The sequence below is a fragment of the Telopea speciosissima genome, chromosome 5 (genome assembly GCF_018873765.1).
Source record: "Telopea speciosissima isolate NSW1024214 ecotype Mountain lineage chromosome 5, Tspe_v1, whole genome shotgun sequence".
In the NCBI taxonomy this organism is placed as follows: Eukaryota; Viridiplantae; Streptophyta; class Magnoliopsida; order Proteales; family Proteaceae; genus Telopea; species Telopea speciosissima.
Genome location: NC_057920.1, coordinates 3516140 through 3642571, shown reverse-complemented (window position 1 = coordinate 3642571; position 126432 = coordinate 3516140). Strand labels below are relative to the sequence as shown.

The 126432-nt window shown below is 40.1% G+C and overlaps 8 protein-coding genes and 1 long non-coding RNA gene across 15 annotated transcripts; 7 read left to right on the top strand and 2 right to left on the bottom strand.

Annotated features, from left to right (window-relative positions):
- The first annotated feature begins 8551 nt into the window (after positions 1-8551).
- Positions 8552-10733, top strand: LOC122662144 (pentatricopeptide repeat-containing protein At1g09900-like). Its single transcript, XM_043857709.1, has one exon. It carries the CDS (start codon positions 8874-8876, stop codon positions 10722-10724), a length of 1851 nt encoding a protein of 616 aa, XP_043713644.1. The 5' UTR covers positions 8552-8873; the 3' UTR covers positions 10725-10733.
- A 7042-nt stretch (positions 10734-17775) lies between these two features.
- On the bottom strand, positions 17776-25883 carry LOC122662554 (oligopeptide transporter 4-like). The gene is made up of 6 exons (XM_043858213.1): positions 25328-25883; positions 20884-20981; positions 19853-20416; positions 19418-19670; positions 19125-19307; positions 17776-18585 (listed from the first exon to the last, which is right to left on the bottom strand). Exons 1-6 carry the CDS (start codon positions 25871-25873, stop codon positions 17974-17976), a joined length of 2256 nt encoding a protein of 751 aa, XP_043714148.1. The 5' UTR covers positions 25874-25883; the 3' UTR covers positions 17776-17973.
- Positions 25884-28589: 2706 nt separating this feature from the next.
- On the top strand, positions 28590-47504 carry LOC122662555. The gene is made up of 3 exons (XR_006333053.1): positions 28590-28601; positions 42774-42779; positions 47370-47504. It is a non-coding gene; the product is annotated as an uncharacterized LOC122662555 (long non-coding RNA).
- A 1895-nt stretch (positions 47505-49399) lies between these two features.
- On the top strand, positions 49400-58729 carry LOC122660822 (zinc transport protein ZntB-like). Its single transcript, XM_043856063.1, has 4 exons — positions 49400-50198; positions 57024-57103; positions 57844-58108; positions 58228-58729. Exons 1-4 carry the CDS (start codon positions 49454-49456, stop codon positions 58479-58481), a joined length of 1344 nt encoding a protein of 447 aa, XP_043711998.1. The 5' UTR covers positions 49400-49453; the 3' UTR covers positions 58482-58729.
- Positions 58730-62370: 3641 nt separating this feature from the next.
- Positions 62371-74947, top strand: LOC122660800 (serine hydroxymethyltransferase, mitochondrial-like). Of its 2 annotated transcripts, none has more exons than XM_043856030.1 (16): positions 62371-62531; positions 62656-62706; positions 62845-62931; positions 63095-63216; positions 63404-63480; positions 63725-63849; positions 64845-64937; positions 71418-71510; positions 71611-71808; positions 71982-72086; positions 72920-72985; positions 73307-73384; positions 73629-73740; positions 73832-73942; positions 74089-74266; positions 74705-74947. In XM_043856030.1, exons 1-15 carry the CDS (start codon positions 62442-62444, stop codon positions 74235-74237), a joined length of 1557 nt encoding a protein of 518 aa, XP_043711965.1. In that variant the 5' UTR covers positions 62371-62441; the 3' UTR covers positions 74238-74266; positions 74705-74947. The 2 variants fall into 2 exon arrangements, with proteins under 2 accessions (XP_043711965.1, XP_043711966.1); XM_043856031.1 differs by having other exon boundaries at positions 74467-74764.
- A 3140-nt stretch (positions 74948-78087) lies between these two features.
- LOC122660801 (protein BRICK 1) lies at positions 78088-80489 on the top strand. Of its 4 annotated transcripts, none has more exons than XM_043856035.1 (3): positions 78088-78190; positions 78435-78582; positions 80125-80489. In XM_043856035.1, exons 2-3 carry the CDS (start codon positions 78450-78452, stop codon positions 80244-80246), a joined length of 255 nt encoding a protein of 84 aa, XP_043711970.1. In that variant the 5' UTR covers positions 78088-78190; positions 78435-78449; the 3' UTR covers positions 80247-80489. The 4 variants fall into 4 exon arrangements, with proteins under 4 accessions (XP_043711970.1, XP_043711971.1, XP_043711969.1 ...); XM_043856036.1 differs by having other exon boundaries at positions 78089-78184; XM_043856034.1 differs by having other exon boundaries at positions 78111-78180.
- Positions 80490-85776: 5287 nt separating this feature from the next.
- LOC122660799 (heat shock 70 kDa protein, mitochondrial-like) lies at positions 85777-89968 on the top strand. The gene is made up of 6 exons (XM_043856029.1): positions 85777-85975; positions 87011-87087; positions 87205-87283; positions 87366-87932; positions 88015-88635; positions 89286-89968. The coding sequence occupies exons 1-6, from the start codon at positions 85913-85915 to the stop codon at positions 89901-89903; spliced, it is 2025 nt and encodes a 674-aa protein (XP_043711964.1). The 5' UTR covers positions 85777-85912; the 3' UTR covers positions 89904-89968.
- A 3848-nt stretch (positions 89969-93816) lies between these two features.
- On the top strand, positions 93817-113124 carry LOC122660797 (rDNA transcriptional regulator pol5-like). Of its 2 annotated transcripts, none has more exons than XM_043856027.1 (9): positions 93817-93915; positions 94267-94866; positions 96241-96366; positions 96465-96662; positions 101110-101337; positions 101431-102546; positions 102678-102968; positions 108501-108954; positions 112173-113124. In XM_043856027.1, the coding sequence occupies exons 2-9, from the start codon at positions 94294-94296 to the stop codon at positions 113063-113065; spliced, it is 3879 nt and encodes a 1292-aa protein (XP_043711962.1). In that variant the 5' UTR covers positions 93817-93915; positions 94267-94293; the 3' UTR covers positions 113066-113124. The 2 variants fall into 2 exon arrangements, with proteins under 2 accessions (XP_043711962.1, XP_043711963.1); XM_043856028.1 differs by having other exon boundaries at positions 94261-94866.
- Positions 113125-114634: 1510 nt separating this feature from the next.
- On the bottom strand, positions 114635-121401 carry LOC122662602 (CBL-interacting serine/threonine-protein kinase 8-like). 2 transcript variants are annotated; one of them, XM_043858280.1, is made up of 14 exons: positions 121106-121399; positions 118845-118907; positions 118641-118712; positions 118453-118560; positions 118296-118370; positions 118155-118208; positions 117924-118049; positions 117611-117700; positions 116941-117063; positions 116572-116691; positions 116150-116266; positions 115561-115617; positions 115362-115436; positions 114635-115063 (listed from the first exon to the last, which is right to left on the bottom strand). In XM_043858280.1, the coding sequence occupies exons 1-14, from the start codon at positions 121262-121264 to the stop codon at positions 114968-114970; spliced, it is 1335 nt and encodes a 444-aa protein (XP_043714215.1). In that variant the 5' UTR covers positions 121265-121399; the 3' UTR covers positions 114635-114967. The 2 variants fall into 2 exon arrangements, with proteins under 2 accessions (XP_043714215.1, XP_043714216.1); XM_043858281.1 differs by lacking the exon at positions 115561-115617 and having other exon boundaries at positions 121106-121401.
- Between the last annotated feature and the right edge of the window lie 5031 nt (positions 121402-126432).

Here is a 126432-nt window from a genome sequence, read left to right as displayed (position 1 = left end):
ATCCTAGGGTTCACAAACCTTGTGGGGTTTTAGTTTTTTCCCCAAAACACCCTCACGATGCCCTCTCCCGCTCATTCGGCACCTGGGGTGAATAGAATCCCCCTGTTCACCGTGGATAGAGAAAAATCGGGTCTAATAAAAAATGTATTAAACTAAAAAGGCAAAAATAAGGTTACAAATGATTTTAAAAAAAAAATAAAAAATCTTAACGAGGTTTGAATAAAAAAATCCCCTTTTCCAAAAATTGAAAGTAAAGGCAAAATATCCATGTAGGGTCCTGTTCCCTTTAACGTGCAACTATCGAAATAACAGTCCCCTATTTTTGCATTGTAACCCGATTCCTCTCTCATGCAGCTGTGCATGAAAACCTTCCCCAAAAAATAAATATACATGCTTCCTTTGTCAATGTTTTATGTTTGCACTCAAAGATTTCAGTGGAAGAGTGAAACACCCCTCCCCCCTGTTTTTTCCAAAAGTAGGATTTTAATTGGAAATTTTCTTGTTACATGATTTTTATTATCTAGAAAGAAAAGAAACCTAAATGAAAAATGGAACAAAATTTTATAATCCTCTTACTAGGTAAAAAGAAAACATTACCCCCAACCAAAGCGCTTACAAAAACTAACCAATCCTCAATCTCCATAATCAGCAAAAACAAAATCCAAACTCTGATTAAACTCAGCTAAATAATCACATTACTGATGATACAACAAATATTCTCATTCTCTAATCATCTCACCGAACCTCTCTACCCAAAATCCGATGGATTCACATCTTTAAACTCTTTTCAAGCCAAAGTCCAACCCGACAAAAGGGAAACGACTAAGGAGAAAGTTTTCCTTTGCCACATCATACCATCCTAGGGTTCACCAGCCTGTATATGATTTTAGTATGTTCCACAAAATACCCTTCTGATATCCTCCCGCATGCATCTAAAACCCCACGATAAATGGATTCCCATTTTCTATTTTCATGGGAGACTTATCTCACTTGGTCTGTGTATATAAACGTACAACTTGGGCTGGCCATGGACCCATGAGATTCAAGCTCAAAATTGGAGTATATCTTATTGGGCTTTACAAAAACGTCACCAATTACTCAACCCACCCAGCCCAAGCAGCATCCTTAGCTCTATTCATTGCCCATGGGCCTTGTTTTTCTGCTCCATGGCATGTCATCTGGCACCAGAACTCTATCCGATCCGCAATATACCTGAACAAATTTCTTGTACTCCATAATGCACTATGGTCCATGGCCCATGGGACTTGTTTTTTTTACTCTGGAAACAGGGGTAAGGCTGTGTACATTTGACCCTCCCCAGACCCTGCTAAACGCGGAGCCTTGTGCACTGGGTACGGCCTTTTATACCTTAGAGACTATATTGCCTTCTTCTACTTAGTGTAAATTTTCTCACTCAAATTAATGTATTTGTTTTCGATAAAAATTCCATCTTTCAAACATAATCATGGTCCATGAATAAGGTTTGAGAAATGGAATAATGCACACAAAAATTTAAAATTCGGATAGAAATCGGTGGAATCGAGTGGTTCAAATTGGGATGGGATTGATCAAACTTGATTGTTGAAAATTGAATTTTGATTGAGTTAGACTGAGTCCAGACGATTCGACCGATTCTAAAGTGATTTTGGGTCAATTTGAATCGGACCCAAATTGGAATCAATGAAGGCAAATCCCGTACCCACTTCAGGGTTCTTAACAAGTGAATAAGCAGCTATGTATGTCACATAGAACCCACTGTTAGTTTTGATGGCACAGAGGAAACAAAAATCATAATCAATGTATATAATTACATTCACAGCCGTTAATTTTAAGATGGGTTTGGTATGTATGCATTCTTGGAATAGATTCTAGGTCTAGAATGCAATCTGATGAAAGAATCCAAGGAATATTGTCACTTGGATGGGACTTTGAAAACGATACCAAATACAAATCATATAGCATGACTACAATGAGTGTTGGAACCATATACTGCTTGACTACAATGTTACATAAGATTATGGGCAAGAGATCTCTATCTGATCGCATGGTCTCTACACAAGCGTCTGGGCAAATGGGGGAGCACACCTGGGTATCTACCTAGGGGTAGAGGCATCATCTCATAGTGCTCTATTAGAGGGCATAGGAAACACCACCAAGTAGAGATCTTTTTCCCTAAGAATATACATAATTTTGTGGAGAAAGTTTTCCTCCACCCCATAGATCGAGGACAGTTCATCCACCGTCATAGGGTTTACAAACCCCTATAGGTATTAGTTTTTTTTCAAAACACGCTTGCAATACTCGATCTTTCCCGTTTATCCTACACCTGTGGACAATTCAAACCGAGTGCAAGGAAACTTGGTCCTAATTTTGTGTTATCACCGTTTAAAATTGCATTTGGATTCTATCTGTTTGATTTAAATTATAAAAGCTTTGTTTGGTTGCAAGGTAAATAAATAAAAGAGAAGTAAAATTAAAGCAAATTAAAATAAAATTTTCTAACACAAAGCTGTTATCTCGGTTGGCAAAAGACCAACTCCTCAAATAAGAGGTCATGAGTTTAAACCATCTTGGGGGCTATCCAAATCTCCTAATTCCCCGCTCCCCCCCCCCCCCTATTATCCAAGCTCTTAATCCAAAAAAAAAAAAAAATTGTTTTTTTGCATACATATCAAGTATGAATGTTTAATTAACTCCAAATTATTACAAATCTGATTATTAGCTTTTGATTTACTTTACAAATAAATCCTCTGGACTTTGTACCAAAAAAAAATCCTTTGGATTTTATATATTACATCTGAAAAGGCATGATAAGACTTTTAAGTAGATTAAACACTCATAACTACAGAAGTCCTATTTTTCTTTTTGTTTTTTCAAACCAACTTCACTTCCTTTCCCCTTCTTTTGGTTGCAACCAAACTGAATCTAAGAGCATTTATCACTTTGAAGCTGGTTCATAAGCACTTCTGTGAGATCCTCTTGAAGAGCCCCGCAGTGAACGCTGCAGCCATGAGATCATTAACATGTTATAAACAACACAACCCACTTACTGAAAGGGTTTTAATCGTTCAATTCAAGATATAAAATGTAGAAACCAAAATCAATCAAACCGAGAATTGAAACACAATTTCAAAATCAAAACCAAATTAATTTGGTTGGTTTCAATTTTATCCGGTTCTGTATTCGATTTTAATTCAGTTTCATATTCATTTGAGGTGTTTGGACCAATTTTTTACATCTTCATCAATAAGAAAACCCTTATTTGTTAAGGTCATAGTTCTTCAAATTTTTTCCACACATTAAAAAGGAAGAGAATTTATCATACACAATTGATTAGAGTATTAAGGGAGAAAATTGGACACGCTGCTGGCTATCTTGGGACCATGGTTCTAAGTATCGGTGTCATATCGTCCGGGATACGTATCGGTTTGACTAGTCACCGATACCGATACCGATACCAATACTGATACCGATACCGTATCGATAGTAAGGTATGGACAAGGGGTAAAATGGTCAGAAAACTCATTTTTTAAAGAATTTCGGAGGTAATTTTATTCGATACAACCGATCTAGGCCGATATCGTATCGATATCTTATCGATTTTGCGTGTTTTCAATACCCGTTTCGATGCCGTGCACTAAAACCATGTCTGGGACAGTTCCCAATGGCGAGGGTGGGATGGAGATTGAGAGGCTGGTGTCATTTCTATAGGGGTTGGGAGAAAGAGACTCATGTTGGACACAACGCCAACGAACACAATTTTTACCCAAATATAAAATAATTGAGCAAGAGATCACTACTTGGTCGCATGGTCTGTACACAAGAGTCTGGGCCAATGGGGGAGTACGCCTGGATATGTACCCAGGGGCAGAGGTGGTATTTCACGGTGCCTTGTGAGAGAGCGTAGAAAACACAACCAAATAGAGATCTTTTCCCCCATATTCTTGTGTCACATTGTAGTAAAATCTAAATTCTGAAAAAACTGTACCTGCTTGTGGGCTCCTCGTCATACCAAACACAATCGTTGAAGTTCTGAGCATAGCTATCGGCATCGTAGTAACATGTCGACCGCTTAGGGCAGTAAACGTCCTTCCATTTCCTCTGGAGCAAAACCCTTTTGATAATTTTCCGCCATTTGTGGACATAGTTGTTGTTCTTGCTTCCGCTGTTGCAGTGCTTGTATTCCAGAACAGGAAGAAGAGAATAGTCTTCCGGAATGGGGAGAATCGACGGTGACATCACGCACCCGTCCAAGTGTGGCAATCTCCGAGCTGAGCTCAAGTTTCTCTCCATAATCTCACTATTCCTCTCCTTGTCTTCTGGTTCACAAGACTGCGAGTTAATTATCTTTACTGCTTACACATGCTGGTTTCTGGTAGCTTTTCCCATGATATATATACATATGATATGGTCGGGGAGAGAGAGGGAATTGTTATTTCTTTGCTGATCGAAATATCCACAACGAGAGTTGGGAGAATTTGGGGGTACATCCAATGCTTGTGCTAGTGAACAATGGCATTTTTCAGGCAATTGGAACATATATCTCCAGAAAGAGGCTGTGGCCATGCAGCGACAAAAACTATATATCAAGGGAACAAGAAGGATTAAATTTGTAAAAATCGTGGATATTTCAAGGCCATTTTACAAGCCTACCCTTTGACTGCTGAATTAGGTAGATTTAAATTGGTAAACTTTTCAAATCTTTCAAATATCTCTGACCTTATCCACAAATAATTGAATTTTTCTCGTCTCAGGTTTCGTGCTAGGTCTGGTTCGTAGGTTCCTCTCATAGGAAGGACGGAAATGACGACCTCACCCCACCCGGATAGTGTGTTCGGGCAGGGGGTGAGGTCGTCATTTTCGATCCCTTATGAGAGGAACCTATGAACCTGACTGGGTAGGAACCTCAGAAGTCCCAAATAATTGGTGTACAATGGCATTGATTTGTCTCTAAGCACAGGAACCGTACATTAATTACGTGAAGGATTAGTGTTTTTTTCCCATGTTTTGTGTGTGTGTGTGTGTGTGTGTGTGTTTAGAGGTCATAATTAATTATTTAAAAAAAAATTAAATCAATACTAATTATTTATTCCGAAAAAAAGAGCGTGGTTTCTATAGTCAAACGCAAAATCTTGTGAAATGACCACCCCACCCCCTTGAAAGGTGGAAACCTTCCCATTGGCTCCTGCACTCAAACACAAACTCTACGCAAGGAAAGGATGGTGGGATCCGGCTCCTCTATTAAAGATGGAAACTGTTGACACTTCCCTACGCACTCCCATTGCAATTTGGATCCTCTATTGTCGAGTTGTCTTGCAGGACCGTGCTACCTAGACATGGCGAGGCATGCAATGATCGCCTTACCCCTGCCCAAGCGCCTTACCCGAGTGGGGGGTAAGGCGGTCATTGCATGCCTCGCCATGTCTGAGCAGCACGGTCCTGCTGGGCAGCTCGACAGTAGAGGATCTGAATCCCTCCCATTGGCATGTAGACAAAAAAATCTCTCCCAATTATTTAATACTAGACCTCAAGGTAATTTTCCCTTGTTTCTTTTACCATGGTGTTGTATGTCATTATGGTGAAACTTGTTGGTTGTGCAATAAAAGGAAACATCCCCACTATCCCGCATCGAGCTCCTCCCCAGGAGCGCAGAGCCCAAGGGGCATTCAACGGTTGGGCTGTGCTGCAAACATTTCGATGGCTGATTGGTGTGCATCGGGATGTGTGCGTCCCACCCAGCCGTTAGATGCTTCTCTGGACACTGGGCTCCCTGCAGAGGAGCCGAATCCCACCATCCCTTCCTCACGTCGAATGCCAGATTTGATCCCATCACCCGGCAGAAACAGACCTAGATCCTCGCCAATTATGTTGGATGACACTTTCTGATCAATGGCATTTTGTGAAGAGTTTGTTAAAATTGTGAAAAAAGTTTCCTTCACAAGCAAATAGATCTATTATGTGGATGGTTGGTTAGGATATTTACATTTTTGATTGATAGTATCCTTTATTATTTAGGCCACACATCAAAGTTCGACTGAAATCAATTAAATGACCTATCATGTATTGGTTATCCCCTAGTTCTTTTTTCTTTGAAAAAAAAAAAAATTCTGATTTCTCAGCTAATATTTATATTTTCTTAAGATGAAAAAATCCAATTGGACTTAATTAGACACATAAAGTGAAAGTCAATGTGGATTATGTGTCTACAAAGTGTTGAAAACCAACCATATTTTTCTTTCGTTTTTTAGATTAATGAGCAATGCGTGTAATTATTGAGGAATGTTTTTTCCCTTAGGTGTGCATTTTCTCACGTTGTTTTTTTGTTTGTTTCTCATTCTCTTAATATTAAAATTCATGCTTTAAGGTAATATAATTTTTATTTTCAATTTGTCTACTATGTGGTGGCTTAAATCATCACATTCGTTGTAAATTCTAGCCTCCTTCTGGACAGAAAATTATTCTATTTTCAAATAAATAAGCTAATTATGTGTTTGACCCAAAAAAATTAAAAATCTATGTCCTAGGAATCTAGGATTTTCAATTAAAAAGAAAAACCACAACCCTGAAATGAATAAAGTTTGATGCTTAATATCTTAAAATGATTATTCATTATAAATTTTGCTCATATTGCATGCCAAATGTAGTCCTAAATATTTTTCAATGCATGCCTTTTTCTAGATATTAAAGACCACCAAGATCATGTGAAACCAAGTCATGTTCATATCATGGAAGCTTGACTGATATTCACTTTTGCTATAGAGCGAAAAATCTGAGAGATTGTTTTGGAAAGAAGGTTTCCTTCATCGCATGGGAAGGGTTCAACCACCATTTTGAGGTTCTAAAATATTCCCCCTATTGACGAATGGTCAAAAATAACTCCATTGTTTCGCGATATTCTTTTTGTCCCATCCAAAAGTCACAATCAAAGGATTTCACTTCACCGCGTCTAAAGGCAAACTTGGTCCTATTGTATTAGGGAAATACTTCCCCACGTTGTTAAAGTGCAAGTTTTCTTTCATCTCAATAATTTATTATTTTTTTCTCCCATGCTTTGAATATGTGGGTCCCAAATAGATGATTCCTTTTAAAGGACAACTACTGGTGTGGTGTGGTGCGGCATGCAGATTCCTCACTGGCAAGGGGTTACATTAGGCCGAATTCATTCCCTTCAACTTTGAACCAAGATAAATACGACCAAGCTGGGATTTGGCTCAATTTGATTTAAATTAGTCCATTCTTCGGCCTAAAGTCCATCCCCAATTTTCTATTTGAAGTACACCAAACTAGTAAGAATAAAGTAAGGAATGACTATATTAGAGCTGATTTTGGAATTATCCGGAGATATGATAAAAACTTCAAGAAAGTCGTTTTAAATGGCATGTCTATCTTCAATAGATGTCCTAGGGGCAAGCCTAAAATAACCTTCAGAGAAATAGTGAGGAAAGACATGCATTGTTTAGGTCTTGTTTCAAGTATGATCTCGAATAGAACTAATTGGAGAGCAAGGATCCATGTAATCGACCTCATTTAGTTGAGATAATGCTGAATTGTTGAAGATGCGTTATTTTCTTTTTAATATTATGATTCAGGACAAAGTTTTTCTCCACCCATAGAGGACGGTTGACCCACCATCCTAAGGTTCACAAATCCCTCATAGGGTTTTTGTATGTTCCAAAATATCCTCCTGATCCCCATTCTCGTCCTCTTCCACCACTTTGTGACTGTGAGTGGAGGGAAACTCGGTCCTATGATTAATCAGGGCTGCAACAAGGTCGGGTAGGGCTGGGCTTTATAGAACCCTAGCCCAATCCTAAGTCCCCTTAGTTGGGCCCAGGCCCGACCCGACCCTGACTTAGGGCCAGAAAAATCCAATCCTGACCCTCCCTCAGGGTCGGGCTGGGTTGACCCTGATTGACCCTGATCATGGGGAGAGGGAAAGAAATGCATGGGCTGGAATAGGCTGGGGAGAACATGCAATTTTACATAAAATAACGCTTTAATAAAATGTATTATACCACTTATTGTCTTCATATATAATATATTATATAAAAAATGTAGGTGACGTTTAAAGTTTATAATATATATATATATATATATCAATATATATTTTATAGTATAACTTAAATCAAGGTTGGGTCGGGCCGAGCCAAGCTTAGCCCGAGGCTTCAACCCTAACTGAATCAAGGCAAAAAATTTTCAACCTTGACCCGCCCTCAGGACCAAATATTTCAACCCAGGCCTTGTTCAGGCCGGCAGGGCCAAACTTGCACCCCTAGATTTATATTGTCTTTACAAAAATCCATGTATCAAAAAACGTATCTATTTGATGTATATGAACCTGTTCAAACAGGTCCAGATCAATGCTTGACGGATACAAACCTGGCCTGGCCAATCTTTTTTTTTTTGGGGTAAAGAACTGGCTAGGCATTGCTGTCTACACAAACGGATTTTAGAAACCATCTGTTAACGCGGTAGGATGGACATCGGATAAAGGGTGCCGCTATCGACCTGTGTTCTGGTATCACCTTATGAGAAAGTCCTTTCCATCCATTCATTGCTCTATGGTGAGCCAACGGTCAAGGCTTCTTCGTCTCTTCAGTTCTCTCACTACTGATACTTCATTGAGTAAGCTCTCTTGTACCTTTCTCTGATGATTTTTCCACTGTGTATTGTACTGTTTCCTTCCCTTCTTTTCCGTGTTAATCTCTGTTGTACAAATTCCAGTCTTATTGGCTACTCTGTTTCGGAACCCTTGTTCTCTAGACTCTAGGCTCTGCTTCTATTATCCAAAGATTTGGTCGCAAGCCCTTCTGCCGTTTTCTCCATTGGCATTTGGGTTTTAAGTTTTAAGGGAAATTAGTAAACAAAGAAAGATGGATTTGGTAGTTCCTGCAAAACAAAACCCTGGGAGGTTCTCGTTGTTTAACCCCGTTCAGGAGAGTGGAAAGAAGATTAAGTTTGGGGATGAAGTTGTAGTTAGGGTTTACCCCGACTCCCGTCCAAACAGTTGTAGTTCTTTTGTGAAGGTTTTTACAGGGTATAAGGCTTCTTGCTGTCTTATATCCCCTAATGTTAAGGTGAGAAAACATAGTCGATCCCGAAAGAACAGGAGCAATCGGGTTTTTGCAGTCTCGAAGGTGGAGACTAATAGCTTCAATGGCAAATTATCGAACCCGCTAAAAAACCCTCATGGGCATGCGGAAAATGGTCATTCTTTCCGAAATTTTGATGATTCTGAGGGTAACATTCATCTCCGTCGCCTGGTTAGAAATGGGGAACTGGAGGAATCTTTGAAGTTTCTGGAGAACATGGTATATTATGGTGACATCCCGGATATAATTCCCTGCACAAGTCTGATTCGTGGGCTCTGTAAGGTAGGCAAGACTAAGAAGGCAACTAGGGTTCTAGAGATTCTTGAAGAGTCTGGAGCTGTTCCAGATGTTATAACCTACAATGTATTGATTAGTGGGTACTGCAAATCAGGGGAGATTGATAATGCTCTACATCTATTGGAACGAATGAGTATAGCACCAGATATTGTTACATATAACACGATCCTGCGTAGTCTCTGTGATTGTGGAAAGTTGAAAGAAGCAATGCAAGTTCTTAATCTCCAATTGCAAAAGGAGTGTTATCCTGATGTCATCACTTATACCATTCTGATAGAAGCAACTTGTAAGGAGAGTGGGGTTGGACAGGCCATGAAGCTTTTGGATGAGATGAGGATTAGGGGATGCAAACCTGATGTGGTTACTTATAATGTTTTTATCAATGGAATTTGCAAAGAAGGTAGACTGGATGAAGCAATAGAGTTCCTGAATAACATGCCATCATATGGTTGCCAGCCTAATATAATCACCCATAATATCATTTTGCGTAGCATGTGTAGCACAGGTAGATGGATGGATGCAGAAAAATTCTTGACTGATATGCTGCATAAAGGTTTTTCACCAAGTGTTGTTACATTCAATATCCTGATCAACTTCTTGTGCAGAAAGGGATTACTTGGTCGTGCAATCGATATATTAGAGAAGATGCCAAAGCATGGGTGTACCCCAAATTCCCTTAGTTATAACCCATTGCTTCATGGGTTCTGTAAGGAAAAGAAGATGGACCGGGCAATTGAATACTTGGGCATAATGATGTCTCGAGGGTGCTATCCCGATATCGTCACCTATAATACCTTGCTTACTGCTTTATGCAAGGATGGAAAGGTTGATATTGCTGTTGAGCTGCTTCACCAGCTAGGCAGTAAAGGGTGCTCGCCGGTGTTGATCACTTACAATACAGTGATTGATGGGCTTTCAAAGATGGGGAAAACAGCACATGCCATAGAGCTTCTAGATGAGATGCTTTCAAAGGGTCTCAAGCCTGATATAATTACATATTCATCGCTAGTTGCTGGACTCAGCAGAGAAGGCAAGGTTGATGAAGCAATTAATTTCTTTCACCAATTTGAAAAACTTGGTATCAGTCCCACTGCTGTCACATACAATTCTCTCATCTTAGGCCTTTGTAAGGCTCGTCAGACTGACCTTGCTATTGATTTCCTGGCCTTTATGGTATCCAAGGGATGTAAACCCACTGAAGCTACATATACTATTCTCATCGAAGGTGTAGCTTATGAAGGCCTGGCAAAGGAAGCTTTGGAATTATTGAATGAGCTATGCTCCAGAGGGCTTGTGAAGAAAAGCTCTGCACAACATGTAGCAGTCAAGATGTAGGGTTGGTTTGAGAGGTTGTCTTTCTTGAGTCTTGGATGAGTGAGTAATACGTCCTTGGATTACATTTTTCCATTTTTATGTGAGAGATGCAGTAATCCTCTGGACCCTTACATTTTTGCTGTACCTTACTTCCTTTCGATGTCTCTACAAGTTGGAAGTCCAAACTCAATTTTGGAAGACAACCATGTAATGGTATTTGCTCTCCTTCAACTTATTAGTTCTACTTTGTGTTTTATATGTCTAAAAATGTCTGTACACTTGTTTTTTTACTTTTCCCCTTAAATATGATATTCAATCATTAATCCTGCCTTGTGTTTCTTGTGAACATGAATCATTTTTATTGATCTTCTGTCACCCTTCAAGAGTTCCAGTATGACTGAAGGAATGGAATGGACACGTAATTGTTCTTTCCCTCTACCTTGTGACAGTGAACACTCAATAGTTCCTTTTGGTATGCAATTTAAACACAGAATCCCCGCCCCCACCTTCTTTTTTTTTTCCCCTCTCTTTTGTAGGTTAGACCTAGACTCTTTTCAATTGTGGTGACTTTGGATAATTTAAAGGCTATGGCTCTGTTCGATAATGTTTTCTCAAAACTGTTTTTATGTATTTCAAAACAGTTTTTTTTTAATAAAACAAAGACATCATTTTTTTTTCTCAAGAAATATATGTTTCTCTGATGGAATATGCCAGGAAAAATGAGCCACCTAATCAAATTCTGATTTAAATTTTGAATTTCAGTGTTTTCATGAGAGACTTTTATATGTATGTTGACATAGGCCTAAGATCTCATTTATCAAAGCACACAAATAAGCAGAGTACTTGGCAGAAACACATTAAAACCATGTAAAGTGTTGAATTGTTAAGAATACATATATGTCACTTCAATGTGTTGTCTCATGAAAATTTATTGGAATTATTGGTTGAATCAAAGTTCATTTTTTATAATCATAGAATAGGATTAAGACATTGAAAGTTTGTAGGAATATGGTGGCTTTATGGAATGCCCTCCTCTGCCTCTTCCACTGCCACCACCACCTCATCTCAACTCCACCACCAATTGAATGACCTTGGGCATGATTGTGCCTAGCTTAGCATAAATGGCGCAAAGGTTAGTATCTTCAAACACCCCTACCAAGTAGGCTTCGGATGCCTACAACACCAACACAGCATGGCTTTGGAAAATAACATCTGGGACGAGACAATAGGAATTAGTTTAGAAACCAAATCGGGATTATCTCCTTCCTCCCGACCACTGACCTAGTTCCAACTCTACAACCAAATCGGGATCATTACATGGAATTCAATAATTGGAGGGTTAGCTTTTCATGGGTTCACAGATAGAGAAAATCAGGCCAAAAGAATACCGTAGGCAAGTCTGAACCCATTCTCAAAGTGGCGGTCTGCAAGGGCTGGTTTCAAGCTTAGAAGACAAAAGGCTTGAGTAATATGTTAAGCAGCATTCCTAAATCCTAGCAGAGTTGGTGTCATCTGCATAGAGTAATGTTTTGATGGTTGCTGCAATAAAAGGACTGGGTCAGTGGTCGGGAGGAAGGAGATTCCAATTTGAACTTGATAGTTGCTAGCATTTTCATTCTAATGAAGAGGGCTCCAGTCAACGCGTTGGGCTCCTCTGTAGCCCGACAGGGGGTGTAGCGCACATCCAACGGCCTGCAGCTCAACACCTCACCTGTGTGTTGGGATGCATGCCCGAGCACTGCTGGCCGTCGGATGGTGCGCTATAGCTTGTGAGGAGCTATCCTGGGAACAATTGATCCCATAGAACAATCATTCGGCTTTCTGGGTTTTCCTTCTTTTATATGTTTGTGTTACTCCATCGTTCATTTTCTAGACATTAAGACCTTGAATTTTGAAAAGAGAGTTTAAAAGAGCTTGACCTTCTGCATATTTTTTTCTTGAGTGTTCTGACCCGGTTACGCTTACGCAATTATACTATGCCCACAAGTAAAAGCCAATGATTAGAAAAAGAAGTTTGGGCTTTGCCTATTTCTTTTTGGTTCAGAACACTCGAAAAGGAAAGCCAAGCTTGTCAAGGCAACCTTGCTATCATCAGGTCCGAATCCACTTACTTAGCCTAGATTCCTCCCCCTAGGTGGAAGTTTTCCTTCACTTCGAGGTAAAGGAAAAGGACAATCATCAATGATTATCGAAGCCATCCGGCTTTTCTCGCTTGACTGTGGGTGTGGAAAAACTTGGTCCCTTACACTATATATGTAAGTACTTGATGTAATTGTCCTTTAATCCATATAATGGTCTGGTCGAGGATAATTTCTAGTGCAGCTGTCTTGAGGCTAGTGTGATAGAGCTTAACCCCAGAAGGTTACGAATTTGAGATCTCATGTTCTTCATCTAATCTAAGATCCCTCGCGATACCCTACCAAAAAAAGAAATATATAATGGTCGGTCCCACCCAAAGAAGAATATATGCAGTGAGTATTCTTTTCATATTGAGGTAAACTTCCTTCATTATGGTTTTATAATTCAGATCAAAACTGGTCAAGTTGACTTGGAATCAATTCCAATTAAATCTGGTTCCATACCGAGTTAGACCAATTCTGAGATGAATTAAGAATAGAATCAAAATCAATGGAAGCTGATCCCATACCTGGTTTCTAATTTTACCTCAAAATCGCAAGAAGATGTCTTCCTTTGAGCACAACTATTTGCAGCTTAGCAAAGTTAAGGATGGCCCTCTGAGTAGGTAGTAAGAGTCCCAAGAGGTAGGGGTGTCAAACCCGAACTGAGCCGATTTCTTATTGCCCTCTTCGATTTAGGGTATTATGACACCGGTTGAAAATTGGACCAAACCATACCAACCGAAAAAGCAAACTGAAACCAAATTGGACAAAAACCAACCATCCCTTATCGGACTGGCTTCGATTTGCCCAATCAAGCCCGAAGATTGGTTCAGCCCGATCAAAATTGAACCAACCGTTTCACACCTCTACCAAGAGGTCATGCATCCACCATCCTGCTTCACCGAAGAGAGGCAATAGAGAATGGATTAAAATAATTTGCAGTGTGGGCATCTTGCAGTGCACTGCAATACGGGCCTGAGAACTCGACACGTGGAAGAACCTTCATCCAACGGTGCGAGCTCGATGCAAGACAGTTTTTTTTTTCTTTCTTCTCAAGCTCAGCACCGTTGGATGTTGCAATTTCCACGTGTCGAGTTCTCAGGCCCGCACTGCAGTGCACCGCAAGATTAGGGTGCTGCAGAGGATTTTTTTCCATGAAGAATAATTATAAATATTTTTATCTTTCATGTACCCCCAAAAAAAAAAAAGATCGTTCATAAATCGGATGAAATCACCTAAACCCTTAAAATCCAATACCAGATCAGTTGTTCTAGATTGGCCGGTCCAAACATGGATCTATTTTCAGATTGGGTATCAATTCGGATCAGTCCATATCAGACAGTTTTGCCCCTGATTTTCCTTAAAATCAGGTATTTTTTTGACAAATTTGCCTCTGGTCCGTACTACACGGTCCATATGGGATCGGCCAAGTATCGGTATTGAAGTTGGTCGATACGGAATCGCCCGATTCATGTCCGATACCTAAAGAATCTGATTAAGTCAACATGCTGGGGATCAAGGGGGTAGATGTATAAATCCATTGGTTTTGACCTTTAAGCTGTCAGTAAATCTTGACTGATTAATCATAAAACTCCCAAAGTCTTCACGTGCACTCATTGATTCATTACGTAACAAAACTTCTCATACACTCACACCCCAACCAAAGATAAGATGCCCAACCAAAGATTCTCTTTAAAATGCCAAAACCAAAACTAAACGACACAGTTACACACTCACGCAACAAACAGAACTCAAACCCAGACAATAAAAGCGACCCATACCCAGCAAGGAATAATACAGAGAATGGGTTCTTCTTCTTCTTTTCTCAAGAAAGCAATCAATAATTAAAGACAAGCTATGGATTATTCTCCATCTCCCAACCGAGCAGATGATGAAGTTGGATTGCTTTCTTGCTGGGGTCGTCTCAAGCTGAAGCTTCGATTGCGAAAAAGATGGAGAAGACTAAACAGGAGTACTACTACTACTACTAATGGAGGTTGCAATTTGGTTGATATTTTCAAAACCAGACCACGTTTACCAAATGGCTCTTACAGGTATGACCCTTTAAGCTATGCTCAGAACTTCGATGAGGGTTGTTTGGATGAAGAAATTGATCAGGGTTACATTCTCCGAGGGTTCTCTTCCAGGTTTGCTGTTCCTCCAACAAAGCTGCTTGGATACTAGAACTGAATCACTTTTAGAGGATGAATTGGGTTGATGGATTTGTAATTCTTAGTTGATTCTTGATACTTTTATCCACCTCTACTTTGTAATTAATTTGTGTTGATAAATTGTATAGAGAGTTCTATAATTCTTTTTCTTTCTTTTTCCACATCTCTTGTTTATTTCTTTTTTGTTTCTCTTATATGATTTTTTTTTGGTGAATTGCTTGTTTCATATATTTTTATTGAGATTGAGATTTTTTTTTTCCTCATTAGTCTCTTTGATTAGTATTTCTTTTTGTGGTTCTCCTCATTCTTCGTGTGTACCTTTTTTCCCCATTTCATGACTGGAGCTTCCCCTGCTACTGGAACTAAGGTTGTATCAGAACTTGATCATCTAAATTCCATTCAAAGTTAATTTAAAGTAGTTACAGATCAGATTACCTTTATTTGATCCAATGCAAACTGGATCCAATAATTTATTTATAAATTATAAATTGTTAAATGTAGTTGGAAATTAGGACAAGGTTTATCTGAGCCATTGTGTGTGCATCATGCCATACCTTAAGACCATTTCCAACACAGTGAAGGTTAGTTTTGAGGAATTGGAATCAAATTCGATTTTTTAATCCCTTTTTTGAATAGGTTTTGAATCATGTTTGATCTTCATTTTTGCCATTGTTTCCCTCTTTTTAATCAATAAAATAGTAAAAAATCAATGAAACTTACCTCTTGTAACATGATCCTCGAGTTTATTGAATAAAAAAAAAATAAAAAAATGTACTCACAGCTTTGGTGAAATCCTTGCTTCTTCTTGATTCCATTTCTAGGTTTCAACCGATTCTAATCCAACCTGCAGAATTGAAACCGACTGGAATTGACCCTGTCCCCGATCCACAGTGCCTTTCTTTTTGGTCACATGAAGTTAATCTGATAGACCACATGTCAAATTTAGTGGTTATACATTTTGTAACTACCATATGGCCCATCGGATATGAGATTCTTCGCTAATAGTCCCAAGTACTTCCAAACAAGCTCTAACCCATTATCCCCTTGCTTGGTGCTTCCTCTAAGGGGTGGTTGTATAACAAGTGCATAATGTCTACTGAAATGCCCGTGGATTTTATCAAGCTTTCTTAAGATAAAATCAAAGTTGAGAGATATAGACGATGGACTAGTTCAATAGTGTAACCTTGTCCTTGAGAAATCTTGCATATTGTTTTCAGTTTTATAGTAGAAAATTCAATTGCTCTTGTTACCGTAGAAAACTAATCAAGCTGATGATGTGGACGAACGGAAAATTATCGCCCCCAGTACTCTGGGAGTGGTCCTGTGCACATCGTGCAGCTGGGCACCGCCCATGTGTGCACAGTGGGCCCCACTGTGCACACATGGGTGGTGCCCAGCCGCACGATGCACACAGGACCCCCCCAGTACTGGGGGCGATAAAGATCCGTGGACGAACACTCCTGCAAAGCTAGGAAGCAAAGGGCATAAGCGAGCACCGTAGCAAACTCGGGGGGTGGGGGGGGGGAACTCTCTGATGCTTAAGTCGGTTCTCCATGCAACGATAAGAACTTGCAGAGTAATTGTATAAGAGAGCAAAGATTGATCGATCCCCTTACTTGGTGTTCACCTTTGTATTTTTAGGGTAAGATTCTGTTACCTAGCCAGAAGTCGGCACTAGGAGTCCAATGATGGTAGGAGTTAAAAATGGAAGGAGAGTCCGGACATGGTAAAACCGTGCGACGAGGAAGAAGAAGAATCCTAACATAATGGAGGGGGGGGGGGAGGGAAAACTTCGCTTATCTTTTTTTTTTTAACCCGAATATTATCTGGGACCTGGGTTGGCCCCTGACATTTTTTTAAAAATGAAATCGTTTAAAATCAAGAATTACAAGGGGGGACATAACCCGCCTTACCCAACCCAAAGAGACAAAAAATTCACTCTCGCCTGAAATAAAACTGCACACTAAACACCCCCAACCCAAAAAAGAAAGCTATGTATGAATAACAGGCTTATCTGGAGAGTCAAGGGGAATAATCAATACACGTCCCATGCCACGTGTCACCTGCTGATGAGTGGGTAATATTTACCTGTATCAACTCTCTAAGTGGATTGTGAATGTCAAGCTCAACCCTTTTGCCACATCAAGGCTGCAACAACCATGGTCTACAAAAAACTATAAATAATGTTTGCTGATTTACAATGGTCATAGATGATAGGCCTCAACTAATTAACAAGATATCAGTTGCTGCAACCTTTCTATTGTCCCACTCCTATTTTATCTTCATGAGGGGACTGTAATTTGCCACTATGATAAATGCACAGTGATAGCTAACTTGATCAAGTAATTGACATACTTTTTAGCTTGCAAATCGGCCAAATAACGTCTGCAAATCTGCACAAAACTAAAATGGGAAATCCTATTTTGGCTCCTAGATTTCAATTTTAATGGCATTGATCAAGTCTAGGTTAACCTCAAGGGAATAGCTCAATTAGTAAGGGAGCATGATAAATTGTGAGCGTGTTAAATTTGTAGCAAGGGTTCTTTCTCTGTAATGTAATCTGAGAGAGGTGTGAGGATGAGTTGTGCTACTGCATAATTGTTATTTGCTATTTCCATTCTTTTTCGCATCAATTTAGGTTCTCATTTTTTCTACAAAAAATTCCATTGCAAATGCATGTGAAATGAAAAAATTGCTCCAATTGATTTGTGATATGTGAAGATGTTGTCTTTTCCTCTTGCTAAAGATAAGTACCTCAGATCATCAATTTACTTAAAACTATCTGCAACTGTAATAATGGAAGGAGCTAGAGAATGCCCTTTCATGTATGTTTACAATTTGTTTTTTTTAAACATAAAAAGCAGTAGTTGAACTATCACAGACAATATTACAAATGTGATCATCAACTCCTGAGTTGATGGTAATTGATGAACAAGAGAATGAATGAGAGAGAATTAATTTTAATCTATGAAATTAAACTTAGAAAACAGGACACCCATCAACCACTATACCCTGAGCAGTAGGACAAGCAGCTATATCACAGTGTTCTCCTGCTGTACCCCACCAGCTTATGCTTTTATTCTCCATAGTCAATGTGAAGTAAAGAAGCACAGCCATGAAAGCCACTCCAGCATCTAAACCTGCTGAGAGTACATAGTTATATCTTTGCCACCATTGTTTCCGGTACCGGAAAACAAAGAAATTGAAAATTGTTCCAACAATAACCCAGGCATTGTAGTTCAATGCTGTCGCCGGTGGCATATAAGCTGTTGCTCCCAAAAGGACTGGAAGGTTAATTAGAGGAATCCAAGATTGCTTTGGGAATGCCTTGTGTAGAAGCCAAACAAAAACTGGACCTATAGCACCTAAGAAGAACCAGTTTAGTGCTCCATAGTCTCCCTGAGAACCAAAGATCCTTGTTGGTCCTACCAGACCCCAGATGACAGATGCATCGAAGAAGACACGGTCATTCGGACATGTCCATGGACTGTTTGGAGAGAGCACGCTAATGTCGCAAATGTTAGGGATAGAATCCAGCAGCCACCAGGCCACCCCAATGTTGATTGTCCCAGCTATTATAGTCCCAATGAACTGTGTTTGTGATGAAAAATCCAAAACCATATAAGTATCTAAAGAATTATAATTGTGTGAGGATCAGGGTTTCAAGAATTCACATAATTATTATTGGGTTGGATGTCCCAGAGTCGCAGGGAGACACTGATCTTCTAGGCCCAACAATCCCCTCCTCAGCGTTTGCCGAGTGACTCAAACCTGTGACTTTGGCTTTGATACCAATTGTTGGTTTTTCGGATCAAACACTTTCCGTTACTCTAAAACCAATGAGGATGCGACTTTATTTCCTTATGCAAGGTGGGTGGTTAATCACAGAGTTGCGGGGAGATGTTGACCTTCTAGGCCCAACAGGGTCCATTACATGTACAGGGAAGAATTATAATTGTATGGGGATCAAGGTTTTTAAAAATCCGAAACGATTGCAATTGGCCGAGCCCGATCTCGATTTTGACTAATCCATACTGGGTTTCGAGGGTTTAGGCCAATTCCGATCAGGATCCCCAATTTTGAGTTTAATATTAGCTTTGCTCTATCATGGAATGATGAAAGGTTATTACCTGAACTAAGAACATTGATCTTGGAGGTATCTTCATGTAATGGCCTAACTTGAAGTCGCTGAGGAAGGAGACAGCTTGGGCCATGCTCATATATCCATATGTTTTGAAGCAAACATTGGCAATTGGTTCACCTGGTAATATAATACCCATTAAGTACTCTGTGATGATGTTAAGCCCCGGTGTCTGCAAAATATATATAGATATGAGAGTATCGCTTCAGTAACAGAGCAACTAAGTGATAGGGATTTGGGTAGAACTCATCCTTAAAAGCAAATTTTCACTGTATTAATTACCTGATTCGTTGTTGCTGTAATGACACTGATGGGAAGGGTGAATATGAAGGCAAGGGCAGAAGCAAAGAGAAGACCCCACCAAGGCATCTGAACTTGATTATTCAGCACAGTACAAAGCACAAGAGAAACAGCAACAGATAGCAAAAGAAGAATGTAAAACCACCATTGGGGTATGTCCTCATACTTCCTCATCAATTTAGTATGAATGTCGATCTTGCCCGAATACGAAGCACGGAATCGTTGATAAATCTCGCTGTGATTGATAAGAATTCAAGTAAAATGTAAATGAGCATCATAATTAAGGAGAAGGTGCTCAAGTAACCACGACTTGGGTAAAACTCATCCTTAAAAGCTAGTCATTAAGGAGACGGTGCCCAAGTACCTATAAATCTCAACATCGAGATTGGAGACAAGAGAGAAGAGTAATATAATTACCTTCCATAGAAGAGGCCTACATGAGTGAGTGTGGATGCTATAGTTGCGAAACCAAAACCATAGGTTAGGGCGAAGAACATGCTAAGATGGATCCGTCCTTGCTGATCATAACTAGGGATATCAAGCTCGAAATTATTGTTAACAATGGCTGATATGTTATATAACTGCCCATCAGATGTGAACAATTGAGATGAGAATATAGGGAACTTCTTAGCACTATACAAGTCGACACCCCAATAAGCTATGGGCATGGCTATGTAGACGATCAAGAAGAAGCCAAAGAAGATGTTAACGATGGCAAAGAAAGGACTAATTAGAGGGCTGAAGAGGAAGGAAGCCACAACCGACCAGTCCAAGGTTAAAGCCCCAAGTCCTAAACCCTTCATGCCTGAACCAATCTGTTGTGCTGTGACTGAGTTTTTGAATGCCCAGCAAATCCATGAGATGTTTGACAATGTAGGGAAGAGGTAGCCAGGGACGGCATACCAGCAAAAGCTGCAAACGAATGCAATCAAGAAGAACTTTGCTCTTGTCATTCTTCTATCTTCCTTCTCATGTAATGCCCTGTATATACCAACAACTTCATATCAATTCAGAGTTGATAGAACCAATTAAGAAACGTAGAATGGTATAGTTTGGAAGTACAAATTAGGGGCCGGTGTCAATTCCAGGCCCACACCGGCAGGCCCGACCAAGTCCAATCAGAAAAACCCGAAACCAGTCTGGTCCATTTGTTAAATGTGCTGGACTCAAGCCCAGATCGAATAATGTTTGGGATCGTTCCCGAGGTGGAAGTCCTGACCCCTGCCAGATGGTCAACCGATCGAGTCCAACACATTTAAAGTTCCCATTTAGAGATAAATGGCTCAGTAGCCCGTTTAGGCCAATTATTGGTAGCTTCATTAAAGCCCGAAAATTGACCAACCGTTTATAATTGTGTCCAGGCCTGCCTTATACAGGCCCGACTGCCTGTTCGGGCGGTCACGGTGCAAGGGGGAAGAAAGAAAAGGAAAAAAGAACAGAAAACATACCTGAAGAGAGAGACCTGAACGAGAGTACTGGGCCACCACATATGAGCCGGTTCGACCACATACTTTCTTAGTAGCCCAGCCCAACCGTACCCTAATACCTGGTCCATGGGCTTATGTATGAGATTCTAAGATATGAGTATAAACATTAAACAATCATATTTACTTTTTTGTTTTTTTTATAATAAAAGTGAAATGACACAAACCACCCACACCAATGACCAGTCCCAAAAGGTTAACCGACACCAATCATATTTACTTTACTTATTCACACCAAATCAAGTCTTTTGCTTATGTTTTTTTTCATTGATAGATATATATTGATACCGTATCCTTATCATTGGTTGGATTTCGAGGTCAGATGATATTTACAACATACGACTTCATCTTAGGTTAGCATATGGACATGCCTTCACCCAACACTAACGAGAGAATCTCTTAATCCAAGAGTTCTGGTGGTTGGATGGGACATAGAGAGTATTTGGACCTTCAATAATAAGAGAAGGATGCAAGTTTTAGTAGCCGATATAGATACGATACCAGATACCGCTCCGGATCAGCCTGGATTGGATGGTTTTATCCATAAATTTCAATTAAAATTGATTTTATTTACACTTTTACCCCTGATCAGTACCTTGGATCGATATCATATCAATCAGAAACATATCAATATGGCGGATCCGATACCGATTCCTTAAACTATGGAAGGGCGTGATTAGATCATATGGTGGGGTCACTGACTCTCTTTTCCATGAGTCCCATCAGAACCCAACTCGTGACGTGGGTGAACGAAAACTTTGGCAATATAGAAAAGATCTTATTTCATATATGGTACCCAAAGGCTCCACTTCTTGGAAAGCAATTAAATGTGGACTAAGTGTCGATTCAGGGCTTGCCCTGGTGATTCGCTACTCGCTTGGGAGAACTGCGTCAGGCGCTTGGTCAATGGTTCAAGTCTCCTTAGCGACACCTAGTCCACATTTAATTGCTTTCCAAGAAGTGGAGCCTTTGGGTACCATATTTGACCCCTTGTGGGTCCCCTCATTGCCTTCTTGTGGGATCTTATTGAGGTTGATGGCCGGTGGGCCCTTGAATTGCACCCAAAAAAAAAAATACCCTAGAAATAATAGATAACTTATTAAATTCAAAAACGAAAAAGTCAAATGTCATTAACAACAAGAAAATGATATAATTCTGATACTCTTTACCAAAAAAAAAAAGATATGATTGTGATATTCTTTAGAATCTTTTTTATGGAATTTAAATAAGGGTCATGCTGCTTTGTGTAATTTAAATAGGATTTAATAACTTAATATAACAATGATTATCTTCTAGATAGATCATGTTAGCAAGTGGGGCAAATTTTTTAGGGAAAAATTTTGTTTACCCTATTTTTTTTATAAAACACTTTATTTTTTTTAATTCCCCTCTCCCAATACAGAAATTTTTTACCTCTCTTTATCCTTTGACTTTTTAAAATACCTAAGTTATCCCCCAATTGCGTATTTTTACAATTTTTTTTTTAAATTTTACCTATAAATCTACCTTCTAAATGTGTATGATTATCTATCTACATAATTATTAATGTTATTACTTTTTCAATATCTATATTTCATTATAATGTGTACATGGCCATCCTAAATCCAACGAAGTACTTATTAGAATAATTTAATTACTGTATTAGTTCAATGAAATTTTTTAAAGAATGTGTACCATATGATTCAAGGTTTTCATACGGACACTAAATTAAACATAGGAATTAAAGGGATAATACATCATGAATAATTATATAATACGTAATTGAGATATCTCAATACGTACTTAGGATGTCGACTTAAAGTTGGAGTGGAAAAATAATGAAAAATGTGTCATTGTGAGGTAATATAGATATTTTAAAAAGGTATTTTTTTTATTGACACCTCTTTAGATGTGACAAAACTTTACTATTTTTGCCTTCTTAGTGTAATATATATTTTCTTTCAATAAAGGTAAAATCATATCATTTACTCAACAAATATGCAACATAACATGACTACAAGTCACTTTAAATTATTTTTATCCATAATTTAAAAAAAAATATAAAAATAAAGTAAGGGACCATCAAATTTATAAAAATGCCAACAAATCACTTTAAATTATTTTTATCCATAATTTAAAAAAATATAAAAATAAAATAAGGGACCATCAAATTTATAAAAGTGGCAACAAATCACTTCAAATTATTTTTATCCATAATTTAAAAAAAATATAAAAATAAAGTAAGGGACCATCAAATTTATAAAAGCTAAAGAAGAAAGAAAGACGAAAATTTACTTTATTGGAGAACTATGAAAAAAAAGTATTATACATAAAAAGTTTGGATAAATATGGGGCAAAATTTTTTGTGGGGCATGTATTTGGGTACTATTATTATAAATTAGAAGGTTAGAAGACCGTTTGTCCGAAACTCTTAAATATGCATCCAAATGGGTAAAAGGATCATGGATGTCAGTTGGACACATGCACTCATGTCCAATTTAATAATTCACAACTCGAAGCACCGAATGACTTTCTCTCTTAAAGCTAGCGTAATAATTTTGGCCTTATAAAAGAAGTCTTTTAACCCCATCATTACTTCATTTTTTTTTTAAGGTAAACAATCCCATCATTACTTCTTATTTTTTAAAAAAAAAAAAAAAAAAAAAAAAAAACAACTCCATCTTTGCTTAAGATAAAATTTTCCTTTGTTTACATGCCACACTATCCTAGGTTTATAAATCTCTATAAAGGGTTTTACTATGTTAACCAAAATATCTTCTCGCACGCATTGAAAGTCCTATAGTGATTCACTAAGGTACTCGATCCTAATATTATATACTGGGAGAGGGGTAGGTATGCTATCAGTATACCATATGTTAACACCCTATATGTCTATCTCTCTTTCTTATCTTTGAAAGAGAGGAAGAAATAGAGAGGTAGATACATAGGGTGCTAGCATACGATATACAGCTAGCATATCTAGCCTTTTCCTTTTATTATATAAGTTTTTTTTTTGGGAGGGGGAAGGAAATGCTCTCGATACAATATCATTTTGTTGAACCTTATTGATGAGAATACCTTATCCGACTTATGCCAAGAGCCCTCTCCTATCCTTTTAAGGCCTCGTTTGTTTAGAGGAGACTTAGGTGGGGGTGAGACAATTGGAGTGGGAAAATGCTAATGTGGCACTTCAAAATCTCACTGCAATCTTGTTTGATTAATTTGATGTGATAAACTTACAAAAGCTCAGAGGACATCATTAATTGCTTTGTTTATTGATGTGATACTTCAAAATCCCATTCCTTTGCTAGTCAAAGTCTCACTAATTAGGTGAAACTTTGGGAATAGTAATCTTACCTTAGCATTTTCACCCAACAAAACCCCCCATCAACATGTAAATCCCGTCCCATCTTCCCAACAATCTCACCACAAAATGATATTGTATCGAGAGCATTTCCTTCCCCATTCCAAAAAAAAAACTTATATAATAAAAGGAAAATGCTAGATATGCTAGTTGTATATCGTATGCTAGCACCCTATGTATCTACCTCTCTATTTCTTCCTCTCTTTCAAAGCTAAGAAAGAGAGATAGACATATAGGGTGTTAACATATGGTATACTGATAGCATACCTACCCCTCTCCTAGTATATAATATTAGGATCGAATACCTTAGTAAATCACTATAGGACTTTCAATGCGTGCGAGAAGATATTTTGATTAACATAGTAAAACCCCTTGTAGAGATTTGTAAACCTAGGATAGTGTGGCATGTAAACAAAGGAAATTTTATTTTTTATTATTATTTTTTTTAATAAGAAGTAATGATGGGGTTAAAAGACTTCTTAAAATTATTACGCTAGCTTTAAGAGAGAAAGTCATTCGGTGCTTCGAGTTGTGAATTATTAAATTGGACATGAGTGCATGTGTCCAACTGACATCCATGATCCTTTTACCCATTTGGATGCATACTTTTCTAATCTTCCTCACATCTTGACCACATGAGTCTCACACTGATAGTCTCTTTTTACTCCATAACTTTTCTCAGTATCATGATTGGTGTTGCTGCATAAGATTGCCCCACATTATTCGTGTGGGAACAGACAAAAACCGAAACCAAGTGTATATTCCTCCAAATCTCCTAATTTGGGATTCTAACCTTCCAATATTCCAACAATAAATTGCTTTGCCTTTCTCCTTAAATAATACTCACTAATCAGTAATTAAATGTAAAGAGTAAAGTGAAAACAAAAGACCTAAAATGCCAGCTGCTAATCTAAAATATGAATGAAAAGTGAAAACAAAACACACAAAGCCTGCCAATCTAAAAGGGGAAAAAATAAAAAAATTAATGGAAAGTGAAAGCAAGAACGAGCAATTATAGAATCTAGATACAGAAAACCCAGTCATGATCGAGAGAGAGACACATACCTGCGTCGTGACAATAAGTATCCAGCCGGCGATGAAAGAGATGTTTCTATGGTAGAAAGCTTTAATAATGTTAACGATACCGACGGCATAAGCAGTTCCGCTACCGAAGGCGCTGCCGGCATTGGCAAAGATGGTGATAAGCACATGCTCTTTCATGTTAAATGGTCCTGGATTTAAAGAGAATTCTCTCGATCCAAATCCAGGTAGATGGAACTTAGTCTCTGGAAGTACAGAAGCCATGAAACGACCTATGGGAAGAGTAGCGACCTGAACTGTGATCTGTGTAATGATGAGTGGTTCTGTCCGGTAAGAGAAAAATTGGTTCAGGAATGAGAGTAGACAGCAAGATAACACCCCTAGAGTCCACATCCGGAAAGTCCATACGGGAAGAGATGGATCGTCGGTGTTGGTTACCGTCAGGCGAACTTGTTCGATTGGCGACAACTCATCTTCGTCTATCTTTTCTTCCTCTAACTCTTCTTCTTTAGGCATTTTCTTGTTCGTCGTCGTTGTCGTCGGCGTATCTATTTCGAAAACACTTCCCATGGCGAAACGAGAGAGAAATCAAAAACAGAATCTTAGGAGAGAACAAAAGAGAGACGGAATTGTTTGGAAGAAGAGAAGAGGAAGAGAACTAAAGAAGAGTTGAAGAAGAGAACTATCTATTAATAAGGTAGTGGATGGTGGGAAAAAATTTCACTGCTGCACTTGTAACCGGAATCTGTCCATAAATACCCTCTTAGGTTTTATTATTTTCTAAAATACCTTTTAAGATTCACATTCATTCTACAAGTAACGCAGCAAAATTTTATTTGATTAGGAATAATAGTATATTAATTATGGAAAGTAGTTTTCTGTATGAGAGTGTGGCCTACACGAGCACAAGAGATACATGGTTCGATTGATGATACAACCTATATCCATGGTAATGATAAATCTTGTTTAGTAGTAGTTGCCTTTAGTTACATTACTCTTATAGTGATTGTGATTGAGTAAATCAGAGAGTGATTGACTAAGATATGGACTGAAGAAGGAAATAGGATTAATGCTACAACTAAAGATTTTATCCTTTTCTTTTTTACCGATTTACTTTCTTTCTAGGGCTTCAATTATCTGATTGAATCACAACGAATCTTATCCTTGAAAGATTCCATGAGATTGTGCTCAACAATTACATAAGCTGGTGATGTAATGGCTTTGTTTACACTCTTCTCCTCAAAACAAGGGGCAAAGATGTCTTTTCATTTGAAAAAGGAAGACATAGACTCGTGAGAATATTCTATTTTTTGTCATTTACAAGGGAAAGAGGAATTTTTATGAAAATAAAATTAAAATGTGATTGACTCTCACATATACGTTCACTTGCTAATACGTGTAGAGAAACATGTTGACACGTGTTGAATAACTTTTTTTATTTGATAAAAAAACAGTAATTGATTAGATCATGCAAACAGTTCAAGATGTTGAAGGTCAACATAACTTTAAGGAAAGGCAAGTAACACCGAACTCGATTTTTTATTCATTAATTATTTTTGTCGACATTTGGGAATCAACTTTGAGTGACGTCAAGATGACATCGCTTAAAGTGTGGGACCAATTACAATCAAACAACGAATCAGCGATTGACGTTCTGCTGCCGTGGTAACTTGCAGGCACTTTACGACTCCAAATGTGAAACATTTTCGTGTTCAGATGGGATTATGGCCGGCCGTCACGATCGACTCTATACGAAAACTTGCAACTTGCCAGAGGAAAAAAAAAAATTGGTCCATTACATTACAGACAAATAGACAGAGAGGCAGAGAGAGTGAGAGAGTGAGAGAGTGAGAGAGTGAGAGAGAGATCCTTCTTCTTGCTTCTCCAATGTACTTAAATAGATTATTTATTAATATGTTAATGAGCTAGTTTAAGTCATAAAATAATCAAAATTTCTTGTTCCGGCCATCTATGATGAGTGACAGTTGCTCATAGAATTATTGCATTGGTCCGGATCTGGGTTTAAAATCTTGGAATCTGGATCGGGATCGGTTTTGAATTGATCCGGATCGACCTTAAAATCAGTATATATTAGGCGTTTAGGGCTGTTCTGTACCAAATCGACCAAAACCAGGTCCGTATTGAGAGTTGCTTCTTGTTAGGTCGTTGCTGCTTGGTGTAGAATTCAATCAAGATGATATGATTCAAACCTATGGCACTGTTGACCGGACAAAATTATACCTTGTGACTTCCTGAAATGATTTCTATTTATTTTCCGAGATTTCCCCATTTTTATGGCGGTGCAACGATCGTTTCACACGGGACTGATTGCATGGGTTGACTTGGACTTTAGAAGGATAGAAGTATTCCTTCCTCCGACTCCATTACTTATTGGAGGGATTCTTTGGTTGTCTAATCTTTATAACTCAGATACCTTGTGTTGGACTTATGAATATAATATTAATTTTTATAAAAAAAATACTTATTAGAAAGAGGAGATTTCAAAAACCAAGATTCCGTCAATTCAGAATCTATGTGGCAAGCATATGCATATCGAACTACTATACCCCAAAAAATAAATAAGGAAAAGAGCTCTATTCGAGAGAGTGGATCATGATTTTAGTTATAGGTATCTAATAGGTTGTATCAGTTGATTCATATCAGTATCGATACCAATTATTATTATTTTTTCAAAATTTAATACCACATGTCAATATTCTATTGGCTGTATCATTGATCTAGATCGATATCGTCCAGCCTGATACCGATTATTATATTCTTGGTGTGAACCCAGTGGTAGACATATGATGGGGCAAAATAATCACCTCTAATCCCCCATGAAAGGAAGAAATCTTGTCCTTGTTGATACTTCCTTGCGCATTCCCAGCGTCAGGGCCACACCCATCACAAAGAATGCATTGCCATATGAATAATACTATGGCTGCTACCACTGCCATTTGTGGATTTTTCTACTCTTTGATTTCCTTTATCTTCTAATATTCTTTTGGGGGAAAATTAGGCATCATCCAACTGGGTGATATCTGAACTTGCAATTAATATTCTTTGGGTGTGGGGGGAAGAAATATGCATCACCCAAGTGGGTGATATCTCAACCCGCACATGATAATATATCCTTATAAAATAGGGAAAATTAAAAACCACAAAGTCAATTTGTAGCCACGCCCTCTCACACGGAAAATTATCACCTCCAGTTTGCTGACCGGCCCAGTTCCCCAGTTCCTCTAATAGGGGGATGGTGGACCCCACCCAGGCAAGGTGTTTGGGCATGGGTAGAGAGGTCATTTCAGCCCTCCTTTGTTAGAGGAACTGGGGAACTGGGCCGGTCAGCAAACTGGAGGTGATAAAGATCCCCTCTCACACCTCACGCATGGACTGTATTCCCTCTCCTCATTAAATGCTATTTATTGAATGATTCGATCACCCTCCTCATTAATGTGAAACTGCATTTTCGCGTGGGAGTGATTCCTCCTCTTATGAAATAATACTAAAATAATATTATGCCTATATTTGGTAAGCTTTTTTCCGATATATTCTAGGTCGATAATACATTTGGAGGTAAGAAAAACAATGAAAATTATCATTTTGTAAAATCAAATCGATTAGAATGCATACCAAATGCAATCTATAATTCCAAGTTCTAAACATAAAATAGATAAAATTTTAGATTTGGAGTCTATGAAATTTCAAAACCCAAATCTAATACATCCTATCGTATATGGGCAATACGCTCTCTGTATGTTTGTCTAAGCACCTTCTCAGTAGTCTCATGCACCCTCTTTATAGTCTCTGGTTTTTCAATGCTTCTACAGAACAATTGGGCCACGGGCCTGGTCTAGACCGCCCACAAGGGGCACCTGCCAAACCCGCGCAAAAGGAAGAGAGAGGTGGTTGCTTTGAGTGACCGACTCCTCTTGCCTCTATCTAGCTTGGAGAATCCCAGTGGGATTCAAACTTGTGGCTGGCCCAGGGTTTATGGCTTTATAAATAGACAGCCTAAAACCCTGGAGAGATTAGGTCAGAAATAGAATCTCTCTCCCTTTCTTTCAAGTTCTGCATTTTTCCTAAGGTTTCCATTTAGTTGCCTAGGGTTTTGTGGTGTGGAGTTCTCTTGTAGAGAGAAGCATGTCGTGATCGTGAAGTGCTCGTAACTGCAAGCCGTGTTCGATCATCTCTTCCGCTGCGATTGCATTCGATTCAGATAATCCCTAAACCACTTTGTATATGGAATAGAATGCATGTTTCCCTATAGTCTTTTGCCATTACTACATGTAGGTAGGGGATCTTAAGGTCAAATTATCCACAAAATTTAGAAGCCATCTGACTTCTTATTGTAACAAGGATATTTGATGTTCTGAAGCATACTCATAGGATCATGAGATCATCCAAATGTGTGTCCCATGTTTACCAAAAAAATAAAAATGGGTGTCCCATGCCATCATCCTATTTTTCTTAATAATGTGGCATCCATTCCACATGTTTTTATAGAAATTATTTTATAGAAGAGTTTCAAAATCAAAAAGAAATTTTATTAATATGATTACAATACAAATTTTAAAACACGTCTTACATTGTATTTTTTAATGTTTAAGAGGAAAAAATAAAAAAACGATCGCATTTTAATCAATCATACAATTGCCACCTATTTTGGACACAAATTCCATTATATAGATGAATTCTTACCTTCATTCAATCATATACTCGAAGACATTTCCTTAATTTGTATTAAAAAAAATAAATAAATTATAAAATGTTTATAAATGAACGTTAACTTCCTAAAATTTCAATATGATATTATGGACTTTTTCTTCAATATAAATAGATAAATAAACAAGTACACCGACAAATTGTCAAAAAATATCACGATTCATGACACATAGTCTATCTCATGGTATTTCGATATATGCAAATAAAACTACAAATAAGGAGAAGATTATAAAGACAAAGAAAAGGTTGGTGTGATACCATACGTTAGTGATATCCAAGTTTTTCTCTTTCTTTTTTTTTTAAGTAATAAAAATTAATAATAATATATCAATATTACAGTTGACAAATTTAGATTTGAAAATTTGCCAATTTAAAAATTCAATAAAAATAGTTACAAAGGGGCAAATGGAAAATATCAAATTTAGATTAAACCATGGATTATATTACATTTAAGACTCCAAGAAAAATTTGTTCCATTTTTTTTATTGAAGTTTCATAAGATTCTGGGTTTTTCGAGCCACCTTATTCAGTTCCCGAATTATTTGCATGGACCAAATTTTTGGAGTCCAAAATTTTTAGGCTGATTTAATTTCCTAAATTATTCATAGACTCTTAAAAAACGCACAAATTTTTTTTTATAAAATTTCAAACTTCTTTAGACTTAGTTTGAACTTTTTGTTGAGTTTTGTGAAATTTCTATGTCCAGAAGTTTAACATGCCATACTTTTGAACCTCTTTCATATCTCTCATAGTTATCATATGATAAGTTCCACCAATGTCTAAATTTAATGCACATGATTTTGAATCGTTAACCTCTCCAATTGGTTGCCCCCTTCAAATCCTCCAATTCCTCACATGGGGATGGAAATGACCACCCTATCCCTTGCCCGAAAACACTGCCTAAAGTGCGGTCCACTCTCCCCTATTAGAGGAATTGGAGGAATTGAAAGTGCCCGCAAATTAGAGGGAATAATTATTCCATGATTTTTTAGGTATTGTGTAGTCATGATCGTATCCACCAATGTCTAAATTTAATGCACATGATTTTTGTAGGTATTGTGTTGCCATGTGTTAACATGAGAGTTAGGAATGACCAATTTTGTTAAAGATTACTTGAACAATGGGCGCGTTTAGAAGGTTAGAACTCTTTTCTATTTCTAGTAATAATAAAAAAACAAGTTTCCCAATGTGAACGATAGTTCAATTTCTTTCTCAAACAACGGGCACCAGAAAAAAACAGAAGATACTTTGATACCATTCTTTGAGACACATACGTAAAGGGGCATTTTTATGGATAGAAGTGTTGACAATTAACAACAAACAACTTCAATACATAATCTGTTGAGTTGGATGATTCTTGATAGCGAAGCATATTTAATTAATCCTCAAACAATAATACTACATCTAAGATAAATTAGCATTTGATTTAATTGAACATCTCTGAATTCATAATTTTTTTGCAACTCCCCCCTCACCCCCCCCCCCCCCAAAGAGGGGAAGGGGGAATTTATTGAAGTCTACTTTAATAAAAACTAATGTACAATAAGAAGAAGTTCCTCCGGGAAAGATGATTCCCAAAGGCCCTGCATAGGAAAAACAATGGCTCATTTAGTAATAGAATGAGCAATCACATTGGTAGACCTAATTACATGCTTAAAGCAACAAGAAGCAAAGTCAGCCTTAACTTGAGGATGTCATTGATAATGGTGCCAACCTCAAGAAGAGTAGAAGGAGGACCAGAGAGGGATCTTTATCCCCTCAATTTACTTGCCTGTCAATTTCCTCAATTCCATCTAATAGGGGATGCAAAAATGATCACCCTACCCCCTGTCCTAACACACTGTCCAGGTGAGGTCCACCTCCCCCAATTAGATGGAATTAAGGAAATTGACAGGCAAACAAATTGAGGAGATACTTTTCCATCAGAGAGGCACCACACAAGCACTTGACAATCAGAGGAAATAGTAACATGAGGCAGTTTAGCCTGTTGAGAAACAAAAAGGGTCAATCTAATAGTGTAAGCCTCTCCTCAAGTATTTGAGGTGATTGCTTTGTGTTTTTTTTTTTTTGTGGGGAAAAAGTGTCATCGTCCATATAAACACTCCGATATTTGTTTTTTGGATTTGGGCAAAAGTATCACAGTTTATGTAAATATTTGAAAGTACATGCTTTGTTACTTGATTTGGCAAAAGTCAAATAACAAAGATTGAGGGCATTTTGGTCTTTTTATTTTTATTTGCACAAAAGTCTCATCCGTGGGTATTTAGATCGTCTACGGCGTCCTACCCAGAGCGGCCTGAGTGGCGCACAAATAGGGCGCCCTACAATGACCGCCTTACCCCCACTCGGGCAAGGTGCTCGGGCAGGGGCAAGGCGGTCATTGTAGGGTGACCTGTATGTGCATCGCTCAGGCCGCTCTGCCCGTGGCACCTTAGAAGATTAGGGTCCCATCCGTGGTCATGGAGTAGCTTCTCTACATAACCCACCTTTTTATCAATAATATTGCTTATTAGATGATGCACATATTTATAGATAAGTAGAGTAGATCACAAAGCGCTTGTTGTTGCTTGAAGACACCTCAAACAAAGTTTGCCAAGTGGTATGATATTGCATTGAAACATTTTGGATTATGGCGATGTGCACATACTACCAAGAGGATATGGGCATAAATGAGAGATGCATGGACGTGCACAAACTATATAGAAAGAAAAAAGTAATTTTGAGCCTAAAATTTGACATGTGATCAATCCAAACCTTGCCCTCATCTCATCTAGCAGAATTAAATAGAAGAGAAGCTCGTCTACACTCAATAGTGTAGGGGAAACTATGCTTTTATCTTTTGTTGGATTAGTGCCAGCAGAAGATTGCTACTTGGTCACATGGTCTCTATTTTCTACACCAATGTCTAGTCCAATAAGGGAGCACGCTTGGGTATCTATCCAGGGGGTAGGGGCGTCATTTCATGGTGCCCTATGAGATGGCGTAGAGGGTGCCACTAAGCAAGGATCTTTTTCTCATATAAATATATATATATTTCCTTTAGTGAATGAAATAGAGTTTAACTAATATCTCTTCAATTTAAACCTTAGATTAATGATACTACAAATTGTTTCATATTTCATGAATTGAAGCAATTTGTGGTGTTATTACATTGGAGTTGAAACATTTGTAGATTTGATGAGAATTTATCTCGATATCCATGCCACCTCCATGGCCATCGCAATGGAAATCTTCATCAAATCTACAATGTTTCAACTCCAATGAATCATGACACAACTCCTTACCATGGTTGAAATCTTTATGAAATATTTTGTATAGTTTGTCCATTACATCTAACACGCATGCATCAGTGTAAATTGTTAGTTAGATTTTATCAATTTCTTTTATTTTTCCAACAAAAATGTTTAAAATTTTTTAAATGAAATCTAATCATATCTATTAAGAATGTACTTTGGAATGAGTTTATGAAACTCTCTTCATCTACGGTGATGTTAATGTCATTTTCATTTTCTATTAACGACAAAATTCTCATACATGATTACCTCATAAATTCTTACAAAAAATAACCTCATAAATTATATTTGCATTTATTAATAACACCTTGCAAGGAATTATTGGTCTTCAAGTGCCGTGGTCGTATTGCTTAGAATCGGTTGACCTAATAGTTGCTTCTCCCACTAGTAATGAGTAATCACTAAATTTAAGATATATTATCAATCAAAAATATTTATAAAAGATTTTTGAAGGCAATGGTAATTAAATTATAACAACCATTGGGGAAGTCCTTAATATCTTGTTTAGTGATAAAAATTGAGTAAATTATTATTGGGAGAGGGTTTTCCATGCAAAAAGTTTGGGAGATTCTCCCATGTCGAATCACAATGTGAGAACGATTTTCAAAAGGAACATATATGATCAAGATATGAGAAGACGTGAAAAAACATCCCCACATTGTCAGCATGAAAAACTTTTTTTTTATATTATTATTTTTCCCTTATCCTTATAAGTTGTATATAAGGAGAACATTTACTCGATACGATTTTCCTTCTCTCCTCTTGTGATTAATTATAGATTGTGTTGCGTCAAGAAATCGTCGAGCGGTCCTGCGAGTGCCGTCACCTGCAAGTGGACCAAAGGGTCAACAGAGAGAACCGGTGTGGTTCCGACCTAGGGTTCTCCGATGCCAAAGTTAGATCTCCTGGCGCAAATAGATGAATAGTGATTATTCAGTATGAGTTTAGATGTCCCTGATGGGGTTGTATACCTTGCCTTTTATAGTAGCATATGGCGGTGTGGAGAGTCCCAGTTTGATGGCGATTGTGCCGTTGAGTGGATAGAGGCCCTGGGCAACGGGGTTCTATCCTAATTGGCCATCTCCCCTTGGGAGGGAGTGTCCTGGTGGCATCAGGATCCTTGGTGGATAGATACCCGCGTGTGGTGATAACGTCTTTGGTGCTTGAATCCGTCTAGGTGACGTGACCTCTAAGCGGCGGTCTAGAGTCCTGGTAGTGACATGAGTCTTAGCGATACGATCGGATCGTAGATGGGTAGCCCCCACCTCACGTGCCCACGATGCTGTGCCTGGGTGCAGGCCGCGCCTAGGTGAGGCCGCTCCTGGATGTGTGGCCGCGCCTAGGTGAGGCCGCGCTCGAGTGGTGGCCGCGCCTGGGTGAGGCCGCACCTAGGTGAGGCCGCGCCTGGGGTGAGGCCGCACCCGAGGGGTGGCCACGCCTGGGTGAGGCCGCGCCCTGATGTGTGGCCGCGCCTAGGTGAGGCCGCGCCCGAGTGGTGGCCGCGCCTGGGTGAGGCCGCGCCCGGGTGCTGGGACCCCGGTTCGTTCCCTTTGGCTCTGGAGCAGGTCATCTGTGACACGTGGCGATCGTTGATTGGCCCGGTGAATATTGGATGTATCATTTGCCCCCCCACTCTCTTGGGATAGGATGTCCAAGAGAGTAGGTGCCTTTGCATAGTGAGGGGTCTGCTGCGAATAGACTTTCCTTGTGGGGTTTGCCTGTAAATCCACTAATGAGGTAGGAGAGGTTGGGGGTTCAAACCTTTCCTCCTACACTTTTTCTTTCTTTTTTTTTGTTTTTGTTTTTTGTAGGTGTATGTTCCTTCCTCTCACTTTCTCTTCTTTCACTTCTCATTTCTCTTTCTTACTTTTTGTCTCCCCTTTTGCTCTCCTTTAATTCCCCTTTTGCATTCCCCTTTTTGTCTTTTGTCCTCTCTTTGGTGCCCACCATGTGCTTGTTTTTGGGTCACCTCCACTAGTATCCACTTTGCTTGATTTTGGGTCTTTGTGTTTAGGTTGTGTTCTCTTGGTGCCTTAGTTTGCTTGGAAGGCTTGAGTGGTGCTTGGCTTGAGTGCCTTACCTCTTGTGACCTTTATCTCTTGATTGTGCCTCGTGGTGTGGCTATGTCATCGCCGTGTGCCTGTCTTTCCGCGCGGTCGCCTTTTTACTGAGGTAAATCGATCCCCTTTCTTTCTTTTGCTCTTTTTTTTTTTTTTTGTAGGGCGGCTCCTCGGTGAGGCCGCGCCTGCAGGTGTGGCCGTGCCTCGGGGAGGCCGCGCCTGCGGGTGTGGCCGTGCCTCGGGGAGGCCGCGCCTGCGGGTGTGGCCGTGCCTGGGTGGCTGCGCAGGGGTGGCCGCGCCTGGGGTGGCTGCACTGGGGCGGTCGCGCTTGGGGTGGTAACGCCTGGGTGTGGCCACGCCTTGCCAGTGTGGCCGCGTGGGTGGCCGCGCCTGGGTGTGGCCGCGCCTTGCGGGTGTGGCCGTGCCCAGCTGGCCACACCTGGGTGTGGCCGCGCCTTGCCGGTGATGCCGCGGCGTGGGTGTGATGGACCCTCGCTCTTCTTCCCTGTTCTTCCTCTTGTATGTGATGGATCTGCTGTTTATATTTTGCAGGGGGCATTCCTTTCATTTTTCTTGCTAGCTTCGGGGAGATTGCTTTCTCGAGTAAGTAGTTCGTTCCCCTCCTGTCCTTCATGTCGTTCCGGGTGACCTTGGCCTGCTTCATCGGGGTTGGATCTTCGAAGGAGCGTTCCCGTTCCCGGATCGCCTTCTTCGTGGGTACTCCCTCCTCTATACCCTCCCCTAGTGATACTGATGGAGGAGTGGGACCTTCTAGTGTCTCCGGTCCCCGTAGGGATCGTCAGCCCTCTGGGGCGGCATCCTCAGCCGTTGGTCCTGCTGATAGGTCAGGCCCTGTTGCTAGCATCTTGTCACCTTCTGACTTGGTTTCCCTCCGTGAGGAGTTCCATATTCCCGCCAAGGTCATGTTGCGTGCTCCTGGGCCTGGCGAGTATGCCTTCTCTCACCGTGCCGATGAGATCTGTCTCTACCGTGTCGGTGAGATCTGTCTCTACCGTTCATTTTTTTCTCCAGGGCCTTCGCCTTCCTATCCCTCGCTTCGTCGAGTTAGTGTTAGAGCATTGGCACCTCACCCCTGGGCAGGTGTTGCCCAACTCTTGGAGGGTGATCTTGGGTTTCTATGTCTTCTTTGCCCGCCTGGGGCGTGCCGCCACTGTTCCCCTTTTCTCCCACTTTTATCTGTTGAAGAAGGGGAACCATGGATGCTATCACTTTGCTCGCCGCGTGCTCAAGGGGCCCTATGCCTCTGTGGAGCTTCTCACGGGGATCACTAGTCACGTGAAGTATTGGCGAGATCGCTTCTTTTTTGCCATGGTCCCCCGATGCCCATTACAGACTGTTAGGGAAGTTATTGACCTTAAGAGGGTCAATCAGGGGCTTGAGCTGAGTGATTTTGAGGTGACTCCCTCAAGGCCGTGCTGGGTCGCGATCCGTTCCACGTCCGGGAGTTTGACTCGAGGCCTTCTGTCTCTCTGGAAGCTGAGTCCTGGTAAGAGCGTTGTCTTTTGTACTTGATTGGCATGTTGGTTTTTGAATGTATATGTCATTTGATTGGTTGGGCAGTCTATGCAGTGGATACGCGTCAAAACTTCAGTTTGCTCCGTGGCAATCTGCGGAGGAAGGTCGCTTCTCAGGGTGGTCCGTCTGCTGGAGGGACCGATGTTAGTGGCGCTTCTGCGCCTGTGGTTGTTGGAGCAAAGCGGAAGGGGGGACCAGGACATGCCCGCGTGACGAGCTCTGGTGTGCGTGTCCTCCTTCCCCATACTTCTCCTGATGATGGTGGCGTTTCTGGCTCTGTGCCTCTGCCTCCCTCTGTTGTTCCTTCCGGATCTTCTGTATTGCCCCTTTCCAAGGGGAAAGGTGTGAGTTCCTCTGGCGGTACTGCCACTGATCTTCCCACGCTGGGTGAGTCCTTGGTGATCACCCTGGGCGTGCCGGAGGGCTCGACGTTGGCCGAAGCTGGCGTGTCGTGGGAGTGGGTGGATAGGGGCAGGCTCCCTACCGCGAGGATGGCCTTGCAGAGGCTTAGCGATGCTTGTCTGGCTCAGACCCTCTACCATGATATGGCCTCGGTGAGTTATCCTTTTTTTTTTTTTTTGGTCTCGTCATGTTCATTGCCCCCTTTATTTTTAGATTGTTTTACCGCCTGCCATGTTGATTGTAAGTCCATCACCGTATTGCTGAGGCGGTGCTTCGATTGGAGGGTCATGCTTCTCGTGAGGTGTAGATACAGCGCACCCTGCGTGACGTGGAAAGGGAGCTCCAGGGATAGATTGATGCCCGTGAGAGAGCCGAGGCCGACGCACAGAGGGTATCAGGGGAGCTTGCGGTGGCGTCCGGGAAGCTCCTGGAGGTGTCTGAGGAGCTGCATGCGACCTCTGCTGGTGCGGCCGAGAGCTCGGCTAGGGTTCTTACCTTGGTGGAGGAGCTTCATTCATTGAGGGGAAGGCATGAGGCGGAGCTGGCATCTGCAGGTGAGCGAACTGTGGCTGAGTTCCAGGCATCCCCTGCGTTCTCGACGCTGTATCAGGCGCAGCTTCAGCTTGCCTATGAGGGAGGGGTCCAGGACTTAGCTGCTTGTGTCCTGAAGGTGACCCCCGATTATGACTTCTCTGTTTTGGGGTTCTCTGAGTTTGTTGCGGTGCTTCGGTGTAGCTGTGGTGGAGAGCGTCCCGGTGTCGGAGGTGGAGGCTGTCTGCTGCGAGGGGGGTGCTGTTGCGCGTCCTCTTGAGGTGGACATGATGTCCCCTGCTGGGTCGGAGGTGACCCATCCCTCTGTGATCCCTTGACCCCACGGCTGTACCGATCCTGTAGACGTCTCAATCTTTTTCCTTTTTTGATCTTGAGTTTGTAACTACTATGACTTTTCTATGTGATTGCTTTTGATTTTCTTCGACTGCATTGTCTCCTGGTGATTGTTTGCGCGCTGATACTCTCTGACCCTTGGTAGTCATGGGATTTTGATAGTGGCGTCGTGCCTTGGTGATCCTCGGACCTTGGTTGGTTACCGCCTTAGGCGTAGAACCTCAGTGTTGGCCTCTCACCTTAGGCACGAAGCCTCGATGTTGGCATGTTGCCTTAGGCATAAAGCCTCAACGTTGGCATGTTGCCTTAGGCATAAAGCCTCAGTGTTGGCATATCGCCTTAGGCATGAAGCCTCGATGTTGGCATGTTGCCTTAGGCATAAAGCCTCATGTTGGCATGTCGCCTTAGGCATGAAGCCTCAGTGTTGGCATATAGCCTTAGGCATGAAGCCTCAGTGTTGGCATATCGCCTTAGACATGAAGCCTCAGTGTTGGTATCTCGCCTTAGGCATGAAGCCTCGACGTTGGCATGTTGCCTTAGGCATAAAGCCTCAGTGTTGGCATATCGTCTTAGGCATGAAGCCTCAGTGTTGGCATGTCGCCTTAGGCATAAAGCCTCGATGTTGGCATGTCGCCTTAATGTAGTGGCCGTGATTCGATTGAATGGTAGAAGAAGACAAGTATTCTTGCAACGTTTCTTTATTTTGAATGAAATTCACATTGTCCTTGATGTCGTCTACTGCTACTCCTACTGCTACTGCTTCTGTTATCACTACCACTACTGCTATGCTTCTACTGGTAGTACTTCTTCAGATGTTCTGAGTTCCAGGTACGGTCTACCTTCTTGCCCCCTGGAGTCTTCAAGCGGTAAGTCCCTGGGCGTATCTGCTTGGAGACTATGTAGGGTCCTTGTAGGGTCCTTCCCAGTTGGGTGACAGCTTCCCCGCCTTCTGTGGCTGTGATGCACTTGCCCTCCATAGTACTAAATCTCCCTGGTGGAATAGCCTTTCCTTGACCCTGGCAGTACGTTGCTGGTAGGCGACGTTCCTTAGTAGTGCTCTCTCGCGGACCTCATCTATAAAGTCTAGGTTCGCCCGCAGTCCGTCGACATAGGTACGTTCATTGAAGTGCAGAACCCTATGGGACATGGCGCAGACCTCTACCGGCGTCAATGCTTCAGTGCCATATGCTAGGCGGAATGGGCTCTCTCCTGTGGGCGTCCGTACTGTAGTTCGGTATGCCCACAAGACGCTTGGTAGCTCTTCTACCCACTTGCCTTTGGCTCCTTCTAGCCTTTTCTTGACTCCTTCCAGTAGCGTTCTGTTGGTGACCTCCACCTGACCATTGGCCTGTGGGTGTGCTACCGACACAGGCCGATAGTCAATGTTGTAGCTGTGACAGAATGCTTGGAATTTAGGGTTGTTGAATTGTTTTCTATTGTCTGAGACGAGGATCCGTGGTACCCCGAACCTGTAGATGACGTCGTCGCGGACGAACTTCTCCATCTCTGTCTCTGTTATCTTGGCCAAGGGTTTAGCTTCAACCCACTTGGTGAAGTAGTCGATCGTGACGACCAGGTACTTTCTGTTTTCCGGTGCTGCGGTGAAGTTGCCTAAGATGTCTAGTCCCCACATGACAAAAGGTATGGGGTTGAGGATTGATGTCAGCTTGGTGGCGGGTAGATGGGGTACTGGGGTGAACAACTGACATTGCTCGCACTTCTTGGCATATTGGATGGCCTCCTCTTGCATTCGTGGCCAATATAGTCCCTAGTGGAGGATTTTCTAGGCTAGGGCTCGTCCCCCCATGTGGCTTCCACATATCCCCTCATGGACTTCGGCTAGGGCGTACTCTGCCCCCCTTGGGTCCTAGGCACCGGAGTAGTGGTGCTGTTGCCCCCCGCTTGTACAGTACTCCGTCTAGGACGGTGTACTTTGCAGCTCTTATCCTGATCTTCCTTGCTTCGGCCTTGTCTTCTGGTAAGACATCGTTCTGGAGGTAGTTGAGTAGAGGGTCCATCCAGCTTGGTCCCTCCATGATCTCGTTAACCTGCTTTTCCTTATATGTTGGCTTGCAGGATCTCAACATAGACTGCGCTGGCCAAATTTTGGAGTTCCTCATTGGCTAGCCTGGATAGGGCATCAGCGGCGGCGTTCTCCTCCCTGTGAACTCGAACCATCTCAAACTTCACGAAACCCTCGATCAATGCTTGAGCACGTGCTAGGTATGATGCCATCCTTTCATCTTTCGCCTCATACTCTCCATTCACCTGATTCACCACGAGCTGGGAGTCGCTCCAGGTGGATAGGTGTGTGACTTGGATGGCTTTGGCCACCCGGAGTCTAGCTAGCAATGCCTCGTACTCTGCTTCATTATTGGATGCTTGGAAGGTGAATCAGAGAGCATATTGGATACGAAATCCCTTAGGGCTGGTTAATATGAGACCCGCGCCGCTTCCTGCTGCATTGCTCGACCCGTCCACGAACATGTCCCACGATCCGTGATCCTTCTCTTCCGGCTCCCCTGTTTCTGACTCGATCTCAGATAGGGTACACTCTGCGATGAAGTCTGCAAGAGCCTGGCCTTTGATGGCTGTCCTTGGTTGGAACCTGATGTCATGCTCACTTAGCTCCACCGCCCATGCTATCAATCGCCCGGAGACGTCCGGCTTGTGCGATATCTTCTTCAGGGGTAGGTCCAGAGGACTATGATGGTATGGGCTTGGAAGTATGGTCGTAGCTTCCTGGCTGCCGTTACCAATGCATAGGCTACCTTCTCGATCCTAGTGTACCTGGTCTCTGCATCGATCAGGACATGGCTGACGTAATAGATGGGCCTCTGGACTTTGTCTTCTTCCTTCAGCAGTACTGCACTGACCGCGACAGGGGTGGCGGCTAGGTAGAGCTGTAACTCTTCGTTAGGTTCTGGTCGCCCAAGCAGTGGTGGGCTCTCTAGGTACTCCTTTAATTCTCCGAACGCCTTCTGGCACTCTTCCGTCCATGTGAAATCTTTAGGGCTTCGGAGGTTCTTCAATGTTTTGAAGAATGGTAAGCACTTATCACCTGATTGTGACACCAACCTGGAAAGGGCGGCGACCCTTCCATTCAACCTCTGCACTTCCCTGACCGTTCGAGGAGGTGCCATTTCTTGGATGGCCTTGATATTGGATGGGTTGGCTTCTATTCCACGGACTGAGACCATGAACCCCAGGAATTTTCCTGACATTACACCGAAGGCGCACTTTGTAGGGTTTAGCTTTATCTGGTTCCTCCTCAGTACTACAAATGCCTCCTCTAGGTCGGTCAGGTGTTGGCTGGCGTGGATGCTTTTTACGAGCATGTCATCCACATATACCTCCATGTTGCGCCCGATCTGCTCCTCGAACATCTTGTTGACCATCCTCTGATAGGTGGCCCCTACATTCTTTAACTCGAACGGCATGACGTGGTAGCAGTAGTTCTCTTTGTCCGTCCGGAATGCGGTGTAAGACTCATCATCCTCACACATGAGGATCTGGTTGTATCCGGAGTAGGCGTCCATGAAACTCAAGCATCTCATGGCGGCGGTGGCGTCGATCGATGGGTCGATCCTGGGCGATGGGTACTCATCTTTTGGGCATGCCTTGTTTAGGTCGGTATAGTCAACACACATCCTCCACTTCCCATTTGGCTTTGGTACCATAACCACGTTGGCGAGCCAGGTTGGGAACTTCTCCTTTCTGATGAACCCTGATCGGCTTAACTTCTCGACCTCCTCCTTGATTGCTGCTTGTCGGTCGAGGGCAAAGTTACGCCACTTCTGTTGAATAGGCTTCCTGGTTGGGTTGACATGTAGTCGGTGTTCCGCTATGGAATGTGGTATTCCCGGCATGTCGGAGGTCGACCATGCGAAGACATCCATGTTCGCTTGGAGGAGGTGTCCAAGCCCTTCTTTCTGCTCCTTGTTTAGCAGCGAGCCAACTTGAACGACCTTGGAGGGGTCTTCCTGGCTGAGGGGCCAGGTGATGAGGTCTTCCACTGGCCCTCCCCTTCTCTCTGTCAGTTCATCTCTCTGGTCACTGATCATGCTCTCTAGGCAGAGTGCCATTCCACGGGTGTTGCCATTGTTCTTTTTCATGAAGGTGGCATAGCACTCCCTTGCTTTCTTCTGATCTCCTCGGACTTCGCCTACCCCATTCTCGGTGGAGAACTTCATCTTTAGGTGAAGTAGCGATATGACTCCTCTAAGGGTCATCAGGTGATGGTCGCCCTAAGAGGCCGTTGAAGGACACCACGGACTGACTACCATGAAATTCACCATGATGGTGACTTGTTGAGGGTGTACCCGAAGGTGACGGGTAGTTCTATGGTACCTCGATGGAGGCGGTGGCACCGAGAATCCATGGAGATAAGTGGGCTCTAGTTTGAGCTAGTCGTCCCGAACCCGAACGTCCGATAGGCGTCCAAGGAGAGTACGTCAACGGATGCCCCGTGTCTATCAAGCATCCCGTGTGCAGTCGATTGGCTACCTCTACCGTACTACCAGGGCATCTTCATGCGGGAAGTTTAGTCCTTCTAGGTCTTCATCCGAGAAGGAGGTCACCGCCTCGGTCCTGGCTATCTTGTTGGGCTTCTCTGCCACTCCCACAAACCTGGCATGTGCTTTAGCTTTTCCGGTGGACTGTTGTCCCGGTCCTCCAAGTATGGTGAGGATAGGAGGTCCCTTGGTGCCACTAGGTTCTGTTGTATCTCTCCGCTCTTCTGGGCGGTCTCTCTCCCGATCTGTTCTTCTTTCTTCTCGTCTCGGTTCCACTCTATCTCCATCGCGACCTCTATCTCCTTGGCCTGAGCGGTTGTCACGTCTCCCCTTCACATACTTGTTCAGGCTTCCTGCTCTTACCAGTTGCTCTATCTCTGTCTTCAATTGATAGCACTCCTCTGTGTCGTGTCCATTCTCTTTGTGGAAGAGGCAGTATTTGTTAGGGTTCCGCTTCTCTGGTCCTGCTAGCATAGGTCGTGGCCAATGGAGTAAGTCACGGTCCTAGATCTGCATGAGTATCTGGGACCTGGTGGTGTTCAGTGGTGTGAACTCGGGGGTGCTTGCCCTCTCACTTCTCTCTGGGCGGCGGTCTGTCCTCCTAGATGGGAGGTCGCCCTTCTCTTGTCGGTGCTCTGTCCTCGACCTCTTACCCTCTTTTCGGTCATCAGGTGCTGACCTCTTATTGTCTTGTGGCTTGGCCTCGATTATTTTCGTTCTAGCTTGTAGTACCTCGGCCATATTTGCAAACTCGTTGCACCGCTCCAAGAGCTCTTTCATAGTCCTGGTCTCATAACGTGGCAGGTCCTTAATCAGGTCCAGGTCCCTAATACCTCCTGCTACAGCTGCATGCTGTGTCTGGTCATCCAAGTCTCGAACCTCCAGGGACTCTTTGGTGAACCTGGTAACGTATTCCCTGAGAGATTCCCCAGGATTCTGTACCACATTCAGTAGATTGACGGTGGTCTTCTTCTGCTTGACGCTGCTTTGGAAGCTGGTGATGAACTGTTCGCATAGCTCTACGAACGAGCCTATAGATCTCGGTCGTAGCCTGGAGAACCATGATGTGGCTGCTCCCTTGAGGGATGCCGGGAATGCCCGATAGGAGACCACGTCCGACCCCCCATACAGCGTCATCATGCCATTAAAGTAGTTGATGTGGTCATTGGGGTCAATGGTGCCACTATAGAGTTCAAAGGTGGGTAGGCAAAACCTGGAAGGTAGTGTGGCTGACATGATCTCTGCCGAGAAGGGGTGTTGTCCAGGTATGGAATGCATCTCGCCTTTGGTCTGCTTCTTCAACCCTTCCAGCTTCTCATCCAGGTCGCGGAGTCTTTGACCGAGCTCCTCGTCCCGTGTCTGCCCCCCACGCTTGGCCGGACGTTCGCTCTGACCCCGTTCACGCTCTCTCCTGGATGTCCCCTCCCGCCTTGAGTGTTGACGGGATGGGGAATGGTCAAGCCGTGATGAACCTTGCCGTGAAGGTAAGGGGCTTTCTTCTCTGTAAGTCCGGCTTCGTCGTGGTATGTGACCTTCTTCCAGTCGTCCGTCGAACACAGACCTCCGGACCGATCTCTGCGGGGTAGACACCCTCGCCCTGGGTGTTGGTGTCCTCCCACGTTCTGACCGTGGCGAGAGGTCTCTTGTTCTCCTGGGATGCTGGGAAGGCTCCCCCCGCTGCGGAGTGGGGGTTGCCTGTCGCGCAAGTCTCTCTGATGTCACGCCCCTGGGAGATGATCTCCTAGGGTTCGGCTCTTGTCGAGGTACGGACTCCACCCTTGCTGATGGTGAAGTCCTTCGACGGTGAGACGTCCCACGCTGCGTCAAGTATTCTCAAAAGAGTCGTTGTTCATCGAGGATCTGTCATTGCAGGTCGTTGATCTGACCCACAGTGGCTGGAGCATTGGGGTCAGGTGTCACCTCCACCCCCACATCGTCGGCCTCGTCATTGTTGGGCTCATCGACCACGAACTGGTCATTAAGGGGGATCTCTCCCTCCAGAGGGACATGGTCCTGGTTGTTGGCTCTACGGCGAGAGCACTCTGGGGGTGGTGATCCATTCCTTGCTCCGTTGTTGGTGGTGGTAGTCTTCCTTCGTGCCATTGAATGAGTATGGAAGCGAGCTAGTAGCTGTAATGGCTAGCGTCGTTCCCACAAGCTGCGTCAATGCATTGCGTCAAGAAATCGTCGAGCGGTCTGCGAGTGTCGTCACCTGCAATTGGACCAAAGGGTCAACAGAGAGAACCGGTGTGGTTCCGGCCTAGGGCTCTCCGATGCCAAAGTTAGATCTCCTAGCGCAAATAGATGAATAGTGATTATTCAGTATGAGTTTAGATGTCCCTGATGGGGTTGTATACCTTGCCTTTTATAGTAGCATATGGCGGTGTGGAGAGTCCCAGTTTGATGGCGATTGTGCCGTTGAGTGGATAGAGGCCCTGGGCAACGGGGCTCTATCCTGATTGGTCATCTCCCCATGGGAGGGAGTGTCCTGGTGGCATCAGGATCCTTGGTGGATAGATACCCGCGTGTGGTGATAACGTCTTTGGTGCTTGAATCTGTATAGGTGACGTGACCTCTAAGCGGCGGTCTAGAGTCTTGGTAGTGACATGAGTCTTAGTGATACGATCGGATCGTAGATGGGTAGCCCCCACCTCACGTGCCCACGATGCTGTGCCTGGGTGCAGGCCGCACCTGGGTGAGGCCGCGCCTGGATGTGTGGCCGCGCCTAGGTGAGGCCGCACCCGCCTGGATGTGTGGCCGCGCCTAGGTGAGGCCGCGCCCGAGTGGTGGCCGAGCCTGGGTGAGGCCGCGCCTAGGTGAGGCTGCCCCTGGGGTGAGGCCGCGCCCCGGATGTGTGGCCGCGCCCAAGGGGTGGCCGCGCCCTGATGTGTGGCTGCGCCCAAGTGGTGGCCGTGCCTGGGTGAGGCCGCACCTAGGTGAGGCCGCGCCCGGGTGCTGGGACCCCTGTTCGTTCCCCTTGGCTCTGGAGCGGGTCGTCTGTGACACGTGGCGATCGTTGATTGGCCTGGTGAATATTGGATGTATCAGATTGCAAATCCCATAAAAAAAATTATATATTAGAGATTATGAATTATTAATTATAATCTGAAAGTTCAATTTGGTTCGAAAACTAATGATGGTTAAACCTTAATTTGATTTGAATAAAAATGGATGTAGAACTTGGTTTTCAAACGAACAATGAGATTTTTAGTAATCAAAAGAAAGAAATTTATAACATATACGAAAGGATTGAATTTCCCTCCAACCACGGTCCCATTCACCATAGGATGGGAGAGGGTGAGAGAGGGTATCAGAAGGGTATTTTGGAACATACAAAAATCTTAGGAGGGGTTTATGAACCCTAGGGTTGTGGGTGAACCATCTTTTATGGGTGGAGGGAAATTTAGTCCAATAAAAAATGTGAATTGACTTCTAATCACTGCATTTATGAAATTGTATTTTAGTTTTCTTTCCTCCGGTTCATATCCCAAAAATAGTGTTGTTATTAGGGAAAATGTCACAGACACCCCCTAAAAGTATCCAATATCTCAGAAATTTACCATAGTTAATCCAATATCTCAGAAATTTACCATAATTGGTCAAAATGTCACAGACACCCCAAACGTTACAGTTAGTACCCAAAGGTGAAATATCCATTTTACCCCTTAGTTATTTAAATAAAAGAATTGTCATTTCATCTTCTTCCATATTCTTGACGTTTTGGAGAACTGCTGCAAATCCATTTTGGGCGACCATCACCTGCTCCGGCACCGGCGACCATTACCAGCGGCAATTCCAACTCCGGCGACCATTACAGCGGCCTTCCTCAGCCACGTTGATTCCATCCCAAACCCATATGCCTTCCATTTTTCAAATCCTATCTATTATTCAGATTTCCAGATTTTCAAATGGAAAAAAAAAATTGCAGACTGAACATGAAGAAAAAAGGAAGAAACCCCCCCCCCCCAATTTAGAGAAAAAGAAATTCACCAAAATAACAACTCGTGAAACCATTCCCAGCAAAGCCCATTCGAGTTCATTACAAAAACTCAATCCATTTGCAGGCTTCATGGTCTTTTTGATTCAGTTAGTCAGAAAGTTTATAGTGGCTTAGAGCCATACTGGAATGCCATTGTATTGAAGCTCTGTTTCGTTATTATTTGAAATTGGGGAGAATGGATTATACAGATCTTTTTTCCCCTCCCTCTTTTTATGTGTGTGAAGGAGCTAACCTAGCAAATCCCATGGATCGTGCTTGCAGATATCGACCTCAGGGATGATTGAAGCGGGCAATGGGAAAGAAAACACCTTGCGCTTCAAATACTGAACCACGAGCACTTCGTCAGTTGGATGGAATCTGAAACCTGGAGGTAGTTTAACTACTCCGTTCTTAACAAAATTAAGTTTCTCCATGTAGATAGATAAAACCAAATACTCTCAAAATTAAAGATTGCAGACTCACTCACCCACCCTAGAGAACTGGACCTCTCAATTCAGCTCAGTTTGGGCGGTGGAGTCAGTTGATTTCTTACAATCTTAACATAATCAGATTCAGAGAAACACAGAAGCAGAGAGACACACAGAGAGAAGAATAATAAATGATAAGAACAAGAAGATGGGGAAAAGGGGAGAGACAGAGAGTGAGAGAAAGAAAGGAGAGGTTGGGTTTAGAAGGAAAAGGGTTGATTCTTTATAGTAATGGCGTTGGAGGGGTGGAGAATGGAATAGGACGACGACGACCTATTTGGCGTAAACGAGACTCAAAACCTTCCTTTTGACGCCTCTTAACAACCCGAATCCATGCTTTTAGGTTCAGTTCGTTTGCTTTCCCCAGATTCTTCAAAACCCACTTCGTCTCTCACATCACCACAACCCAAATCGTTTTTCCTGGAAACCGATTGTTCACTGCTCGAATCCGACCAAAACTCCCCCGAATTCTTATGCGCGAGAGAGAGAAAGAAATCCATGAAAGTTCGCTTGTGAGCTGCCATGGATTCTTCGCTGATGTCCATTTTTGCCTTTTTCCTGCTTCACAGAGAGAGAGAAAGAAACCCACAGAGACAGCAGAGAGACGACGAGCCGAGAAGGAGGGCTGGACGGGGTGGCGGTGTGGTGGTGGTGGTGGCGGCGGCGGAAGAAACAGCAAAAGGAGAAGAAGGATAAGAAGAAGGGGAGAAAAAAAGAAAAAAAAAGTATTGAATAAAAACAAGGGCAAAATTGTCTTTTCAAAAAACTAACTTCTAACATCATTAATTCATCATTAACGGTATTATAAGGATTTTACTATAGTAAGGGTAATTTCACCATTTAAAAAGAGTTAACAGATGCTTAACTGCAAAGACTAACGGAGTGGATTACATTAAAATAAATTCATAAAAAATAGGGGGTGTCTGTGATATTTTGACCAAATATGATAAATTTGTAAGATATTGGATACTTTCAGGGGGTATCCATGAAATTTTCCCTTGTTATTATCATTTCCTAGAACCATCCTCTATTAATTGCAAACTAAAATTCTCAAAATTAAAATATTAGAAAATTTTTTAATGTCTCTCTTTACCTTGGTTTATGGTTTTAGGCATAAAATTTTATCTTTTTATTGCCAACCGTTATAAATATGGGTTCGAACCACATGGGCCAACTCTGGTTTGATAATTGACCATTATTATAATTGCTTGGATGTTTGACTTGTAGAGCAATTAAATATCTAAGTATATCTTTGTCCCAAAAATAAAAAATAAAAAATTCTAAGTATATAAGAAGTTGTACATTATGGACCAACCCTCTCTTTTTTTTTTTTTTTTTTGGTTCCTTGGTTTCCAAATATTGTCTTAATATTTTAGAAAGAAATGGTTCTTTGAGCATATACTTTTTTATATTGATTATTTAAAGGGATTGAGTTTCTACCAATAACAAAAGGGGAGAGAGTCCCCTGAAAAGTGGCATGGCCCTTGTGCTAGTGTCAGAGCCAATTAAAGCGTATATGAAAGCATCAATTGGGGTGAGATTTCTGTTTTTCATGGGGTGGGGGTGGTCAATCGATGGATATGCTTAGTTTGATTCTCATTTCAAACTGTTTATAGTATTTAGGTGGAATTTGACCAATTTCAGCTGATTTAGAACAAAACCAGATCAAAATCGATTACACCCAGAGTTTTAAGAATTGGGAATCGGATCGAATGGCTGTGACCGATATTTCCATGATCCAACACGTTGATTCACACCCAAAAACCCTAAAAATTCCCTGTTTTTAAATCCGAGGACCCGATTCTAGGAATCTTGAGCACAGATCCAATGATCGATTCCGTCTCCGATTCTGTGTTTTAAAACCCTGGCTCGATCTGATTCGGACACCGATTCCTTGTTGTAAAACCCTGCTTTCCGGTTTCGATTTTGAATTTTTGACTTGCAACGTTTGTTGTTTTTTGTTCATATATTTGCTCTGTAATGGGTGTTTCGGACTCTCGGGAGGTTTAATTAATTTTAAAAAGTGAATTTTTCTTCTCCTGAGTAGTTTCTGATGATAAATAATCGGTGGCGTTTCGCTCTTTCGATCGAAGATTCACGCACTGCTTTCCTTGTTTATGGGCTCTGCTTCATTCCTCCGAAATTCTAGCAGGAGAGGTTGGTCACCCAGGAATTTCAACATTGAAGGAGAGCAATTTTCTAAATTTGCAGTTCATTCGAGGCTAAATTGAAGGATATAGGTAGTTAAATATCTTCAGTATTACATATATGGAACTTGAGGAAGAAGAGCCGATTTTGGAAGGTGAGGCAGTGGAAATGGACAAAGAGAACTCTAAGGAAACTCCCATGAAGGAAATTCGTACCCGTTTTCCTGGCGTTGTGAGAAAGAAAGCTTATGCATTTGATGGTTTCGGGAGTTACTTTACTAAGGAATGGGATCTCTCTGAAGGAAAAGGGAAAGAATTTTGTTGGTATCATGTGGAACTTCCAAAGGGAAACCAGAAACTAGCATTGTCTGCACAATACCTTATTGATGTCCTTTGCCCTCCTTTGAAACTTCAAGACATCCTCTCACTTGTCACTAATGGACCTTTTTGTGGGCATGTTAATGGAGCACTTGTTTTTAGGGTGAACTCACCTGGAACTGCTTCAAGCGATTTTACTCTTAGAATTGCTGCAAGAATAACTGAGAACTCGTTGATTACTGTGTCTTTGGGTCGTGTTCCTAGATTGGGATTCTCCCCAATGGGTCATTCTCTTCTTTCAGAGATTCCTAGTGTGGAGAGTTCCAGTTTGGCTAGAGCAGAGAAGGAAGGAGATGCGATTGTAATCAGGGAACACGTTCTTGAGTTTTTATTAACGATGAATCATTCTGAGGAGGCTGATAATCCAGTTCCACGCACTCTTTCAAATCTCGTTATTCATGTACTAGACACACATGTAGATCATGTTCAAGACATAGTAACCAAGCTTGAGATCGAGTTGGACGCAGTGGAGTTCGAATTGGATAAAGGTAATAGTCATGCAACAATTGGTTTTTGTAGTTTCATTTTCTTTTCTAATTATTTTCCCTTATCTTACTTACCTATAGATTCATGCTCAGAGTTCAATTTTATTCTTTATTTTTAGACCTGTTCAGTTAGAATGGAAAGAATAATATTCAGTTTTAATATGGAGTTTGATTTGATCACTTTCAAGTTCTTGAAAGGGATTGTGTATTTCCGTTTTTTCTACAATCCCAGAAGTGGAACTTGTTTGGGGCTAAGTTGGAAAGATATGTAGGGTAGGACAACCTCAAGGTCACTTGGGTCCTTATTTTCAACAGAAAAATAAGTTGTGAAGCTAGCTATTAGGATGGATTCAATTAGGTAGCCCTAGGGCTGAGTATTGAAGAGTTTCATGGTTGTGATAGCTGGGGGAAGTTCTTACTGTGTTTAGTATCATCATAGTTTTGGGTTGCAAAGTGACGGAGGGCAACATCAAATGAAAGATGATTATATTACTTGGTGGGACTTCAGTTTTTTTTGAGGTTTTCACTAGAATGACAAGAGACAGAAGAGAGCCAGGGGGGTGGGTGGGTTGGAATCAAAAGTAAACATTTGGATGCAATCTCATCCAAATGAAGGGGTTTGTTGGACCCTCACCATCATAGGGGAGATTCATTTCTGAACAATGCAAAAGGTTGGTTTTTTCCTTCAGAACAAATTCTTAACATGCACCCTACAAGTAAATAAGGAATGCAAAAAGGTTTATGAAATATTCTTTACAATCTAGAGGGATCCAATGTGAGTTGTAGATGGGCTTGTTAAGAGTAGGCCTTATTAGTGGATCATGAGGTATGCAGTTGAAGTAATGCAATCATGTTTATGGTCAAGAGTGAACTCGTGGTTAGAGTTTGTCTAATTGTTGAGGGTACCACTATGTAGAGATGAGATACTCTGTGCAGTGGAAACCGTGAGACTTTAGATGCCCCTGGCTTATATGTAAGTTTCTGTACAAAATTATTAAAAAATGAGTTAGGAGGCAAGGTAGGATGAGGGCCACAAATACTTGTTCCAAAATCAGGTAAGAGCCTTGGGGTGAAGAATAAGTGAGATGAGGTTAAGGCTTGGGGTTGAAGAATAAGTGAGACGAGGCAAAGCTTTATGGAGAGGAATTAAGGTGTTATGAGTACTTGACTAGGGTTTTACAGGGACAATAAACAAGAACTGACAGCCACAGAGGAAGGCTGGAAAAGGTAGAAGATAGAGTGGAAGAGGAAGAATTATCACTTCATGAGAATATTTTGGGGTGACACCAATTATAGAAGGAATCATACCCTACAAGAAGGAATAATTAAAAAAATATCTATACCCAGATGTTAATGTGAAAGAAATAAAAACCCACCCACATGCAACTGTTATGTACATTGTTTCGGGGGCTTGAGGGGAGTGGGGGTGAAGAAGTCATTAAAAAATAGCGTACCCAGTGCACAAGGCTCCCGCCACTGCAGCTTCGGGGGAGGGTCATAATGTATGCAGCTTTACCCCTGTTTTCACAGAGAGGCTGTTTCCAGACTCGAACCTGTGACCACTTGGTCACAATGGAGCAACCTTTTACCGTTGCACCAAGGCCCACCCTCGGGGTGAAGAAGTCATTCACTCAATTAATAGGTGGCTCTCCATAAACGACAGAAATGGGGCATCTGTTATTCTTTTATTCCTAGAAAATTCAGAGTAAAATCCCATTTCTAACTTTCTTTCTGTGATTATTACTGTTTAAATGACTATATCATTGATCAAGGATATGACTTTTAGAACCCTCTGGACCTGTCCTAAAATAGTAGCTTTTTTGCAACAAGTGGTTAGAACCTACAGCCTTTATTCAATAATAACTCAATGTGACAACTTCAATATGGATGCATCCTAAAACTCTAATTACATGTGGAAAACCAAATTGCGGTCCCATAGTAGAGCCATTGAGTCCAAAGAGCTGCTGAAAAATGCCCCTGTTAAAATGAGATTGTGGTGAGACGCTCATGTTACTTTCTTATTCTGTTTGTAAGCTTTTCTCTTGAAGGTGAAACTAATAACCCACAAGTATTGTTTTAGCCATGAATCATAAGACTACGTATCATTTTGTCCCCTCTATTTGTTTTAACAGTTTTGCAGTAAGGGGATGAGATAAAAAAGGATTGAAGATAATTTGTGATGTCAATATTACCCTGCTTCTTGCCAATCGTTCACCATTGACAATACGATTTGGTTTACTCATCCTTTTTTGTTTCTTTTCTGTTTTGAATGTGAGACAGTTGTAAATATAGTACACATGACTTTATGGTCATTGCACTACATCAACCAACTGCCAAATTATGCTACAGATTGAGCTGCAATGTATGGGATTGGAGTGTGGATTAATGGGCCATCTGGTTATTAAAAGGTCTTGCAGACCCACAAGAATCATAGTAGCATAACTCGACTATTTTAATGGAAATTTTATTCGAGGTTAGAGATATCTTTCACTTCTCTTAATCATATGGGTGTCTGATGAGGCTCTCTATTTCATCTTTCAGATTCAGAAATGAAACTTCCATTTTGGCTATTCCAATTCTCAGCCTTTTGTTTGAGGCCTTAGAGCAGCTGATTAATTAGCATCAGCTAGACCCTGCAGCCGAGGAATTTTTTTTTTAATCACCCCCATAATGTCCATCTCCTCCTTTAATCACATACTCCCAGTTGGAAACTCTAGCTTTTCCTGTCCTTGTTAATAAATATTTTTATTGTGCCCTGTTCATCAGGTCCTTCACTTAGTTCTATATTTTGACTGTATATGCTAACCGATTGATGCAGATTCATCACCAAATAGAGCTTGTTTCATTGGGAATAAGTCTAGGATTGGGTTACATACATGTTGGGCCTTTGATCCCATGGGTTTCTAATGTAATAGGCCACTTTTATGGGACTAAAATATGGGTATATAGGTTGCATACGGGATTAGCCCAATACTTAGTTTATTTTAAAGTTTTTTAATTGAACCGGTTCAAATTGGTTGCATCCAATTGGTTCAATTTAAATGATCATGTGACTTGGTTAAGTGGTCATGTGACAACTTAATTGGTCATGTGATGTAAGTTGGGCTGGATTAGGACTCTATAAGTTCAGCCATGTTTTGAGTCTATTTCCTTTAGTATTCTAGTTTCCTAGTCAGTTTAAGTTACCTAGTAGGTTAGGGATAGGGTTAGGCCATTCCTTTTTAGTGTCTAAGTCTATTTTTGAGTCTTCTATATAAGTTTGTAAGGGAGGCCAACATTAGAGACGAATTTGATTAATAAAAATTAGCTTTATGCTTGCTGCCATTGCTGTAGCTCTTTGTGAGTGTATATCCTTGTGGATCTCAAGGTGGTAAAGGGTAGGTGGACTCCTGCGACTCCTTGCATTGTGAAGATCGGGAGGCTCTTTCAAATCATCAAGCTGCTGCCATTGTCCTGCAATACAGTGAGTTTGAACCTGTTTTCTTATTTTAAACCTTCTTCTAACATCCTTCATCTTCCCTTAGACCTAATCCACAGTCCCCTCCAACCATCAAACCCTAATTCTCCATTAAACCTGCATTCCTACCTCCAATAGGATTCCCCCATAACTCCAGATTTAGCCATCAATTTCGAACCCTACTTCCAGCCTACATCCCCCACACCTCTCCCTACACTCGACCTTAAACCTAGCCCTTAGTCTCCACTACAACCCCTCCATTCCCCCACTCCATTAAACCCAAAACCTGCAACTCAATTCTGTCCAGAACTGCAGAATTTTAAAACCTTCCCAAATCCAATTATTTTTATCCCATAATAACCCCCAAGACCTGCATATTAAAGTCATATAAGGCCCATTCCCAAATTCCCATCCTAAACCCTAGAATTAACCTAAAACCTTGTGCTGTCCATTCGAACCAGCAACCCCTTTTGCTATTGATCCTGTTATCTGGCTCCTAGTAGGTCTCCTACCTATCTAGGACTACATTACCGATGCTTCTTAAGAAAGAGCTTGAATTAGGTTCCTTAGATTCCCAAAAACCTTAGAACTTTTTAGGATTTGAAAAACTGTGAAGTCTCATTGCATGGTTCCCACATCAAAACTAAGATATGAAAATGTACAACCTTGAGAAAGTCCCCCTCCCCCTCCCCCCTTCCTTCATTTGAACCCTTACCACCAATTGAGTCAGGGAAATCAAAGACACAATCCTACCAAGCGTTACTCCAACCATTTGATGCAAACCCAAGAGGGTAAGCAAGCCAAGATCGAATCTGGAAGAGGGTTCTGATCTGAATCTGGTTTGAAAGGGTAATGGATAGGTATGATGGAGGTCGATGGAGGGTGGCTGCAGGGAATGGATGATGATAGTTGAAGATGAAGATATATAGGTGGCAGCCTAGAGTCCCACTAGTTGCCCAACCGTTGGAGTCCCACCTTGATCCCACTTGAGTCTCACAAGCAAAAGTTCTCAAAGAGAGTTTTTTGTTTTCAATTCATCATTGCCTTTTGAGAGCAACCGGGACTTGCATTATATAGATATAGAAATCTTGAATACAACACATAGCAATAAAGAGACTCTTAGAATTCCAAAACCCTTTGGAATTCCCCGTACATAGATAACAAGTCCTAGATATGGAAAACTGCCCCCAAGACTGAGAAAACTAAACCCAAAACATTGAACCCCAACCCCAATACATAGAAAACATAAACCATGAAAGTTAACTAACTCTTGGAATTCTAAAAGACACTCAAAGAAATTCTAAGGCCCCGTTTGTTTGATAGATAAAAAGGGATGGGAAACTTGTGAGGGTGGGTCCCACATGTTGTGGGGTGGGTTGACAAGGAAAGGAAAGGAACGGAAATAATAGAATACGCATTTTGTATGGGTTGGGATTTAGTGGGAGAGAGAGGAAATGGACATGGGGTGGGATTCCATGGGAAAGAAAGGAAATAGGAAGAGGAGAGAGATAGACTCAAAAGTAACTTTTCCATGAAAAGTGAATGGGGTGGGAAAAAAGGGGTGCCACCTCGCCAGACAAGAATAAATGCATTTAATGAGCTTGTCTGGAAGTTTCCCACCCCATCTAACCAAACAGTCACATTTGTGGTAGTTTGTGGGAAACAAGTACAAGTTTCCCACCCCTTTTTACCTTTTTTACTTTTCTCCGTCAAACAAATAGGGCCTAAAGGACTCCTAAATAAGCTTAGGAAATATGAAAAGGCTCATAAGCATGCCTTGGAATCCAAAAGTCAAGAACTAGAAACTAGGAGAACGAAAGAGATACTTAATACTGCCTTGGAATTTGAAAAGGCACAAAGAATCTGCTAGAACTTTGAGGCCAGAACTTGACTGCTTCTAGAAGTCCACGACTTGGCTGGGAGGGCCAGACTTGGACTTGGATCTGGTCTTGGACTTGGGGCTGGTCTTGGACCAACTTGTGGACCAGGTTTTAGAAAAGAACCTTGTGAGCCAATATCTCCCTGAATCACCTTTGGGGCTGGCTATGTGAATTCTCTTCTGCCAATTCCTGTCATTTATTGACAGGTAATGAATAACACTCAAAAGTATATAAGGTATATAAAAACAAGAGGAGCCAAGCTCCGAAAAAAGCAGAAAGAAGAAAAGGAGAAGAAACAAAGAAAGCTAAAGTAGAGAAAAGAGAGACCGCAAAAGACAACAAAGAAGAAGGCCACACCTACACCCGACTCGTGCCACCTACCAGAAGAGACAACCTCTAAATCCGCAAGCAACAACCACACAGAAACTTCTAACTCTCCTCGTCCAAATCCAATGCAGTCACCAACTACTGCCAGATCCAGAACTACGAGCATGTCAACCTCCTACTCTGACATTTGAACGGCATACAGTGTGTTCTCTAGTCTGCCTTCCTCTTCTACTGCCTTTGGCAGCTATACCTGCCCCTAAACTTAGCACTTCTCATGACCAGATATTGTTTAGCCTACCCCATTTAGTTGGGATAAGGCTGAGTTGTTGTTGTTATTGTCGCCTACTAAATAGTCCTCCAGCTCAGACCTTCTCGAGCTTGATTCCAGCATTTGCACAACCACCTTCAATCTCTTGTTCATAGTTTTTCATGTTGGATAGCCATGGGGTAACCTAATTTTTCTATGAAATCACAACAAATTTGCATAAATAATTGAACAAGAGTAGAAGAAAGAAGAAGAATAGAAGATGTGAGAGTAGACCTAGGCAATCACACCATAGTGATGTGAGCTGTAAACTACAAAGCTACAAAAAGAGGAAACACTTTGTGTTGTTGCACAAACGTATCAGTTGTGCATTTGCTTAATTGATTTCTAGCAGAAAATAACATGCAATAATCTGCCTTTCAAATTGGGTACATGTGGTAACTTACCAAAACTGTCTTTTTTACCATTCTTCTTTTTCCTTGTAATTTTCTTAGTACTATATTATCCTTCTTTAAATAAGGAGGGGCTAGTAGTGGTAGCTGTCTAGTGTTTGCCTTATTTAGTTAATTTTTGTTTTACTAACCTTCATCTTAAAGAAAACATATAGGAGGGTAGTTTTGGCAACACAGTAGTTTTAGTTGTTGCAATATCTTACATGCAGATTAGTTTTGTCATAAGAAATGAGAAAGCAGTTGAGGACATCTTACTGGACCACCTTGTTATAGATATCCAGAATGGCTTTCGTCTCAGTAATATAATCTCTCAAATGTGTCTTATTTTCTCATGTGGTGCCATTGCAATGTTGTATGTTTTTAAGAATGAATTGAATATATTCTGATACAATTTATATGGTTTGCTGGTTTAAACTTAAAATGATAACCTATTTCACATGACTGCAGGTGCTTTTGCCTTAAAAATGCAGATGCTGGATGAGAGAAGATTTCCAAAAATGCATCTAAATTTGCAACGTCTTTTGCAGGTAATTTCATGTTCCTGATACTTCTTCAATGAACAAATAGGAAAATAAGGAACAAACTTGATTTATATAGGGAAGTATAGCCTGTATATGTGCCAGCGGGTAGACCATTAGGAGAATTCTACCAATGGCGGAGTGGTATGTATGGGAACACATTGAGGGGCATTGGGGCCACTAGAAGTTTGTGTCAGAGAATGTGCATAAATTTTTTGTAAACCATTTAAATGAATGTGATGGAGGGAATGGTTACTATACCCATGTGACTTGATGTAAAGAAGATGTCCTCATTCTGTTTGTTATTGTGATGGGAGTAGGGTCCCATTTATGAAATCAATTTTTTTTCCTTCTTTTTTTGATAGATAACAAATTTATCAAAAGGATAGAAGTAAATACATAGCTAATGTACAACAGCAACAGCAACAATTAACTCTGGTTAGGGGCCCTCAACAGGAACTACATAATGGGAAATGAGTGTAGATACAAAGTCCCTACAAGACCCCCAACTTGGCCAACTTATCTGCAATTGAATTGGCTGCACCATCTAAACAAAAGAGAAATCTCAGATAGCACATAAGGATGATTTATTTAAGTCATCTGCAATTATAGTTTGAATTTATTTAAAGCCATGCTGTACATTTGCCGTTTTGCCCCTCCCAGGCCCTACAGTAGCAGGAGTCTTGTGCACTGGGTTGCTCTTTTTTTGTTTCAGTTTCAAACTATATTTTGAGTTTGCTGCATTTCAGGTGATAGCATATGGAGAACAAGTGTTCCCACGTGTCAGAGAAAAATGTTCCACAAAAAGTTGGTTTGCTGGCGAAGACATTGTCGCTCTTGAAGAGCTGATTGGACGTCTTAGGAGGCTAAAAGAGAATGTTGGTTTTATTTCGAATCGTGTAACAGCATTACAAGCTGGTCTTGACAGTTGGCAGTCGGAGCAAATTAATAAGAAGCTTTACTACCTCTCCTTCCTTTCATTGATATTCCTTCCTTTGTCTATCATCACTGGAGGTACACTTTTTATTTATTTATTTATTCACTACTGAAAAGTGTTTTTCACTAGAACATCAATGTAAGACCTCTCAAAGTAATGACTATGTAATACTAATTCATTGTTTGGGGTTGAACAGTATTTGGGATGAATGTGGGAGGCATTCCTTGGTCAGGGCAAGATGACCCCGCCATAAAAGATGGATTCCGCAATGTCATGTTTCTCTCTGTTGGTGTGCTGCTGCTTTTACTGCTTTGCTTCACTTTCCCCTCTATATATGCCCATATGAGGAATCAGAGAGTATTAAGGAGGTGCTGGTCTCTTAACAGGTCTTTCTTAAAGAGAACACTCAGAGTTGGATCTCAGGAAAGAGGGGGTTACACCCGCATGTGAAAGAACTATACAAGCTTCTTGGTAGGCATTCTCATTTTCTTCATGTTTTTAATTACCATTTGTATAACTTGTCTTTGATGAGGAAAATATATTCCACCTGGAGATTTTTGGGAAACTTTTTTCTTTTTGTTGAGGGAATGGTCTGATAAGACTGTTTCTTGAGTAAACCTGCAGGGGTTTAGTGCTTCCATCCTGCAGGACCTGTGGAAATTTATCCTCCTTAAATTAAATCACCAGCTGTACAGATAGATGGAGGCTTCGGATTCTTTAGTGGAGCCTTGTAATTGTCCTCGAGTTTTCTGAGAAGAGGAGGTATCCCGTTGAAGATGAAACCTTTTGCATTGAAGCTTTTAAATAATTTTAATTCAGTTAGTTTTTTGTACTATTATTCTTATTTTTTGAATTGACAAAGTCTCACACTTCTCAATTTGTAGACTGATCATGTGAGTAGTAGATATGTCTTCAATGGCTTTACATATGCTGTTGCATTCTCTAGCTACCTCTCTTGGGTACAAGTATGTAACTAGGAACTCCATCCATTGCTTTTGTATGCCAAGCCTGAGATCTGATTTAGATATTCTGGACCATCTTCATGAGGATATATTTTGAATTCAGTAATGATTGAAAATACCAAAGTCTGATGTAGGGTTCCTGAAGATGAACCATGAAAGTTTGTGAGAATTACTTCTATGGATAAATGTCTCAATTGCTTGTCAATATTTTCAATTGACTGAAACAAAATATTAAATTTGCTGATCATGAGTTATGAGAACCTGGATGGAAGAGGAAAGCTAGTGCCATTAATGGCGCGAAGGTTTGCAGACCTTCAATGCTTGTCATAAAGCATGCAGCATTTGAGAATTGCTTATGAAAAGAGGAAGTGAGTATAAACAAATTGGTGATTAGGGGAAAAAAAAAAAAAAAAGGGTCTTCCTCTGTGTAACCACAGTTGGATACATCGACTCATTGAGACAGTCACCTTAATGAATTTAACCCTTCTTCTCATGTATAAGGAAGGGCAGTAATGACATTACACATCATAATTAAAAATTCTTTTACTTTACAACACGTCAGGTTACATAATATTCCATTTATCTTATTTGGTCTACATCAGATCTTGAGGAGCATAAAAAGGTGGTTACAAATTATGTGTAACCAGTAGCTGAGCCTTGGTGCAACAGTTAAAATTTTTTTTTTTCTGGTAAATGGGATTCTTATTGAAGAGGGGGATCGAGAACAGCCCATGGCATTTGAGATGCAAAGATCTTGGAGCCAGGGAATGGAGTTTGGCCAATCTATCTTACTCAAAATTGATAGGGCCTTCCGAGCCAGGGCATCAACAACATGATTGATAGCCCGTGGAATGTAAACAGAAGATACATTTTGAAAAGTAGAGCATTGAAGATGAATGTCTTCAATAACAGGAGCAGCTGATAGAGGAGGAGCAGTGTTTTGGTTTTTGAGTAGATTGATTAGCTCTTGACTATCAGTCTCAACTTGAATGTTCAGCAAACCATCAATGTGAGCTTGGAACAGAGCATTCTGGACAGCAATGGCTTCACCCTGAAGCATTGACTGAAGACGCGAAGGCTCTGAGATGGCTCTATTTTGTAAACCTGTATGGTCTCGAAAGATGATTCCAATTCCTCCTTTGGATTGACCTTGGGGGAGTGAAGCATCACAATTAATTTTTGTAACTCACAGTTGGTGGAGACCAAGCTTGAAGAGTTGGGGCTGAGCTACTTGCATTTAAGTTGAAGTGGGAGTAAGGTTGCGGACATTTGCCCCTCCCAGACCTTGCTGTAGTGGAAACCTTGTGCACAGTGACACTCTGTTTTTATAAATTTTGCGTAACCATGTTTGGATATACACAGAGAATAAACTCCCCCCCCCAAAAAAAAAAAAAAAAAAAATGGTGGCATCTCCCTTAATGTTTACTGTTGCATACTCTATGAAGCATCCAAGGCCCAATAAGCAACAAAGACCTTAATGGTTCATAAATCAAAAGGTAAGTCTTACGGTAATAGATCTTATGAGTTTCCAATTACTTGAACTTTTCTGTTTTTTTTTTTTGGGGGAGGGGAGGGATGATTGTCAATGAGAGCACGCACAGGGGTATAAATGGGGTGGAATTTTTTATTTCAGGGGAGTAGAGCTATCATTTCGTTGTGGTCCTATGTTTGGGTGCAGGCTGCCTTGCAGGACTTCCCCAGGAGATTGTCCAATGAGTGCGCCTAGCATGCATCCATGCAGCACACCCAATCAGCATGTCTAGCAGCCCAGCTGTTGGATGCTCATTGGGTGATGCCCTCATTGGAGAGGATCCGGATCTGTGGTTGATAACCATAAAAGAAAATTGAATCAGTGTTTCCATAATACAGTCCCCATTATTAAGACCAACACTGAGGACCATTGGATTGGAATACAGCTATTAGGAGACATTTCTCCATGAAAAATAAAAATTTTAAGATAATGAAGGGGTGGTGGTCCCTAAAGTTCTGTGTTTGTTCCTTCCAATCAGGGAATCTATGGTTGAGCTTACCGGGTCATTTAGGTTTAGATGGAAGCGATTAAATGCACAAGTGGATTCTAATCACTTGAGCCTCACAGTATATAATGTCCTCAACAACACTGACATCGATATTTCTACCAACAATAAAAAATAAAAAAAAACACTGAAATCGATTCTTCAACCTACGGGACTATCAATGAACAGTGATCACCGGATGGTCACCAACCAAGGAATCGTTTTCTGTTCGACTAGCACCTCCCCATATCTATATGCAGTTTGGCAGCGTTCTTTTTCTCTTTATTTATTTTCAACAAGAAAAATGGATATATGTAGTATATACCATATTGACGGATCCGTATCAGTTAGTTATTTATATATGAATCGTCAATACAATCAATATGATACTGATACCGATATCAATACCTAAGACCATGCACCAACCACATGGAACCCTAAGTCATTGGGCTTGGGGTTATATCCTTATAATTTGCCACATGTCCCATGATGACGGAATTTTTCTCCTCTCAGGTTCCCTGCCTGGTCAGATTCGTAGGTTCCTCAAATAGGGAGGGCGGAAATGACGACCTCACCCCACTCGGGTAGTGTGTTCGGGCAGGGAGTGAGGTGGTCATTTCCGGTCCCCTATGAGAGGAACCTACGAACAGGCAGGGAACCTGAGAGGAGTTAAGTCCATGATGACGGGCTAAAACCCTAAAAGATAAACCATACATATTTGTATGAAATTGTAAATTGAATAGTCTTAAAAGGACGTTCAAAACCCATTTCTATCTATGTTTTGTTGAGATGTTGAAAGTTATATAGTCTCACATGGCTTTGTGTTGATCCTTGGTACTCCACATATTTTAACCAATAGATACAAAAAAAAAAAAAAAAAAATCCTCTACAGTGCCCTAATTGAGCGGTGCACTGCAGTGTGGGCCTGAAAACTCGACACGTTTTAAGATGCGATATCCAACAATGCCAAGTTCGAGAAGGAAAAAAAAAAAAAAACCCTGCCTTAATTCAATTGATACCTTCACTTGCACAGTTCGACAGGGCCCGTTAGGTATTTTCTCTTATATTCCTAGAGATATGAATAATATTGCTCATTCCCTAACCCGAAAGACCCTCTCTTTAATACATAAAACAGAATGACCAATTTTTAGTCCTTGCTTCATGATTGCTGTAATCAAGAAAGCCTCATGCTCTTCATGCCTCTCTCAATAAAATTCATGGCCCGTTAGGTGGCCAGCGCATGACTCACAATAGAAAAACTTTACCTCAGAGATTAAATGGAATTTTTAGCAATATGTTTTGTCTTTCTGTTTTTTTTTCCCGATTAATTTAATAAAAATAACCACCAACCCACTAAAACAGAACCGAACGCTAAAGCCACACAGAAGAGAGGGGGGGAAGATAGAGTTAGCAGGTGCAGCGAAGAACGAGAGATGGCAATGGCGATGGCACTCCGCAGGCTCTCGTCTTCCGTGAGGAAACCGATTCCGCTTCCCTTTCGTGAAGGATCCCTCTACTACATGGTTTGCTTTTTTTCCTTTACCCAAACCAATCAACCGATGTTCTGTTACTAGAACTAGTGATGTTTTCATCATGCCCTCATTTCTGTTTCGAATCTAATCCATCCTTAATATCTTACATGTTCAGTCTTCTTTGCCGAATGAAGCTGTTTATGAGAAGGAGAGATCTCGTGTTACGGTTAGCCATTCATTTCCGTGCTAGTTTATTTTTGTTTTGATTAATTTGAACAGTCACAAATGTATTGGGTTCTGTAGATATCGTTTGATCTGACTTTGTTTCAATTTGAACTCACTTTAAAAAAAAACTTGATTCCAGTGGACGAAGCAGTTGAATACTCCGCTGGAGATTGTCGATCCAGAGATTGCCAATATTATCGAGCTTGAGAAAGCAAGGCAATGGAAGGTATTCCTTTCTGATTTTTTGCCCCTTACTCATGTCGATTGTACGCTCAGTTCTTCGTATTCAGATTTCATGTTCATACGAGCTATTCCTCGTATCACAGAAAGTTTCTCATGTATGGATATGTGGCGCTTTTTCTGATTGGTAATTCTGGTATTTTGTCAAGGGACTTGAACTCATACCTTCGGAGAATTTCACTTCTGTCTCCGTGATGGAAGCAGTTGGGTCCATCATGACCAATAAATACAGTGAAGGATATCCCGGTGCCAGATATTATGGAGGAAACGAGTACGGGATGTTCTTATCTCCCTCCTTTGATACTTCTTCTTTCCCCCCCTTCAATTATTGTTGTTCATATTATATTTTCTGGCCTAGTGATGTCTTTTTTGTATTCACGGTTATTATCGTTTAGTTTATCCTTCAAGTTGGTATTTCCTGGTTATGAAATAAATAAGTGGGATTTACAACCTTTTAGGTACATTGACATGGCCGAGTCCTTGTGTCAGAAGCGTGCCTTGGAAGCTTTCAGGTTGGATCCTGCAAAATGGGGAGGTAAATAACCATAATGCATATACTTAGGTAGGGCTGAGGCCTCGGGCGATCCAACCCAATCTGAATCATATGATTTAAATGATGTATAGTGTGACATATAATTGTAAAGATTTTGTCACAAAACCACTTGCTTAGTGATGTTTGGAATTTGCAATACAAGCATTACCTTATAAAATTCTAGTTTATCTTTAAATTAACCCCTCTCCCTCTCCAGTGAAAGTTTCACTTCCTTGTTTTCTTTCAGTGAATGTTCAACCATTGTCGGGCTCACCTGCTAATTTTCAAGTTTACACTGCACTTTTGAAGCCTCACGAGAGAATCATGGCGCTTGATCTTCCTCATGGTGGGCATCTGTCCCATGGCTATCAGGTTCTTACTACTTCCCTTCAGTTTAACTTTGTTGCAGCTAAATTTAGTGTACATGTTCTGATTCCTAGTGGCTTCTGAAGACAGTATTCATCTAGTACTGCCATCTCCTAATGTATATTGTTTTTGGAATACATTATCTCTCTTCTCGAAGCTCCTGTTACTAATGATTTTTCTTCAACTTTCATTATGTTGGTGAAGCTAGAAGCTCTGTATATTGTAAATGATTTCTCTGATATTCTCCCTTTTTCCTCTCGTCATGTCACTTCTTCCATATCAAGAAAGGGAATGGTAAAAAAAGGAAAAACAAGCCATTAATTGTGTTTGCACCTCTTGTGCATCCCCTTTTTTTTTTGTTTATTGTGCTGAAAATGTATTTGTATTCCTGAGATGTGGGACTATAGATTATATATCCTCTCAGTGGTTTGTAATAAGGGGAAAAAATTGTGTCCCTGTGACCTAACTTGCTGTTAAGATCAAATTGTTGCATAGTCTTCAACTCACTAGTGTGATCTACATAAAGAGGCGTCTAAAATATGCACTTCTAGTGGAATGTTGAAAATAGGTATTTGTTTCATAAGGTTTTAAATCATGTACATATAGTTTAGATGCTCCTGTATTATATTTTTTGAACCCCTGGAAAAAAAAGCTTCATCATATGTAAGAATGGAAAGCAATCAATATACTCTCTTGGCAGGCTTCTTATGCGTAGGTGGAATATTTTTGAGCTTATGTTCTTGAGGAAATTAAGAATCAGAACTACTAAATAACTATGAACATAAAGAGTTGGTTATCTTTTCTTTTGTTGCTTGTAGAGCATTCTATCTTTGAATTGGGATGTTGTTTCCAGGATTTGTTGTTGCTTTTTTTAGGGGTAGGGGATAGGTGTGTGTGTTGTATGTGCACAGAAGCAGAGAGCCTTGTTGATGGAAACCCTATTTTCTGTTCAAGTTATGATTTGTGGTGTATGGGCTTCATCATTTGTTTTGCAAATGCAGACTGATACCAAGAAGATATCTGCTGTTTCTATATTTTTTGAGACAATGCCATATAGATTGAATGAAAGCACGGGGTACATTGACTACGACCAGGTACCTTGTTTCTTTCCCCATTCCATTGGGCTTTTTTCTTTTTATTTAATTTCCTAAAACAAGGTACCTTCTGATGTATTGTTATGTTATTATACATGGCAAATGAGGTCATAATGGTTCTACAGTAGTTCAAATCTAGAAGCAAAACAATCATCTAGGGAAGGGAATGAAGTCAAGCTGAGATGGCATGTGGCAGTTGTAGCTGTTTAGTCAAACTGCTGGAATGCCCATTTGGAATACCTCTACCTTAAAATGCTTGCTGGGAAGGCTCTCTTCCCAAGCTTAGCAAGGCAGGCATGAGGATGATTTTGCCATTCTGACTGTTCGAGAGATTTTGGATTGGCCAGATTAAATTTCGTGGCCCACCTCAATTGTGGACTGGCTATATATTGGAGTTCCCTCTTAATTATTAGCCATCAAACTGTTCTTCAAAATATTGACTATTCAACCACTTTTTAAAGCTTTACTCCACCATGTGGCAATGTCCTTTTGTACTGAAATTTAAATGTAAGGGAGGGCAGGGCATAGGTCTGCAGGATTTTTAAATACCACCTAAGCTGCAACATGACAGATATGATGCCTATCCTGACAATATTGTCAAGATTGTCCCACTTGTAAAACCTAACACGATGCAAAGAAGAATGGAAATTGCAAACACAATCACACAATGCGCACAAAGATTTACGTGGTTCGGCAAGGTTGCCTACGTCCACGGTGAGATGAGATCTGTTTCACTATCAATGGAGAATAGGGTTACAGTCGCTCGTTCCTCACACCTCTCTCAGATTTTCAATTACAGAGGAAGAACTCTCGCTACAGATTTATAACGAAACCCTATACAGGAAATTTACTGAAATACCCATATAGTCCTTAAAAAATTTTCTAGCAAGAAGTCAAGACACCAAAACCTCAACACCACCTACCCTCTTTATTGGATGGGTTTGCTAGTAAGGAAATCTAGGTGACCATGAAATCTTCCACATCTTTGTGTAAGAGAAATGAAGGGACTCATATGCTGGCTGTCTCTCTCTCTCCATTTCTACTGTAAATTTCATCTCAAAGGCACTACATTACATGGCAAATTCAGCTCTTCTTTTTGGCCATTCATTTAATCAGAATTTATAATTTTAATGGATGAAACAATGAGTTTTTTTTTTAACCCGAACTTATCTGGGACCCGAGCCGGCCCCTAGGATTTTATTACGATCAAAACCAATGAATAAAGAATACAAGGGTGGGACATTCCCGCCTTACCCCAACCCGAGAATTTACAAATATCTCTCAAAACCTCAGTAAAGAAGCTCACCCCTATACCAAAACTCCAACAAAGAGGATTACCTATTTCTCAAAACTGGGAAGCCAAGCGCATCCTCCCTTGCGATTCGATGCAACCCCTGAGGTATATGCAAGTCACCATGAAATTCCAAGTCCGACTCTAAAGTACAAGCTAATGTCGCTAAAAAATCTACCGCTCTGTTCCCCTCACGGTACATAAAGGATATCATCGGTCTAAGGGAATCCATTAGTGTTACGATGTCCTGGAACCAGTACCAACCTTCCCAAAACCCACACTTCCTTCTTGTGGTGCTTAACACGGTTACTGCCGAATCAGATTTGACATGAAAATCCACGAAGCCCAACTTAGCACACAAATTTAAGCCATCTCTTAACGCCTGAATTTCAGCCAAAGAGTTGGTGCATGTCCCGTAAAAATTAGCAAATGCAGCAATTATATCCCCCTGAGTGTTCCTAATAATACCTCCTCCCCCCCCCCTATGCCAGGATTACCTTTACACGCACTGTCCACATTGAGCATAACTGAGGAGAAGGGGGGGCACCAGTAAACTGGGATTGGAGGCTTGTTGATAATAGGGGGGTGGGGAATGTCAAAAAATTGAAGTAACAGAGATTCTTTGAAAGTGGGAGGTTTTTTTAAATTGGATGCATATGGAATCTCCTTGATCCAACGTCTAATTACCTCAATGATACTGCTGGCTGGATGAGATCGCTCTCCATGTCTGCGATTATTGCGTTCTTTCCATAATTCCCAAATGATAAATGAGGGGAGTAAACCAATGATCCTGCCACCAAGGTTAGCAAATTTGGCGTGCCTGTGCCAGAACAAAATTCTGCTTCTCACCCCTTGCCCAAGCACCATCTCCACGTCACACAAGGAAGAGAAAAAACTCCAAACCTTTCAGGCCGTTCCACCTGCAATCAAACAGTGATAAGTTGATTCCCTTCTTGGCTGACCACAACACATGCATTTCGACGCAAGGGGGATTCCCATCTTCATGATAGCATCATCAGTAGGGACCCCCCCCACATAACACCTGCCAAGTAAAGAAGCCTATCTTGGTGGGAGTCGAACGGTTCCAGCACCATTTGGCGAAAGAAACCTTGGGGGAAGGGGTTCTAACTTCGTTCCAAACTGATTTGGCAGTCAACAAACCATCTCTCGCCGGAGTCCACACCAACCAATCCTTCTTATCAGAGAGAGCAAACTTGCCTGCTGTCAAGTTGTCCCTAACCGGGTTGGAATCAATCTTTGCCAGAATCTCTTGGTTCCATTCCCCCGCTGTGTTAAGCACCTCCTTGATGGTAAGATTTAAGTCAAGGTGGATCGCTCCATCTACATAATCCACTAGGGCACCCTATTCTGACCAGTTATCCAGCCAAAAACTAATATTACCTCTTCCAATAAGCGACCTGGATTTGGCAATAAAAGTTTCTTTGTGCATTAAAGCTCTCCTCCACGAGATCGTCCCTGTCCTCCTCCCCCCTGCAAGAGTGAAGTGCTCGTTCTTGAGTAATTTAGCTTTAAAGAAAGCACTCCATAATGAGTTACAAGACCAAGGCCTCCATAGGCCTTTTAGGCGCAACGCCAGGCCCATCTCTTCCAACTTGCGGATTCCCAAGCCGCCCTCATCGATCGGTTTATAGGCCTTCTCCCAGCCTACCCAGTGGTGTCTTTTCCCCCACTCCGAGTTACCCCTCAAGAAATCAGCGCAAATGCTGTTAAAGCGTTTTATTACCATCTTGAGTAAGTCTAGAGTTGACATGAGGTGGATTGGCATCAAGGAGAGCACATGCTTGAGTAAGATCAATCCCCACCTGCAGACAACAACTTCCCTTTCCAACCAACAACCCTTTGTTGCATTTTTGCCAGGAAAGCATCAAAGAAACTAACACGCAGCCGCCCTGTGAATAAAGGAGCACCATGGTATAGAATGGGTAGTTTCTTCCTTGAGAAGCCTGTAACCACTTCCACCATACGTTGTCGGTGATCCGCCACTTTCTCACTCATAACAAAGCAGCTCTTATCTTTGTTCACCAGCTACCCCGAGAAGCCCTCGTATCTCGCAATGAACCCCATTATTTGTTTTAAAGATGACTTCAGCCCCTTCGAGAATATAATAGTGTCATCAGCGAATAAGCTATGAGAGATTCCCGGACATCCCCGTGGGAGTTGAAAAAATTTTGCTCTACCTTCAACAAAAAGAGTTCTTAATCCCCTGTTTAAGATCTCCTCCGCAATGATAAAAAGCGAGGGGGACAAGGGATCGCCTTGTCGAACCCCCCTCGTGGATTTGAAGAACCCTGAATGACCATTATCGAGAATCACCGAGAACCAGCAGTTTTCCACTGTCTTCATGATCAACTTAATCCAGTCATCTGCAAAGCCAAACTTCCTCAGGACTTAGGTCAGAAAATCCCATTCTAAACGGTCATACGCCTTGGCCATATCCAATTTCAGAATCACATTGCCACCACGGGTATCCCTATTAATGTCCTGAACGACCTCTTGCACCAAAGCCACGTTGTCATGAATATTCCTACCCTGTATGAAAGCACCTTGTTCCTCCGATATAATAGAAGGGAGTAAGCATGCCAGTCTTATAGAAATAATTTTTGCAATTATTTTATAAGAGAAATTGCACAAGCTAATGGGGCGAAAATGAGACATTTCCTCCGGATTGTCCTTCTTGGGTATAAGGACCAAGTTAGCAGAAGTGTAGCATCGCGGCAGGTAGCCACCTGCAAAGAAGTCTTTCACCGCCTCCCAGACATCGTTGCCAATGATCTCCCAGCAGGCCGTATAAAAGTAGCTTGTGAATCCATCAGGGCCTGGGGCACTATCTGCAGAGAGCCCAAAAACCACCTTCTTAACCTCTTCGAAGGAAGGAGACGCCAATAGAAATCTGTTATCCTCTTCAGATATTAAGGAGGGTATATCCTGCAGCAGACTTTCATCATGCTGGCTGCCTTGAGACTTGAAATTCTCAGAGAAAAATCTAACAGCTTCATTAGCAATACCCACTTCATTTGTCACCCACTCGCCATTGCCATTTTTAATTTTAGATAGACGCTGCTTTCTTCTTCGCACATTTACCATGGTGTGAAAGAATTTAGTGTTTCTTTCTCCCTCGTGAAGCCATTGCACCCTGGATTTCTGACGCCAAAAGATTTCTTCCTGCAGCAAAACATCAGTCAACACCTTCCTCACTTCACTCAGCTCCCCTCTAGTGGTGTTGGACGGGTTCTGATCAAACTGCAGCTCTGCCTTGCACACTCTATCCTCCGCATTACGAGCATTTTGGTGGATATTGCTGAACACTACTTTGTTCCAATCTCGAAGCTGAACCCACAAGTTTTTGAGTTTTGCGAAAAGGGAATACAGGGGGGATCCATAGACCGGCATCGACCAGCATTTTGCGACAAAATCCATAAAGCCCGGGTGAGAGATCCACATCTGCTGAAACCTGAAGCTAGAAGGCCTTTGCAACACCTAAGTTTCACACTAAATCTGTCTAGCCGCGCCACTACTTTACCTCCACCGCCTTGGTTGTTGGACCAAGTGAATGAGTTACCTTGAAAACCCCCCATCAAAAAGGCCAGCCGCACTCACAAAATTCCCGTATTCCTCCATAGAGTTGGTGCACGCCGTCCTCCCCCCAGCCTTCTCATTGGGATCCAAAACCGCATTGAAATCCCCTCCCACCGCCCAGGGCAGGTTAGTAGATGTAGCAATTTCCAGTAAACCTTCCCAAAGGTGTCTACGATCCCGCACCGTACAGTGACCATGCACAAAAGAGAACAAAACCGTGGTTGCATTTTGAATTGTGCATTCCAGAGTGATTGATAGTTCCTGACTTTTGACCAACCTAACCCGCAGTTCTTTTTTCTAGAAAACCCATAACCATTCTCCATTTTCCTCCCCACTCGAAATCACCTCATCCATCCCAATCCTCTTCGAAATCCATGCGGCCTTCACAAAAGGAATTTTCGGCTCCGCAATCGCAACCAAATCCACCGTATCCAACATAATTATAGACTTCAGATGCCTAACAAACGGCTTGTTCCCCATCCCTCTAACATTCCAGAAAAGCACGATCATTATAAACACGACGTGGGGGAGGCACGGGTCCCATGGACCTCGTAATCATCCTGTTGGGCTTCACCGTGCCGGGTTTAGGCACCATACCGCCTTTATCTGAAGGACTGGGAGGTGCCACCTCCATACTGCTGTTACCATGCTCCACATTAAGATGCTTAAGGAAAGCATTAAAAGCTCTGTCCACCACCAGGCTGGACCTACGTAGCTCATCCACCGTGGCCTTCCAGCCCAGGTCCATCTTAGCCGCATCCACATGGTTGTCATCTTTTGTAGCAGAGGCTGCCTCTCCACATTTGTTTTTGGGCCCTGCAAATGCCACCCCATTTCCACTGCCCTTAAGCGCCGCAGCTCCTACCCCCAAGCCATCGAACCCTTGCTCCCCCTCAGGCATAAAATCTGCATCATTGTCACCATCTGAGGGTCTAGGTGTCCTCTTCTCATGTTGCAACAGCGCCAAGTATAAAATGTGTAATTCATATACAATCCTCCAATGAAAGCTTGGATCTTTCTTTAGCAGTTTGCCAGGCACTTGGGCGCTAGAAATACAGCCAATTAGCCAAGTAACCATCAGATTTTTATGTGACACACCTTAGCTAATAATGACTTTAAAAAGATGGAAGCATGAAACCCTTGTTTAAGTCTAGGTTTTGGAATACGGCCTCTAGATGGAAACAGGAACAACTCCTGTCTGCCATGCCTTGCACAGAAATAAATAAAGGTAACCCCAAGTGGTAAACCATGGCCTTTAACTGGATTACATGTGTAATACACCAAACAGGCAGGTTCATGAATCACTAACTGACAGAGGGATTCCAGCATCTGAACATGGTTCAAAATGATTTTGCTTTCCTCCTGATTTATGATTAGGAAACTTTAACCTACTTCTTTTTAATTATGATACTTCTAGGTTCTCATAAAAAATTATGCATGCAAATTGAAAAAAAGAAGCTGATTTTGTATTCATCATGGATTGGTTGGTTGGTTTCCATCATGCCTCGTCATTTAGTATAAAATTAATTCTTTTCATATTTATTCTTACAATCTCTATATGTAAAGAGTTCACTTGCTTTTGAGAATGACAGATGGAGAAGAGCGCTGCTCTCTTCAGGCCCAAATTAATGGTTGCTGGTGCTAGTGCTTATGCACGCCTTTACGACTATGCATGGATGCGCAAGGTAAAAGCTACACGAATCGTGATTCGTGCAATATAATCATCCAAGCAAAATTTTACCAATGGTTCAGAAAATCTGAGTGCAATTATCATGGATTTGACAGGTCTGTAATAAGCAGAAAGCTATTCTGTTAGCAGATATGGCACATATTAGTGGATTAGTTGCAGCTGGTGTCATTCCATCACCTTTTGAATATGCAGACATAGTGACAACTACAACACACAAATCACTACGTGGGCCACGTGGAGCCATGATCTTCTTTAGGAAGGGAGTGAAAGAGATCAACAAACAAGGCCAAGAGGTGAGTTGTTATGAAAGGCGACTTTATTTTAGCTTCTCTATGCAATGCTTTTCCAGCATGGTTCTTTTCTGTCACATTTGGTGATCTGTTTGGGATTTTCTCTTAGTTCTAGAGTCAAGATTGTGACGTTTAAAATATGTGAAGCTAAAGCTATTACTTCTTTTGCATGAAAGGTCATGTATGATTATGAAGACAAGATCAATCAGGCTGTCTTTCCAGGGCTTCAAGGTGGTCCACACAATCATACAATTACAGGGTTAGCAGTTGCATTGAAACAGGTCTGCATTCTTGTAGATGATTTTTTACTTCTTTTGGAGATGCTTGTTTGAGGACGAGTGATTATGTAAATTATGCACTATTTCTTCATTTACTATTTGTAGTTCCTTTCTCTCTTTGGTCTACCTAAACCAGGAACAATATCTACACCATCATAAATGAGATCTACACTTCATAGGCACAATCACCTGTGAATTTTGGAACTTTAATACATGTGTCTGCAGTCCATTATAGGTGTCTTACACGGCAACTTTCTAAATTGGGAGCATGTTTGTTATGTGGGTGGACCTTGGTGCAACGGTTAGGTTGCTCCATTGTGACCAAGTGGTCACGGGTTCGAGTCTCTGGAAACAGCCTCTGCGAAGCAGGGGTAAGGCTGCGCACATTATGACCCTCCCCAGACCCGCAGTGGCTCTTTACACATTACCTGTGCGAAGCAGGGGTAAGGCTACGCACATTATGCCCTATATATATATATATATATTTGGAAACATGTTGTCTGGATTATCTTGTATGAGTAGCTCTTTACACAACCCTTGTGGATATGACACATAGTAGAGCCATTAGCCTGTACACTTCGTCTCTCTCTCTCTCTTTGGAGGGTATGAAATTTGTGCCCAGAAAAAGATGTCTGATTAAATTTGTGTTGTAAAACTTGTAACTGCCAAACTCTTTCCCACCAATTCTAAATAGATTGAGGCACTGAGCTCCTTTTTGTATATGAATTTGGTCTCCCCCCCCCCCCCCAAAGGAAAAAAGAAAAGAAAAGAAAGAATCCTGGTTTTGCGTAAAGTCAATTCATTTCTGTATTCAAGTGACATATATATAATTGCAGGCAACAACTCCAGAGTACAAATCCTACCAAGAGCAGGTTCTCAGTAATTGCTCAAGATTCGCCGAGGTATAGCCTATGTAAAATTTTCTACTATTCGTATTTAAGTGAAGTTTTATTCTGTGTGGTTCTTCTTCTTCCCACATTTTATGACTTTCCTTTTTCTTTTCTTTTTTTCCCTGAGGAGGAAAGTTTTCTTTAGTAGCCTCGATGTGTTTAGCATCTTTGGCACAAATAGGCGAAGATGGGATTTGATCCCAGGTCTGTGAACTACTGACCTTTTGTGCATGGGATCATTTTATGACTATTACTTGGTGTTATTTCAATTAGTTTGGGATTCTGTGATTTTCCAGTGGGAATTTTGACTTTTGAAGTTAACTCATTTTGCAGAGTTTAATAGAGAAGGGCTTTGATCTTGTCTCTGGTGGAACTGAAAACCATTTGGTCTTGGTGAATCTTAAAAACAAGGTAAAAGATTTTTTTTTTCCTTTTTTCATTGTTAAACTCTGCTAATTTTCAATTCCACTGCTGACTAGTGCAGATTAGTTTAATCCTCATGAATTTTAGTCGCGCCTTTAGCTACTCAACCATGATTCTTGAAAATCTAAACCCACTATGGAAATGCTTGCTGGAATATACACAGTTTGTGGTTTTTTGCATGACAATTGGATATGAATAAGTATAACCATTCCTTCCAACTTTCGATTTGCAGGGTATTGATGGTTCCAGAGTTGAAAAGGTTTTGGAATTGGTTCACATTGCAGCCAACAAGAATACCGTTCCTGGGGATGTGTCTGCCATGGTCCCTGGTGGAATTCGGATGGGTAAATGCCTCTTCTTCCATCATTTTCTCTCACTTTTATTTGTAAACATGACCTGTTCAGCTTGAAAGATCTTCTGTCTTCGGTAATTCAGGAACCCCAGCCCTTACATCAAGAGGATTTGTTGAAGAGGATTTTGCCAAAGTAGCTGAGTATTTTGACAGTGCTGTGAAGTTGGCATTGAAGATCAAGTCTGAAACCAAAGGTTGATAATTCTGTAGCATATTTTAATATCTCTGTACATGACTGCTTTTTTTCGTACATGTTTCACCTGCCTGTCACATGTGGTATGTGTGGGTGGTTGAATTTACTGAGACAAGGTACATCATGTTGTGGATTTTCATATATCAGGGACTAAGGTGAAGGACTTCATGGCTACAATCCAGACCCGTGATGATATCCAATCTGAAATTTCAAAGCTCCGTCATGAGGTTGAAGAATATGCAAAACAGTTTCCCACAATTGGGTTTGAGAAAGAAACAATGAAGTACAAAAACTGAGGGAAATAGAAAGTATCTTATTCAATGAGGTATGCGAATTCTTGTAATTTGGTCTTTGACAGTTTTTTTTTTTGTTTTGGAAGGGGTGGGGTTCCTTCAGTTAACATTTAAAGTTGCAATTACTTGAACACTGGACACAGACCTTTTGTGCTTTTATATCAGTTGTAAGTGATCTTTCTGAATGCCTAACTTTCACTAGTGAGGGTCTAATTCTGGTTTTCTTATGAAGGGACCAACTTTCTTTTCCTACAAATAACAAAATTTGAGGATAATAAAGGCTATACGTTGGAAATAATCTCAGGCTTGACCATTTTTTTTTAATGCCATTAAGGATGCTGCTATATTGGAAAAGAACAGTGTATTGTCCTATGTTTATATGAAATTGTAAAGAACATTCATAATCAAGAAAATTCAGAATCGTGGTTACACAGAATGCATTTCTCACTGTATCATTCTTATTTCTGCAGAACATTGAAATGGCAGTGGAAACTGTAACTCAAAGGCCTCTTGAATTAGTGAAAGCGGTTGAGGGAAAGAAGTCTTCCTGTGGGGATATGGTTATGAAGATGGAAGACTGTAGAGCTTGCAGCTATAGTATCAAGCAGAATTTCACTGAGATTTCTTAATGGAATTTTGTACATATTATTTACTATTCCTCTGCAATATAAACTGGCCTTGATTTATGAAGTAAATCTGATGTGGTTCTGGATCACCTAGGGAGATAGGTTTCAGAAACAGTAAAGAAGCAGGATCACAATCTGAAGGAAAGTTTCAAATTTCAGGAGAAATCTGGTAGAATCAAATCAAAGAATTTGATGTGTAAAACCCTGGTCGAAGGCTGTAACTTTGAGACAGAATAAGCTGCTAAATTCTCAGGACAATCCAAATGGTTGGATGTCAAGTTATTGCAGATTCCTTCAGAGAATAGGAAATCTCATAACAGAACAATCGATGGGTAATCTAATAATACTGAAATCAGAAAATAATCAAGCAGTATTAATGTAGATATTATAGACAGAAACTAGTAAACCCAACAGAACTTGGGTCAGAATTCAGAAATAAAAACTTCAGGTTTCAGACTATGATTAGGATTCATAGAAATATGTAACAAGATTGAATTTTGAATTCAGAGATCAGTCAAGAGGCACAACCGATTTTAAGATCTGAAAACAGAACTGAAATCAGACTAGCAGATCAAAATTTCTACGAAAATCCACTTAGAGTAGGAAAGCAGAATTTAACAGAAAATCCACTCTTGATTTCAGAAATTGATTCAGGACTTGGATGGACACTCAGAAGTCAGAATAACAACCAGGAAATTAATATTGAAACTCAGCAACTGATTGATATGAGATCAAGAAACAAAAATCAAAAGGTATGCAGGTACTTGGATTTTGGTATGCTGAATCACCACAGAATTGAAGGCAGAAAGCCAAAATTATTCAATTTATAGATTTGTCCCTCTGGCTGTGATTCCTTACATATATTTATAACCCTGATCTTAGACATTTTCAGATTTAATTAATTAAGAAGAAGAAATAAACTAGAAAATCTTACTCTAATCACAGGCTGATTTGGAGCTGCCCTTAGCTGACTTGGACACTTATTTAATAAAGAGAATAACATAAACTGAAAAGAATTTTTCCTCCTACCCACAGGCTGTATTGGAGAGTAATCCTATGACTTAAACACTTGATAAAGATAACCCAAACTGTAAAGGATATCCCTACCAGCCTCAGGCTATGATTGGAATTCCTAAATATACCCAGCAATTATTAGTTAAACTAAGGTCCCATGATTTCTGGTTTCTTAAGTGAACCAGAACTGAACCATATAAAAACCCAAAAATGAACTGGTCCAATCTTGATCCAACCCAACCCACAAATGACCCCTTTCTCCCTTTTCTTGCTGGCTGCAATCTGCATAAAAATCTGTAACCTTTTGGAGAACTTGATTTACAAAGCAAAAACTCTACCATTTGTCTCACAGGGAAGATTAGAAATAGTCTTATTAAGTTCATTTCAGTGTTGACTCTAAGAGAGAGTCACAACAGACAACAAATTTACACACATAAGCAGTGTTTAAAACTTGGAATCAAGATCCGGATCAGTCCTGGCCGATTCTGATCCTGGTTGGCTTTTTAAATCCTTGCAGAGAAGTAAAGAGAGTAAGGGCTAAGGAGAGAGGGAAGATCCAACTCCAAAAAGAATGCCAGTGCTGGGAGCCTTGCCTTTTAAGTGTGGATTCATAATTGAACAACCACAAAGATAAAGAAAAATTATAGGGGAGATGGGCACTTTCAATTCAGTTTCATTATTATTATTCCACTTCACCAGTTAACCCTCCAATTCCTTCGGGCTATGTTTGGAAGGTAAGAAAAGAAAGAAAAAAAAATATAAAAATAAAGAAAGGTTAAGATACTAAGATTTGTTTTATTATTTTTTTTTATATTTTCTTTTCTTACCTTTCAAACAGAAAGTTATTTCGTGAGAAACAACCAAGAAACAGGAGTTAGGAATCAGGATTGCCTTATAACCGTGATCCAGTTGTACGGAACCCTGCTCATTCTTTTTCTTTTTCTCTTATTGGCAAGTCCATTATTTTTTCTTTTTGCTTACTCTTATATGAAATTTCCAGTGGGCGAAGAGGGAACCTCTTAATCAATGGGATTTGACCCTTATTCCATTCATTGATTTATTGTCCTAAGAGTTCAATCAAAACATCAAATCACATGTTGAAGAGATACTCTCTTCATCCACGGGATGGTGGAAAATTTTCTCCTTTCTACATTATCTGTATAATGAAATTTACACACCAATGAAATGAGGGTTGAGACTTGAGAGTGTGGTTTTAGGAATTGGTATTGGATTGGTAGTATCTATAGATTTGTATTGATAGTTTGATACCAATATCGATTCTTGACTGATATGGATCATCAATACAATATGGACATAGTTTTTTTCGTTTAAAAAAATTAGTGTTTTGATCTTGAATCAGGTTTATACAATCGATATTGGTATTGATGATGATACCATCACCGATACCGTAAACTAAATCAATGTTCGAGAGAGGTGTCAGATATGGGAGTCGAACCCTAAATCAAATCGAAAAAAAAGAAAAAAAAAAAGAGCCAAACTCATTCAATGTTAAGCCGGCTTCGATTCAGAATTATGGAACCGGTTGGTTATTGGACCACATTGGATCTACCAAAACTGTACCAAACATGAAAAACCAGTCAAAAACCGATATAAAACTAATAACAATCCAAGAATCCTTAATCATATTTTTATAAATATATATATACACGCATGGTAAACTGCCGAATCTGATATCAAAATGATAACAATCCGACATGTGAAAACCAAAATAAATTGAACCTAAACCAGACCAAAAGTGAAACCAATTGAAACCTAAACTTCTCTTATTGGTTTGGTTTCAATTCACCTATCCTCTCACCGAAATCGATTCAACCCACCATCTTTATCCTCTATAATTCCTTGCCCGTCAATTTTCTCAAAATTTTCTCATAAGAATGAAAATGATCACCTTACCCCTGCTCAAACACACTACCCGGATGGAATCCACCCGTATTAGAGAAACTTGGAGAAATGAACCGGACAAGAATTGCATGAGATAATTTTCCGATGTATGTGTCTCTCAGGAGAGAGAATGTGGCATTACTCGTTTTTTTGTTTTCCGGGAAAAAATTTCTCTGATTAGTAGTTTAGTACTCAAAAAGGTCAAAAGAAAGTTTTCTTTGAAATTCTAATGCGGCACTTTACGGTGAGCGACCAGGACAGGAGTACGGGCAGTAATATCAGATTAAAAAAAAAAACTATAACCGCAACCAAAACCTCTTTAAGTTTACTCTTCTTCTCGTTGTTGTCTCCCTCTTTCTAATGCTCTCTTGCAGGGGATGAAAGCAACAATCAGATCTCGAACTGTTGGTGAAGGTATTCCTTTTCAAATTTCAACTTCCTCCCCTTCTCATTTCATTCTCTGTTCAGCTCTCAAACTTCGGTTTTAGGGTTTCAGATGTATTTTTCGAAGCCTGAGCTTCTGTAGAGAAAGCCTTTATGATTATCTTCTCTGATCTGGATTTCCTTTGTGAAGTCTTATGGAATTTGTACTGAAGGTGCTTTTATTTTTTTATTTTTTTCTTTCCCTTGTTTGACTTTTGGTCGGTTTTCTGGATAGTTGCTGAATTTAGATATGGCGAGAGCAGGAGGAATCACAAACGCAGTTAACGTTGGCATCGCAGTACAAGCAGATTGGGAGAATCGAGAGTTCATCTCTCACATCTCCCTCAATGTTCGTCGTCTCTTTGAATTCCTCATTCAATTCGGTACCTAATTTTACTCCTTTCTAATGCTATTTTGCTATCTCCTCTAATAACTGTATTTTGTATTCCCTACGCTTCTGCTTCTGTTGTTATTGGATTCCATGATCTGTTGAATTAATAATTATAAAAATAAGGAAAGAAATTGTGATCTTAATACTGTTGTAGGCCTCTGAACTTTTGGTGCACAAAGAATTTCCGTGTCTGAACCTCCAGGGAAAAAAAAAGGAACAGAAAACAAATGTGGCGTTCTTTGTGTTAGTGGAGGCAACGAGTGGTTTAGGATTGGTGCATTTCTTCGGTCAAAATTTTTTTTTTTAAAGAAAAGTTATATATTCTTGTTGCAGACAGTTGTGTCTCAACTCTCTACTTCATAAAAAACAATTTTTATATATAATTATGGAAAATGTTTTTCTAGTCTGGCACCAAGTTTTGCCACAGGTCGGGGTGATTTAGCAATTTCACCATATGGATATCTAGAAAAACAATCTAAATTGGCCACTTGTTGAATTTCAGACTCAGATTCATCCATATACCTTCCCTTGTGTTTGTGAATTCCCTTGTATTTTTAGCTGTTCATTTCTTTGTAGAAAAGTCTCATTTTTTTTACTGGATTTTCATAGTTTTATTTCATCATTTGACCAATTCCGCTATGAACAGGGGACCTAAGGTTCTACCAGTCCACAAAATTTCAGCTCTATCCATTCTGCCACATGGCAGAATTTGTACCAGTTTCTAAACTTGCTAAACTAGAAAACTACTCCCATAATGATAATTTTCTCTGAGGTGCTATGTCTAAGGAAAATGATCCCAAAAACCTCTGTTGGTGGAGGTCCCAAGGTTTGTATCTATGGGTAGAAATAAATGAAAAATAAAAGAAATTGCTCATTTGCTGTTCCTCATATTAGATATGCAGTTTACATTTATTCAGTTGCACATTTAAGTCTTGTACTATTGAGATGAGTATGAAAATTTTGTTCTAGGGTCTCTTTCATATCTTATTATATGTTCTTCGGTTTTCCTGCTGTCTGGAGAGTTGGCCTCTGGGTTGGGGCTTCTGCTATTCCTTGCCTAATATCTCTTTTAGCTATTTGCATTGGGCCACCAATATGTTAGAGAAGATCATTCCGGAAGTTTAGCTACTTAGAGTGGTTTCTGCATCAATGTGGAGTTTGGAGATTCATCCTCTGTTCATGTGCAGATTTCCTCTGGCAAATATTATGTCATTTTCACCATACTTTTTGGGAAGTGAAGACACCCTTCTTATCAGTTGTTTCTCTGGCCCATATGTAGTATGCCTCACATGCCATTTTCTATTCTGTGGCCATTGTTTCTACCAAGAGGCGTTGATTTTAATTTTACTCATTTGTCAGCATGACATTGTTAAATGCCTACAATTTAGCGTTGACCTGCTTAAACAGAACTCCTAGGGAGGGGGTGGGATAGACATGGTGTTGACCATTTGTCCACACATACTAAATCTTATGTTGTTTTATTTTTTTCCCTATGGCTATTATTTACTGTTTTTGTTATTCCATTGGCCTCCAGAAGCTACAACAAAGAGCAAATTAGCATCTTTAAATGAAAAACTTGACACGTTGGAGCATCGTCTGGAGCTGCTTGAAGTCCAAGTCGGTACCGCATCAGCCAATCCCTCTCTCTTCACCTGATCTTTTTCCAGATGATGTTAGTATATGAACCTTTGAAAACCCTCTTGGATTGCATGGTAATATCTTATTGTTTCTGGTACCCAGTTTAAAGGTAATCAGTCCTTTTTCTGTTTCACATTTGTCTCAATTTGTTTTGGGATGTATTGTAGCTGATTAGATCTTGTACTAGACTTGGAACAAGTGATATTTGATATTTTGTATCTTCAATACCATTAATGACATTTCACACACCAAGTTGATGGATTTGAATTGGCAAACTTTACCAGTATTCCTTCTACAAGTGCATAACTTCAGAGTTTTGAGATGGAATGCAGCAGCAGCAGCCATTAAGGCAATGTGGTAATATAAGTATCTACAGTAAAAAAACTTGTAAGGGATGAGGCTTAAGCTCTATGTATTGTGCTCTTGAGGATTTTTTTTGCGATGTGTCTAATCTTCACATCCTATACAGATTGCTGTCAAATTCATGGCAAGACATAACCACTTGGAACTTTCAGAATCTTTTTTGAGTTCTAAAGAGTATTGCAGTGATAAGATGCAATGTGTAGATGCCACTGCAGCATTAAGTTTACTCTAATACATTGCAACTGTAAACTGCAATGTCATCCCAAGCCTTCCAGCTGACAAATATGGAACCCTAGTTATTATGGTAAGGTTTCTTGATTGACAAAAGTAAAACAGCAGTAGACACCTTCTTACAACCATGAGACTCTCTCCTCATTAACATTATGTGTATCTAAAAGCATCCATTCATTCTCTTCATTGGTTTGGCGTATATGATGTCATTATATTCTGTAAGTGTGTAGATCCATCTCCCTAGAAAAATTATCAATTCTTGGAGTTTCAGTGCACTATGATGCACCATTACTTTGGTAATATGACTTGCTTGGGAAAAAAATTTAATGAAAATAAATGAAGACATGCTTGGAAGTTGTTTACCTGACTCCAAGGAAGTCTCTTTTGACAGACGCTGCCAAATGCCAATCATCCCAAAAAAATAAAAGCTAGTAAATCAAGGAGGGGAAAAATCTCCACGATAATAGAATGAAGATGTTTTTTTAGATTTTCTCACATTTTGAAATTGCGGGTTCTACATTAACACATTTTCTCCTCTTGATCCTGTGTGTCTTGAATCTTGACTATATGAGTCCCACATTGACACCGTTTTTTTTTAATTTTTTGGTGAAACATTGACACCGTTTTACTCGCATAAGAATTACTATTGAAACATTTTATTCTAAGGGGAAAGGCTCTATAATATGAGTCACTACAGAGAGTATGTTAGCTCTCTCACGCACACACTCTCTCTCCCTCTCTCTTTCCTCTTCACATGAAATAACCTCATTACCCTATGTTGTACAAATGGTTCTCTATGCCATTTGCTTTTAAAACCTTTCCCTTGTTCTGATGTAACTAATAGTGTGGCCCTACATGTGTACATTGACCAATGAAATTACACATAGAAGCATCATGGGGTAAGATTTTTGTCTTTCATGGGGGGTGGCATGGTCAGTTTGCCCCCACTGTGTGTGGGTGTGTGCGATACACTCTTTCACAGAGAACTTTTCTCTTTAATTTTAACACTCAATTAGAAGCAGTGCCATATCATCATCATCCTGTGTGTCAGGTGCTGAGGTTATATTACATATGTATCGAACTCGAATCAGGTTCTTGTACTCCTGTACGCCTACAAGCCATCCACATGGAATACTCTCCTCCTCTAAATTCCATGTGGATGGCAGCAGACGTATGAGAATCGTTCTCATACAAGAACCTAAGCCGGCCTCATGTGTATCATCTATTTGGATCCTCTATTGTCGAGTTGCCCGACATGATCGTGTTGCCAAGACATGGTGAGGGGCACAATGACAGCCTTACCCCCATTCGAACAAGGCGCTTGGGCAGGGATAAGGCGGTCATTGCACGCCTCACCGTATCTTGGCAGCACGGTTCTGCCAGACGGCTCGGCAGTAGAGGATCTGGATCCATGTATCATTGTGCCTAGGGCCCTAGGCCTGGGCCCAGGAACGTTGAAGGTATTTCCCTTGTCATGCATAACCTACACGTGTCGGTTTTGATAGACATGCCCGTGACGATGATCCCGTAAGAAACCTAGCGCGTGCCGCCGTGTGAAGTTTGAACGTCGCCTTGCTTTGATCCATGAGAAGGATAAAACAAAGTAGCCACGATTTTTTTGTTTTTGGGGGATCAGTTAAGCCTGAAAGCCCTTGTCGGACATTATTTATTTGGGCAATTACTATGACTACACTACATTTAGCCTATATTTACTAAAATTATTCTATCTTAAACTTTTTTTCTGAAACTATCCTGCTTTTAAACTTTTACATCTCCTTCTACCCTCATATTTTTAAATACCCAAATTGCCCTTCCTTTTCACCTAGTAGCTTGCTAATCTATTTAACCTACCATTCATCTTCTACTTTTTATTATTTTTATCCTTAAAATAGTAAAAAATGAAGCACCCACCCACTTCTTCTCTGGATCCGACTCCTCTACTTCCAAGGCGAGCAGTACTTCCGTGCGCCCAACTTTGCCCAGCATACAAGGCGGGCGAAAAGTAGAAGTAGAGAAATCTCTTCCGGTTTCCCTTCTTCTCTCCCGCTTTTTACTCCATCCAGTTTTTTTTTTTTATTGTTTTTCTTCAATTTTTCTATTTAATAAATTTTTTATTCAACATTTCATCATCATCGTTCTTCAAATAGATCATGGTTCTAAGTATTGGTATCGTGTCGCCCATATCGAACAATGTACCGATTTTGTTAGTCACCGATACCAATACCATGCTGATATCATATCGGTAGCACGATACTAACAAGGGGTAAAATGGTCAGAGAACTCATTTTTTAAGAAAATTCAAGGATAATTGTGCTCGATCCAGGCCGATACTGTATCGGTATCGTATCGATTTTGGAGGTTACCGATACCCATTTCAATACCGTGCACTAAAACCATGAAAAAGATCGACTCTCATAAAAAATAGTAAAAAGTAAAATGAATAAAAAGAGAAGGAGAGAGAAGAAGTGGGGTGTTTTGAAGAGAGTCCATCTGTTCTATGGTTTTAGTGCACGGTATCAGAACGGGTATCGGTAACCTGCAAAATCAATACGATATCGGCCTGAATCAGCTGTATCAAGCAAAATTACCCTTGAATCTCCTTTAAAATGAGTTTTTTTTTTTACCATTTTACCCCTTTTTCATACCATGCTATCAATACTATATCGGTGACTAGCAAAACCGGTACATATCGCCCGATACGAGTGATACGATACCAATACTTAGAACCATGATCTGTACGAAGAAGAACGACGAGGATGAAATGTTGAATAAAAAATTAATTAAATAGAAAATTTGAAGAAAAAAAATCCGAATGGAGTAAAAAATGGGAGAGAGAAAAAGCGGGTGGGTGTTTCATTTGTTACTATTTTAATGATAAAAATAGTAAAAAGTAGAAGATGAATAGTAGGTTAAATAGATTAGCACGTTACTAGGTGAAAAATAAGGGCAATCTGGGTATTTAAAAACATGAGGGTCGAAGGAGATGTAAAAGTTTAAAAGTAGGGTTGTTTTAGAAAAGAAGTTTAAGATAAGGTAGTTTTAATAAATATAAATTATGTGTAGGATAATGATAATAATTGCTCCTATTTATTTTCTTCTTGTAACTTTGGGTATTTACATTTACACCCAAAAAAAGATCAAAGTTTTTAAGTTCAGCCCCCTCCTCTCATACAATATGACCATTTTTTCTATAGTTACAAGTTTAACACACTTTGTGTTCGAAATTGGAACAGTTCAAGAACGAGGATTCATCTCAAGTAGCTGAGTAGATGAATCAAGTAACAAAATGAAACCGATAGAGAAAATTTGACTCAAACCATTCAGCCAAGAGGATTGATGGCAAGGAGCAACATATATATATATTTTTAGGGTACTGCAAGGAGCAGCATTTTAAGAGTCTGGTTTTGCTGAGAGTTTGAGGTATTATTTTTTTCTTCCTCGATTATATTTTTATCTTTATTTTTTTGTTTAATTACAAATTCATTGAAAAGGCCAAAATCTGGTGATTATAATGCCAAATATTCTTATAAAAGAAAAAAAAAATGGTTGGTTGGAGCCGCTTAAAACATTATCAGTTGATGCACTTGTGGGCTAGAGTGGTTCAACGCATTTGCCAAAATGAAACACACTTTCTTAGGCTGTGTTTGGTACGCATTGTTAAAATAGATTTTAAGTCTAGAGCACATTATGAAACCTGATTTTGTTATGTTTTTCTCGCTTTACACGAAAGCACACCAAACACAATATCTTCTACATAAGTTTAGTCAGGTCATACTTGTTCCAACCATATCGTCTAATTCCATAATGGGAGAAACAACACTACTTGGTCACGTGTGGTGCGTAGCCCCTACACCCATACACAATGCCTTGGGAAATGGCCGCCAAGCACCCATAGAAAGGTGAAAATTCCTGAGGATATGGCGGTCATTTTGTATTGCCATGTGTCTAGACGTAGGACTATGCATTACACGTGATCAAGTAGCGTTCTCTTTCCCTTCCATAATTTTAATTTTGGGACATGGTTGAATCATCAAGTTTTACTATTAACCAACAATATTCTTAAACTAGAAAAAAAAATGTTTTGGAAAAAGAACGCTAATCAGTGTTGTGCTTGTGCCCAGGCACAGTCACGCATGAAATGACCGACACACATCCTAGAAAGGTGAAAAGGATCAAGGGTGCGTTGGTCATTACGCTCGCGGCTGTGCCTGAGTGCAGATACACATTGAGGCACAACACCGGTTGACGTTCTTTCGCCCAAATAGTTTATACTAATCTATACACTATATAATCTAATTTTGAGAGTACATTTCCATGATCCCTTCCTTCTCCACATAGCAGGAAAAAGGGTGGAATGAATAAAATATCTAAGAAAGGTAGACATAAATTTAAGGACAAAAGAATGGTACTTGGTCATGTCACATGTGACTGTCATGGCTCCTATAATTAGACACAGAATCACATAGGAATGTGTAAAAGTATGGGAAAAATCCTCTCAAATTCTCTAAAAGTGCAGTATGGTACAATTTGGGGCAGAGAGCTCGACACCTAGTTGGTGTGACATCCAATGATGTCAAGCTTGAGAAGAAAGGAAAAACAAACTAATTCAATCAATCTCCGACCGTTGGATGTTGCGCCTATTAGGTGTCAACCTTTTAACCCTGAATTGCACCGCACTCAATGATCAAGGAATTGAGAGGATTTTACTGTCATGCCCCCGATGAAAATAAACTGTGTTTATGCCTTTACGTTGCACTTCCATTGCCCCATGTGCTAATGACAAGCACGTGAGCAAATGAAAAAATACGCCTATCCTTTTCAGATAAATTCGGTTTATAAAATCGATGTTTCTGGTAGGACTGTAATTTCAATAAAATATTTTAAGGATCATAAAAACTGTTGGTATGAAGTCTGTCAAGAACTCTAGAAGCTCCGGATGGGGAGACGGGGAGACAGTCACACTTTTATTTACAAGCGGTGGCGCCAAATGTTTGAGCAAGTCTGTAAAGAGTAGAACCCTGCGGAAGCTCTGTTGGGTCACCGAAGCAAAAACCCTTAAGCCTAAAACCCTAACTGACTGGAACTGAATTATGGCAACTTCGGTTCTTCTCCGATCTCTGAAGCGTTCTTCTTCTTTATCTGCACAGAAATGTGTATGTCTTCCTGACTTTTTCTGTTTATGTTACTGTTCTTCATTGATTGTCTCGTTTTTTTATTTATTTTTTTTCATTTTCATTTGTGTTTTTTTGAACGTTTATGTTGGGATCATGTTGAGGTTGCAGAATTGGATTGTATATTTTTCTCTATATTTCAATCGTTGATTTTCCACCATAAATAGTGAGAGATGATCAATAGCAGTTCCTCTTGGGCGTAAATTTTACCAGTGATGGTTGTGATGAAGGGTAACGGTGGAATAGGCTTTAAAATATGCTGATCATAGTTCGTACTTTTTCTTCTTTTTTTTCTGTGTTTAGGTAATCTTGTAATTCTTTCTTTCTCGTCTGAATCAAAAGAAAACAGGGCTTTGCTTTGCTTCTTACGAACAATTTTTAGAACGCTGAACTAACAAGTGATTTAACTCATAAGTAGGGATCTGATTGCCATCTCTTTTACCAATCCTTTATGTTGGTCTTACCTTGGTAGATTGTAGCTTAATTACCTTCTACCATTTTCGGTTCCTCTAGTTGATGATTGGAATTTGGAAGCAGATTTTCTTGGGGGCAAAGAAACTGTGCTTCAATATTCTAGTTCAGAGACCTGTTTTAGAAGATTATTTTGGGTATTTAGTTGCTTAGTGTATGAAGAAGGTTTCAAATGCTTCCTTGAACAATCGAGGACCTTCCATTTCAATTTTTGACTGGGAGGTCATGTTATTGTTGGGATATGGTTCAGATAATGATGCCAATTATGCGACCGACTTCTGATTCAGAGCCAGAGGAAGCACTATTAGCTTTGGAGTGTATTGGAATTTGGAACTTATAATGATTGGAAGAAAGAAACGCAAGGAATTCAAGGGTTTCTATCTAGTGTGTTTATTTGTAATGAGTTATCTCTAGCCTGTAGATGAATGTGTTGTGCTGTTTGACTGGATTCACTGTGAAATTCCAAAACTGTACTTTGTTGTAGTTTTTATGTTAAAGATTCCTCACTATGAACAACTTGATTAAAGATGATTAAACCTTGAGCAGCTTGCTGGTAAAACCAAGGCATTGTGGACTACCTCTCCACTGGGTCATAAATGGGCTAGCTTGGCCAGACCATTCAGGTACTTGTTATCTTTGTACATACACACACACACACACATATATATATATATATGTTACCACTTTTTGTATCATGTGCTTCCTCTCTTTTTTTGACTATTGTGTGTCTTTTAATTCAGCTCCAAGCCTGCTGGGAATGATGTCGTTGGTATTGACTTGGGTACAACCAACTCATGTGTTGCTGTCATGGAGGGGAAGGTTAGATTTCTTATGATAGATTTGGTTCAGTGGAGCCTCTCTCTCTCTCTCTTTCTCTGATAATTAATTATGTTGTGTGCAGAATCCAAAAGTGATTGAGAACTCTGAAGGCTCTAGAACCACACCATCTGTTGTGGCCTTCACCCCTAAGGGTGAACTACTTGTGGGAACTCCAGCCAAGCGTCAGGCCGTGACCAATCCAACGAATACAATATTTGGGACCAAGCGTTTGATAGGAAGACGTTTTGATGACCCCGTGACACAAAAAGAAATGAAGATGGTTCCGTATAAAATAGTTAGGGGTCCTAATGGAGATGCATGGGTTGAAGCCAATGGGCAGCAGTATTCCCCCAGCCAGATTGGTGCATTCATTCTGAACAAGATGAAAGAAACTGCCGAATCTTACTTGGGGAAAACTGTCACCAAAGCTGTAATTACTGTTCCTGCTTATTTCAATGATGCTCAAAGACAGGCAACAAAGGATGCAGGGAGAATTGCTGGCCTTGATGTACAAAGAATTATTAATGAGCCAACTGCTGCTGCACTTTCCTATGGGTTAAATAACAAGGAAGGTCTTATTGCAGTCTTTGATCTTGGTGGTGGGACTTTTGATGTTTCCATCCTAGAAATCTCAAATGGTGTTTTTGAGGTTTGTAATTTTCTTCTCTTGACAAAAGTTTGTGCTTCTACTTTTTGTGATGAATTCTTTCATACATCACTTTTTCCTTCAGGTCAAAGCAACAAATGGAGACACGTTCTTGGGTGGGGAGGATTTTGACAATGTCCTGTTAGAGTTTTTAGTGAGCGAATTCAAAAGAACAGAGGGAATTGATCTCTCCAAGGATAGGCTTGCCCTGCAGAGGCTTAGGGAAGCAGCTGAAAAGGCTAAGGTTGAACTCTCATCAACTACCCAGACTGAGATCAACTTGCCATTCATTACAGCTGATGCATCTGGTGCGAAACATTTGAACATTACTTTGACTAGGTCAAAGTTAGAGAGTTTAGTGAACCACTTGATTGAGAGGACCAAAGACCCTTGTAAGAATTGTGTGAAGGATGCTGGCATAACTACTAAGGATCTTGATGAGGTTCTTCTTGTTGGAGGGATGACCCGTGTTCCTAAAGTACAAGAAGTAGTTTCAGAGATTTTCGGGAAGAGCCCAAGTAAAGGGGTGAATCCTGATGAGGCAGTGGCAATGGGTGCTGCTATTCAAGGTGGTATACTCCGGGGAGACGTCAAGGAGCTGCTTCTTTTGGATGTTACTCCTCTATCCCTTGGAATTGAGACTCTTGGAGGTATCTTCAGCAAATTGATAAACAGAAACACAACTATTCCTACAAAGAAGAGCCAGGTTAGTTAAGACTGAATTTTAGTTACTCAATGGACTATGATATCATGCTTTTATTCATCTAAGATTCTAAGCTGGATGTTTTGTGCAAGTGAACTGCTTTAATACATATTACTGTTGGGTTATCTGTGTCACAGATATGAGAATTACATATGATCAAAGATTAATTTTCTACAGCTTTAAGTGAACTATCACAGTAGATTAATTTCTTACAACTTTAAATTCATGCTGGTACACTTTTTTTGGAAATTGGTAAAAATGACCATCCTGAAATTTGTCATAATGGATTTGGTTCTGTTTGTCCTATTTTGGTGGGTCTCTGTACCACGAATCTATATGGTTATTAACATTTTTGGATTGTCCTGTTCCTATGGTAGTCAAAATAAACTGACACAGAGAGATTGCAGATTCCTATATTCATCTAATCGTAATGGCCTCAAGTAACCCCTGCAACCATGCAAGTGTATCCACACTTATCATCCCTGCCTTGGCCTGTATGGCTTTACATTGTATTAGGCAGTGTCATAACTTCTCCACAACAATGGGAAATTAATTGTTTTCTTATATGAATTCAATGAATAGGTTGCCATGGTGACACATCTTCATCACCAAATTTAGTACCCGACACTGATTGACGAAATCTTTGTTTTCAGGTGTTCTCAACAGCAGCGGACAATCAGACACAGGTGGGTGTCCGGGTACTACAAGGTGAGCGTGAAATGGCTGCTGACAACAAGCTCCTTGGTGAGTTCGAGCTTGTTGGTATTCCACCAGCTCCTAGAGGTGTGCCCCAGATTGAAGTAACATTTGATATCGATGCCAATGGTATTGTTACTGTCTCTGCAAAGGACAAGGCAACTGGGAAGGAACAACAGATTACAATCCGATCATCTGGTGGTCTATCAGAAGATGAGATTGAGAAGATGGTTAAGGAGGCCGAGATGCATGCCCAGAAGGACCAAGAGAGAAAAGCTTTGATTGACTTGAAGAACAATGCTGATTCCACCATTTACAGCATAGAGAAGAGCTTGGGTGAGTACAAAGACAAAATACCAGCAGCGATTGCAACCGAGATCGATTCTGCAGTGGCAGAATTGAGAAAGGCAGCATCTGAAGATAACATTGATGAGATCAAGTCAAAGCTCGATGCTGCGAACAAGGCCGTCTCCAAGATTGGTCAGCATATGTCTGGAAGCTCTGGTGGCTCTTCTGGTGGATCTCAGGGTGGTGATCAAACCCCCGAGGCAGAGTACGAGGAAGTAAAGAAGTAGATATAGTCTTCTTTGGGTTTTTTTTTTTTTTTTTTTTTTTGGGTTGAAGTTTTGAATAGTTAGTTTAATTGTAAAACCATAAAGACGTGATCAAAAGAGAGGGAATCATATATAGAATATCAATGTTCCCATCTTGTATCCATGGTGTATGTCACTGATCTCGGTAAATTGGAAACACAGATCTGATTTTTAGAAACAGAGCCAACCCATATCTGGATTGCGACCTAACCATAAGCAAAAACAATGACTGAATCACTAATAATTATAATTTTTTTTCTAGAAGCAGTTTGATTATGCATAATTCATAAAGTTTTCTGGGGCGCAGGTACGCCTAGACACAAGGGGGGTTGGCTAAATAACCACCTCCAAATGACGCAAACCCTGTCCATGTTTTGCCCCATGTGTTTGGACGTAGCTTGCGCCAATATGTGCTCCCAGACAGAGAACGTGCACCCAAACTTTATTTACGACTTCAAATTTGAGATCTAATAAATGAATATATAGCATATGGGCAAGAGATTGATGTTTGGTTGTGCAGATGGAGCACACATAGGAGCATCCAATTTACTTTGATTGTAGCTGTTATAAGCAATTAGTACCAAAGATAAGCGACATAGGGGAACACACTAATGAAGTGTGAAGTAATGTTTCGTATATGGGAGGGTAGCAATGTCATTTCATGTGAGGAAGAGAGAGATAGATAGAGGGTGCTAGCATATGCTACATAGCACACTCTGATGGCTCAGAGAACCTTTTCCCATAAATAAATAAGGGAGAGTGATATGAGTTGGTAGGGTGGGGAGCGAGCCAATGGGGAAAGAGGGTGGAATATGATACGTTAGTAGGGGCGGGCAAAGCTGAAAGAAAGTGTCAGGATGAGAGAGCAAGAGAGAACTTGTGTAGATCCCCAGCAAACTCATAGATTTTTTCTTAATAATTAAATGGGAGAGGGTTCCTTAAAGGTAGTGTGGCCCTTGCGCCAGTGCGGTGACCAATGAGAGCGTGCACAAAAGCATCAACAAGGATGGAATTTTTGCCTTTTATAGGGGGGGTAGTGTGGTCATTTTGCCCCTCTATGTGTCTGGGTGTATGGCCCACATTGCCTTTCAAAGTTCTTTTTCCATACTTAAATAATGGGAAATGATGTACACACCGTCATGTTGAAATGGAATCTTATATTCTAATGCCATATTTACTGTCAAATAAAACGAAATATCTTTCAACAATTTATTTCCGTTGTCAATGCAACACCCATGATTCACGACCGCTATGGGGCATCTCCCCTCCCCCCTCTCTGACTCTACCTCTCCCCTCCTCGCCCCGATGCCTCAACAACTGCCCCGCCTCCTACTCTAGACCCACCCCACCCCTACAAACTCCCTCATTCCCATTCTCACCCTTCTCTCGTGACCATCCCAACATTGTGCCCCTATGCTCACCCCCGCTTACTCACTCCCTCCCCCAACTCCCACCGCTCACCCTCGCAGTGACGAGGCCAACTACCCCCACCCCCTACTGCCCCTAAGCTACAACAACAATGATCGACATCCTAAGAGGAAGCGTGAGCATGTCGAACTCGTTCTTGCGACAATTACTACAAATGGACACTCATAGAGCCCGTCATTTAGCTGTAAAACACAACCCTCTCAGTTGGGAAGCTAAGGAAGACACTAAGAAGAAAAGGAAGAAGCAACACGAGCAGAAATATCTGTTGAAGTCGTTTTCTTCCTCCCGACAATCTTTCTACTATTAGCCATGGATGTTGAAGCTCGAAATAATTCGAATTCGAGTGGTTAATAGACAAGTAGATGACAAAGGATTTCGTTGGCTTTGGTATCTTCCTCTTGGGTAAATGTGGCGTCATTAGACTCCAAAGTTTGAGAAGCAAAAGGACACGAAATGACTTCCATGGCTGAAGTGGGAGAAAACTTCAAAATCGAAACGGTGAAGGGAGGGGCAGAGGGGTGGGTGCATGAGTGGGGGAGATAAAGGTAATGTGTTACAATCATGGAACAAAAACTCGATCGAAACCTGTCGAAACCACCGAGTTAACTCGGTTTCCAAGGTTTCCAAGACGAGTTGAAGGGGGATTTTATAAAATCCCTGGATTCGACCGGGTTTCGATTAGTTTTGATTGGTTTCGACCATATTTTGTTGGTTTCGATACATATGCCCATCGAAACTAGGGAAAACTTGACTTGAAACTAGGACAGATAAGTATTTATGTCAAACTTCCAGAAATCATGACAGACACTTAGTTATGTCTAATATCATTTAAGTAACATTTACTTTACTTAAGAAATTATTCATAAATAAGCAAATACCTCCCTATTTGAATCCAATAAAAATAGTTAAAAAATAAAATTCCAAAAAGAAAAAAAGTCAACCCCCCAATTTAAGAACAAAAACTAAATTTTCAACGATAGGTGCAACTTTCAACTTTCTAATGCTGGGGTTTTTTTCAAATCTAAAAATTCCATAAATTTTAATATGATAAAACATTGCTAAAAACCAAGAGTACAATAAAATATTTATTTGGTTTGATGTCCAAAAAAATATTTTCATTCAGAGCGATTTTGACAATATTCGCTCACACCAAATTAAGTTTGATCAGTACATAACCCTTTCAATATAAATAAGATTTAAGCAATCTTGGACTTATTAGAAAACTATCAAAACAAAGCTTTCTAACAAATCGAAGATTGCTTAAATCTCATTTATATTGAAGGAGTTATGTTTCGGTCAAACCTTACTTGATACCATGTCCAAGAACAATATATAGTATCAAACTTTGATCAAAACTACAAGTAATATTTTTAGTGTCCTCTATGTGAAACTAATGCATGGATTGAGTTTAAAATATAAAAAATAGGTAGCACAATAAGAATCAGGGCAAAAAAACAACTTTTGGCCCTTGAAACCAAGGTTCGAGTTAGCCTGGAGAAAATCCCAGGTTTTGACTGAGATATGGTCGAAACCGAAATGAACTCGTTTTCTGACTGGTTGAAACCTAGTCGAAACTCGAGTTTTAGAACCTTGGTTACAATAGTGAGTAGTGAGAGAGTGGGAAGATACAATGACACTAGGTGTAATGAGATAGATATAATTGTGGATGGATTGAATGGTTGAGGTGCTTCTAATCTCATCTAATCTATAAGATGCTAATGTGTAAAATTTCATTGTACACCGCTTGTGTGTAAATCCCATTTTCTCAAAATAATGAACACTTGTTTAGGAGAATGATAGCCACTAGGGTCAAAATGTCATGCAAAAGGATGTCAAATTGGAATTGGAATTGAAAATCAAAATCGAATCTAGACCGAACAACTGGAACTTGGTTACTTTCTGGATCCAACATAAGAATTAACAGTTAAAACCGAAACCGAATCGAATTTGGGTACCAATATATTATAATATATTAATATAATACTAATATATTATAGTATATTAATACACTATTATATATATCACTAGCATTAATATTACATTTTATAATACTACTATATTATAGTATAATATATTATATTATATATATAGGAATTGGATCTAAACCGTGTAAGAACCGGATCCGAACTGGTACCATACAAGTTCAGTAAAGTACCGAATTTCATAACCGAAGCGGGACTTGGTCCTGATCTGGATCACACAAATACTCCCTAGAGCCAAACCCTTTTTTTTTTCCCGGTAATGCCTAGAACCAAACCGAATACCCGGTTCGGACCGATTTACACCCTTACGACTCATGAACCCTATCCCTTCTTATGGGTTTTTTTTCTCACACGTGGGTCTCGTGTATACGAGCGACGCCCATCCGTGCTACCATTTCTCTGGTGTGGGAGATTCCATTTCACGCGGGTAGCGTGGCTGCTCTAAGGTTTTATACCTGTCTTTTATCGGTTTACTCGACCATTTCCTTCCCTGCTCCTTGCGGCGGGTACTGTAACGAATTCGTTGCAAACATCAACACCTGTAGGTCTTCTGTAACCCTAGCGGCTGGTTCCTCGTTTCTCAGGTATGCCTCTCCTCTTCGCTCCGTCTACCTATTTTCCTTTTTCTTTTCATTTATTTCTTACTAATTTATATCTTCTTTTTATTCTCTGCAATTTCTGCCCAATGGAAGCTATAATTTTCTTTGAACTTCTCCTCTTCCTTTCCGCTTCTGTAAACTTTCTATATCTGAATTATATGGGGTAACAGCATCTCTCCCCCCTCCCCTCTTCTTTCTCTTGGCTTGCCCTCTGCTATCCGTAGCGTCATTTTACTTGGGGAGCTTCTGAGATAAAACCATAGTTTACGAACTTGAGGTTTAATCCGTTTATGTCCTTCCTAACTTTTTTTGGGTTGTTGATGGATTAAGTTACAGGCCGGAACGAAGGGATTTACCACTCCCATGGCTGGTAAGAAGAGAGGTTCCGACTCTGTTGACGAATTAGAAGACCACATTGATGCTCTCCCCGATAAACTTCGCTCGAACCATTCAAAAAATTCGAAAAATGATGAAACTGAAGAAGCTACGGCAGACGGGATTGATACTCCGTCTTCCACACCTAGTTCAATCAAACCCATGGAGAGGAGGAAAAGAAGGAAAGCAGTGGATAAGAAGAGACACCAGACTGATTCTGATTGTAGGGAGGTGCCAAAAGCTATTCGAGCGAGTGCAGATCTAACAGCTCATGAGACCTCAGCATCATTACCTTCTGCAAGTGGTGGACTACCTGAATTCCATATTAGTGTTTTTAAGGATCTTGCAGCTGCTGATTTGTCCATTAGAGAAGCAGCTGCTGAAGCATTGGTAACTGAGCTGCGGGAAGTTCAGAATGCATTCAGGAAGCTTGGAAAGAAGGGAAAGGATGAGAGTTGCTTTCAGTTGGAGGCTGAAAAGGATGATGGTTTGAAAAACTGTGCCCCTTCTCTTAGATATGCCATTCGTCGGCTAATTCGTGGTGTTTCTTCCTCGAGAGAGGTAATTTTTTTTGTTAAATAAATCTTGCAGATGATTGGTTGGTGTACATGGACACCTACATTTGTTGATACTGTTGTTCTGTCACTGTAGAACTTTTCTCTATATCATTCATCTCTGTGAACATGTGTTTTTCATTATTAGGAATGGGTGAATATGATGCCATATGGTTTGCAAGCAGAACAGAGCCTACTCCATTAGTTGGGTTACTTGTAATCCTGTATCTTGTGGGTCCCTGATACTTAAAAAAAAAAAGATGGGGTTTACTTTTTAGTTGTATTGATGTCAAGCATGGAGATGGAGAGAAAATCCAATACCTTATGCTTAGTTTCAAACTTCTGAACAAGTCACTCTTTCTTTAGAAGTAACAAGACTCAAAGAGATTGGAAACGCATCAGGATTGAGAGTCCCGTGATAGGTTTTTCTTCGGCATGTTGCATCAATGCATTTCCTACTGATAATAGTACCAGTGCAAAAGCAGATTCATTGACTGAACAGGACGACTATAGACTTCTGTATATAGCTGTTGATGATTGCTGATTGCCCTTTGTTTTCTAATATATTAGTTTCTGGTATATATAAACAATGAAGAATTCAATAAGGGCCTATATGCTCATAGAATAAAACTAGAGAAATGGTTTTGACTATGATATCACATGGTTTCATAAAATCTGTATGATTTTCTCGATCTATTGTGTTTAGGGAAGTGTATCCATGCATAAAAACACATATTATATGTTTGTGTCTCTCAGATATTATAATGTTGGTTATGTTGTCATCTAATGTTACATTTGACTGTTTAAGTATTTTTAATTTCAAAACAGTACTGAAAGAATGCTATGTTTGGGCTGATAAAAAAATGTTATACAGCGAAAGTAGTTTTATGTTTGGATTCTTGGGTGGGGATGTGAGATTAGGTTGTGGGAAATTCAAGAAAAGTTTTTGGATTTGGGAAATTTTTGAGGTTATGGTTCCGATAGTGGAGAATGGGTTCAACAACTGAAATAAGAAAAATGATGAGTTAAAAAAAAGGTTCTTAAACTATACGGAACAGCTATGATTGGTTTCATACTTTCATTCTTCTTTGTCTAAGGGTAGCTGTATAACTGGTATATAACTTTTCCACTTCAAATGTTGTATCATGACCTTTGATATTAACTTTCTATCTGTTGTTCGAGCTATGGAGCTCAGTTTTAAATGCATTCCTTTTGTGCTAATTTCAATTTTTTCCAGCATTTTAGACAGTATTGTTCAAGTTTTGGAATATTTTTCTTTGTTTCTTTTTTGCTGAATCATTGTCATTGTGAGGCTACTGACTACACAATGTTGGAATCTAATATGTGTAATTTCTATGCAATCTATTATTTGTTTATGCAGTGTGCAAGACAAGGATTTGCGTTAGGTTTGACTATTTTAGTTGGTTCAATTCCATGCATGAAAGTGGATTCAGTGATGAAACTAATAGTTGAGTTATTAGAGGTCTCTTCGTCGATGAAGGGTCAGGTAGGCAAAAGAAATATTTTATGCTTTTGAGCATGTCTTGATTAGGTTGCTGTTCTCTGCATGTGATATTTTTCAGTTTCTTCTACATGACATTGCAGGAAGCAAGGGATTGTCTTTTGGGTCGCCTGTTTGCCTATGGTGCTTTGGCTCAATCTGGACGAATAGCTGAAGAGTGGAACTGTGATAAAAATACACCTATTGTGAAGGAATTCACCAGTAGTGTTATCTCTCTTGCTTCTAAGAAACGGTACTTGCAAGAGCCAGCATCCTCTGTTATTTTGGATTTGATTGAACAGGTACTTCCATCATCTCTTTATCAATGAAATGTAGCTTTATTTTGGCTACTTTTTCTTTGTTATCTCCCTATCATTCTGTGCTGCCACTAAGTCCCTCTCTATCCTCCCCCTCTCCCCTCTGTTGTGTGTGACTGGTTCTAAGTGGGCCCACAAGTCTTGGGATTTGTTTTTGATTGGTTTACTCAGTTTTTAGTTCATGCAGCTGGGATACAGAGGTTGTATTGTGCTATATTAATAAATGTCTGTTGTTTCAATTTTGAATAGCCGCAAGGTAAGTTGGTTACAATACTTAAAGATTGGTCCAAGAATAGTCATCAAATGTTTTTTTTACTATCTATCTTATTTATTCTGGAATGTATCGATTATATTATTTGTTGTTTCTAAATTGCGGTCTGTTAAAAGGGGATTGCTTGTACTGGAGTATTCAGTTTTGAGGAGATATGCCAAAAAAAGAGTGGAATAGAGAATTGTTCTCTTTCTTAGTCCTGCGGTGAAGCTGTTTGCTGTTGAGATCTTTGATTTGGATTGTGATTGCTTTCTTCTTAATCTTCTTTGATTGTGTGTGTCACTGTTTCTGGATCTGTCTCTTGGTTATTCTTGCAACTCAAATTGGATATTTTTCTCTCTGTATCTAATCTCTTCCCCTGATGAATAATGATCTGATGTTTTTTGTTTTTCTAGTTATCTAAAAGTTTTAATTCGGATTTTCAAGGTCATTTAATTCTTTTTGAAGATTCATGCTGGAGATTCTCAGATTGCAGCAGTTTTTATTTTTCTAATTTATGTCTGTTGGAGACCTTTATATTCAGAGACTACTTTTTATCAGCAACTCAAGAAAAAGTATGTCAACCCTATCTATCAACCGTAGCAGCTCTCCTTCTAAATCATCGTGTTAAATTTGGGTGAAAGGTGATCAGATTGAGTCTGATGTGACCTAGCCCTTTAAACTTTTGCCAAGCCAACAGTCCTTTTTGGATTCCAAATCCCAAAACACTTAATTTGTAATTAAAAGGGGTTAGCCTGACATCAATAGTCTTAACCCTTGAGAAAAATTATAATTAATCAATTTAATTGCTTGACAATAGTTTGTGCTTAACCCATCTTTATGGGTTGAATGATATCCATATGATGATAACATGAAGACAGCAGAACTGGCTTTTAGTTCTCACTTGTATGCCCTCTGTTTGCACTATTTACTCAGTCAAATTCTATTTTTTGGAAAGTTTCAACAACTTCTTGCCTATTGCATTGTTGAAAAGAACTAGGTGAGAGACAAAACTCAATCCAAAAATCTTCTTTGGAAATAAAATAGTATATATGTAAGTTATTGCATCCTCTCTTTGTGCTTCAATCCCTAGTTGCTGCTACACCTTCCCTCCCTGTAATTCTTTATTGGGTACATAAGTACATTATACTTAGGGTGCCTAACGTTTTGAGAAACTACATCTAGGGTGCCTAATGTTTGACCTATTATGTTTGGAGTACCTGACCAAGCATAACGTTATTTAACTAGAATTTTTATATTTCCAGTTTTGCCCATAGGCATTTAAGTTACAACATCGTTTGTCCTTCCATCCTAGCACCCTTATTGAGAGATAGTAGAACCATCCTGCAGTCAGATTATTTGATGCTAAAGCCAGAGCAACTTTCCAGCCAACGAACCTGCTGGATTCCGGCTGGTGAGCAAAGCGTGGACTACTTTCACTGCTTTGTTTATTTTCTCTCTGTCTTAAAATTCAATATATAGTGTTTGTAATTCAGAGTTTGGATTGTCATTACAGTCATCATTAACATCCATGTGTTTGCTATTTAGGCTGCTTGCATAACATGTGTGATTTCAGGATAGGATGTCGGGGTTGCTGCAGTGACTGGTAACATTCGTGTTCTCCATTATAGAGGGTACGAACCAAAGGAAGGGAGGAGGGATGGGGGTTGGAACTTGGAATAGAGACAGCCTGAACAAGGCACAGTCAATCTTAACCCATTTTGCCTGGGTTGGGTTATGGTTGAGGAACACCAGCTGAAGATGGGTTGACTGTTTACCAATGAAAAAAGAGATGGTTGGCTGGAAATCTGGAACAGTTAGGATTGAGTGTCATGTGTTGAATCTCCTTTTAGTATGGAAATTTGAAAATAGGATTGCCATCAGAGTACCAAAAAGAGGGGCAAAAAAAACCAACCCAAATAAATCGAATCCCAGAAACCGAACTGAAAAGAGAGGTCATGCAAGTCACCCGTTTTAACTCTTCTCGTTGCTATTCCCTGTGTCCCTGATACAGTTGTAAATATTCAGATTCTAAGCTTTTTGGATTCATATGATGGTGGAATTTGATCCATGGAATGCATTTCAACTGTTGACTCTCTTGTTTTCGACAATGGTTCCAGCCAAAGTCCTATATTGGATTAGCCGCATGAATCTCTTGTATGACTCCATTAGGTTCTTGAACCAATCTCTTCTCATATATGGGTTGCTTCTGATGGTAACATTGCAAACAAGGGAGACACCGGAGCCAAGTTAGTTCACTGCCTGTATCAATAGTAGCATATGTCGCTAGGGTGGGTGGGTGGGTGGGTGGGGGAATCAATGTGATATTCATCTGGCAGAACCGGTGTGACAGCTTCATTGGGTGACACTTGAGCAGTCGTGAAGGTTAAGTAGTGGTGGCGGGACACATAGTTATCAAGGCGACCAAGGCGTCGGAGAGGGTCCAAAAGCAAGGTGTCAACAACAAGGCGGACCAACGCCCAAGGCGATCAAGGGGCTTGGACGCCTAGACGACGCCTTGATAACTATGGTGGGACAAGGTGCGACGGATAGTTGCCTCAACTCGATTGGAAACCGTTGAAATGGGGTTATAGAATGGAGATCGAGGGGGAATTAAGTTGGAACTTGGGTCAGCCTCACAAAAGAGAGAAAATGGGAAGATGAACAGAGTTGTAAGTTAAATATCAATGGGCAAAATTGGAAATAAGAAAAACTTTATTAATTTAACTGACATTAGTGGGAGAGCCTTGGTGCAATGTTTAAGTTGTGATATTGCAACCTGTTGCTGGTTCGAAACTTTGAAACATCCTCTCTTGCGAAGCAGGGGGTAAGGCTGCGGACATTTGCCCCTCTTAGACCTTGCAATAATCAGAGCCTCGTGCACTGGGATGCTCTTTTTTATCCCGGTATAGGTACCCCAAACATAATATGTTGAACGCTTGTGATGTAGATAAGTCACTTGGGGCTTATTTTAGTGGAAACAAGCTTTGGGTTGGGTCATATATGTATTGGGACTTTGGTCCCATGGGTTTATGTTGTAATTGACCAATTTAATGGGTCTAAAATTTGGGTAGAAAATAGGAAAACGGGATTTACTTCCTTAGTTTAGTTAGAGTCCTATTTTGAGTTTGTTTTCTTTATTATTTCACTTTCTTAGTCAATTTAGATTACCTTATTAGTTAAGGATAAGGTTAGGCCTTTCCTTTTTAGTGTCTAAGTCTAACTTTGAGTCTTCTACATAAGTTTGTAGGGGAGGCCAGCATTATACACGGATTTGATTAATTAAATATTGGCTTTAGCCTTTGTTAAAATCTTAAGATAGGTTGGGTGAGATGCCCATTCCCTTCCCCATCTCCTTCCATCGCTTATTGAATCCAAACCCTAATTTTGTTCAAATCGAGTTCAAGAGTGCTACAACCTGCTGGGATTTCTTTCAACTGATTGCCATATTGATTTCTTAAAGATTATTACATCAAGATCATTTGTGCTTCAACAGGTTACAAATTTGTGGGTTTTTATTTGTTACTTCAACCAAGGAAATTGTTCCCTCATTTGAGTTCCCATTGTTCTCTTGTTTCCCTTATTCTTAGTTATTGTTCTCTTGGTTCCTTATATGATTTTAGTTCCCATTGTTCTCTTGGTTCCCTCATATGATTTCTTCTTTATTGAAGGGTTTTTTTATTTGATCCTGCCTGGGATTAGACCTATTCAGGTTCTAGTCTTACATTAGTTAGGTACCCTAGACGTAGTTTCTAGAAACGTTAGGTAACCCCATGTGTAATTTATTCTTCTATTTGTAAAATTTTGATTTCAGTAATATCAGACACCCTACCCCCAATGGTGCTGCCTACAAAATGTTCAGTGTGACCATATGCAGCATTTGTTTTTATATTTAGCCGTAGGCATCCCCTTTCATTCCTCTCTCTCTCTCCCCATACAAAAAAAAATTTCTAGAAGTGGTGGAATGCTATGTCATTTTATCAATGTTTGTGTAATTGTGTTGCCTCTTCTCTTTGTCATAGAACATGCACTTCATTGGTGTGAGAACATCAATTGTTGATTGTTTATAACTTTTGTCTCTATAGTTTACACATTGTTGCTCATTAATTTGGTTGATCTGGATATCTACAATATGCTCTTTTATGGAATCTGGAACTAATGGTGTTTCTTTTAATCTTGCAGTTGCCTGCAGAAGCATTATTGAGTCATGTTCTTGAAGCCCCGGGCATAAATGAGTGGTTTGTAGGAGCAGTTGAAGTTGGAAATCCAGATGCATTGCTGTTGGCCCTGAAGTTGCGAGAACAGATTTCTGTGGATAACAAAAAGTTTTACAAACTTCTGCCATATCCTTTCAGTGCTAATAAGCTGTTCACTACTGACCATTTATCCTCCCTTACTACTTGCTTTAAGGTAATTTTCAAATCTTATTTGCCCTGCATGCATTTTGGGGAGAGAATATTTTTAAGTGTTCTATTAATCCTGTCCCTGCTTGATATATTGCAGGAGTCGACTTTCTGCAGGCCTCGAATTCACAGTGTCTGGCCTGTTTTAGTAAATATGCTCTTACCAGACACAGCTTCACAAGAAGAGGATGCAGCATTAGGTTCTACTAAGAAGCACAAAAGGAGTCGCAAGTGTAACTCGTCAGAAGAAGACATTGTGAAAAACCTCCGCTGTTTCTGCGAAGTTGTCATTGAAGGATCACTTCTTCTGTCATCTCATGATCGTAAACAATTGGCCTTGGATGTTCTGCTTCTCCTCCTCCCAAGGTTGCCTGCATCGTGTGTGCAGATTGTACTCTCTCACAAGCTTGTCCACTGTTTGATGGATATCCTTTCAACCAAGGACTCCTGGCTATTCAAAGTGGCGCAGCATTTTGTAAAAGAACTATCAGATTGGGTTAGACATGATGATGATCGTCGAGTTGCAGTCATTGTGGCCCTCCAGAAACACAGTGGTGGGAGATTTGATTGCATCACACGGACAAAAACTGTTAAAGATTTGGTTACAGAGTTCAAAACTGGATCAGGTTGCATGTTATTTGTCCAAAATTTAATGACCATGTTCGTAGATGAAGTCCCTGCGGCAGATGAACCATCAGATCAGAGCCAGACAACAGATGACAACTCAGAAGTGGGTTCATTGGAGGATAAGGAATCTCTGGGATCATTGGGCACTCCTGATTATTTGAAAAGTTGGGTTATCGATTCCCTTCCTCGTGTTTTGAAATATCTGAAACTGGATCCTGAGGCAAAGTTTCGGGTGCAGAAGGAAATAATGAAATTTCTAGCTGTTCAGGGACTCTTCTCTGCGTCTCTTGGCACTGAAGTAACGTCATTTGAGCTACAGGAGAAGTTCAGATGGCCAAAAGCAGCCACATCAAGTTCACTGTGCCAAATGTGCATTGAACAGCTCCAGTTATTATTGGCAAATGCTCAAAAAGAGGGATTACCATCTGTGTCAACTGGCCTTGAGCCAAATGATCTTGGATCCTATTTTATGCGGTTCCTCAATACGCTGTGCAACATACCTTCAGTTTCACTCTTTAGGTCCTTGAGTGATGAGGATGGGAAAGCATTCAAGAAATTACAAGCGATGGAAACTCGGCTTGCCCAGGAGGTACTGTATTCTGTACTGCATGACATATGTACGCTTGACCTTTGATTTTTTGACACTAGCCTAAGCCTTTGCCCATTTGTTGGTTAAACCAGTTAACTGGTTTTCTTTTGGAACTATTACAATTGTTGCAGGAAAGGAACAATGGACCAGGTTCTGCTGCAAATAAATTGCATGCACTGCGGTATTTGCTCATCCAGTTGTTGCTGCAAGTCCTCCTCGGGCAAGGGGAATTTTCTGAAGCTGCCTCTGAAGTTATTATATGTTGTAAGAAAGCGTTTGGCACTGTTGATCTTCCTGAGTCATCAGGAGAAGAAGATGAATCAGATAGTGGTGGGATGCCAGAGTTGATGGATGTCCTCCTTGATACATTGCTCTCTTTGTTGCCTCAGTCCTCAGCTCCTATGCGGTCTGCTGTCGAGCAGGTAAGTGTTGTAACATTATCAACCACATCTTTATTTATTCTTGATCCCGATCAGCTTCAGAAGAAGGTTAGACATTGTCTCTTTCTCTCTCTGGCGGGTATACAAAAAGAAGATTTAATGAGGTTTTACATCACCTAAGGTTTAGGTATTCAGAAATCCCTTAGAAAATCATAACTGCAAGGACTAAGAACCAAAACCTAGATTTAAGAAAGAAAAAAAAAATCAGAACATCAGTAGGTCTGATGGAGGCAGAAGTCAGGTTCGAGTGTACTGTTCACTTAGGAGAACAAGATATCAAAATAAAAGCACAATCCAATGGTCAGATTTAAAGATATTGTAATTTCCTACTGCAAGAACTAAAAGGAAACTTGAAAACCCAGCTTGAATCAGAATTCGATATCAAGGAATCAAGCCCTTAAACCTATCCCATACTAGGCTGGCCCAATCTAGCGCCCATACACTAGATCGAGCCCCATTAGGCACATAACAGACCACCATGCTTCCACAGCCGTGGTCCTTGGCAGCTCTCACTTTGGCGGTAGGTAGCCCTTTCCGAGCGGCTCCACTCTGCCCCAGGGTTTCTGCTTGACAGCAGGTAGCCCTTTCTTGACAGCTTTCACTCTACTCCAGGTAACCCTCTCCTAGATAGCCTTTTCTGTGACTCAAACCCGTGACATGGTGCCCGTCTCTGATACCACATAATGTAGATGCCAGTTCAAGTAAGAACCAACATTATCGATGTACTGATATTCTCAGGCCTTCATGTAAACATCAATTCCAGTGGCTGATTCATTCTTTTGAATGGGCTTCAGCAGATCAGTAACTTTTAGGGCAGAACTCTCACTGAAATCAATGGGAATAGAAAATAGAAGGATTGTTTGGATTGAGCCTCTCATTCTCTCCTGTCTCACATTCTCACTCTCTCAAGGAATCTATCCCCTCGATCCTTGCTGGTAGGGGAGTGACAAGTTGTCAAGGAGTGTAGCCCTTGGATGCCTGCCCCTACACTAAAGACCCGTCGTTGCTACACACTTCCTCCGTGGTCCCCTTTAGAGCTTATGAGACCTGTTTGACCGCCTTGCAGAAATCTGCCCAAGGCTGGTCTTAGCCAAGCTTCCGATCGACCACCTTATCTCTTAGTCGCTTAAGATGTCAACCTGATCGACCGACTTCCTTAGCCTACTTGGATGACTAATTAAACATTTTTAAGGACTTCTAGGCTGTTAGAACCTTTATATAGAATAACATGTGAATTGCGCAATTAGGAAACTAATTCTGTCTCTTGAAGATTGTTTTGATCTTCATGATCCTCATGCTTGCTTCTAAGTCTTGTATCATTAACTTTTGATTTGCTCTTGGTTGATAGTTGATTGAATTTGATCTTCCATACTTTTTTTTTTTTGGATGAATAATAATTTAATTGCAAAGAAAAAAGGGGGGGGGGAAGGGATATACAAGCCCGAAGGCCAAGAGGCCCAAAACTAAGTAGGGCGCAAAATAGTGGATGGGAGACCCCAGGAGACAACAATAAGTCTGTTCCTTGGGGAATCAGTCACACTAGTCAAGGGGAGGGAATTAGCTTTAGATGAAACGTCAAAGAAGATGGCCTTCCAAATCTTGTCCAGAGAGCTGGAGTTGGACGTCCATCTTCTAAGATTATGCTCCATCCAAATGTGGGAAATAGTAACACAAAAGGCAAGCTTTCCAACCGTGTCACAAAGCGAGTTCCCACCAAAAGTCATATGAATCCAAACCCATTCCCGAGAAAGCGGAAGAGGTCTTCTACGAGCAGGCCAGCAATGGCGGAGAACCTGATTCCAGATGGAGGCAGCAAATGGGCAAGTGAAGAAAAGATGGTCTATGTCGTCGTGACCATTCCAACAAAGGCAGCATCTGGGGGAGACTTGCATGTGGCGGTGGATGAGAAAGGCCTGAGTTGGGAGGCAATTTGCTAGGGCACGCCAAGCAGTGAAACTCTGCCTAGGGATGTGGCCTTTGTACCAAACCACTTTTTGCCAAGGACAGGGGGTCCCTCTATGTCTAACCATGTCTCAAGCGGAGTGGGCGCTGAATGTGCCTGTGGGGGAGGGAAGCCATACGGTGGTGTCCCCTTTGCCTCTATGACCGGGAGGAATAGGGAGGAGGGAACTCCAAAGGTCGGCAAGGGGGGGGGGAGATGTGGGAGGGGACCATGAGCCATTGGTAATGATGGAAGCCACAGGGGTAAGTCTGTCCAAGCCGGAATCATAAATGGCACGGGGGCTGACTATAGAGGCCAGGGCACCTGAAGGATGCCAATTATCGAGCCAAAGATAGGTCTGCAACCCATCGTCAATCTTGCAAGAAATAGCAGCCTTGGCAATGTGCCTCACTTGAAGAATTCTGCGCCAAATCCAGGAAGAGTCTGAGCTAGAGTCCAAATAGAGTTTCTACGCAGAGGCCCCGCATACACCCAGGAAGTCCAAATACTAGACTTGTTGGAGAGAAGCTTCCAAACCAGCTTGATAGAGCCCGCTAGATTGACATCTTTAATCCTTCTGAGACCCAAACCTCCTTCAGCTCTGGGAAGGCAAATAAAGGACCAGCTCTTAGGGTGGAGGAACCTGGCAGAGTCCACACCTTTCCAGAGGAAAGCACACATAATGGATTCGGCAGCCTTGATATAGGGAATAATACTATTACTGTATTACATCATTTAACAAATAATAGTAGTATTCCCAAGAACCATCACAACCATAGTTGTCTAGGAGTCCAAGCAGTTTTGTTGGGGCCTAGGCGACCTCCGCCTTATTGCAAGGCGCCTTGCACTGGTCTTTATTGGTATCGAACTCGGTATTAGCCCTTAAGTAATTGTTTTGTATTTGGTATTTCATTTACTTAAGATATTGTTCATAAATATGCAAATACCCCCTATTTGAATCCAATAAAAATAGTTAAAAAATCTAATTCCAAAAGGATAAAAAGTCAACCCCCCAATTCAATAACAAAAACTGGATTTTTTACGGTAGGTAAAAATTTTCAACTTTCTAATGCTGGGGATTTTCCCAAATCTAAAAATTCTATAAATCTTAATATGGTAAAACATTGCTAAAAACCAAAAGTGCAATAAAATATTCATTTGTTTTGATATCAAAAAAATTATTTTCATTCAGAGTGATTTTGACAGCATTCGTGCATACCAAATAAGGTTTGACCTGAACATAACTTCTTCAATATAAATCAGATTTAAAAAATTTTGCATTTGTTGGAAAGCTAGTTTTGTGCTCTACCTAATCCTAAAAGTCTCATGTAAAAATAAAATCAGCTGACTAGTCAAACTTCTTAGAGAACAAGAACATTTCTCTAAATTGAGAACCATTTAATTACTTATAGATAAGATCATATTTTCTAAGAACAGTATAAACCAAATGTATGTTTGATTGTTTCAAACTTTCAATAGCTTGCTTCTTCAGTTTTGTTGTCTTCTAGTTCTATGTTGACTTTTGATGACTTGATGTGGCTTAAATGCTTAATATTGATTTTTGATGACTTGATGTGACTTAATGTGGCTTAATGTTGATTTTTGATGATATAAGGTGTATAATGTAGCATACTAAAATATTGTAACATACTAAATAATGTCAGAAAATGGGGAAATAAAAAATAACACTTAGGGGTGCCTTGGCGGGCGCCTTGTCTCCTAAACGCTTAGACACCCCTCCAGCGCCTTGGGTCGCTTTGCCGCCTTGACAACTATGATCACAACCATGTTTAGATTGTCACAACACATGGCAAAATGTCAAATGCCAATCCTCCAATCTGATTATTGGAATGGTGGTCAAACTGTTCAGATCAGTTACTTGGATGGCAGGTGATGCAAGAGCTGTTCCATGGGCCAGGCCGAACCCGTTGGAGAACCCAAACCAAGATGAACCAGGTCCCAACCTTGTTCTGGTTCAGTAGGATATTTAGGGTTTATTTTATTATTTTATTTGGGAAATATATGTAATCTTTTATGGGTAGCTAATAGACATGTAGGGAAATTTTCAATTTGGGTTTTATTTAGTTTCCATTTTTATTAGTCTGAGTTTTAGTAAGTAATTAGGACTCTTTATTTTCTGTGTTTTATAAATAGATGTGTAACCCAACGATGGAAGCATAGTACTAAATCTCGTTTCGTTTCGGTGTGTTTCGGTCTAACCGAAATTTTCGAGATACCGAACGAAATTTCGTCGAAATATGGTATTTTTTCTGTGGGTGTAAAATGCCAAAATCGAAATATTGCATTTTTCAATTCGATGTTGCATTTTGTTTCGACTCGACCAAGATACTCGAAATTCTCAAAATCTCGACCAAGACGAATGGAGTTTTAGTACTATGGATGGAAGTAGATTTGATGAATTGATTTGATTGAATTGTTTATGGTACCGGTATGGTGCAATAGCAATGGTTATCTGACCACCTCTCTCTCCCCTCCTCTGAAATCTCTTCTTTCCGTCCTCCTTCTCTCTTGTTTCTGATCCTCTCTCACCTTTCTCTTTACTCCTCCATCTCCATCATTATACTTCTCTCTTTCCTCTTTTATGCCGGACTGAACCAAAACCAGGTTTGTTGGTTCCTTTATGCCTGAACTATTGTGTTTAATATTCTGGGTATAAGTTCCCATCTGTAGGCATACCTACCCTTTGGGTTTCGTCTTCGAATATCCCTATTGTGAGAGTCTATCCTGCAACCATAACCAGAACCTTATCTTCCACCCCTGGCGATTTCAGGAATTCAATCTGAATATATTACCTGGCCTTTGGGGTTGTGGTTGTTTGGAGTCTACAGCGCAGGAATATGGGAGCTTATCCTTAAAATTCCCAAGGAAATCGAAGTCTTGGTTGGGGTGCCATAGCCATCGAGCGAACTGTCTTCCGCTGGGTTTCTTTCCCATATCGTGAGGTTGAAGATGGTGACAACTTTCTAAATGTCACCATATCTCTCCGCATTCTTAAATTACCCTTGTGTTTCCTATTAATTCAAAGCCAATACATCCCTTATAATCACTTCCAATTCTGTCCCTAGCTAGTAAATTGCAATCCCCCGTGTCCCTTTTTCTATACATGCCTAATAACCCCTTGGAATTTCTGATATATTACAATATTGCCACTGGTTATTAGCATTGGGTTATTTGTTGATTGGGTGGGTCCACAAGCGATCCAACACAGGTTTTGGAACCCCGGATCCGCATCACAGGCCTTGGGGGGGGGGGGAAGAGAGAATTAAGACTTGAAACCAAGACCTTATATGTTATCATGGTTATTCATGCTCCTAATTATTACTCATAATAGGCCTAGTAAGAAGACCATTACAAGAAAAACCCATCGAACCATAAGCCCAACATACTTATAATCCCATCCCAATTTTATTTTGATTATATAATTCTGTGTTTTGTCTGCATCAATGAGTTTCCATATGGATTTACATGCGGCTATATGCCGCAGAACCTTGTGCTGATCTTTCATCATTTGTCAATGTTGGAACTCTACTTACTGTTGTTTGGGTTTGTAGGTTTTCAAGCATTTCTGCAATGATGTTACTGATACTGGACTGATCCGCATGTTGCGGGTCATAAAGAAAGATCTGAAGCCAGCCCGTCATCAACCTGTGGACAGCAAAGATGATGATGATGATGATGATGAAGATGATGAAGATCTTCTTGGGATTGAAGAAGCTGAGGAAACTGATGAAGCCGAGGAAGAGGAGACTGGTGATAGTGATGATGAAGCAGATGACTCTGAAGCAATGGGTGGAGTTGAGGCAGATGGAGAAGAACTTTCTGGAGCTTCTGATGATTCTGATGGAGGAATGGATGATGATGCAATGTTCCGCATGGATTCCTATCTTGCACAGATTTTCAAGGAGAAGAGGAACCAGGCTGGAGGCGAAACCGCTCAGTCACAACTTGTACTGTTCAAGCTTCGTGTTCTCTCACTGCTTGAATTATATCTTCATGAAAACCCAGGCAAGTAATCATTGTTTAAAGTTTCCATAATGGATTGTTGTAACAAGCCATTTCGTAGGATTACCTTACACAGTAGACAGCTAATTGCATGATTCAACTGCCTGACCTATCACATATTTCCTAGGTTGCTAGAGGTATACAATCTCCATCCTCTCATGGACTGTTGTACAACATGAAACCTTATTAGTTCCTTTTGTATGGCAGCAGTTATTTCTATATAATATATTGTATTATACAATCCTGGGTCCAATTAATAACCTCTAGCTATTTCAGTCCAAATATCTCATAGTATCTTTTCCTGATAGGCTGAAACTAATGGGGTTCTAAACAAGGTTATTAAACTCAGAATCGGGATCCGGATCAGGTTCAGCCAATTCTGATTCAGCCGGAACCAGTCTGGAATCAACCTGAACCCTAGAACCCAGCATGGATCGGCCACTCTGGATCTGCTGGAATCGGGATCAAGCTCGGCCGATTCAACTGATCTGATTCTTGATACCCTGGTTCTAAAACATCCAGGAATTAGGGTTTAGAAGACCAACTGAAAACCAGAATTGCAGGGATGGAAATATAATCCAGAAATAAATCTGATCATGCCAATGTTCTGGTCAAAGGTCAGGGTTTAGCAGGTAGAATATCTTAATAATTTTAAAATAACCCAAGGGCTGGATTCAGAGTTATCAGGGTTTCTTGCTTAGGGTAGGATACTAGTAGTTCACAGAATTCTATAGGCAGAAAATCTGAATTTAAAATAGATCTTTTAAGATGGAATCTAGATTTTAGAATTAATTTAATAGAAGCTTAATTGGTGACAGAAACAGAACTAGTAACAGAAACAGAAACAGTTCCTGAAATTCCATAAATTAAGAATCCTTGTTGAACAGGACTTCAAAAATTGACTGGGAAGATCGATTTTGAATTCAGGAACTGTCAGGAACTGAAACAGAACTTGAAGTAAACTCAGGAGCAGAGATAACTGTTAGGATGTGATCAGAACAAAACAGAATTAAGCTAGTAGAAGAATAAGCTTGCGCAGGAGTTGAAGAGGATAGCAGTACTGACCTGGTTAATTGAATAAGAGAAAACAGAAGAAGATAACTGAACCCCATCAAGGTTTTTCTAGCATCACACCATACCTTACCACATCTCACAGAAAATTATGGTGTGAATCTTGCAGAACCGATAAAGCAAAGCTTCTTTCATTAATCAAAATCATTGGAAAGCTGTGAAGACTTCACATTCCTTTATAACTGGCTCTAAGGTTAAACCTGATTGGTTCAGGAATAAAACAATAAAAAACAAAACTTAAACTGGCGAAGAAATCTCCTCCCATCAACCAGCCTACCTGGAGGAGTTTAAACTAACTAGGACACTTAATATAGTAACCGTATCCGAGAAGGAAACTCCTCCCAGCCGCACGCTGTTTTTGGGAGTCCTAAACAAGACTTAATAACTGAATGAAAAATAACAACTATCTGGACTTATAGATCCGTAATCCAGCCAACCAATATCCCATTGATTTTTGATTTTACGATCTGGACTGATTAAGAGGAGGCGAAGAACTGGCTGACCGATCAGGAATTGCATCCATGGCCTTGGGAGCTATTTCATCTGCTTTTTTATATTCAATCTCTTTTTAAGCTTTTTTGGAATGTAGCAATTATTAAACAACCTATAACTTTAATTACTCCAGCTCATAGATTAGCTATGCAGGCGAGACTTGCGGATCTTGATGAACATTGTATGTTATCCTATTTTAAGTAATTTTAAGATTTCTTCCCAACAAAAAAAAAAAATCACGTTGATTTTTGGGGGAAAAAATACAGGGATAAGACTCGGGGGGGAAAAAAAAACTACTGCTGGATTGATCTCCATTGATCTCCAGTTTCAAAGTGACCATAAAAACTTGGAAAATCTGGAACCACAGGGTTTTGGTTCAAACCAGAAAACTGGTTCACAAGTGAATGAACCCAAACCAAACCGCATGAGTTTCTTCCTCTTCTTTCTAAATGAATACTGCATCAGTAATAGTTACTGATAAGTGTTTGAATCTTTTGATCCAATACATGGATATTCCAGTTTTGCTTGATTCTTCACAATTGAAACTTAGTTGACCAGGTTTTAGTTCCACCCTTGTCAGAATTGTTTTGTTTTGATAAAAAAAATAAAAATAAAATTCTGAAAAAGTCTAATTGCATGAGATGGGAGGGTAAATGATTAAAAATTTGGGTCTGAAATTTCTCATGTGGCCAATCCAAACCATTCTCTAGATATCCAATGGTATCATCCTTCCATGTGGTACAACCCTAATTGTCAAGGCATCGCCTTGTTGGTGTCACCTTGATTTTTCCTTCCTCCAATGCCTAGGATTGCCTAGACACTCTGACAATTATGAACACAACTAGAAGTGCTCGTCGAAATATACACTTTGAATGTGCTCATCCGCAGATACTTTTGCCAGAGTGTAAAATACAATATGTTTCATATTTCATTCAAGATTTTATTTTGATTTTTGGAATGCTTTAAAGCCCAACCTGGAGACAGACCCAAAAATGGTATTTGGAGTTGAATTGCGCCAATTTGACCTGGCCAGTTGATCATATATAAACTGTGTGTGCATATTCAATTTATTAAATTATGGAAGCCAAGTGCATCTTTTTTGGAGGGAAGGGTTATTACAATTAGTACTAGTAATTCTGATCTAGAAATTTTTGAAATTTTGAAATAGATAATTACCCACATAATTAAGGCTGGTAATGGAACCTTTGAAGATGTGATGGCCTATTTTGAAGGAACAATTTCTCCAATAAATGTCAAATTCTTATTGCCTACTGGTCAACGTAGTGTACTTTCCTTCCCCACACACACCCAAAGAAAGTCATTTGCCCCATCCATACCATGACCTTTCTGGTTGGAAGGTTCAGCAGGGGAAGAAAAAAATGTGTCCAGATTTTCATGCACTTAAGATCAATAGCCAAATTGACCAGAAGGTGTTATTCCGCTGATCCGACCATCTCTACACTAATCCAGATTTCATGGCACTGCTTGTTCATTACCTTAGGCAACCTCTTTTGTTATTAGGAATTAGTCCTTTAATGGTATTTTTCATTGATCTGACTCTACAGTTTTGGAAAGAAAGTGGGATTAAGGAAGAAGATTTTATTCCCCCTACTATTGTGCCCCCTAGTTATTACATTAATGGTTTTTCTTTCATGCAGGTAAGCCACAGGTTTTCACCGTGTTTTCGTACCTGACCCAGGCATTTGTAAATCCTCATACTACAGAAGGTAGTGAACAACTTGAACAGCGTATTTGGGGAATCTTGCAAAAGAAAATATTTAAGGGTAAAGAGTATCCGAAGGGTGAACATATTCAACAGTCAAACCTTGAATCTTTGTTGGAGAAGAGCTTGAAATGGGCCTCAAAACCATTCAAAAGAAAGAGGTTTGCTGCGAATCCATCAAAGAAAAAGCAGTCAGCCAGCTTGGCCCGACACAAAATGATTGTTTCTCTTGCGAAGAATTCAACATTTTGGATTTTGAAGATTTTTCATGCACAAGATCCGTCTGAATCGGAACTGCAGAAGGTTTTGGACATTTTTCAACATGTTTTGTTGGGCTACTTTGATAGTAAGAAGTCTCAGTTAAAATCCGACTTTGTGAAAGAAGTTTTCCGGCGCCAGCCTTGGATTGGGAATCAGCTTTTTGGTTTCCTATTGGAGAAATGTGGTAATGCAAAATCTGAATTTCGGAGAGTAGAAGGACTTGATCTAATTGAAGAAGTACTGAAGTCATCGGTTTCAGGAATAGAAAATAAAGGTGAAAAGTACATGTCAAGTAGGAAATTCTTGAAGGCGCATATGGTATCTTTATGTGACCTGTTGGAGAAACTACTGATGAAGATGCCAGAGAAACAATCGAGGCGGGCTGGAGTACGTCGATTCTGTGGTCAGGTCTTGCATTCAGTATTGAAGCTTCACCTGAAAAAATCATTTATAGGATCTCTGACTCCAGATGCATATGCTGCCTGTGAATCTCAATTAGGTGATACCTTTCTTCCTTTCAAGTCACGGGAACAAAGATATATTGGTGTTTCGCTAGAATCCTCCTAGGCCATTGTGGAGGCTGTAGTGTAACATTCTCAAGCTCGGCCCCTTTTAAGAGCATAAGGGGGGAGGGGGGTGCGCGGCGTAGATGCATAATAATTTAATTAAATATATCTTGTAAGCTCCCTAATTGCTGAAGCTGACTTTTAGTTTGGTGTTTTTTGGTTGTGTCCAATTTTAAGTTGTAGCAGTTTTAGCCTTATAGATGGTGGGCAACATGTTTCTTCTCTCTTGAACTTCAGACCCAATTTTACTCAGGGTCGGTGTTTGTTTCAAAGTTGCAAGGGAAGGCTCCCTATATGACCTTGAATATCAGGCAAGTTTTGACCTAAATATAATTTTGAGTTGGCAGTGTAATGCTTGGTAAAATGATTAAACGTAAACTTTAGAGTCTTGGCTTTGCTGAACTTGACAGGGTGTCAATTTGGAGGTCAAACTGAAACCGGATCAACCCAGTTATTTATTGGTCCACTTTAGGGTTTTGTTTTTGGAAAAATTCTTCAGGTGAAAGAGTTCTGTCCCCGAGTGTGGCCTCTGTGCCAGCACAAGGGCCAATGAGAGCGTGCATTGGAGCATCAACAGGGATGGAATGTCTCCTTTTCATGGGAATGAAGTAGTCATTTTGCCCCACCATGTGTCTGGGTGCAAGAGCCATGTTCCCGGATAGAGTTCTTTTTCCCAATTCTTAAATATCAGTCAGTTTTGGTCTACCCCAATTTGATAGATAAGACTAACTGAAATTGGCCAAATGGATTATAATCGGAAAAACCCTGATAAAAAATTATAGTACTCTATTTTTTTTGTTGTTTATTTATTTATATACTTAATCATTGGGCTATAATTAATTATAACCAATGAGAGCACATGCAGGAGCATCAATATAAATGAGATATTTTTTATGTTATGGGAGGTAGGGCAGTACTTTCGCTTCTTTTTCCCTTGAAGTTAATATATAAGGGAAGGGGTGGGGGGAGGGGGCGCGGAAATCCCAGCAATGTGACAGTGAGGAATCCTTTCCATTCCCTGTCACATAATGAGCCTTGTAGTAACTGCAACAATTTCATCACTATGCCAATTCCAAGGTTCAGAGTTCTTGTTACTAAATGATGCCTTTTTGTGTGTTTGTGTGTGTGTGTGTGTGTGTGTGTGTGTGTGGGGAGGGGGGGAGGGAATCCTCTAAATTCTTGCTCCACACTTCCACCTTGCTAATGAAAATTGGTTTCATTTTACTGCCAACCAAAAGGGGCATTAGGGCCTTCCTCCTATCAAAAGAGTGTTCACCTTTTCAGCAAAAACATGATCTATTTGATTTTTTTTTCTCACCACCATGAGCTATGGAGTCACCATTAAAACAGATTGACATTTTCTTTTTCCTTTTGGTAGGTCAGTGTTGGGGTTGGGGGATATGGCAACATCCAAACAGGGACAATTGATTGGACGGTTTTACACAGATTATAGGAATCGGACACGAAAACAGTCTGCATTGTCCATCCAACAGTATTGTCCACATCTTGTTACTATAAATCCTCCTAAATCAAATATGGAATTTTGTATTTAAAAAAATGGTGAAAAGTGAAGACATAAAACATGGAACAAAATCTCAGTAACAAGCTTTCAGCTAAAACAATTTGCTGAACTTGCCGAAGCTGATGAAATTTCAACTCAGGAACTCAATCAAATTTCATCTCTTGATGAGTTCAGTTCATCTATGGCCTTTTACAACAAAACAACACTTACAATGAAAAATATGACAAATGAGTTTTATATATCCAATATGTGGTTAGCTATACCGCACACAAAAGCTGCAACCTCTGAGTCGCTACATTGCATTGACCAGCCAATCGGGTAATGTGGTCAATTGAACATATATTTACACGTGAGGGCAGAGAGAGGTTATAGGAAACAAAACTAGCGCTTCGTTGATTTGGTTTTCCACGACTTGCTGGTCTCATTTGGTGGTTTCCAGATTATATCCTCAAGCTTGCTACAAAATTTCTTGTAGAACTGCAACTCAGGAAAGAAAAAAAAATGCAATTCATGATTTTCAGTTCTATTAAACCAAGAGACCAAGGAAAAAGGTGGTGCTTTGTGGTTTGGGTTGTGGGAGGAAAAAGAATGAGTTAGGACAAGGCCCCAAGGGAGGAGATTCGCAAGGTCAACTAGATTGATCAAAGGAATATAGAACCAAAAATAAAGAACTTTACTAGTGGAAACACAACTGAAAATTTACTGGGTCGCTACTAGTTTAAAACAGCACTAATCAACAATAACTGTAGGAGCAAATATTGAAGGACTATCTGACCTTAGGGAATTCAACTGCATCTCCAGCTGCCTTATGAATGTCCACCATGAAAAATGAGGGAGCAACTTCAAAAATCTGATTCACGATGGGGTTTGGTAAGAGCCAAATAAATAGAAACATCAAAACAAAGCATTAAAAAAAAGAGGAAAGAAGAGATCCAGCAAAGAGAAATGGATATTGATCCAAGCAGAGAGCTTACTTCCAAAATAACAGAGAAATGCGAACCCTTATTCGTTGAAAGACCTTCTACCCTCATCTGAGAAGTAAGATGATCCATCAGTTCAAATAAACCCAGAAGTAATACTGATTGGCAAAATTATAAATCACCCTCTAATAAAACCACTATGAAAGAAGGTCCATAAGATCCAAGATGGCTTCAAATTTAGTTTAGGGTTCCAATTTCGGGATCAAACAATAACATCACTAGACCATTTACTTAAGCCCTAAAAATCCTGAAAAAAGGAACATCTCAAAAAGCATTTGTAGGAAACCGGGGAGGGGGGGGGGAGAATCGATGGAGAAGAAATAAATATCACCTAAATTATATTTGCAAAGTGCGACATATAACACAAAAGCCTCAGGAAATTCCCTGTTTTGAAGAAAACACAGAATAAATGGAACAAAAACAGCAATTTTTCTCAACATCCTTCAGTAGATTATTAGTTACACCTGAACGGTACTCCAACCGAAAGACAGCATGGTAGTATGATGCATAATTGAAGTAAACGAAGCAAAGCAGACCATATTTTCAAGAAGCTTTAAAGAAACGGTGAGCCAGAATGTTCAACCTTATAATTACGGATATGGGTTTTGAACCCCATTGATTGTGCAACAACTTCCATACTTGACAGAACAACTTTTGCTGGTTTTTGGGATACAAAGCGCATTTGATGCTTCACACAGTCCTGTACAGTAGAGAATATATTCGTTAGGTAATTTAATACAATTAAGAATCAGATAAAAACATCTGACTCAGAATGGATGACATTCAGAAAGAAGACCTAAGAATTATGGACATGGATTATGGGAGATGTGGGTCCATAGTAAGTTCCTCTTCACAGCATATTTTGGTGAAAGAAAAAATAATTCGAAATAATTATCAAATTAAATAAAAGGTCATGGCACAAGAACTCCAGCTACACAGGAACAGCAATTCAGAGGCAAATAAATCAAATAAATTGACTGGCTAGTGAATAAGTGATAATTGCACCAGTTGACGGTCAAGCAATGCTGACAGGTTCAGCCCTTGAGAGAGAATGATTAGATCAAAAGCATTTAGATTCAGAGGACCCATGTCTTCCTTCCCAGATTTTTCATTAACCTGCTGCTCCTACAGAAGTTCAAAGCACCAATTACGCCAAGAAAAAAAAAAATAGATCAAATATAAATAGAGCAACGAATCAAAAGAATGGATGCATAGAAGGAGTAGGTAACCACTGCTTTCTGCAATCATATATGAGTAGAATATGTACGGCAACAGCCATGACCAAAAGGACGATAAATATAATTCCTCCAAGATTTTTTAACTGACACTTCCAATTACATGAGTTGTACAAGCAATGTTGAAAGCCTTACCAACCTCAGAATCATCAAAAACAGCATATACATCATCCAGGTTAACATCCTCATACTCAACAAGTCTAACAGGAACATAACCCTTCCTAAACCATTCATCATTCCTGATCTCTTCAATGTGAATGCGCTGCAAAAATTCACACATAGGAATTCAATCAATTACCATTCAATTCACTAAACATTTGAATAAATATTATTAACATGTAAGGAGAAGTCAACCATTTAAAGTGATCATTCCCACTGGTGGTACGAAGGAGGTAAACTCCCTGATAAAAATTACCTCCACATATCAAGAATATCCCTAATCTCTTCTATTCTGACTTTCTTTTCTATGGATATCTTTTATCTTCGAATTGCTTAAAAAATATAATTGGAGTTGTGATTAGATTTCTTATACAATTCACTTTTTCTTTCGATATAATTTAATATCAAGCTAGACAGCTTACAATAATATAAGGGAACATTATAAATTTCACACCTTAGATTAAAAAAATAATAAAATTATGATTACTTCTTGAATTATGAAACTTCTATCTCCAAAATAAACACACCTATTAGCTAAGGTACTAAAGTTTTCAAGAGCTTGATTAAGCTACAGCTACCATATTAAAATAATTCATGGAAATAGACCTGCTGAGTAATAATTGAGGACATATCATTCTGCAAATACTTACAGTTTCAGTAATTGGGTCCAGAATTCTATGAATCAAGGATTTTGCCTCAACTGAAAACCAAGATGGGCAAGAAAATTCTGCTTTCTCTATCTGTAGGAAAACGCAACCCATCAGATTGTATTAATTGCGATATATAACCATGGAGATGAAAATTAGTCAATGTGCAGATTAGAAATATGGAGAAACTAACCTTGCAACATATTATAGTTTTACAAAAATGAAGAAGTTAACCAGTAAAACACAAATCTAGAAGTGATCAAACAAGTCACCATAGTGATGAGTACGAAAAGATACATGTGTGGAATCAACATGCCTTACTATAAAGGGTGGTGAGATCAATCTCATCAAATGGGAGATATCCCGCCATCAAAACATAAAGAATAACACCACAGGACCAGACATCTGCTACAGCACCGTCATAACCCTTATGGTTGAGTACCTAAGGCAAAACATGCAGGATTTGTAAGCTGTGTAGCTTTGACATAAATATAACCGCATGAGGCATGCATGCAATCTTCAGTTCAGAAGCTATCCTGATAGGTACCTCTGGTGCGACATAGTTGGGAGTCCCACAGGTGGTACGAAGGAGGCTAACTCCCTGAGCATAAACATTAAAGCAATTAATTAAACCTGATAATATTTCTCTCAGTAATTATGAATATAAAAGAAATTACTAAGAACTTACTTGGGCAGAAAACGCACTAAGGCCAAAATCCGAAATTTTCAGATTTCCTTGGGAATCCAGCAGAAGATTTTCAGGCTAAAAGTTAAATAAAACTATCGTTAGGACTTCATTCAACAGTAAATACACAACAGATTTCCAACACCCAGACATAGAAGACCTTTAAATCTCGGTGGTAAACTCCCTTGCTGTGGCAATAATCCACACCATCAATGAGCTGCTGAAAGTATCTTCGTGACTCATTTTCACTCAATCGCCCATGGTGAACCTGCCCAAACAGAACAATATCAATAATGAAGGACATGAAAGAAGATGGCTGGCACTTGGAGGTTGTGCTAGAAGGCTCACTATTTTATCGAACAATTCACCGCCTGTAATGAACTCCAAGATTATATATATCTTTGTACGGCTGGCAAGGACCTAGTAAACCACTGTTTAAATTTAGATAGAAGCACTAATAACCACAATCTGCAGAAATAACCAATCTTCAAAGAGGAGCAGGAGGAGGAGAATGCGTATAAGTAAAGTTCACTGTGAAATTGCCAGCCATACCTCACGTAGACGGACAACATATGGATGTCTAACAAGCTTCATTATGGATATCTCCCTCTTGATCTGCAAGCAGAAGTGAAAGGAACTACTTCAATGAGCAGTTGTCAACAATATACCACAGAAGTCAAGGGACAGAGATAGATCACACCATCGAAGAAATAAGGTATAAAAGTGAAGGGGGTAGGGGAGGCCTGTTTGAAGAGGACTGACAAAAAGAATTTACAATTCAAAGCACATCTCTGGCATTTTTTCTGATCTAATCCAGGATGAACTCACAATTCTCAACTTTCAAGGAATAAACGTCATCCAAGTTTAATGAAGTAAAATTAGGCCGAGCAGACAGTTAGTGTTCCAGAACCATAGCAAATGGGAAGCTTTTCTATTAGAACCATCATCCACAAGATAATCATATGTATCATTGCAGACCCTACTAGAAGGCTCTGCAAAAGTACTGTGACCATAAATTAAGAAGACAGAAAAACTCACTGCACTGCACACAGGATAAGTGTTCACAACAACTGAGAATCTATGGTGCACCCCATAAACTTCGTCCATAGAAAATAGCCAAACCTTAGTAAATCCAGGATAAATTTGTTTCTTCAGGACTTAATCCTTGGTTTCTCCCTCAGAGGACTTAATCTCAAATTTCATTAGAAGTCAACACTTCTAACCCTTCTTTTCAGCAGGACATCATAATGTTATTTTAAAACCTGCCTCAAAGCCCAATTCAATAAAAATTTATTCATCATCCTCTACCTATTCTAAATCAACCCCAAAGTCCCCCTGCCCCCAGGCAAAAAAATAAAAACTTTCTTTAATTCTTGCTGGGTGAGTTGCCTGGTATCTGACACCAAGAGGGTTGTTACTATATACTGGTCAGAATCTCAACATGCTTTGCAACATCTCGACATATCAACAGGAACATCAGATTGGTCCATCTAGAAGTTACTTTGGTTGACATGTTTCCAAGAGTTGAGTGTCAACTGAAGCATGAAAATCCCATAATTTCATCATTAAGTGCATCTGCCCAACCAAAAATGCCAACTAAGTTGGCTTGAACAAAAAATGGCATTTGGTTTTAAAATTGAGGAATCAAGATTCTGGCCTCATTTATCGGCTGCGGTTTTGGGTAAAATTCATGGATTTGGACACAAATGGAATAAAATTTCATATTTTGTTTCATTTGTACAGTCATTGTTAGATGCTACCAGATCTAGAAAGAAAAGAAGTGTGAAAATTACTTTTTCAGAAAGAAAAAAAAAAGGTAACATTATTTTGTTTGGGGGTGTGTGTGTGTTTTCTGAAAATTGAGTTGATTTTTTACTTGTTCTCTTCTAACTTGAATTTATTTATCAGTTTGAAAATCTATTTGGTGCAAGTCAATGCAGCACTCACACACTACACTGGAATTTCTTCTTGAAAGATTTCACTAAAGAATGAAGAAGGAAAGAAGAGGTAAATGTAAAATCGGAATATAAGAAAATCAACCTCTGAGATGGGAAAAAAATTTATTTCGTAGGTAAACTAAAGATTGGATTAGCAACTCACGACCGAGCTCAGTTGGCTGTTCCTTGTTCAGAAATGTAAAAAACAGCATTTCCAGATATTTAAGTTTGACTACCTTTCAATTAAGTAAATGTATCAAAACCCACCAATGATGTGTAGAATAGCCCCAGTAAACCAAGGAAACGAGGAGATTCAAAATCACGTCAGAATTAACCACAAAGTTCAGCAATGAAAAGCCAATTGGCATCGGAAATATAGGTCGTAGGTTGAAGATAATAGCAGGCAATCATCAGAAATTAGAGCGTACATCTTTGGAAATTGCAGCAGAGCAAAGCGACATCCGCTGCCAATGATGGGTTAAAAGATGCTCTATAGAAAAGAATTGTGCAGTAGATTTGGACTTCCAGTTTCCATGAGATTCGGCCATTAACAGAAATCAAAAGTGATGGGGTTTTCGTGCTTGTGTTTGATTCTAAAAATAACTAATAGAAGGTTAACGCAACTCAAACGAGTAGAGCAGTAAATTTCATGAGAAGAAGACAGAAAAAAGTGACACACAATATATGAAGCATGATCCATGTCTCCCCGGCTCATCCCCAATTGGCGTTGCACTGAGGAAGAGAGGGAGCCCAATACAGAAACCCTAGAAATTTGGACAAACTACGTTCTCTCTTAAACTATCTCGACTTGAAACAGATTTTTTTTTCCCACCAAACGAGTACGACAGGAGAAGCAAATGAAAGTAGGGTGAAAACCTGATCAACCATCTTGTGCTTGATGATGGTACTGCGATCTATCACTTTCATGGCGACGCTTTCACCAGTCTCTGTGTTCTGAGCGAACTTGACCTTGGCGAACGTCCCTTCTCCAATCGTCCTGCCCACCTCATATTTCCCTACCTTCCGGACCACCATAGTTTCTTTCACGCTCTTTCAATCCCGTCTTCTTTGAGCAGAAGAAGATCAAGAAGAAGAAGAAGAAGAAGAAGACGCATCCACGTTAACACAACTGGCTTTTTGTAGGGATGGATTTAATACCAGTTTTGAGTTACTTAACTAATTTCCATCCGGGAACAAAAAAAACTTTACCAAATTGATAATATTTAAATATATCCTTAGACTTATATGGGTAAGTAGTTGATTGGGTTGCAGAGAAGGTGGAATTGATGTTTGAAGATTGTACAGCAAAGCAAGCAATCAAATAAGAAAGAAGAAGACGAAGAAGAAGGAAAAAGTGTCCGAGGAAAACGAAGAAGAAATGTCGGAATCGGTCGGGTGGAGAAGTGTTGGAAAAGTTTCTTCTTTCTTGCAATCTTGTCTCTCTGATGAGTAGTCTCCAGCTCCACAACCCAATCAATCCCAATCCCTTTTGCTTTTTTTGGTAATACCAATCCCTTTTGCACGGAAGAATGGAATTTTCAATTTGAAATTCGCGCTCTCTCTCTCTCTCTTTCTCTTCAACTCCGATTGATTTGAAAGGATTTGTTAGTATTAGGACCACAGGAGAGGGGTTTTAAGACTTTCAATTAATCATGGGCGGCGGCGTCTCACTCCTCAGTCCCTTCTCCCTTAATTACTAAAAAAAACAACTCCTAGCCTCACACCCTCTCCGGTTACTGGAGAAGTCCAGTGAGAGAATCCAATGAGTGGAAACCCACACTCTTTCAATGGGCCCCATGACCACCCACAGGTCCACTTTTTTCTTTTGTATTTTCTTTTCGATGGACGAATGGCCGGAGAGATCCAACTCATTCCATTGTTTCATTTGAGTTTTTGCCGCGGTTTTGGTTTAAAAGGAATGGTTTGGTTCACGGTGTTAGAGAAAGAGAGAGGGGTAGAAATCAAAATTGTACACAGACCCATGAAATGAAACAAAAATCAAACCGGTTTCATCGAAAATGACACATCTAAAAACCAACTTTAATAAAAGGAAATATATGTAAGAATTATTTAATATAATTAAGCAAAAGAAATTAATTAATATAAACTTACTTTATCTTTTTGAGTTTTGAATGATTAAACAATTTTGGATCGAGTTCTTCTATAGTGTGAGGGTACATTGGAAAATGTCTGGCGGAGCTTTGCCTGTCGCCCTTCGGTGGTATAGTAGGATGGATGGTAAAGTCTCCTTCGGCTCTTCGCTTAGTAAGCCCTTCTTTGATCCTCTACTGAATTTTGCTCACCCCGGTCCTTAGTAGCATTAATAAAGACAACCTTAGGATTATGTTGTGATGCTTTGGTTAGGCTCGGTTGACTTTATCCACCACACAAGCAAGGAGTTGATAGAAGGAGAATAACCCCCTGTTGTTGATAGAGAGCTTACCGCCCCGCCCTTTATACTCGCGAGATATTGTACCATATGTTTATAGTCGCAAACGTAGTCATGGAAAAAGGCTTTTTTTTTTTCTGTCAAAGAAACATGCTTAACACAGCCCTATAGCGTAAAGGCATTCGAGTCGCCCCAACGCACCCTCACAACTCGACATGTGACCGAAATGCTATTTAGAGGGTGAGGATGGATGTGCATCACCGAGCTGGAAATCCATCCTCAACCGCATGTCGAGTTTTAGGGGTGCGCCAAACATCTTCTAGCGCACCTCGGTGCTGCAAAGGAGTTGGATCCAACAATTTCATCAATGTGGGAATGAAGCCATGGATGTTGAAGATTTGAAAGGGTGTTGTTTAATTAATATATAAATCAAAATTTAATTAATTTTAATCGATTTAAACAATTTCAATTTTTAAACCAAACCATTTAACTAATAGTCTCCTTTTTTAAACCCAAAAAAGTGAAACATTTGTTAAACGGTTTCATTGTTCCAATTTAAACGTCCCAACTTTATTTCGGTTTGGTTTTGACACCCTTGATATTAGTATTGGAATCCATATTGGTCTTGTTATATCAATACATACCGACTATCCCTTGGCGAATAGCTTCTTGAGTACGAGATTGCAGAAGCCTACTTCATCATTTTGCGGATGTTCGGTTCCAACACATTTTGAGGGAAGGTAATGCTACTGCGGATGTTCTAGCTACCTCTGCTGCAGCTTCTCAACACTGGCTCCCCCCCCCCCCCCCCTTTTATTCTCACCCCTCTGTTTGTAGACTCTACTGAAACTTTGTTCCAGATATAATAAATTATGTTTACCAAAGGAAAAAAAAAGACTATCGTATCAAACAACTCTGTCGTAGTTTAATAAAAAAAAAAAACATTTTTAAACTGATTTGCCTTTTATATGAACTTTTTTTTTTGGGTAAAATTATATGAACCATTCAATCAATATAGGATTGGATAGGTATCGTAGGTATCGATATTGAATACGGCGTTTCCAATATGAATCAGTTGATGCATCCAATCAGACACCCATACTTATAACCATGCTCGTCGTTTTTCTCTTTTTTTTTTTTTTTTTCTTCCTTAAAAATATTAAATCTCTTAGGATATGTTTGGTTAGTAAAAAATGGATATAAAAGAAAATATTGATGAAATTTTATTGGATGTCAAACATGGTCTTTAGGAAAATTGTTGTTGGTTCTTTTTTTTTTTTTTTGGGTGAATTAGGAAAATTGTTGTTGTTGTTATATGACATCTCTGAAATTGTGACTTTCCATGGACTTGGGCCATGGAAAGGCTGAAGTGGCATCACAAACCTATCCATGCTTTAAATCTTGATTGTAAAAAAGAATGTTGTATCGTAATTGATAAATTCATGAATAAATCAAAAATAAAAAATCAGCTTGAATCCAATTAACTTGGAAATATAAATCCATAAAATTTAGTTTATCTATGAATCTTACAGCTAATTTGGAAAACTCATAAATCACTTGAGAAGATCTGGATCATTCAAAAACAATTTTTGCAAATAATTCAGCTTTAATTTTTTGGAGTCTTTGTAAGAATGCAATAAAAAAACTAGCTTTTTGGTTCTAAGATTTTAGAATTATACTAGTTGAGTGATTCTAATCTTGACTTTTATCCACAAGTCTTATTTTCTATGTAACTGAATCGTTTATTAATTTTGCAAATCATTTTCAACCACGGTGAATGGGAATGTATTAATTCACCATGGGGTTTCAGATGCGTGTGAAAGATTATCAAGACAGTTATTTTGGAAAACATACTAAAACCCTATAGGGTTTGTGAACCCTAGGATGATATGGTGAACCTTTACCACGTGGTGAAGGAAAGCTTTCTCCTTTTTCTTTTTTGTTTTTTCTCTCCAGTCAATTTTAAGCCTAATATGAATATATAATGCATCATGGTTCAACATTATCCAAAATTATCAAAAGAAACCTACCTGAATGACACCTGTATAAATATATTTAAAACATACAACATTCTTTTGATTACTCTTATCATAAAAAACTAATTTATAATTTTTTTGAAACTTAGAACACACTTTTAACTAGTTTAATATTTTTTCTATTAAATTTTGATCAATGTGATAGGTGAGAAATCCTTTATAACGTGGATCCATTTGAATATCTATAAATTAATTACCTAATGGCAAGTTGTGAACTTAAAAAACTCACCTACCATAGTGAAAAACTATTAGACACCTCAAAAAATGGAAAAAGAAGAGAGGGAAAGAGACTCTAAGAGAGTGAGATGCTTTCGCTTGATTACTTGTATTGTTATAATTTAATACCGAGTAACTTGATATATAATTATATATGCCACCTCCCAACCCCAGATGGTTCCTAGGAAGCATGGTTTTAGTGCACTGTATCGGATCAGTTATCGGTCACCTGCAAAATCAATACAATATTGATACTGTATTGGCCTGGATCGGACAACTTTGCCTCTGATTCTCTTTTTAAAATGGATTTTTTTGATAATTTTACCCATATTGTGCCATTGATACAGTATCAGTTTCGATATCAATGACTAGCAAAACCGCTATATATTGCCCAACATGAAAAATATGATGCTAATACCTCAAACCCCAGGCACAACAGAGAATAAAGTGGTAAGGGACCATGGTTATAACAGGAAGCTCAAAAGAACAAAATAGGAAGGAGAGATGTAGGTTGACATTGAAAGGTGATGGCCATTGTTTTCTTCTAAAGAGTTGGGGGGAAAGGTTGTGTTGTGGTGAACTCCCCAATGGAGAGAGAGAGAGAGAGAGAGAGATTTTTATTTTTTTGGGTGTTCGTAACATGGATTGAGCTCCTCTCCAGGGAGCCCAACAAGCCCAAGGAGCATCCAGCCATTGGGTTGTGTCGCACACATTCCTAGGCATGCACCCTGATGTGTGCGGCATAACCCAACCCTTGGATGCCCCCTAGGCGTGCCCTGGGCGCTGAGCTCCCTGGAGAGGAGCCGGATCCCCGTAATACATGGTAGAATTGCAGGCCTTAGGAATTGGGATCCTATATATTCATCAAGAAACTATAGTAAATGCATACTAGTTGTTTAGTTATAGGACCTTTTAATTACTATTTAAGGGGAAAAAAATTCCACACCGATATGGTATCCTTTCTCACACTTTATCATGTTATAACCATGTGGGATTCACATTCACATTTTTCTCTTAATTTTTTATCATGTGGGTTTTTTATTGATGAAATCATTTTTTTCACGCCATGATTGATGTGGCATGGAAGATTCCTCCCACACTGGGGATGGTGACGGGAGAAATACGCATCCATTATCTAATTAACTTACCACATTTTGTCCTTATCATTTTGTGATGGAAAATGCCACATGGGTGATTCATCAATTTTTCTTAAATTCAGCTATGATGCTCATCTATAACTCTATATAGTTGTTCCATTCTATTTGGGAATTGTGGGGCATCAATTCAGCCACCGTCCTTGCACCACGTACATGTGATCTCCATTTTGGGAGGAGGGTTCACCCATCATCTTAGGGTCTTAATTACTCCTCCCTCCCCCTACAATATGTGTCGAAAATGCCCTAGGTCCTATTCAAACACCCTCAAGTGAACAGTGAAAAAAAACTCGATCTTTTTTTTTTCCTTAAAAATGTGGTTATAAGTTGAAAAAGTGAATAGTGAAGTCATATTTAAGGGAGAATATTTTCTGTGCCAGGGCCGCAGGCTGAGCCCAGACACATGGG

What these genes read in the sequence shown, in the direction of transcription:
- LOC122660822 (XM_043856063.1), top strand. Translation starts at nt 49,454, where the DNA reads ATGGAACTTGAGGAAGAAGAGCCGATTTTGGAAGGTGAGGCAGTGGAA. An exon ending in GGAGTTCGAATTGGATAAAG is followed by an intron (nt 50,199 to 57,023) that starts GTAATAGTCATG and finishes ACATGACTGCAG; the next exon opens with GTGCTTTTGCCTTAAAAATG. An exon ending in ATTTGCAACGTCTTTTGCAG is followed by an intron (nt 57,104 to 57,843) that starts GTAATTTCATGT and finishes GCTGCATTTCAG; the next exon opens with GTGATAGCATATGGAGAACA.
- LOC122660799 (XM_043856029.1), top strand. Translation starts at nt 85,913, where the DNA reads ATGGCAACTTCGGTTCTTCTCCGATCTCTGAAGCGTTCTTCTTCTTTA. An exon ending in CTTTATCTGCACAGAAATGT is followed by an intron (nt 85,976 to 87,010) that starts GTATGTCTTCCT and finishes AACCTTGAGCAG; the next exon opens with CTTGCTGGTAAAACCAAGGC. An exon ending in TTCCTACAAAGAAGAGCCAG is followed by an intron (nt 88,636 to 89,285) that starts GTTAGTTAAGAC and finishes CTTTGTTTTCAG; the next exon opens with GTGTTCTCAACAGCAGCGGA.
- LOC122660801 (XM_043856034.1), top strand. Translation starts at nt 78,154, where the DNA reads ATGAAAGCAACAATCAGATCTCGAACT. An exon ending in CAACAATCAGATCTCGAACT is followed by an intron (nt 78,181 to 78,434) that starts GTTGGTGAAGGT and finishes TTTTCTGGATAG; the next exon opens with TTGCTGAATTTAGATATGGC. An exon ending in TGAATTCCTCATTCAATTCG is followed by an intron (nt 78,583 to 80,124) that starts GTACCTAATTTT and finishes ATTGGCCTCCAG; the next exon opens with AAGCTACAACAAAGAGCAAA.
- LOC122660797 (XM_043856027.1), top strand. Translation starts at nt 94,294, where the DNA reads ATGGCTGGTAAGAAGAGAGGTTCCGACTCTGTTGACGAATTAGAAGAC. An exon ending in CTTCGTCGATGAAGGGTCAG is followed by an intron (nt 96,367 to 96,464) that starts GTAGGCAAAAGA and finishes ATGACATTGCAG; the next exon opens with GAAGCAAGGGATTGTCTTTT. An exon ending in CCCTTACTACTTGCTTTAAG is followed by an intron (nt 101,338 to 101,430) that starts GTAATTTTCAAA and finishes GATATATTGCAG; the next exon opens with GAGTCGACTTTCTGCAGGCC.
- LOC122662602 (XM_043858280.1), bottom strand. Translation starts at nt 121,264, where the DNA reads ATGGTGGTCCGGAAGGTAGGGAAATATGAGGTGGGCAGGACGATTGGA. An exon ending in GTGAATTGTTCGATAAAATA is followed by an intron (nt 118,561 to 118,640) that starts GTGAGCCTTCTA and finishes CTGTTTGGGCAG; the next exon opens with GTTCACCATGGGCGATTGAG. An exon ending in TCACCACCCTTTATAGTAAG is followed by an intron (nt 117,701 to 117,923) that starts GCATGTTGATTC and finishes GTTTTCCTACAG; the next exon opens with ATAGAGAAAGCAGAATTTTC.
- LOC122660800 (XM_043856030.1), top strand. Translation starts at nt 62,442, where the DNA reads ATGGCAATGGCGATGGCACTCCGCAGGCTCTCGTCTTCCGTGAGGAAA. An exon ending in CCCTGGTGGAATTCGGATGG is followed by an intron (nt 73,741 to 73,831) that starts GTAAATGCCTCT and finishes TCGGTAATTCAG; the next exon opens with GAACCCCAGCCCTTACATCA. An exon ending in GATCAAGTCTGAAACCAAAG is followed by an intron (nt 73,943 to 74,088) that starts GTTGATAATTCT and finishes TTCATATATCAG; the next exon opens with GGACTAAGGTGAAGGACTTC.
- LOC122662144 (XM_043857709.1), top strand. Translation starts at nt 8,874, where the DNA reads ATGGATTTGGTAGTTCCTGCAAAACAAAACCCTGGGAGGTTCTCGTTG.
- LOC122662554 (XM_043858213.1), bottom strand. Translation starts at nt 25,873, where the DNA reads ATGGGAAGTGTTTTCGAAATAGATACGCCGACGACAACGACGACGAAC. An exon ending in TACTTATTGTCACGACGCAG is followed by an intron (nt 20,982 to 25,327) that starts GTATGTGTCTCT and finishes CCCATGGACCAG; the next exon opens with GTATTAGGGTACGGTTGGGC. An exon ending in TTACAGCAACAACGAATCAG is followed by an intron (nt 19,308 to 19,417) that starts GTAATTAATACA and finishes TATATTTTGCAG; the next exon opens with ACACCGGGGCTTAACATCAT.